Below are 144,179 nucleotides of genomic sequence, written 5' to 3' on the forward strand. Positions count from 1 at the left end.
ATTGATTAAAATGGCTAACGAGGGTGTGTCTATGTTTTTCTTTCAATAAAATCTATTTTTATAATGAAGTGTTTGTGGCATTCTGTATAATTAAACACCTAATACTTCATACACAAAGCCAATAAATCAGAATAAAAATATACAATAAAACATGGTAAACTTTATTACTTTAAATCAATGTTACATAAAATACAGTAAATCTGCAGGCGTGTGTACATGCTCTTGGTCTGTATGTCATATTTGTTTTAACTAAGCCTCCACATTGGATTTATGTTATTTTACTGCGGATTTAGGTGTGGGTGACGTTATTTGTGTCCACCATTTACTTTCCGTAGCCATACTTACCTGGGAACACTTAGTGTCTATTGTTACCTTGATTGAACTGTGTGTACTCTTTTTTGTCTGTCTGTCCCTTTACACTGCCTGCAGATTTACTGTATTTTATGTAACATTGATTATCAGTAATAAAGTTTACCATGTTTTATTGTATATTTTTATTCTGATTTATTGGCTTTGCGTATGAAGTCTTTAGGTGTTTAGTCTCCTTGGTGGTGACTGGTTATGGCCCCTTTCTGACCAGTTTCACCCCGTGAACTAAAGATGGTCAGGTTCTGGGGCGGCTGTTATTGTTGCGCTGGAATAGCCCCCTAACAGTGGGATATCCCTACTCAGTAATGGCGGGTCGCTACTGCTTTTTTGTATCTGGCTGATTTTAAAAATAGGGGGGAACACACGTCAATTTTTAAAATAAATTTTGTTGAAATATTTAAAAAAATATTGATGTGGGTTCCCCCCTATTTTTAAAATCAGCCAGATACAACAAAAAAACAGCAGCAGCCTGCCATTACTGTGTTGGGATAGCCCACTGTTAGGGGACTATTCCAGCGCAACAATAAAAGCCTGCAGCCGCCCCAGAACCTGACCAGCTCTTCCCGGCACCCCTGGGTTAACAGGGTTAATTGTATCCGCGTTACTGTAAATTTGGCCCCCAAAAATATGGCCATTTTACAGTAAGTCCAGGCCTTAGTAATGAGCACTGTCAACTAAACAGCTCCACTACTATGGCTAATTATACAGAATGACACAAACACTTCATAGTAAAAATAGATTTTATTGAAAGAAAAACAGACACACCCTCGTTAGCAATTTTAATCAATATTTTTTAACAGGTCATCGCCGGAGTCCACCGAATCCGAAGTAGTCCACAGCAGGCCCGGACCTGCAAGACAAAAAAAAACACACACACACAAAAACAAGGGGGCAGGGGGCCATGCTTGTTACCCAGGGGGCCATGCTCGTTGCCCGGGGGCAGGGGACCATGCTCGTTGCCTAGGGGGCAGGGGGCCATGCTCCTTGCCCAGGGGGCCATGCTCCTTGCCCAGGGGGCACGGGCCCATGCTCGTTGTCCGGGTGCAGGGGGCCATGCTCGTATCCCAGGGGGCCATGCTCGTTGCCCAGAGGGCAGGGGGCCATGCTCATTGCCCAGGGGGTTGTGGAACATATGCCTAATCTCATAAAAAACATTGGTAGCAGTGGTATCGTTGTTGGTATTAGTTGGTGAGCATAGCAGACTCACCTGTCCCGTGCCACAAACCTTTAGATATGACGATTCCTGCGCTCTGCATAGGTAGACTATGCAGAGTGCAGGCACGGGAACGAAGCCGGAGCCATAAACGAGTCATAATCCCCAATCCCTTCAGTTTGATCGGGGTGTATGGTCCAAAACATTTATCATCGCGTTCAGCACAATTAGTGAATTTTGCGCATATCACATTATAGTCGGGAAACGCACTTTCTAGGCATTCCCTGAAAATCTAAGTAAATGTACCTTACTGTATCCTGTAAAAAAATTTAAAAAGGATATCAGTAAGGTGTCCAAGGAATTTTGGACAAGCTGTTATAGAGGAGTTTTGAGTTCTTCTTTGTCCTGGAATCATAGAATGACTCTGTTTAATTTGTGCATCAATTATATTACACCCCTAAGTCATTATTTAATATGAAACGGAGAGAAAACTCCACTTGCCGCCAATGTGCGGGAGAAGGAGCAGATTTCATACATGTGGCCTGGTCCTACCCAGAACTAGGATCTTATTTAGGAGATATTTGGTTTTGTAAATAAAAACTTGGTCGTAGCCTTAAACTTGGGGGTATATGAATTTAATAGGCAACACATTGGTAAAAAACAAGCAATTAGTAAAATCTTATTTTTTGCCAGATTGGGAGTTGCAAAAAAATGGGGTAGTGAGCAAAGCCCATCCTATATGGAATAGATGGAAAGTATAAAAAAGTGAAAGCCTGGGAAAGGATCATTTATCTGAAAAGGAGGTCTCTTCACATTTGGAATACGATCTGGTTGGTAGGGGGACAAAGGTTTCAGGAGTTATGAGGAGTAAGGAGTATGAGCCGTTTTTTTTTTAAATTAATTTATTTATTTTTTATTTTTATTTATTTTTTTTTTCTATTTTCCCTCTCTTCTCTCCCGGTAGGGGTTGGGGGATGGGGTGTAGGGATGATATGTTGAGGGGAATGTCAATGTTTATTCCATTTTTTGTGGTAATGATATTTCCTATTATATGAATATATTGTATAATAACGAAATAAAAATGTTAAAACTAAAAAAAAAAAAAAAAAAAAAAAAAAAAAATATATATATATATATATATATATATATATACTGGGGCATGTGTAAGGAATAAATATATACTGGGGGCATGTGTAGGGACTTAATATATACTGGGGCTTGTGTGGGGACTGTGAATATACTGGGGGCATGTGTAGGGACTATATATATCCTGGGGGTATGTATGGTGACTATATATAATGGGGGTATGTATGGTGACTATAAATATACTGGGGACATGTGTGAGGACTAAATATATACTGGGGGCATGTGTAGGGACTAAATATATACTGGGGGTATGTATGGTGACAAGATATATACTGGGGACATGTATGGTGACTAGATATATATGGGCGGCATGTATGGTGACTATATATATACTGGGGGTATGTATGGTGAATATATATATACTGGGGACATGTATGGTGACTTTATATATATTGGGGGTATGTGTGGGCACTAGATATATAATGGGGGCATGTATGGTGACTATATATAAACTGGGGGCATGTATGGTGACTATATGTATACTGGGGGTATGTGTGGGGACTAAATATATACTGGGGGCATCTGTAGGGACTAAATATATACTGGGGGCATGTGTGAGGACTAAATATATACCGGGGGCATGTATGGTGGCTATATATATACTGGGGGTATGTGTGGGCACTAAATATACACTGGGGGCCAGTGTGGGGACATAATATATACTGGGGGCCTGTGTAGGGACTAAATATATAGTGGGAACATGTGTAGGGACGAAATATATACTGGGGTCATGTGTGGTGACTATATATATACTGGGTGCATGTGTAGGGTGTAAGTATATACTGGGGGCATGTGTGGTGACTATATATATACTGGGTGCATGTGTAGGGACTAAATATATACTGGGGGCATGTGAAGGGACTAAATATATACTGGGGGCTTGTGTGGGGACTAAATATATACTGGGGGCATGTGTAGGGACTAAATATATACTGGGGGCATGTGTAGGGACTAAATATATACTGGGGGAATGTGTGGTGACTAATTATATGCTGGGGGCATGAATGGTGACTATATATATATACTGGGGGTATGTATGGTGACTAGAGATGAACGAGCACTAAAATGCTCGGGTGCTCGTTATTCGAGATGAACTTTTCCAGATGCTCGAGTGCTCGTCTCGAATAACGAGCCCCATTGAAGTCAATGGGAGCCCCGAGCATTTTTCAAAGGGACCATGGTTCGGGAATAAAATGTGTTATTTAATTGAAAAAGAATGTCTTCTGATAAGTTAGCAGATGTATGCAAACATCTGCAATCTATTCTTCACTGTTCCGCGCGTATATTATCTCCCGACAAGTTAGCAGATGTGAAGAACAGTGCAGAATAGAATAAAAACAGTGAACACAGTGAACACAGGATCATTTAAGTGAAAAACGCAGTGAAAAACACAGTGAAGAATAGATTACAGATGTTCGGCACATCTGCTTACTTGTCGGGAGATACGCTGTCCCGGGATCCGCTCCTCTTCTTCCACTGAAGTCTCCCCGTGCTGCCCGATGTCTGTCTCCCCCGTGCTGCCCGATGTCTGTCTCCCCCGTGCTGCCCGATGTCTGTCTCCCCCGTGCTGCCCGATGTCTGTCTCCCCCGTGCTGCCCGATGTCTGTCTCCCCCGTGCTGCCCGATGTCTGTGTCCCCCGTGCTGCCCGATGTCTGTCTCCCCCGTGCTGCCCGATGTCTGTCTCCCCCGTGCTGCCCGATGTCTGTCTCCCCCGTGCTGCCCGATGTCTGTCTCCCCAGTGCTGCCCGATGTCTGTCTCCCTGCTGCTTGATGTCTCCCTGCTGCTTGATGTCTCCCCGCTGCCCGATGTCTCCCCGCTGCCTGATGTCTCCCTGCTGCTTGATGTCTCCCTGCTGCTTGATGTCTCCCTGCTGCCGTTCCGCGCATATCTTCCGACAAGTAAGCAGATGTGCCGAACATCTGTAATCTATTCTTCACTGTGTTCTTCACTGTCTTTTTCACTTAAATGATCCTGTGTTCACTGTGTTCACTGTTTTTATTCTATTCTTCATTGTTCTTCACTGTGTTTTTTTAATTAAATGCTCGATCTCGAGCAGGGGAAGTACTCGTCCGAGCAACGAGCCGTTTCGAGTACCTTAATACTCGAACGAGCATCAAGCTCGGACGAGTATACTCGCTCATCTCTAATGGTGACTATATATATATATATATATATATACTGGGGGCATGTGTGAGGACTAAATATATAGTGGGGGCATGTGTGAGGACTAAATATATACTGGGGGCATGTGTAGGGACTAAATATATACTGGGGGCATGTGTGGTGACTAATTATATGCTGGGGGCATGAATGGTGACTATATATATACTGGGGGTATGTATGGTGACTATATATATATATACTGGGGGCATGTGTGAGGACTAAATATATAGTGGGGGCATGTGTGAGGACTAAATATATACTGGGGGCATGTGTAGGGACTAAATATATACTGGGGACATGTGTAGGGATTAAATATATACTGGGGGCATGTGTAGGGACTAAATATATACTGGGGACATGTGTAGGGTATAAATATATACTGGGGGCATGTGAGAGGACTAGAGATGAGGGAACACACTCGTCTGAGCTTGATGCTCGTTCGAGCATTAGCGTACTCGAAACTGCTCGTTGCTCAGACGAATATTTAGCCAGCTTGAGAAAATGGCATCTCCCTCCGTTTTGATTTTTGGCGTCCAGAAACAGAGCCAATCACAAGCCAGGAGACTCTGCACTCCACCCAGCATGACGTGGTACCCTTACACGTCGATAGCAGTGGTTGGCTGGCCAGATCAGGTGACCCTGGAATAGACTAGCCCCTGCCCACGCTGCTCGCATCATTCTCTGTCTGGATGCCGTTAGGGAGAGAGCTGCTGCTGGTCAGGGAAAGCGTTAGGGTGTTCTATTAGAATAGTGTTGGGCAGGAGTGATTCTACAAGAACCCAACAGCCCTAGAATATATATTTTTTTTATTTGCTTGTGGCTGGGCTTGCTGGCACTAGTAGTGCAGCTAGTACCATATTGTAAGGAATTTGCTGGGAGACTTGCAAACGTTCTATTTAGCTCTTAGTGACACACATATCCACCTCAAACACCTAAGTGGGACAACTTATTAGGGATTTGATTGAATTAGGCACAATCTGACGATTTTTTTCTTTTTTTTTCGAAACTGAAAGTCATCACAGGCAAAGCACAAAATCCAGTTGTGTGCTGTCAGTGTAGGTTAGAAACTAGCCATAGCAATCATCATCATCTTCTGTGGTTTCTGTGGTATTTCTTCTGATAGTTTTGTTAAAAAAAAAAAAAACACAAAAAAACAAAAAAAAACCCACAAAAAAAACAAAAAAAAACACAAAAAATTTTTACAGTTTACACTTTAATTTTGAAAATGTTGAACCTAAGGGCTAGGGGTAGAGGACGAGGGCATCCAACTACTGCAGGGGTCAGAGGCCGTGGTCCTGGGCGGGGTGAGACACCACCTGCTGATGAGGGAGCAGGGGAACGCCGCAGAGCTGCACTCCCTAGGTTCATGTCTCAAGTTACTGGGACTCGTGGTAGAGCACTGTTGAGGCCAGAACAGTGCGAACAGGTGATTGCGGAGAATGCTTCTAGCCATTTGTCCACCAGTCAGTCTTCCACGCAGTCCACCCATGTCAAATCAGCACTCCTCCAGCTCCTCCACCTCAGCCTCCTTCCCCCGAGTCTGCCCCCTCCCAGGAAAATTTGGCATATGAACCGGCATACTCTAAAGGAACTGTTTTCTGGACCCTTCCCAGAGTCACAAACCACTTTTCAGGTTGCTGCTGAGCTCTTTCCCGATGCCCAGGTTTTCCACCTGTCGCAGTCTGTGGGTGATGATGACATTGTTGACGTAGTGGAAGAAGTGTGTAAAGAAGTGTCGGACGATGAGGAGACATGGTTGTCAGACAGTGGTGAAGTTGTTGTCAGGGCAGGAAGTCCGAGGGGGGAGCAGACTGAGGTATCGGAGGATGATGAGGTGACAGACCCAAGCTGGGTTGATAGGCCGGGTGAACAAAGTGCTTCTGAGATGGAGGCGAGTCCTCGACGAGAACAGGTTGGAAGTGGCAGTGGTGGGGCCAGAAGGAGAGGCAGGGCCAGAGCTGGTGCATCAGCGCCAAATGTTTCACGTAGTGAAGCTCCCGTGGCGAGGGCTAGATTTTCTGAAGTCTGGAGGTTCTTTAAAGAAACACCGGATGACCGACGGACTGTGGTGTGCAACCTGTGCCACACCAGGATCAGCAGGGGTTCCACCACTACCAGCTTAACCACCACCAGTATGCGCAGGCATATGAATGCTAAACACCCCACTCAATGGAACCAAGGCCGTTCACCTCCGGCCGGGCACACCACTGCTCCTTTCCCTGTGTCGCCTGCTGCCTATGCTAGTCAGCCCTCTGCCCAGGACCTCGGCCCAAACACCTCTCGTGCGAAAACCACACCTTCACCTCCACAATCCTCCACAGCAGCCACCAATTTCTCCATGCACAGCGTTCAGCTCTCCATACCTCGGACGCTGGAGCGCAAGAGGAAGTATAGTGCAACCCACCCACACGCCCAAGCCCTCAACGTCCACGTCTCCAAACTGCTTAGCCTGGAGATAGTGCCCTAAAGGCTGGTAGAGACCGAGGCCTTTCGCAACCTCATGGCGGCGGCCTCCCCTCAGTATTCGGTCCCCAGCCGCCACTACTTTTCCCGATGTGCCGTCCCCGCCCTGCACAAGCAGGTGTCAGGCAACATCATCCATGCCCTGACCAACGCCGTTTCTGACAAGGTCCACCAGACCACGGACACGTGGACGAGTGCTGCCGGGCAGGGCCACTGTATATATCGCTGACGGCACATTGGTTTAACTTGTTAGAGGCTGGGACCGAGTCTGACCCTGTAGCTGGTCATATACTGCCGACGCCGAGGATTGCGGGGCTTACCTCGGTCCAGGTCTCTCAGGCCTACTATGCCTCCTCCTTCTCCCACCCCTCCTCCACCTCCTCCTCTGAATTACCATGCGTGGGCATGGCGCCATCAGTCGGTAGCTCTAGGCACAGCAGCAGTGCCGTCGCTAAGCGACAGCAGGCGGTGCTCAAACTGCTGAGCCTAGGCGATAAAAGGCACTCCGCCCAAGAGCTATTACAGGGCATCACGGCGCAGACTGATCTGTGGCTGACACCGCTGAACCTGAAGACAGGCATGGTTGTGTGTGACAACGGATGTAACCTGGTGGCTGCTCTGCAACTCGGCAGACTGACACATGTGCCATGCCTGGCCCATGTGTTAAATCTCATAGTTTAGCGGTTCCTCAAGACATACCCCAATCTGTCTGATTTGCTCACGAAGGTGCGCCGCATCTGTGCGCATTTCAGGAAGTCCAGCACAGATGCTGCCACTCTCAGGGCAGCGCAGCGCCGCCTCCAACTGCCCGCTCACCGACTGTTGTGCGACGTGCCCACGAGGTGGAATTCAACATTAACCATGTTATCCAGAGTTTACCAGCAGCGCAGAGCGATTGCAGACTGCCAGATGTCAACTTCCACCAGAACTGGTAGTCAGGTCAGTCAGCTTAATCAAGTCTACAATGAGGAGTGGACGTGGATGTCTGATATCTGTCAGGTGCTGAGTAACTTTGAGGAGTCAACACAGATGGTCATTGGCGATGCCGCCATCATCAGCCTCACCATCCCGCTGCTTGGCCTGTTGAAAAACTCTCTGGTCAGCATGAAGTCGGAAGCTTTGCGCTCGTCACAAGAGACGGGGGAAGAAGATTCCCTTGTTGATAGCCAAAGCACCCTTAGGTCTGCTTCTCAGCGCATATCGGAGGAGGTGGAGGAGGATGAGGAGGAAGAGGAGGAGAATGTTGGCGAGACAGAAGAGGGGAGCATTGCTCAGTCCTTCACTGTTCAGCGTGTATGGGCAGAAGAAGAGGAGTTGGAGGAGTTGGAGAAGGAGGAAATGGGCAGTCAGGCCAGTGAGGGGAGTGAATCCTTGCGCGTTGGGACTCTGGCGCATATGGCAGATTTCACGCTAGGCTGCATATCCCGTGACCCTCGCGTTCAAAGAATTTATTCCAGCACTGATTACTGGGTATTCACTCTCCTGGACCCACGGTACAAGCAAAATCTTTCCACTCTCATCCCTGGAGAGGAAAGGAGTGTGAGAATGCATGAATACCAGCAGGCCCTCGTGCACAAGCTGAAACAGTATTTCCCTTCTGACAGCGCTAGCAGCTGAGGGCGTACTTCTGCGGGACAAGTAGCGAGGGAGAGTAGGCAAGCAGGCAGCTTGTCCAGCACTGGCAGGGGTACGCTTTACAAGGCCTTTGCCAGTTTTATGTCACTGACAGCGCTGACAGGCTGACGCTTATCAAGATTAATAATTCCTGGATTTCTCAGGATTTCCATTCTCCACCAGGTGAAAGAAGCTATACCTAAATCATGTATGCACTCCTCCTCCTTATTGTCCTCCTTCTCCTCCTCTTTGTACACTAAAGCTGAGGAAACTAACTACTTTTTGCCAGGGCCAACTGGCTCTAGCTATAGTACTCTATGTATTTAATTTTTCTGGAGGGCCACCTACCCGGTCCTCTGTTTTAAAACAATTTTTGGAAGTGCCACATACAGGCACTCAATCTATTTAATTTTTCTGGAGGACCACCTACCTGCTCCTCTGGTTTGAAAACTTTTTTTGACTGCCACATACAGGCACTATCCAAATTTAATTGTCTCCATAGCAGCCTCCACACGTTGTCTCCATTGCTACCTCCACACATCATCTCCATAGCTGCCTCCCAAAGTCGTCCATATAGCTGCCTCCATACATCGTCCGCTTAGCAAACGTGTTAGGCAGAATTTTGGGTTGTTTTCATGGCTTCCACATCAAACTTGTTAACTTTGTCGCCACCCTGCTGTGTTATCCACAAAATATACTGGCAAACTTTTATCATTTACCAATATTATTTCAGCGCTTCTTGCGCATCTGTTTACATTCCCCTCACCCGCCATAACCCAAACTAATAAGAACACTACTACACTTGATCTTATACAAAAGGTTCTTAGAAGTGCTGTTTGGGGAGGAGCCGAGAGACAGGGGCTTGGACAGGCGAAAGCTCGCCTGGCAGCGGAGCGCCAGCTCCATCCCAAGATCCAACTAACATAGTTTTAACTGCAGCACCTTTAATCTACTACTATTTTACTGCCTCCATACATCGTCCCCTTATCAAACGAGCTGTGTCAGGCAGAATTTTCGGGTGTTTCACCAGATATATAATGGAACTCGGCGCATCTGTCGCCGCCATGCTGGAGACCTGAAGTTGCAATCATAACAGCGCAATATGGATGCCCCATACTGTCGCTCTTAAACATGGAACCATTTCCGAAAAAAACAATTAAAAATAGAACCGCTATGCTATTCCATTATTCCTAGATGAAATATTCAAACAACCCCGCCTGCTTTGAAAATTATAATTTTTTCAAAGTAAACGCTTCCGCCATGCTGGAGACCTGAAGTTGCAATCATAGCAGCGCAATATGGATGCCCCATACTGTCGCTCTTAATCATGGAAGTCGTCTCCATGGCTGCCTCCACATGTCGTCCCCTTATCAAAAAGGCTGTGTCAGTCTCATTTTTCGGGTGTTTCACCAGATACGTTATGGAACTTGGTCACTATGTCGCCACCATGCTGTGTTATCGACTAAATATACCGTCAACCTTTTGTTCACATAGGAAATCATTTCAGCGCTTCTTGCTCACCTCCTTTGGTTCCTCTCTGCCCCCCATTGGTTTGAAGCCTGAGTCCATTTGGGGTATGTCGCCATGACACTCTCTAGCCTGCCGCTGCTGCCGATGCCTCTGCATGCCGTCTTCTATAGTGTCAGGGTCAATTATTGGATGTTTTAGATGCTATCTAGCCTCATTCGGTCACTCTGTCATCGCCATGCTGTTGCCCATAATTTTGGCATAATGGTGCGATTAAGCAGCCTCAGAGGCATCCATGCATGCTGCCCCTGCTGTTTCCTGTCCATTTCCGTGGTGTTTCCATCATTTTCTGAAGTCAATGGGAGACTCGAGCATTTTTCAAGGGGACAAGGGTCTGCACAGGGTAGCTTGGCCAAACGAGCACCTGAGCATTTTAGTGATCGCTCATCTCCATTAATGACCTACAAGGATGAAGAGAAGAAGAGGTTAATGACCCACAAGGCTACTCACCAGGCGTTGTCTCGTTAGGATATCACGATAGTCTCTACATGATTAATTAAGTGTGTTTGCTCTCGGCACTATTCAGACAATGATTAATAATTGGAAGATTTGAAACGCGTCACTTTTTCTATTTGTGACATGACTTATTGAAAAAATTATTGTAATCAGATGAAAAACATTCTATGTCTTTAACTTAATAAGAAAATAACCTTTTTTCTGGGTGGATATGAATCGAGTGCTGGGTCCTTTTTCCACTATTCCTTACTGCGGATTCCGACTCTGATCCTCTGTGCACTTATAAAAGACAAAAGAACTGTATAGAAAATGACAGATTGGGGGTCATTTACTAAGGGCCCGATTCGCGTTTTCCTAGCGTGTTACCCGAATATTTCCGATTTGCGCCGATTTCCCCTGAATTGCCCCGGGATTTTGGCGCACGCGAACGGATTGTGGCGCAACGGCGCTGGCATGCACGCAACGGAAATCGGGGGCGTGGCCGAATGAAAACCCGATGGATTCGGAAAAACCGCTGGATCGCGAATGGACCGGGTAAGTAAATCAGCCCCATTGTGTGCAGGAGGCTGACTGTGAGTACCCCACCCTGACCTGGATGTAGCCAAGCAGCTAAACAGCTTCAGATCCTGTGTCTGTCATGGCTGAGAGTAACGGCCTCATCCACAAAATCTACTGTAGAATTAGTTGTAAGTGGTTTGTATAAAGTCACAGAAGCCGAGAGACCGAGACTGGTAAGACTCTGCAGCGTCATTTATGAAAGTCCGGGGGCGGTCACACGTCGTGCTTAAAAACGCATTGCAATAGCTGAGGAGTGATTTGCCTAATTAAAGAGCTGTTAACACTTGCGTTTACAAAACGCTAATTTTAACACATGCAGTTTGTGTTAACAAACCATGTTTTGTAAACACACGGGATAACAGCTGTTTAATTAGGCAAATCACTCTTCAGCTACAGCAATGTGTTTTTGAACGCGTTAAACACGACGTGTGACCGCACCCTCGGGGATTATCACTAACTGACTTGCAATTTCTGCTAACAGGTTCCCTTTAAGATTATTGACAAAATGCTGGATGGGGTTTATTCAGTCATTATATTCTGATTACCACAATAATGGAAGATTTCCTTTAACCCCTTAACGACCTAGCCTTTTTTTTTTTCATTTCTATTTTTCACTCCCCACATTCAAAAATCTATAACTTATTTTTCCACATAAAGAGCTGTGTGAGGGCTTTTATTCTGCGTAACAAATTGCACTTCGTAGTGACGGTATTTTATATTCCAAGCCGGGTACTGGGAAGCGGGAAAAAAATTCCAAATGCAGTGAAAATGGTGAAAAACCACATTTGCGCCGTATTCTTGTGGGCTTGGATTTTACGAATTTTACTGTACGCCAAAAATGACATGTCTACTTTATTCTTTGGGTTGGTACGATTACGGGGATACCAAATATGTATCGTTTTATAATGTTTTCTTACATTTAAAAAAATTAAAACCTCCTGTACAAAGATATTTTTTCTGATTTTGCCATCTTCTGGCGCTAATAACTTTTTCATACTTTGGTGTAGGAGCTGTGGATGGAGTCATTTTATGAGGCTTTTGATCATTTTTCATTGATTTTTTAATATTTTTCAAAATGGCAAAAAAAGTGCCATTTTCGACTTTGGGCGCTATTTTCCGTTATGGAGTCAAACGCAGTGAAAATCCATTATTATATTTTGATCGGGCATTTTTGGACACGGCGACACCTAATGTGTTTATTATTTTTACTGTTTATTAATATTTCTATCAGTTCTAGGGAAAAGAGGGTGATTTGAATTTTTAGTTTTTTTTATTATAATTTTTTTTTCCTTTTTTTATCTTTACTTTTACTGTTTTTCAGAATCCCTAGGGTACTTTAACCCTAGGTTGTCTGTACGACCCTATCATATACTGTCATACTACAGTATGGCAGTATATGGGGATTTTCCTCTTTATTGATTACAATGTGCTGATCGAGGTTGAAAGGGTTGAAATGAGACAGCCTCTTCGGAAGGCTGTCATGGTGATGGATCGTGGCTCCCCGATGATATCACTGGAAACGACAATCCGCGGCAAGATGCCATCTTTTTGAAGCCGCCGACAGCATTGTCTTCCATGAATTTGTCTTCCATGCAGAGGATGCTCCATTTCATGTTTTTTTAGATCATTTTGTAAGCTGAGAGAGAATTATCTTTTACATCAATCAATCTATTGCCTCGGGTGCCCCTGCAATCCATGTATCATAGTTTCATAGTTTATATGGTTGAAAAAAGACACTTATAAACTCAACCAAGGAAGGGAAGGGATTGGATGAGGAAGGGATTTAGGGGAAACAATCCTATATAACATAACCATCAATGTTATTTAGGTGTAAAAAGGCATCTAGACCCTTCTTGAAGCTATCCGCTGTCCCTGCTGTGACCAGCGCCTGAGGAAGGCTATTCCACAGATTGACAGTTCTCATAGTAAAAAAGCCCTGTCGCCTCCGGTGATTAAACCTTGGTTTCTCCAAACGGAGACAGTGCCCCCTTGTCTTTTGATTTGATTTAATCTGAAATAACTTACCACCATATTTTTTGTATGGACCATTCATATATTTATATAAATTAATCATGTCCCCTCGTAGTCGTCTCTTTTCCAGACTAAATAAATCTAGTTGTTTTAATCTTTCCTCATAACTGAGACCCTCCATACCCCTTATCATTTTTGTGGCTCTACGTTGAACCCTCTCCAGCTCCAGGGCTTCCTTTTTATGGACCGGTGCCCAGAACTGGACAGCATATTCCAGGTGAGGCCGAACCAGTGCCTTGTATAGTGGTAATATTACATCCCTATCACGAGAGTCCATACCACTTTTGATACATGAGAAGATCCTACTGGCTTTAGAGGCAGCTGATTGACATTGCATGCTGTTATTCAATTTATGATCTACTAGTACCCCCAGGTCCTTCTCAACAAGGGACTCTCCCAGATTTACTCCCCCAAGGACATATTTTGTCTGTGGATTATTAGCCCTCAGGTGCATAACTTTACATTTATCCACAATGAACCTCATTTGCCAAGTGGATGACCAAATACTCAGTTTGTCCAAGTCCCCCTGCAGCCTATGTCTCAAGTCACAGGTGCACCCGTGTACCTTCTTGTGCCCCTCCACACCAGCGACAGTCTCACTCACCTGTCCGTGCTGCAGCAGTGGCTCCTGTGTTCTGGCACGCGTGTCCCTGCCTCCTAGTGTGCGTCGGCTCTGTGAGATCTAAAGGGCCAGCACTCCACTAATTGGTGCTGCCACCCATCTGACCTGATAAGTAGCCAGCCCCTTCCTTTGACCCCTGCTGGTCCTTTGTGCCTTTATGCCATTAAGAAAGCATTCCCTGACTGTCTGTATATTACCTGTTGTGACCTCTCGACTTCGATCCTGTGCCGCCTGTCCTGACCTTCTGCCAGTCTATGACTACGATTTTGCCTGCCGATTCTGTATCTCGCCTTACCACCACAAGTCTTGCCTGTTAAGTAATCTGGAGGTATCCCGCCACAGAAAGTCCAACCTGCTGTGCAGCGGGTTCTGGTGAAAACTGGGTGTCACTTATACTCTGCTCCCAGATGTCAGCTTATGTCATTGCTCCAGGGCTCTGTGGGTGCTTCTACAAGGAGGTAAGCCACAGAGAACAGGTATGAGAAGACTAGCCTAGTGTAATGGAGCTGGGCAGTTATGAAGAGGAGTTCCTGGATAATGCCTCCATCACTCTCGGAACCCTTGCTGGACAGGGCTAGGTTGCAGTGAGCTGGGTGTGGCCAAATCGATTACAAAGCAGCCATTATCCAAGCCACAGTTCACACACACAAAGGGAAATTAACGGCACCTAAGCTGCATACTGCCGACAGAGGAATAACTTAGCACAGATGATATAAATGGGTCATTAATTAAACACGTTCACAGGGGACCTGGAAAGAAATAATATCACATTTTATGGGAGTATTTTCTGCTGATCAAGAAAGGAATTTTTCCCTGCTAATTGGCATCAGCCTTGCAGGGATTTTGCCTTCTTCTGGATAGACACGGTGCAATCAAATACGTAGGACATGAAGGATTAATGTCTTTTAATAACCTTATTTACTATGAGACTATAAAAACTCTCCATCTCAATCAACTGGAATGGTAGCTTTTTAAAGGCCAGCATTATTGCAACACTCTCAGTCAGGACCAGCGCTCGTGGGTGAGATTGGCCAAAGGGATAGATAGCTGAAGGCTTCCTTGGGATGGTGTGGACAGGCTTCATGATAGATGTGGTGGCCCCTATTTTTTCCTTGGTTTATCCTGCAGTGTAGCCAGGGCCGGCTCCAGGTTTCATTGGGCCCCTGGGCGAAAAGCCTCAGTGGGCCCCTAAGCAGTGAAATGTGGTGGCATTAAAAATGCTGAATCTTAAGATACAAATATTAATATACAACACCCCCCCCCTCATCCCCCACAGCTCCATTAATTAAGTATATACAGCCCCTGGTCCATTAATTATGTATATACAGTCCCCCCAGGGTCCACCAGTATACAGCACCCCAGGCTTCATTAATTAAGTATATAAAGCCCTCCAGGCTCCATTAATTAATATACACCCCCCAAGCTCCATTAATTAATATACACCCCCAAGCTCCATTAATTAATATACACCCCCCAAGCTCCATTAATTAATATACACCCCCAAGCTCCATTATTTAATATACACCCCCCAGGCTCCAATAATTAATATACACCCTCCAGGCTACATTAATTAATTAATATATAACCCCCGGGATCCATTAATTAATATACACCCCCGGGCTCCATTAATCAATGAGTATATACCCCCCAGGATCCATTCATTAATATATACCCCCCAGGCTCCATTTATTAATATATAACACCCCCAGAGTCCATTAATTAATATATAACCCCCCAGGGTCCATTAATTAATATATAACCACCCCAGGGTCCATTAATTAATATATACCCCCTTGATGTTTCATTAATTAATATATACCCCCCAGGGTCCATTAATTAATATATACCCCCCCCCAGGGTCCATTAATTAATATATACCCCCTTGAGGCTTCATTAATTAATGAATACTCCCAGGGTCCATCAATTAATATATACCCCCTTCCCAGCCTCCATTAATTAAGTAAATACACATTATTAGTGGCCAGAAAAAAAAATAAACGCTAACTTACCTCAAGGGCTGCATGCGATTTCTTCTTCATCTCTTCTGGGGCTCTGCCACATCTTCAGCACAGCGTCTACTGTGCAGCAGCAGGGACGCTGGCGGCGTGAAGTCATCACGTCCAGCGTCCTGTACAGCAATAGGCGGTGTGCGGCAGAAATACATCGGCGACGCTGATGCACCTATGTTCTGTGACTGCCCACTTGCGGTGTCAGCCGCGCCGGCAGTGTGAATAAAGCACTTCTCGCGCTTCTCTCAATTACATCGGCAACAAGCATGCCGATGTAATTGAGTATGCTTGAATTGGCAGTGTGTGCTGTGGGCCCCTCTGAGACCTCTGGGGCCCTGGCACGTGCCCGGGTAAGCCGTGTGCTGGCTCATGTTTTTTTTGCACTTTGCTGCTCATACCCTTGGTGCTGAGATTGTTGCTCACTCCAAGAACTGGTGGCTCTCCAAGAAACTATTCTGTGCTGTGCTTGGCCCTGGGCACGGTATGTGGTGGCAGGCCATGTCGAGGATATAGATGAATATTATAAGACACAGCGCACTAGTAGTAAAATATCTTTTGTACAGCAAAATCCCTTAATGGGGGTCACCTGCTAGTGTAGGGTGTTAGGCAGGTTGTCTCTTATGTTGAGAGGAAGTAATTGAGCAGCAGCACCTTATGGTGTATAACAATATAAATACATACTTTCAACAGAGACCACTGATGCGCATGCGCATATAGAAACCCTCTGGCAGCCACACTGCGCAAGCGTCAATCAACATTCCGGCATTTAAACTTTGAGCCCCAGACAGATCAGATGCCTTTCTCTAGCACTGCTGCCAGACATCCATTTCACACAAGCCACACGGGAGTCTCATCTTAATAGTGAAGCTTCTTGCATAGCTTCTCCATTACGTTTCTTCAAAATAGACAGTTTTTTTTTAAATTAAATTTTATTAATTTTTTAATGTCTGCCATTTACCCATTTTCCATAAAAGTGATTTTAAAAATCTACAGCTCCCCACATGGAATTAACGAAAACAGCAGCTCCCCCTGCAAAAACTATCTACCACAGCTCTGAATAAGTTATGTCAGAAAAGGGCGATACAAAAATCTATTTTTTTTTACAGTTTTAAGAGATCATACTTTCAGTTCCACAACATTTGGATTTTTCCCAGCCCCAGTGTACTACATGGAAGAGTAAATGGTGTCTTAGAAAGTGTGTGCATTGTGTCCATCAAAAAATAATCCTTCATACACGGCATCTATGTAGACTGAAACATGAAAATGTCATGGATTCTATGGCTTTTAGGATTATTTTACAGAAACTGTGTTTGTCTTCCTGGGGTTTAAAATCATTAAATTATCCTATTTCAATATTTTCATCAACTATTTACAACTTTGTTTTCTCCAGAATGACGTTTCTTGAGTTTTGTTCAGGTTTTAAAAGCAAAATGTAAAGTTTAGGGAAAAATATACAACCCAGAACTCCAGCACATGAGGTCAGGATGGCGAATACCTCCACAGCCACCATGTATTTCCCTCTGGTGCTCAGATAAGCCGGGATCATGGCGATCCAGACACTGCAGAACAGCAGCATGCTGAAGGTGATGTACTTGGCCTCATTAAAACTGTCCGGTAATGTCCTCACCATGAAAGCCAGAACAAAGCTCACAGAGGCCAGGAGCCCCATATAACCCAACATGGAGTAGAAGCAGATATCTGACCCCTCATTACACTGAATGATGATCTTCCCAGGATACGTGTGATGGTTATACTCTACATAAGGAGGAGACACCAACAGCCAAATAACACAAATAAGAACTTGTACAGAAGAACACACCAAGACCACAGAATTAGAGACTTTAAATGAGACAAACTTCTTCCAGGAACTTCCAGGTTTGGTGGCTTTGAAGGCAATGCAGACTGTGATAGTCTTGGCCAAAACAGAAGAGACACCAATGGTGAAGAAAATCCCAAATGATACTTGTCTCAGTAAGCAGGTGATGTCCACTGGACGACCAAGGAAGAAGAAGACACAGAGGAAGCTCAGCAAGATGGAGGCCAGGAGGATGAAGCTCACAGTCCGGTTATTGGCTTTAACAATTGGAGTGTCCCAGTAATAAATGTAACTTATTAATATTAACAATGTTATAACAGAAAAAGTTAAAGTAAGTGCTAAAAAGATGAAAACCAAATTGTCCGTCTCATAGGATAGAAACTCGTAGGTTTTAGGAATGCACCTCACTTTCATCTCGTCAGGCCACTCATCTTCAGGACATGGATGGCAGGTGTCACTGTCTGCAAGTCATTAAAAAAAATAAACACATGAATATCAATATATAGAATACGGTGACTTCTATGTGACCTTAGCCTACATGAAATATGAACATATTACTCAAATTATTTTATTGGGACATGTTATGCCTTGCCATAGTTCAGCCTTGCTTTTGTACATTAGTGAAGATTGTCTGTCCTGGATTAGTACCTGGTTAAGTGGTATAGAATGGACTGGTGATCTCCCCATCCCCAGTTCAGATGACCCCCCCCCCCTTCCACATGCTATTTTGGGCATGTAGAGGCAGACGGTGGGTGGGCAGAGGTGTGCATGTCTGGTCTTAATAGCTCCAACCTGGTGGATATAGTGCCTGGATCTTCTAAGATATTGGTGGAAAATTTAAGACTTTTGCAGTCTTAGCTCTGCTATATTTTCTTGATTCACACACTGTGACAAAGTCGCACCTTTGGAAAGACCTGGTGGTACCACAATGCTGTAAGTCCAACCGCCTTTGCGGCAGGCTCTGGTGAAAACTGGGTACCACTTAGACTCCGGTCCGTGGTTGTCCATTGGGTCCACTACCCCTTAAGCCTCACCATGCAAGGTCTGGCCATGGACCCCAGCAATATTCCACTGTCTAAACTGGTTGAACTTACCACCATTGTAGTCCAGCAGTCCCAACAGATTGCTGCACAGGGAGAACAGCTTGGTCAAGTCACTGCCATGTTGCAGCAACTGATGGCTACTCAGCAACAGCATCTAGCTCCTGTGGCTCCTCCTGCTACTTCAGTTAGTCTGCCTGCCACCGAGACTCTCCATGCCGTCAAAGTATGATGGTGATCCCAAGTTTTGAAGGGGCTTTATCAACCAGTGCTCCCTGCACATTGAACTTATGCCATCTCAATTTGTCACTGAATGGTCTAAAATGGCATTCATCATCAGCCTCTTCTCCGGGAAGGCCCTGGCTTGGGCTACTCCCCTCTCAGACAGGGTTAGTCCAGTCACGGCAACTCTCAGAGCGTTCCTCACAGAATTCCAGTCCGTTTTTGAGGAACCTGCATGGACTTCTTCAGATGAGACTGCATTGTTGAATCTGCTTCAAGGGGACATATCTGTTGGTGACTATGCGGTTCAGTTCCGTTTCCTGGCCTCTGAACTTAACTGAAACAATGCAGCCTTGAATGCGACCTTTAAAAGGGGACTTTCGGGACAAGTTAAAGACGCGCTGTCTGCATGTGACCTGCCGACTACGCTGACAGAACTCATTTAGCAGGCCACGTGGATTGATATCCAGTTTAAGAAGTTACGCCTCGAACAATTGCAAGCCCTGGTTCAGCTTTCAACGTATCTTCTGAAGGGAGCTCACCATGACATATGCGTATATTCAGATCATGAGAATCTCCAATTTCTCCAGACTGCTCAACACCTCAACCCTAGGCAAGCCCACTGGTCTCTCTTATTTTCACAGGTCCTTGCTGTTCCAGTGGATCTCCAGCAGGTTCCTCCTGGCAAGACTTATGTCTGACCTGCACTTGGAAAGAGGATATTGACTTGGAACATTGCTCTCGTGTGGCCCTCATTTCACGTTTCTATTGGTGGCCTGACTTGTTCAAAGGTGTTTGGGATTTTGTGGGTTTCGGCACTTCCTGTGCTCATAATAAGCCATCTGGCCCTAAACCAGCTGGTCATTACCGATACCCAGCCTCCCGTGGTCGCACGTGGCATTAGACTTCAGAAAGGGACTTTTCACCTTCCTCTAGTAATATTGTCATCTGGGTGGTAACTGGCTGGTTTTCCAAAATGTCCCATTTTGTTCCTCTTTCAGGTCTACCATTTGCTCCTCGCCTTGACACTCTATTTTTCCATCACATCTTCCGGCTTCATGGACTTCCTCAGCACATCATTTCTGATCAGGGGTTTCAGTTTGTTTCTAAATTCTGGCGATCCTTGTGTAACCAGCTTCGAGTAAAATTGGACTTTTCTTCCGCCTATCACCCACAGTTGAATGGTCAAGTAGAAAGAGTGAACCAGACTTTGGGCTGCTTTCTCCGCCATTTTGTTTCTGCCCATCAGGACAACTGGTCCATTATGCTGCCGTGGGTGGAATTTTCCTATAACTCTCTGGATTCTTCATCTGCCTGCTCTGCTCCTTTCTACATAAACTATGGTCTTCACCCACGCCCTCCTCTTCCTCTACCTGTGTCCTCAGATGTTCCTGAAGTTGAAGAGGTGCTACAGGATCTGACTTGCCTTTCCCTGCTACAGGCTTCTGCTAGAACAAGCTCCAGGTGGATATGAAAGGCAGGCCTCCTCCTACTTTCTCTCCGGATGACAAAGTCTGGTTATCCTCCAGTTGTTGTTACTGTCAGGGGTGCTCCCGCGACCATTATCGTGCCACTTTTTGTTATAAGAGTGGATAAACGCTCATTTAGATTTCACAGTTCTTCTGCATTTTACACACGTTATCTCTGGGGAACTACCTGACAGCCCAAGTAACAGTGCACCAGGAAGGCTAGGGGAGGGTAACAAAGGTTTTGTTGTCATAGTTTATTAGTTATGTGTATCTCAATATGAATAAACTTGAATGCACATTAATCTATGTGAAATGCATAGGGCACTTTGAGCTGCTTGAGGTGCACTTTGGGTTCCTCCATCAGGAGCCTTTGGACAACCCCCAATCTGGGTTATACAGAAGTTCTTTTTTATTGTCTTAGGTCATAACATTTTCAAATGCAGTGAGGTTAACAGCGTTTTATTTGTTTTTAATTTATTTACTTTATCCCAGCTGGATGTAACGGTATGTCATAAGGTGCGGGGAAGGTAAAGTAACGCCATGGTGATCACCGGGAGTATGTGACAGCCGAGCTCCTGCCGTAACAGCTGGAATCACAATAGTTGCAATCAGTGATGTTTAACCCTAAGGATGCTGCAGTCCTGTTCCCAGGGCTTCCATAGACATGATTGTCACCCTTCGTGTCTGCCATGGAGGGTGTTGAACATTTCTATGGCAGCCCTGGGGTGCTTCATCAGTCTACCTTCAGTTGATATCTGTTAGATACTTTCAGCACAAACTAACATTATGGGGCAGATTTACTTACCTGGTCCATTCGCGATCCAGCGGCGCGTTCTCTGCACTGGATTAGGGTCTGGCCGGGATTTAATAAGATAGTTCCTCCGCTGTCCACCAGGTGGCACTGCTGCGCTGAAAAGCATCTGAACGCGCTGGAGTTCACCGGCTCGGGCTGAGTGAAGGTAAGCGCGTCCCGAGCGACACATTTTCCGTTCTTAAATGCGGCGGTTTTTCAGAATCCGTCGGGTTTTCGTTCAGCCACAACCCCCCCCCCCCATTTCCGTCGCGCGCATGCCGGCGCCGATGCGCCACAATCCGATCGCGTGCGCCAAAATCCCGGGGCAATTCAGGTACAATCGGCGCAAATCGGAAATATTCGGGTAACACGTCGGGAAAACGTGAATTGGGCCCTTAGTAAATGACCCCCTATGTCTGTCAGCCTATGCAGAATGTGATATATTGCCGTACATTAGTATTGCTGTATATTACACTGAACAAGTGATCAAATGATCACTTATTCATCTCCCATAATGAAACAAAATAAAACAATTAAAAAAACTAGTGTATTAATAAAAGTGCAATAACACAAATTAATAAAAGACCCCTAATGCTCCAATCCTATGTAAGAATCACATACAACCTAAAATGTGAAAATCAATACAAAAACACTAAATATTGGTGATCACTACGTCTGTAAAAACTGTAAAAATATATAGTTAAAAATTCTGAAAAATTATGATATTTTTACACCCAATCTCATAAAAACTGGATAAAAAATGATCTAAAAGTACCATTTACAGCTTGTCCCACACAAAAAAGCCCTAAAACAGCTTTGTAAGCAAGAAAAATGGCATGCCTATTAATACTTAGTCTATCCCTGCTCTTTCCCTGTATTACACATCTGTGGACTGTGCCCTACTCATCTCCCCAAAACAATGCTATCTAGGAGTGAGTGCGCCTGCGCTCGAGCGCTATTTATTATATCATCCTGATTGACATTACATCTGTCCAATCAGATGACTTTTAAGAAATGACAAATAGGTAATTCTGTCACATTTTCCTAATCTAATTAGAAAGAAGATGTTCCGATTTTGTTTCAGAGGTAATTGTTTTTACTTAATTTTAAAGGATGTGTATAAAAAGAAGAGGATGAAAGTAACTCAACACTAAATCAGCATAGAAAAGGTAAGTATCATCATATTGTAACACTGCCATAAGATATATACTAAAATCAAAGGGGCCGGCCACTCTTTAACATAAATTGCCCATGTGCCTTTACTGCATTAGTATTATTCCCTGAATGTTTACCAATTGATTCTTCATTTCTGATGCTTCTTTTAGTGCTGTGTGCAGACTCTTTGTGCACTTTACATATACATGTAAACAAAGATAATAGGACTCATCCTGATACCCCCTCCCCCTCGCCCGTCTTCCAGTGTCTGTCAGACTGGAGGCTGCCATTAGGATGGACTAAAGGACTGGGAAACTGGAAGTTGTGTATGTATGTAGAGGGCAGCATGGGAGAACAGGGAAAGACTATAGCTCTCACAGGAGGCAACGACACAGGTACATAGTCATGCAGAGACATCTCTAATGGAAGAGGATTATTGAAAACTGGCCAACCCATTTAATTATTTATATTTTATCAAATCGATAAGATGGAGAACCATGTGGTGTCCGTTCAATCGTCACTGTTCATTATGTAATAAGAAGGGATGTGGTACAATGTTTAAAGACCTACATGAAATAGGGATGGAAGGAAAAAGGGATAACCTATGTCCATTCTGAAGATCCATTTTCTATTAGTCTGCAAGAGAATTTTGTCCAAGTGCCCTCTGATAGATCTTGTATTCTTCCCATGTGGGCGATGTTCTTGTGTTTAGCTACCAATGTCGGCTGGAGCGTCATTTCTTTCTTCTTGCATCCTCTTCCTCTTTTCTATATTTTTTTTATATTTTTGAGGTGCTCCCAAGTTCTTGCTATAAGTTCTACATATATTCTGATGAGCAGGTGATGTGTTCTCTGATCTTTCTTCACATTCCTCTCCCATCTTCAAATTTATTTTTCTTTTCCAAGAATATGCTGTAATATTCCCCTCGGGTAAAATCCTGGATATTTAGTATTATCTTTTTGGCTGAATTGAAATGACTCTTACTAATGAGGCTACAATTGCGGTCCCTTTCCGGAACCCGCACGATGACTTGTCACTCAGATCTTCTTTTAGATCTTGGTCTGATTTTAAGATCTCCCAAGGTCTGACGAGAATATTCTTCATTTCCGTCCAGTGTGCATGACAGGTGGTGATCATCTCACCTTATCATTTTCTTTCCGTGCTTTAGTACTTATGATGTTTGCAGAGCACATTGTACGCAGATATTATAAGTCTGTTACTGTAGTGTTTCACTTTTTGTAGTGTCTTTTTTAAATTTGATGGAAAGTATTAAAATTAAGTCATAATATTCACCTTTGAAACAAATTGAACATCGAGTCATCTTTTATCTAATAAAGATTGCTCCAATGTGACACAATTTTATTAATGTAGACAAACCTGGAGACCATCTATGGGGATCGTGGGAACTCCAAGTATATAGTGGATGTAGAGGAGACAAAACAAAACAAAAAGCGTTTGACGAAGGCTCGGATTCTGAGGCGAAACGCGTCACAATAAAAATTCTTCTTAATATATTGGTCCAACGAATTCCTTACGTTTGAGCGCCAGGAAACATCCGATACCTCCACCACCATTTCTGGGCCCTTTTACTACAATTTTGTTAGATATTTGTAATTTCTTAAAACTCATCTGATTGGACAGATGTAATGTCAATCCGGATGATATAATAAATAGCACTGGAGCGCAGGCGCACTCACCCCTAGATGAAGCTGAGCCTTGTCTCGGTGAGATGGCCGCAGGGTTTGTCTGTAGGGCACAGTCCATGGATGTGTAATACAGGGAGAGTGCAGGTACAGACTATTATTATCACACCGGTGTTGGTAGTGCTGGCGGCTAAGCTGCCGGCACACAGATAAGCTTGTTGCTTGCCGAGATACAAATGCGCAGGTGTACAAAACGAATAAATGTGTGAAGGAAATGAACATCTTAGGATTTCCACACATACTCAGCTTGTGAACAATACATGTATCTGTACCATGCACAGGGACTACAGTGTCCATAAAATATCACAATCTATCATGATAAACCAGGGACATTACTCATCCGTGACTGTGGTATCTTCTTATATTTGTTATCCATGGCCTCCTTCCTTCCTAAAATAAGGATTTAAAATTATTACAAAGAGCCTGAGGGTGCTGATTCCTCCTCACTAAGGCAGCAGGGGTGGAGGATTAGACAAGTGCTGAAGAGTGGGGGGCGGGGGTGTGAGACAGTGTAACAGTTTGTAAAACCAGATCACAGAGGGGCTAGGGTAGCCCCTCAGGCACATTAGCATGATTTTAAACAGTTGGTTTAAGATGGAAGGTGGCCATGAATAACAAATATAAGAAGATTACCACAGACCCGGTGCCTGGATCTATGAGTATCATGCTGGACTTAGATAGTAGATTTCTTTTAAGGGTAAAATAGTTTTAGCCTAAAATAATGGTTGAATGCTGATTTCACTGACAGAAAGTTTTCTAAATACCTGGTTTAGGAGATATTTCCCCCTCTGAACATGGGTCACAGTTATAGCAGCAGATATGATTTCCTCCGATAGAAGCCTTCCTGGATCCTGGAGAACATGGATCATTACACCGAGACCACGGCATCTTTTGTGATAGAAAAACAAACCATTGACACTGTCAAAAGCTTTAACCCAATCTGCAGGGCTTTTATAATGAGGAGGAAAGGATTAAGGTGCAGAGATGTGTCCGTGGTGCTGCTGCTACTGGTGGTGGCAGTGGTGGAAGTGATGCACCAGGGAGGGGACTTGTTCCGTCACTGTCTTCTCCAAGTTACTCTGGTGCAAGTGAGCATCAGGGGGTGCAGAGAGTACTAGTGGGCCCCACTAGGCAACACAAAATTAAGGCATCAGTCATATTCATGTCCGACAGTGCATAAACTTCCAGGGACCATCTTCCCGACACTCATCCTAATTTGGAAGTGCAGAGCCCTTCACCTCAACCTCTTTCAAAGTATCAAAGTTATTTCAGCAACAAGTCAAGAGGCAGTCATTCAAGCTGTACAATGAATCTCCAAGCAGGGATTCTGTAATCCATCCAGCTGTCCCTGTTCCAGTCGTAGACAGCTGAGCCCTCTCTATAGCTGGTAAGTGTTTACTGCATATCACAGCAAACACTTAACCAGCACATTGTAATGAATGAGGAGGAAAATCCCCATATACTGCCATGCTGTAGTATGGCAATAAATGGCAGGATCAATCAGATAACCTAGGGTTAAATTACCCCAGGGGGTCTAAAAAATAGTAAAAAGAATAAAAAAACAGTTTTCAAATAATTATATTAAAAAAACCTAATAATTCGCCAAGAAGTCATATAAATAAACAGTAAAAATCATAAACAAGTTAGGTATCGCTGCATCCCAAAATGCCTGATTTATCAAAATATAATAACGGTTTTTAACTGTGTTTTACCTCGTAATGGAAAATAGGACCCAAAGCCGAAAATGGCACTTTGAAAAATATTAAAAATTTCATAAAAAGTGATCAAAAGGCTGTGCATTCCTAAAAATGAAAGCCTTGAAAACTTTATCAAAAGTCGCAAAAAATGACACAGAGTAAAGATAACTTGGCCCTCCTTATAGGTCAAACATTGAGGAGAATTTATTTAATCCAGAATAAACAGTATAGCAATCCAACAAAAATTATTATTTTGCAACGTTTCGGTCTTATAAAATCAGACCTTCGTCAGGCACGGATTGCAAGGCATAAGTAGAAAAGGAGATGTGATGCGGTGCTATGATCGTGGAAAGGAGGAAAAGCGGGTGCTCTTGCTGGAGAGATGAGCACTGCAAAAAAATGACACCACCCACAGCTCCGTACACCGAAGTATGAAAAAGTTATTAGTGCCAGAAAATGGCAAAATATATATTTTTGTGTGCACAGGCTTTTAATTTTTGTAAATGTATGAAAATATTATAAAACCTATACAAAGTTGTTATCCCGGTAATTGCACCAACCCAATGGATGAGGTAAAATTTGGGGAGCACAACAAAAGCCGTAAAATGGAAGCCCGCAAGAATACGGGGCAAATGCGTTTTCTCAGCAATTTCCCTTCATTTGGAATTTTTTTCCCACTTCCCAAGATACACAAAAGGGGGACACCCCTAAAAGGAAGACCGATTGTGTCGGAGGTTAATTCTATCTGCCACAATATCGACATTTATATTGATAAAGTGCTAGGTCCTTTTGTCTTCGCATTACCTTCATTTTTGAGAGATACCACCGACCTCCTGAGTCACTTGGAGGGTTTGACAGTTGAAGAAGGTACAATACTGGGGAGTACAGGCAGTCCCCGGGTTACGTACAAGATAGGGTCTGGAGGTTTGTTCTTAAGTTGAATTTGTATGTAAGTCGAAACTGTATATTTTATAATTGTAGATCCAGACAACAAAAATTTTTGCCCCAGTAGCATTTGGAGTTTAAACATTTTTTGCTGTAATGGGACCAAGGATTATCAATAAAGCTTCATTACAGACACTTTACAGCTGATCATTGCAGCCTGGGACTATAGTAAAGCATTCAGAAAGCTTCACCAGAGGTCAGAGGGGTCTGTCTGTAACTATGGGTTGTCTGTAAGTTGGGTGTCCTTAAGTAGGGGACCGCCTGTATTGATGTGGCGGCCCTTTACTCCTCCATTCCCCATGATAAGGGTCTGGAGGCAGTCAAATTTTTTCTATCCACTAGAGGCACGCAATATCGGGCACACAATAAGTTTGTCCAGGATCTTTTGCGTTTCACTTTGACCAGAAACATTTTTTGTTTGGATCTACCTCCAGCTCAGGGGTACGGCAATGGGGAGCCCTTGTGCTCCCTCATACGCCAATTTGCTCCTGGGCTGGTGGGAGACCACATGTGTCTTTGGAGAAAATCCGTCGCAGGGTATCGAGAATGTAGAGTTATTTTTACGTTACATTGATTATATATTTGTGTTGTGGAGGGGTGGACCTGATGAATTTTTAAAATTTGTTGAATCATTGAATCATAATCACGTAGGACTTCGGTTTACATCAGAGATGCATAATAGGGATCTCCCTTTTCTTGATGTATGAATCAAAGTCAGAGAACGGTTCCCTCCAGTCATCAATTTAGTGAAAACCTACGGCAACTATTTCATTGCTTAAATGGGATAGTCATCACCCTTTTACGCTGCAGAAATGTATCCCCAAGGGTCAGTACCTGAGTGTACGCTGCAATTGCAGTTCTGAGAAGGATTTCCGACTGCAAGCTGCAGATCTGAGACGCAGATTTTTAGGCATATCACTATAGTGTCAGGAAGAAACGGGCTGACTTGTTGAGATCCACTCAAAGAGAAAATACAAGACAATATATTAAGGGTTAAAGCCACTTTTCAAGCCTGGAAAATCAGATCTTGTTGCAGTGAGCTCTGCAGAGTTTTGTGGCACATTACCTTTAAAAAAGCATCAGAAAAGCGGGTGTGTGAGCTTGGTGGCGAGTGTGCATTGATCCGAAGTGTGTGCAGAGTCCTAAGTGTGACTTAGGTTTAAGGGACTAAAGTTTGAGGGGCTTAAGGAGGTAACTGCGGTATTTTGTGTTACTTTGACTGTAAATTCTTCTTTCTGTGCATATTTCTATTGTAATCCCCATTAGAACAATGGACTCCATAAGTGGCATTGCTACACGGTGTACATCCTGTGCCATGTATGCTTTCCTTCAACACAGCCGTGTGTGAAAATTGCTCATCTGGAAGCCCAGATTCTGGATCTAAATGAGCAAGTTTCAAGGCTGCGGGCAATTGACAATATGGAGCGAAGTTTGCTGCTCCTGGAGCACAAACTCTCTGGGGAAGATGGGTGTGGGGAGGGAATTATGGAGGTGCAGAGTGAGGGGGCAGATGGGTGTGGGGAGAGAAGTATGGAGGTGCAGAGTGAGGGGGCAGCTAGTTGGGTAACATGTAGAAGGCGGGTAGAGGGAAGAGTTGTAGAGAGTCTAGTCCTGATCTGGTGCACCCCAATAAGTTTGCCAGGCTGACGGATGAGGGGGATATCAGCTCTGGGGTGGCAATGCTGCAGCAAGACGTGGCCGCTAGCAACCAGGGGAATGTTTGCTCCAGTAAGAAGGTTAATGGGAGCACAGGCAAGGTTAGACAGCTGCTGGTAGTGGGAGATTCGATTATTAGGGGAACACACAGGGCAATCTGTCACAAAGACCGTGCATACCGAACAGTGTGTTGTTTGCCGGGTGCTCGAGTTCAGCATGTTGCGGATCGGGTTGACAGATTACTGGGAGGGGCTGCTGAGGAACCAGTGTTCATGGTCCACATTGGCACTAATGACAAAGTAAGAGGTTGGTTCTCCGAAATACTGCCTGTACCACGTGCCACACCAGAAAGGCAGCGGGAGATCAAGGAGGTAAATAAGGGCTCAAAAGTTGGTGTAGGAAGGAGGGTTTTGGGTTCATGGAGAACTGGGCTGACTTTTCTGTCGGCTACAGGCTCTACAGTAGGGATGGGCTGCACCTCAATGGGGAGGGTGCAGCTGTTTTGGGGTTAAAAATGGCTAGAAGGTTGGAGGAGTGTTTAAACTAGAGACCTGGGGGGAGGGCAACTACACTTGTGCAGGGCAAATAGACAGTGTAGATAGAGAGCTGGGAAGAGTCATAGTCCATGGGGGAGGAAGGGGGGATGGAATGAGATTTGGGAATAAGAACAAAAGGAATACGGACAGGGAAAACCATATAAAGTGTATGTACACAAATGCCAGAAGCCTCACAAACAAAATGGAGGAACTGGAACTCTTCATGTTGGAGCGAAAATATGATATAGTGGGTATCAGCGAGACATGGCTGGACAGTAGCTATGACTGGGCTGTTACTATAGATGGTTATAGTCTTTTTAGAAAGGATTGTATAAATAAAAAAGGGGGAGGGGTTTGTTTATATGTGAATTCTTGCCTCAAGCCTGTCTTGTGAGATGACATCAGTAACGCAAATGCAAATGTGGACTCCCTATGGGTGGAGATAAGGGGAGGGGAAAAGAATAATAAAATATTACTAGGGGTTTGTTATAAGGCTCCAAATATAATGGAGGCAACAGAGGAAATGCTGATAAGTGAAATGGATGCGGCTTCAAAGCAAGGTGAAGTACTTATCATGGGAGACTTCAATTACCCAGATATCGACTGGGGGGCAGAAACCTGCAGGTCCTTCAAAGGTAGCAGGTTCTTGTCAACAACAAAAGACAATTACCTGTCGCAAATAGTCCTGGAGCCAACAAGAGGGGGGGCACTGCTGGACCTTATCCTTACAAACAGACCTGATAGGGTATCAAAACTACAGGTTGGGGGGAACCTGAGGAATAGTGATCATAATATCATTGATTTTGTACTACGGTTTACTAAGAACGTTAGGGAAGGGGCAGCCAACACTCTAAACTTCAGGAGGGCAAATTTTAAGCAACTAAGAGAAGACCTTAAAGGCATAGACTGGGATAATGTTCTCAAAGACAACCCCGCCCCCCCCCCCCCCCAAAAAAAAAGGGAATTTTTCTCATATATTCTGAAAAAGTCCTGTGAGAAACACATACCTTATGGGAAAAAGCATAAGAGGAACAAGAAACAGCCAATGTGGCTAACTAGTCTTGTAAGGAAAGCAATAAGCGAGAAAGATAAGGCGTTTAAGGAGCTAAAACGTGAAGGTAGCGATGAGGCATTATAGGATTATAGAGAGAAAAATAAATCCTGTAAAAAGCAGATAAAGGCTGCAAAAATAGAGACTGAGAGAAAAATTGCCAGAGAGAGCAAAAATAATCCCAAATTATTTTTCAAGTATATAAATGATAAGAAACTAAAAACAGAGAGTGTGGGTCCCCTTAGAAATAACATGGGGGTCATGGTGGAAGGAGATGAGGAAAGGGCCAATCTACTGAATGTCGCCTTCTCAACTGTCTTTACCCAGGAAAATCCCCTGGTGGAAGACACAATGAGGAATAATGTAAATTCTTTTTGGAATGTCAACAGTTTAACCCAGGAAGAGGTACGGCGCCGGCTCGCAACCACTAAGATAGATAAATCACCGGGGCCAGATGGCATACACCCCCGGGTTCTGCATGAACTATGTACCGTGATAGACAGACCGTTATTTTTAATATTTGAAGATTCACTGAGGACTGGTTATGTTCCTCAGGACTGGCGCATAGCAAATGTGGTACCAATATACAGAAAAGGATCAAATAGCGATCCTGGAAACTACAGACCCGTGAGTCTAACTGCTGTGGTGGGGAAAATATTTGAGGGGTTTGTTAGAGATGCTATCCTGGAGTATCTCACTGTGCACAACCTTATAACCCAGCGTCAGCATGGGTTTATGAGAGATCGTTCCTGTCAGACTAATCTAATTGGTTTCTACGAGGAGGTAAGTTCAAGACTGGATCTGGGGGACGCTGTGGATGTTGTATATCTGGACTTTTCAAAGGCATTTGACACCGTGCCACATAAAAGGTTGGTATATAAAATGAGACTGCTGGGAATAGGAGAAAATCTGTGTATTTGGGTAAGTAATTGGCTTAGTGATAGAAAACAGAGGGTCGTCATTAATGGCACATTCTCAGATTGGGTTGACGTTACTAGTGGAGTGCCACAGGGGTCAGTATTGGGGCCACTTCTTTTTAATATTTTTATTAATGACCTTGTAGTGGGTTTACACAGTCAAGTTTCAATATTTGCAGATGATACTAAGCTGTGTAAAGTAATAAATACTGAGGTCGATAGTTTAGCATTACAGAGGGATTTGTGGAAGCTTGAGGAGTGGGCAGAGAAATGGTTGATGAGATTTAATGTAGATAAATGTAAAGTTATGCACTTGGGCCATGGAAACAAAAAGTATAATTATGTTCTAAACGGTCAATTACTGGAGCTGAAAAGGACTTGGGGGTATTGGTGGATGGTAAACTTAATTTTAGTGACCAGAGCCAGGCAGATGCTGCCAAAGCAAATAAAATTATGGGATGTATCAAGAGAGGAATAGATTCTCATGATAAAGACATAGTTTTGCCCTTATACAAATCGCTGGTCAGACCACACATGGAATATTGTGTACAGTTTTGGGCACCAGTGTATAAAAAGGATATAGTAGATCTGGAACGGGTGCAGAGGAGAGCAACCAGGATTATTAGAGGAATGGGGGGATTAGAATACAATGACAGATTACAAAATTTGGGATTATTCAGTTTAGAAAAAAGACGACTGAGGGGAGACCTCATTACAATGTACAAATACCTGAACGGACAGTACAAGGATCTCTCCAAAGATCTTTTTATACCTAGGCCTGTGACCAGGACCAGGGGGCATCCTCTACGCCTAGAGGAGAGGCGATTTTACCATCAACATAGACAAAGGTTCTTTACTGTAAGAGCAGTGAGACTATGGAACTCTCTGCCGCAGGAGGTTGTTATGGTGGACTCTATGTACATGTTCAAGAGAGGCCTGGATGCATTTCTGGAGAGCAAAAATATCACGGGTTATGGGGATAAAACATTTATTTAATTCTTACAGGTTGGACTTTTTCCAGCCTTATATACTATGATACTATGAAAAACATTGGCCCATCCTACTTATGGATGATGATGTTAAGAGTCTGGTGGGCTTAACCCCGTCAATAACCTATTGTAAAACGCGATCTATTTGAGAATGGCTGGTTAATAGCCTCTTTGCAGCCCCAAAAATAAAAGGCACATCTTTGGAGAGACAGATAACAGGCAGTTATCGATGTGGAGGCTGTAATGTATGCCCCTATATTCAGACAGGGAAAACATTCAGGAGCAATACGACAGGGACCCAATTTAATATCAGAGAGTATATAAACTGCAAGAGTACTGGTGTTATCTATAAGATTACTTGCAGATGTGGCCTCGAGTATGTGCAGAAGAGTCGGAGAACATCTGGTTTAATATAGCCCACAAAAGGGATAAACCCATATCGAATCACGTATGGATGCATCATAAAGGAGATGCGTCAGTTTTGCGTTTTATAGGGATTGAACGTGGCGGCAATTGGGATAAGATGATAATCCAGAGGGAGGCAAGGTGGATCTATAGACTGGACACCATTCTACCCAAGGGCCTGAATGATCAATTTTCTTTTTTATGCCTTTTTATAATATCCTAAAAGGGGAGGTCCCTACTACCTATTGGTATTCTTTGGGCATTCTCTTTAGCACCTGTGATAACCACTGTTAACAATAGTTTAGTGTGGTTGGGAAATCCTCATTTCCATCAGAGAGCCTAGGCTGCAGTGATACTTGGACTGATTTTATACACTGTTACGCTGATTTCATTGTCTATGTTATTAGTCACCCCCTCAGTTTTGTAGAAATGTTAAATAGTGCATGTGCGCTTTGTTTGGCCATCCTATTATCCTCCAATGTATTTATACGCTTATCTACGTGCCCTTGTCATGAATACGGCTACAGTGGCCATGGCTTCTGTGTCCACATTGCTATCATTATAACATTTTTTTTTCCCAGCGTTATGTATACATTTACAAATACCCTACTAAGTTAATGTATTTTATTGTCTATCTCTTTACCTACCTCTTGCACTGCCATATTACGTCATGGTACATAGTGTCCATTAGGGGTTGGACGCACGAGAATCTCCTAGGAGATGTGTCCACTAGATCATGTCCCACTGAACCCGCTGTATCCGCTCCACTCGGTTCCTGGCCGAACATTCTCACTCTGGTCCGCTATAAGAAAGAGGTGGTTACATCGCGTTCTGCCGCAATCTTGCGGCGAACTGCGGCTTGGCCTATGGGAGCGATGGGAAATTGGAGGTGCGCCCAATCACGGATTAGCAGAGGCGGTGTTAGTGATCTTATAAGGCGGAAGTGTCTGTTATCTGGTGCTTACAGACTGCCAGCCTGCACACTAAATCTCTGGGTCCACCACCAGGACAGGAGATGTGCAGTCTCTGAAGCATTGTACACAAAATGCTTCACAACCACTGCATGCCATTATATGCCCTATGAACGGTAATCCAGGCTAAAGGATGGCGGTTATCAGTATCTATCCCTCTGAAGAGTCAGGTGACAAAACGTGGGAAGGCGGCTCTGACAGGGGGCATGCGTCTTTTATGATAAGGACAGATGTGGACTGCCCTTGTGAGGGTAGGAGCTAAAGGGGTCTTTTCAGGGACAGGACAGTTCCAGGTTGCCCCCTATACCCACCCGCTGAGCTGGAGACGCCTGAATTATGGTAGGAGATGACCATTTATGCTTATGCATTTATGCTTATGCATTTATGACGTTCATGCTCTTATAGTTACGGCAGACATACACTTCCGCTTGGTAACCATCTAAAAGAACGTTTGGTTTCTTTTGTTTTTATACTTGTTTCATTATCTGTACTACAATGCGAGACTTTTTTGTGATTCATAAATAAAAGTTACATTTTAGCACTTTAATCCTCCATTCTGTCCCCTATTCATGCTTTATCACTTCCCAGTACACAACATGGAATATTCAATATGTCACTATAAAGTGCAAATTGTTACGTTGAAATGCAAAAATTAAAAAGGGATGTGGTGGGAATGGGTTAAGACACTTTTTTCCATCGGCTTGTGAAGATTTAAAGGCCCAGTGCACCACTTATTGGTGTTGGCCATTCCATGATATAGTTAATAGCCTGCCTCTCCCAGCATTCCTTGCAGGATCTTTGTGCTCTATGCGGTTGAGAAAGCTTGTGTCCCTTCCTTGTGCTTCTTTATCGATTTTCCAATGTGACCCTGGTTCCGTGTTTGACTTTGATCCTGTTCCGCATGCCTGACCTGTTGCTACGCCCCAACTCTGATCCCGTGCTGCCAGTCCTGACCTCCTGCCTGTCCCTGACTACCACGCCACAGCAAGTCCAACCCACTTTGTGGCGGGCTCTGGTGAAGACCGGGCGCCACTTAGATTCCAGTCCCAGGTGTCGGCTTACGTCATCGTCCGCGGTTGTGGGGGTCATTTTATCTACAAAACACTTTTAAATAAATACAATAAAAGTAATATTTTACTGCCAATTTTCCTTTTTCCCCCACTTTTTTCCTACATGTCTGAACCTTCCCATTTTGCTCAGCTCACGAATAGGCTCTCAGCTCCAGATTTTTGCCTTCTTGGAATCCGGATCTGCAGGAAACTTCGTGGATGCCTATCTGGTCTCCCTGCATCACCTCCCTGTGGTCCGCCTCCAGAAATCTTTGATCAGCTCCTCTGTCAGTGGCCAGTACCTGACCACTTTGATCCAGTCCAGTACCACACTGAGCCTTTGTTCCTGCAGATCGGGGCACTAGATAAGAAGAGACTCCCTTTCTATGTGCTACCTCGGTCCAGGTCTTCCCTCCTATTGGGTCTTCCGTGGTTATAGCTCCACACGCCTGTGCTAAACTGGAATACAGGGGAGATTCTTCGTTGGGGATCTGATTGCCAGTCTCGGGTCATGGTGGTTCCTCATCCAGTACCTGTCATGCTTTCTTTTGTGGTCCCCAAAGCCTATGGAGGATATCCCAGCTTGCTATCAAGACTTTGCTGACGTCTTTGCGAAGAAGCAGGCTGAGACTTTACCACCGCGCTGCCCCTACGACTGCTCTGTTGAGCAGCTGTTGGGTACGTCTCCTTCTCACATTTGGGTGTTCCAACTCTCTTTTCCCAAAACCGCAGCAATATCGGACTACATCTAAGAGAACCTGCAGAGGGGGTTCATACGTAAATCCTCTTCTCCGGCTGACACAGGTTTTTTCTTTGTGACTAAAAAGGATGGGTCTATCCTTTGCCATTGATCAGTGAGCTGTGTGACCTGCTACTTGGAGCCAAGGTCTTCTCCAAACTGCACCTTTGTGGGGCCTATAACCTCATCCGTATGTGCAGAGGTGACGAGTGGAAGATCACCTTTAACACTAGTGATGGGCACCTGTTTATGCCGTTCAAACTTTGTAATGCACCGGCCGTCTTTCACGAACTCGTGAACAACATATTCGGAGAATTTGTATATACTTGTTTCATGGCTTATCTTCATGATATCCTGGTGTTCTCTGCAGACTTTGAATCCCATCTGTCCCACGTACATCAAGTCCTCAGTCGTCTAAGAGCCTCTATGCCAAACTTGAAAAGTGCCAGGTCCATCGGAGGAGTCTTCAATTCCTTGGCCACATAATTTCTGTTATGGGTCTACAGATAGATCCTGCTAAGTTGTCTGTGGTACTTAAAAGGCCACGGCCAGTAGGACTATGTGCTATTCAGAGATTCCTGGCCTTTACCAATTACTACCAGCAATTTATCCTTCACTTCTCCTCATTTGTGTCTCTCCAAGATTGGGGTGCACATCAAGAAGGGCACAAATCCCCCACTCTGGTCACCGGCGGCTGAAGAAGCCTTCTCAAAAATAAAGTTTGACTTTGCCTCAGCCCCACATCTCACTCTGCCTCATACAGAGAAGCCTTTCCATCTGGAAGTTGATGCCTCCTCAGTAGGAGCTGGGGGGGTGCTCACCCAGAAAGGGCCCAAAGGCCGAACTATCACTTGCGGCTTTTTCTCTAAGACTTTCTCCTCCACACAGAGGAATTACTCCATAGGAGATACTGGCCATTGAACTTGCTCTGGAAGAAAGAGGTTATTGACACTCAGTCTTCATCATTTCCTGTTTCTATTGGTGGTCTGTTCTGGTTAAAGATGTATGGGATTTTGTGGGTTCCTGCACTCCCTGTGCTCGTAATAATCCAATCCACCTTAAATCATCTGGTCTACTACTGTTGTTGCCGGTACCCAGCCGCCCATGGTCTCACGTGGCAATGGATTTCATCATGGATTTTCCATCCTCCTCTGGGAATACCATCATCAGGGTGGTAACTGACCGGTTCTCCAAAATGTCCCATTTTGTGCCTCTGCCTGGTCTGCCATCGGACACTCGACTTGCCAGCCTGTTCTTCACCAACATCTTCCAACAACATGGACTTCTTGAGCACATCATCTCTGATCGGGGGGTCCAGTTCGTTTCCTGTTTCTCAGCAGTCACCTTCAAGAAAAGCTGGATTTTTCCTCTGCATACCATCCTCAGTCGAATGGACAAGTAGAGAGAGTTAACCAGACTCTGGGCTGCTATCTCCATCATTTTGTTTCTGCCCATCAGTACAACTGGTCTGCTCCATTTTTTATCAATGTCTCAGTCAATACTGGTCATGTTAACTTTTAGGTTGTTCAACATTCATTAGTTTCCAAGATTCTTGAGGCTTTAGCCACACTTTATGGACTGTTGGCACACTATGCAAATGTCATCCTGTCCTGTCTTCTGCATTTTTTTAGAAAAATGGGCATTCTGCAGACACCCTTTGGTATAACCTCTGCTTCCTGCTTCCCTAGACATGGGCAGTAGCAGAAAACAACATGGCTACAGGCTGCTGGCTGTGTTATGATTTCTATTGCTTGCTCTGTCAGCTGCCTAGTGGTATCACCACCTTCCACCAATGTTGGGTCCAGGGCCACCTCAGGAAACCTCACTACTTCTAAAACTGTGCCCTCACTGCTGCCCTCTTTCACCGTCTGCACATCACAGAAAACCACAGCCATTGGAAGTTGTGTTTCATGATCATTGTATGTCCCTTCTAAAATTCCACCATGCCCACCCTCATCATCAAATAAAAGTCTTTGGGAATCTTTGATCTCTATCTCTTCTAACAGAACAAGGAAAAGTGGATGGCCACAAAATCCCAGCTAGGAAAGCCATTGTACAGCATGAGTTACTGCTCCATGACTTGTGCCTGAAACTGCTTTGCTAATTTGAAGGTGGTTGAGGTGGAGAGCTCTGCATTTTCAACCATGGATGACCATGGTGCATATAAACTTTTAAGTTGAGAAACTGACTGCCATGTAATTGACCAATGCCTCAACTTCATGTAGCCTACAAGTTCATGCTGCACATCTTAGTGCTAACTTGAACCAGAGGAACTTGGAACATGCAGAGACGGAGCATGTCTTCTCCCTGCAGCACCAGCTCCATCATCACCACCAGAAGCACCACAGCCAAGTCACTATCCCTTAATTCCTGCTTTTATTTTTTTCATTTTAAAAGACCTGCAGTTTCAAACCATACAGTGACAGCACCTTTACCATCTTGGTATTAGTGCACGATATGCACTGACAGGAGGCCATTTAAAATCTAGGTATGGGTGCATGCTATTTACTGACAGGATAACTTTTATGATTTTTCTGGAGTTGGAAACTATACAGAGAACAGACCTTCATGATCTTGCTGGTTGGTCCATTATGTGCAAATATTCCTAGCATTTACTGGACTTTCCAAATATTGCTGTATAATTGTCTATAAGAATTAAGAATATTCCTGAACTATTGCATCCTATCAGTAGCTCAATGCAGTTTTTCACAGTCCCCTAAAAAGGGCAATTGTTTCTGATTTCCACCTGTCCTTAAAAGGGTTTTCCCACAAAAAAAAGTTAGGACTTATCCATGGGATAGGGCCTAACTTGCTGATCAGTAGGGGCCTCAGTGCTTGCTAATTACTGTCAGCTTTATAGAGATTAATGGAGCAGAACGGTCATGCGCGGTCATGTGCTCCATTAGTCTGAAGGAGCAACAAGAGGTTTAACGGAGGTACGTGGGACCCCATCGTAACCCTCATTTTTGTAATCAGTGGGGGTCTCAGCACTGAGACCGCCACTGATCAGCAAATTAGTCCCTATCCCGCTGATAGGGCCTAACATTTGTACGTTTACTGACAGCAGCCTCCTTTCTCATTGGTATTTCAGAAGTCCCTGTCTGTCTTTCTGATCATATAAATAGTGGCAAGCTCTCCTAATCTCTGTCTCCAGTTTGGAATGGTGTCTGAACATGTGACCTAGCTCATATACTGCTGAGTCACATTTTCAGTCCATGTATCATAGGCACACAGGACATGCCTGTGGTTGCAGCCATTGGCAGTTGTGTTTCATGATCATTGTATGTCTATTCCAATAATCCACCATCCACACCCTCATCCTCAAATAAAAGTTCTTGGGAATCTATGATCTCTATCTCTTCTGCTAGAACAGGGAATAGTGGATTGTACTGCTGATACTGAACAGGTCCTTGGGTACCAAACCCACCAGATTGGTACACGACCTGAACTTTGCAGTTCAGGCCTGCTCCACAGTGCTCCTTATATATGCCTACTAGGGGTCATAGATTAGGAATTAGGGCAGCGTCACATGCTTATATTCACTAGGGAAGTGAATGAAGGCTACAACTCTACAGAGCTCTACACTCGATGACTCCACGCCCACCTACCCACTCAATCTGGAGGAAACACATTGGTTATTTATATAGAAATAGAGTTTTTCCAGATAAAATTAACAAAGTTTGTAAAGATCTAATTATTGATTGAAAATATAAATACAACAGTGTTTTAAACTCTAATCTTAAATTCTCCCTCCTGGGGTCTAGATGTACTAAGAGGTTTTTCCAGTCTAGAACTAAGACCATTTACTATATTTATCAAATAAAGTAAATCACACTCATGCCCAACCCTTACCCTGCCTGATCCCTAACACACCCAAAATGGCATGGGGTCAGAAGAGCCAGGACACAGGCCACTGACACATCACAGCCGTGGATATACAATACAAACACAGAAATAATAAGAACATTAACTATTCCTTACCCTGTCATTTTTCCATATGTTTGCTGGAGTTGATTGACTAATTGAAAACCTCTCTTTTGGTGACTCTATGAAGACCGTAATGATTTTTTCTACAAATTCAAACTTTTTTATGCCCATTGGATACATTATCCAGGTTGCTAACTGCCAGTGAAAGAGAACTTCACCGCTGGGATCAAACCTAATGTGATACCCACTGGGATCCTTGTACATAACGTACTTCATGTACTGCCACAGCTGTAACACAAAGAGAAAGAAAATTATCATCACTCAGTATTATTACTACAATCATCATACACTGAGGTTTGGTGTTGCTATTGTTTGCATACCCTGAATATTCTTGCTACTTTTATCATCACTACTAATTATCATAGTTTTAAATATTATAGACAGAGTTCATTGTTATTATCAATATTCCTATAACTATTCAAACATGACTGATACACTCATCACTATTATCATTTACACTGATACACTCATCACTATTATCATTTACACTGATACACTCATCACTATTATCATTTACACTGATACACTCATCACTATTATCATTTACACTGATACACTCATCACTATTATCATTTACACTGATACACTCATCACTATTATCATTTACACTGATACACTCATCACTATTATCATTTACACTGATACACTCATCACTATTATCATTTACACTGAATACACTCATCAATATTATCATTTACACTGAATACACTCATCACTATTATCATTTATACTGATACACTCATCACTATTATCATTTATACTGATACACTCATCACTATTATCATTTACACTGATACACTCATCACTATTATCATTTACACTGATACACTCATCACTATTATCATTTACACTGAATACACTCATCAATATTATCATTTACACTGAATACACTCATCACTATTATCATTTATACTGATACACTCATCACTATTATCATTTATACTGATACACTCATCACTATTATCATTTACACTGATACATTCATCACTATTATCATTTACACTGATACACTCATCACTATTATCATTTACACTGATACACTCATCACTATTATCATTTACACTGATACACTCATCACTATTATCATTTACACTGAATACACTCATCAATATTATCATTTACACTGAATACACTCATCACTATTATCATTTATACTGATACACTCATCACTATTATCATTTACACTGATACACTCATCACTATTATCATTTACACTGATACACTCATCACTATTATCATTTACACTGATACACTAATCACTATTATCATTTACACTGATACACTCATCACTATTATCATTTACACTGATACACTCATCACTATTATCATTTACACTGAATACACTCATCACTATTATCATTTACACTGATACACTCATCACTATTATCATTTACACTGATACACTCATCAATATTATCATTTACACTGATACACTCATCACTATTATCATTTACACTGAATACACATATCACTATTATCATTTACACTGATACACTCATCACTATTATCATTTACACTGATACACTCATCACTATTATCATTTACACTGATACACTCATCACTATTATCATTTACACTGATACACTCATCAATATTATCATTTACACTGATACACTCATCACTATTATCATTTACACTGATACACTCCTCACTATTATCATTTACACTGATACACTCCTCACTATTATCATTTACACTGAATACACATATCACTATTATCATTTACACTGATACACTCATCACTATTATCATTTACACTGATACACTCATCACTATTATCATTTACACTGAATACACATATCACTATTATCATTTACACTGATACACTCATCATTATTATCATTTACACTGATACATTCATCACTATTATCATTTACACTGATACACTCATTACTATTATCATTTACACTGATACACTCATCACTATTATCATTTACACTGATACACTCATCACTATTATCATTTACACTGATACACTCATCACTATTATCATTTACACGGGATACACTTATCATTATTATCATTTACACTGATACACTCATCACTATTATCATTTACACTGATACATTCATCACTATTATCATTTACACTGAATACACTCATCACTATTATCATTTACACTGATACACTCATCACTATTATCATTTACACTGATACACTCATCACTATTATCATTTACACTGATACACTCATCACTATTATCATTTACACTGATACACTCCTCACTATTATCATTTACACTGAATACACTCATCACTATTATCATTTACACTGATACACTCCTCACTATTATCATTTACACTGATACACTCCTCACTATTATCATTTACACTGATACACTCCTCACTATTATCATTTACACTGATACACTCATCACTATTATCATTTACACTGATACACTCATCACTATTATCATTTACACTGATACACTCCTCACTATTATCATTTACACTGATGCACTCCTCACTATTATCATTTACACTGATACACTCATCACTATTATCATTTACACTAATACACTCATCACTATTATCATTTACACTGAATACACTCATCACTATTATCATTTACACTGATACACTCATCACTATTATCATTTACACTGATACACTCCTCACTATTATCATTTACACTAATACATTCATCACTATTATCATTTACACTGATACATTCATCACTATTATCATTTACACTGATACATTCATCACTATTATCATTTACACTGAATACACTCATCACTATTATCATTTACACTGATACACTCATCACTATTATCATTTACACTGATACACTCATCACTATTATCATTTACACTGATACACTCATCACTATTATCATTTACACTGAATACACTCATCAATATTATCATTTACACTGATACACTCATCACTATTATCATTTACACTGATACACTCCTCACTATTATCATTTACACTGATACACTCCTCACTATTATCATTTACACTGAATACACATATCACTATTATCATTTACACTGATACACTCCTCACTATTATCATTTACACTGATACACTCATCACTATTATCATTTACACTGATACACTCCTCACTATTATCATTTACACTGATACACTCCTCACTATTATCATTTACACTGAATACACATATCACTATTATCATTTACACTGATACACTCATCACTATTATCATTTACACTGATACACTCATCACTATTATCATTTACACTGATACACTCATCACTATTATCATTTACACGGGATACACTTATCATTATTATCATTTACACTGATACACTCATCACTATTATCATTTACACTGATACATTCATCACTATTATCATTTACACTGAATACACTCATCAATATTATCATTTACACTGAATACACTCATCACTATTATCATTTACACTGATACACTCATCACTATTATCATTTACACTGATACACTCATCACTATTATCATTTACACTGATACACTCATCACTATTATCATTTACACTGATGCACTCCTCACTATTATCATTTACACTGATACACTCCTCACTATTATCATTTACACTGATACACTCCTCACTATTATCATTTACACTGATACACTCATCACTATTATCATTTACACTGATACACTCCTCACTATTATCATTTACACTAATACACTCCTCACTATTATCATTTACACTGATACACTCATCAATATTATCATTTACACTGATACACTCATCACTATTATCATTTACACTGAATACACTCATCACTATTATCATTTACACTGATACACTCATCACTATTATCATTTACACTGAATACACTCATCACTATTATCATTTACACTGATACACTCAGCACTATTATCATTTACACTGAATACACTCATCACTATTATCATTTACACTGATACACTCATCACTATTATCATTTACACTGATACACTCATCAATATTATCATTTACACTGATACACTCATCACTATTATCATTTACACTGATACACTCATCACTATTATCATTTACACTGATACACTCATCAATATTATCATTTACACTGATACACTCCTCACTATTATCATTTATACTGATACACTCCTCACTATTATCATTTACACTGATACACTCATCACTATTATCATTTACACTGATACACTCATCACTATTATCATTTACACTGATACACTCATCACTATTATCATTTACACTGATACACACATCACTATTATCATTTACACTGATACACTCATCACTATTATCATTTACACTGATACACACATCACTATTATCATTTACACTGAATACACTCATCACTATTATCATTTACACTGATACACTCATCACTATTATCATTTACACTGATACACTCCTCACTATTATCATTTACACTGATACACTCATCACTATTATCATTTACACTGATACACTCATCACTATTATCATTTACACTGAATACACTCATCACTATTATCATTTACACTGATACACTCATCAATATTATCATTTACACTGATACACTCCTCACTATTATCATTTATACTGATACACTCCTCACTATTATCATTTACACTGATACACTCCTCACTATTATCATTTATACTGATACACTCATCACTATTATCATTTACACTGATACACTCCTCACTATTATCATTTACACTGATACACTCATCAATATTATCATTTACACTGAATACACTCATCACTATTATCATTTACACTGATACACTCATCACTATTATCATTTACACTGATACACTCATCAATATTATCATTTACACTGATACACTCCTCACTATTATCATTTATACTGATACACTCCTCACTATTATCATTTACACTGATACACTCATCACTATTATCATTTACACTGATACACTCATCACTATTATCATTTACACTGATACACTCATCACTATTATCATTTACACTGATACACTCATCACTATTATCATTTACACTGATACACACATCACTATTATCATTTACACTGAATACACTCATCACTATTATCATTTACACTGATACACTCATCACTATTATCATTTACACTGATACACACATCACTATTATCATTTACACTGAATACACTCATCACTATTATCATTTACACTGATACACTCATCACTATTATCATTTACACTGATACACTCCTCACTATTATCATTTACACTGATACACTCATCACTATTATCATTTACACTGATACACTCATCACTATTATCATTTACACTGAATACACTCATCACTATTATCATTTACACTGATACACTCATCAATATTATCATTTACACTGATACACTCCTCACTATTATCATTTATACTGATACACTCCTCACTATTATCATTTACACTGATACACTCATCACTATTATCATTTACACTGATACACTCATCACTATTATCATTTACACTGATACACTCATCACTATTATCATTTACACTGAATACACTCATCACTATTATCATTTACACTGATACACTCATCAATATTATCATTTACACTGATACACTCCTCACTATTATCATTTATACTGATACACTCCTCACTATTATCATTTACACTGATACACTCATCACTATTATCATTTACACTGATACACTCATCACTATTATCATTTACACTGATACACACATCACTATTATCATTTACACTGATACACTCATCACTATTATCATTTACACTGATACACTCATCACTATTATCATTTATACTGATACACTCATCACTATTATCATTTACACTGATACACTCATCACTATTATCATTTATACTGATACACTCCTCACTATTATCATTTACACGGGATACACTTATCATTATTATCATTTACACTGATACACTCATCACTATTATCATTTACACTGATACACTCATCACTATTATTATTTACACTGATACACTCATCACTATTATCATTTACACTGATACACACATCACTATTATCATTTACACTGATACACTCATCACTATTATCATTTATACTGATGCACTCCTCACTATTATCATTTACACGGGATACACTTATCATTATTATCATTTACACTGATACACTCATCACTATTATCATTTACACTGATACACTCATCACTATTATCATTTACACTGATACAATCATCACTATTATCATTTACACTGAATACACTCATCAATATTATCATTTACACTGAATACACTCATCACTATTATCATTTACACTGATACACTCATCACTATTATCATTTACACTGATACACTCATCATTATTATCATTTACACTGATACACTCATCACTATTATCATTTACACTGATACACTCCTCACTATTATCATTTACACTGATACACTCATCAATATTATCATTTACACTGAATACTTTCATCACTATTATCATTTACACTGATACACTCATCACTATTATCATTTACACTGATACACTCATCACTGTTGTCATTTACAATGGTACACTCCTCACTATTATCATTTATACTGATACACTCATCAATTTTATCATTTACACTGATACATTCATTACTATTATCATTTATACTGATACACTCATCACTATTATCATTTACACTGATACACTCATCACTATTATCATTTACACTGATACACTCATCAATATTATCATTTACACTGATACACTCATCACTATTATCATTTACACTGAATACACATATCACTATTATCATTTACACTGATACACTCATCACTATTATCATTTACACTGATACACTCATCACTATTATCATTTACACTGATACATTCATCACTATTATCATTTACACTGAATACACTCATCAATATTATCATTTACACTGAATACACTCATCACTATTATCATTTACACTGATACACTCATCACTATTATCATTTACACTGATACACTCATCACTATTATCATTTACACTGATACACTCATCACTATTATCATTTACACTGATGCACTCCTCACTATTATCATTTACACTGATACACTCCTCACTATTATCATTTACACTGATACACTCCTCACTATTATCATTTACACTGATACACTCATCACTATTATCATTTACACTGATACACTCATCACTATTATCATTTACACTAATACACTCCTCACTATTATCATTTACACTGATACACTCATCAATATTATCATTTACACTGATACACTCATCACTATTATCATTTACACTGAATACACTCATCACTATTATCATTTACACTGATACACTCATCACTATTATCATTTACACTGAATACACTCATCACTATTATCATTTACACTGATACACTCAGCACTATTATCATTTACACTGAATACACTCATCACTATTATCATTTACACTGATACACTCATCACTATTATCATTTACACTGATACACTCATCAATATTATCATTTACACTGATACACTCATCACTATTATCATTTACACTGATACACTCATCACTATTATCATTTACACTGATACACTCATCAATATTATCATTTACACTGATACACTCCTCACTATTATCATTTATACTGATACACTCCTCACTATTATCATTTACACTGATACACTCATCACTATTATCATTTACACTGATACACTCATCACTATTATCATTTACACTGATACACTCATCACTATTATCATTTACACTGATACACACATCACTATTATCATTTACACTGATACACTCATCACTATTATCATTTACACTGATACACACATCACTATTATCATTTACACTGAATACACTCATCACTATTATCATTTACACTGATACACTCATCACTATTATCATTTACACTGATACACTCCTCACTATTATCATTTACACTGATACACTCATCACTATTATCATTTACACTGATACACTCATCACTATTATCATTTACACTGAATACACTCATCACTATTATCATTTACACTGATACACTCATCAATATTATCATTTACACTGATACACTCCTCACTATTATCATTTATACTGATACACTCCTCACTATTATCATTTACACTGATACACTCCTCACTATTATCATTTATACTGATACACTCATCACTATTATCATTTACACTGATACACTCCTCACTATTATCATTTACACTGATACACTCCTCACTATTATCATTTATACTGATACACTCCTCACTATTATCATTTACACTGATACACTCCTCACTATTATCATTTATACTGATACACTCATCACTATTATCATTTACACTGATACACTCCTCACTATTATCATTTACACTGATACACTCATCAATATTATCATTTACACTGAATACACTCATCACTATTATCATTTACACTGATACACTCATCACTATTATCATTTACACTGATACACTCATCAATATTATCATTTACACTGATACACTCCTCACTATTATCATTTATACTGATACACTCCTCACTATTATCATTTACACTGATACACTCATCACTATTATCATTTACACTGATACACTCATCACTATTATCATTTACACTGATACACTCATCACTATTATCATTTACACTGATACACTCATCACTATTATCATTTACACTGATACACACATCACTATTATCATTTACACTGAATACACTCATCACTATTATCATTTACACTGATACACTCATCACTATTATCATTTACACTGATACACACATCACTATTATCATTTACACTGAATACACTCATCACTATTATCATTTACACTGATACACTCATCACTATTATCATTTACACTGATACACTCCTCACTATTATCATTTACACTGATACACTCATCACTATTATCATTTACACTGATACACTCATCACTATTATCATTTACACTGAATACACTCATCACTATTATCATTTACACTGATACACTCATCAATATTATCATTTACACTGATACACTCCTCACTATTATCATTTATACTGATACACTCCTCACTATTATCATTTACACTGATACACTCATCACTATTATCATTTACACTGATACACTCATCACTATTATCATTTACACTGATACACTCATCACTATTATCATTTACACTGAATACACTCATCACTATTATCATTTACACTGATACACTCATCAATATTATCATTTACACTGATACACTCCTCACTATTATCATTTATACTGATACACTCCTCACTATTATCATTTACACTGATACACTCATCACTATTATCATTTACACTGATACACTCATCACTATTATCATTTACACTGATACACACATCACTATTATCATTTACACTGATACACTCATCACTATTATCATTTACACTGATACACTCATCACTATTATCATTTATACTGATACACTCATCACTATTATCATTTACACTGATACACTCATCACTATTATCATTTATACTGATACACTCCTCACTATTATCATTTACACGGGATACACTTATCATTATTATCATTTACACTGATACACTCATCACTATTATCATTTACACTGATACACTCATCACTATTATTATTTACACTGATACACTCATCACTATTATCATTTACACTGATACACTCATCACTATTATCATTTATACTGATACATTCATCACTATTATCATTTACACTGATACACTCATCACTATTATCATTTACACTGATACACTCATCACTATTATCATTTACACTGATACATTCATCACTATTATCATTTACACTGAATACACTCATCAATATTATCATTTACACTGAATACACTCATCACTATTATCATTTACACTGATACACTCATCACTATTATCATTTACACTGATACACTCATCACTATTATCATTTACACTGATACACTCATCAATATTATCATTTACACTGAATACTTTAATCACTATTATCATTTACACTGATACACTCATCACTATTATCATTTACACTGATACATTCATCACTATTATCATTTATACTGATACACTCATCATTATTATCATTTACACTGATACACTCATCACTATTATCATTTACACTGATACATTCATCACTATTATCATTTACACTGATACATTCATCACTATTATCATTTACACTGATACACTCATCATTATTATCATTTACACTGATACACTCATCACTATTATCATTTACACTGATACACTCATCACTATTATCATTTACACTAATACACTCATCATTATTATTTACACTGATACATTCATCACTATTATCATTTACACTGATACATTCATCACTATTATCATTTACACTGATACACTCATCACTATTATCATTTACACTGATACACTCATCACTGTTGTCATTTACACTGATACACTCCTCACTATTATCATTTACACTGATACACTCCTCACTATTATCATTTACACTAATACACTCCTCACTATTATCATTTACACTGATACACTCATCACTATTATCATTTACACTAATACACTCATCACTATTATCATTTACACTAATACACTCATCACTATTATCATTTACACTAATACACTCATCACTATTATCATTTACACTGATACACTCATCACTGTTGTCATTTACACTGATACACTCATCACTGTTGTCATTTACACTGATACACTCCTCACTATTATCATTTACACTGATGCACTCATCACTTTTATCATTTACACTGATGCACTCCTCACTATTATCATTTACACTGATGCACTCCTCACTATTATCATTTACACTGATACACTCATCACTATTATCATTTACACTGATACACTCATCACTATTATTATTAACACTGATACACTCATCATTATTATCATTTACACTGATACACTCATCACTATTATTATTAACACTGATACACTCATCACTATTATCATTTACACTGATACACTCATCACTATTATCATTTACACTGATACACTCATCACTATTATCATTTACACTAATACACTCATCACTATTATCATTTACACTGAATACACTCATCACTATTATCATTTACACTGATACACTCATCACTATTATCATTTACACTGATACACTCCTCACTATTATCATTTACACTGATACACTCATCACTATTATCATTTACACTGATACACTCATCACTATTATCATTTACACTGATACACTCATCACTATTATCATTTACACTGATACACTCATCACTATTATCATTTACACTAATACACTCATCACTATTATCATTTACACTGAATACACTCATCACTATTATCATTTACACTGATACACTCATCACTGTTGTCATTTACACTGATACACTCCTCACTATTATCATTTACACTGATACACTCCTCACTATTATCATTTACACTGATACACTCATCACTATTATCATTTACACTAATACACTCATCACTATTATCATTTACACTGATACACTCATCACTATCATCATTTACACTGATACACTCATCACTATTATCATTTACACTGATACACTCATCAATATTATCATTTACACTGATACACTCATCACTATTATCATTTACACTGAATACACATATCACTATTATCATTTACACTGATACACTCATCACTATTATCATTTACACTGATACACTCATCACTATTATCATTTACACTAATACACTCATCAATATTATCATTTACACTGAATACACTCATCATTATTATCATTTACACTGATACACTCATCACTATTATCATTTACACTGATACACTCCTCATTATTATCATTTACACTGATACACTCATCACTATTATCATTTACACTGATACACTCATCACTATTATCATTTACACTGATACACTCATCACTATTATCATTTACACTGATACACTCATCACTATTATCATTTACACTGATACACTCATCACTATTATCATTTACACTGATACATTCATCACTATTATCATTTACACTGAATACACTCATCAATATTATCATTTACACTGAATACACTCATCACTATTATCATTTACACTGATACACTCATCACTTTTATCATTTACACTGATACACTCATCACTATTATCATTTACACTGATACACTCATCAATATTATCATTTACACTGAATACTTTAATCACTATTATCATTTACACTGATACACTCATCACTATTATCATTTACACTGATACACTCATCACTATTATCATTTACACTGATACATTCATCACTATTATCATTTATACTGATACACTCATCATTATTATCATTTACACTGATACATTCATCACTATTATCATTTACACTGATACATTCATCACTATTATCATTTATACTGATACACTCATCATTATTATCATTTACACTGATACACTCATCACTATTATCATTTACACTGATACACTCATCACTGTTGTCATTTACACTGATACACTCCTCACTATTATCATTTACACTGATACACTCATCACTATTATCATTTACACTGGTACACTCCTCACTATTATCATTTACACTAATACACTCCTCACTATTATCATTTACACTGATAGACTCATCACTATTATCATTTACACTGATACACTCATCACTGTTGTCATTTACACTGATACACTCATCACTGTTGTCATTTACACTGATACACTCATCACTGTTGTCATTTACACTGATACACTCCTCACTATTATCATTTACACTGATGCACTCCTCACTATTATCATTTACACTGATGCACTCCTCACTATTATCATTTACACTGATGCACTCCTCACTATTATCATTTACACTGATACACTCCTCACTATTATCATTTACACTGATACACTCATCACTATTATTATTAACACTGATACACTCATCACTATTATCATTTACACTGATACACTCATCACTATTATTATTAACACTGATACACTCATCACTATTATCATTTACACTGATACACTCATCACTATTATCATTTACACTGATACACTCATCACTATTATCATTTACACTAATACACTCATCACTATTATCATTTACACTGAATACACTCATCACTATTATCATTTACACTGATACACTCATCACTATTATCATTTACACTGATACACTCCTCACTATTATCATTTACACTGATACACTCATCACTATTATCATTTACACTGATACACTCATCACTATTATCATTTACACTGATACACTCATCACTATTATCATTTACACTGATACACTCATCACTATTATCATTTACACTAATACACTCATCACTATTATCATTTACACTGAATACACTCATCACTATTATCATTTACACTGATACACTCATCACTGTTGTCATTTACACTGATACACTCCTCACTATTATCATTTACACTGATACACTCCTCACTATTATCATTTACACTGATACACTCATCACTATTATCATTTACACTAATACACTCATCACTATTATCATTTACACTGATACACTCATCACTATCATCATTTACACTGATACACTCATCACTATTATCATTTACACTGATACACTCATCAATATTATCATTTACACTGATACACTCATCACTATTATCATTTACACTGAATACACATATCACTATTATCATTTACACTGATACACTCATCACTATTATCATTTAAACTGATACACTCATCACTATTATCATTTACACTAATACACTCATCAATATTATCATTTACACTGAATACACTCATCACTATTATCACTTACACTGATACACTCATCATTATTATCATTTACACTGATACACTCCTCATTATTATCATTTACACTGATACACTCATCACTATTATCATTTACACTGATACACTCATCACTATTATCATTTATACTGATACACTCATCACTATTATCATTTACACTGATACACTCATCACTATTATCATTTACACTGATACACTCATCAATATTATCATTTACACTGAATACACTCATCACTATTATCATTTACACTGATACACTCATCACTATTATCATTTACACTGATACACTCATCACTATTATCATTTACACTGATACACTCATCAATATTATCATTTACACTGAATACTTTAATCACTATTATCATTTACACTGATACACTCATCACTATTATCATTTACACTGATACACTCATCACTATTATCATTTACACTGATACACTCATCACTATTATCATTTATACTGATACACTCATCATTATTATCATTTACACTGATACATTCATCACTATTATCATTTACACTGATACATTCATCACTATTATCATTTATACTGATACACTCATCATTATTATCATTTACACTGATACACTCATCACTATTATCATTTACACTGATACACTCATCACTGTTGTCATTTACACTGATACACTCCTCACTATTATCATTTACACTGATACACTCATCACTATTATCATTTACACTGGTACACTCCTCACTATTATCATTTACACTAATACACTCCTCACTATTATCATTTACACTGATACACTCATCACTATTATCATTTACACTAATACACTCATCACTATTATCATTTACACTAATACACTCATCACTATTATCATTTACACTAATACACTCATCACTATTATCATTTACACTGATACACTCATCACTATTATCATTTACACTGATACACTCATCACTATTATCATTTATACTGATACACTCATCACTATTATCATTTACACTGAATACACTCATCACTATTATCATTTACACTGATACACTCATCACTATTATCATTTACACTGATACACTCATCACTATTATCATTTACACTGATACACTCATCACTATTATCATTTACACTGATACACTCATCACTATTATCATTTATACTGATACACTCATCACTATTATCATTTACACTGATACACTTATCACTATTATCATTTACACTGATACACTCATCACTATTATCATTTATACTGATACACTCATCACTATTATCATTTACACTGAATACACTCATCACTATTATCATTTACACTGATACACTCATCACTATTATCATTTACACTGATACACTCATCACTATTATCATTTACACTGATACACTCATCACTATTATCATTTACACTGATACACTCATCACTATTATCATTTACACTGATACACTCATCACTATTATCATTTACACTGATACACTCATCAATATTATCATTTACACTGATACACCCATCACTATTATCATTTACACTGATACACTCATCACTATTATCATTTACACTGATACACTCATCAATATTATCATTTACACTGAATACACTCATCACTATTATCATTTACACTGATACATTCATCACTATTATCATTTATACTGATACACTCCTCACTATTATCATTTACACTGATACACATATCACTATTATCATTTACACTGAATACACTCATCACTATTATCATTTACACTGATACACTCTTTACTATTATCATTTACACTGATACACTCATCACTATTATCATTTACACTGATACACTCATCACTATTATCTTTTTTTTTTTTTTAAATTTTGTTTTTATTTAATTTTCCGATACAAAAAAGTTAGAAACAAGACATACATAGACCATTATTAGACAATCTACAAACCTCACCATGTGTGTAGCTTTGTAGTACATTCTGAGGTCCGGAACTGCCAGTCCACCCCTACTTCTTGGTTTATATAATATTTCTAACTTTATGCAAGGTTTTTTGCCTCCCCATATAAATTTTTGTTCTATCGATGTTAATAACTTAAAAAATTTCTCCGGTATACGGATGGGTAGCACTTGGTATAGATATAGAATCCTTGGCAATACGTTCATTTTAAAAATCGCAATACGACCCAGCCATGTGAACCTTCCCTTAATCCACCTTTCGTAGTCTGTTTTGATTGAATTTGCAAGTGTAATATAGTTTGTTCTATACAGATCTTTTAGGTCCCTAGTCAGTTTTACTCCCAGGTATGACATTCCATCCCCTGGCCACCTAAAGGGGAAGATCTCTTCCAACATTTTAATCTCTTCCAAGGACATGGACACCGCAGTTGCCTCGGACTTAGAATAATTAATTTTAAAGTTTGACAGAGAGTAGTATTCCTTAAATTGTCTCAGAAGATTAGGGATGGAAACTCTAGGCTTATAGCAATTCATAATTTATAACAAGTCATCTGCAAATGCAGCCACCTTCACTTCTTCATTTTGTATTGCAATACCTGAGATGTTCTGATCTACCCTAATATGTCTCAAAAAGGGTTCCAAAGTTAAAACAAAAATTAAGGGTGAAAGTCGGCATCCCTGCCTTACCCCGTTCTTTATAGGCAGGTCTTTGGAAAGGATCCCATTTACCCTGACTTTTGCTGTGGGGTGGGTATAAAAGGCCAGAATCCACTGCATCATGTTGTGTTTTAGGCCGATTCCTCGCAGTGTCTCAGCCATGTATGTCCAATTCACCCTGTCAAAGGCTTTTTCTGCATCAGTTGAAAGCAGGGCAACTGTCTTTTTTTGTACCCGGGCTAAGTGCATCAGATTAACTGCTTTTGTTGTGTTATCTCTGGTTTCCCTGCCGGGAAGGAAGCCTGTTTGATCTAAATGTATGAGTTTACTTACTATTGGTGTCAATGTTTCTTCCAATATCTTGGCTAGAGTTTTTGAATCCACATTGAGCAGGGAGATTGGCCTATAGCTGAGACACTGCATGGGGTCCTTACCCGCCTTCGGTAAAACCGTGATATATGCCCTAAGTGAATCATGTGGTGGAACACCATTTTCCGTCAGGGAGTTGAAGGCCTCCACCAAGTGGGGCCCCAATTCCCCCTGTAACCATTTATAGTATTTTGTAGAAAACCCGTCGGGTCCTGGCTAGAGATGAGCGAGCACTAAAATGCTCGGGTACTCGTTATTCGAGACAAACTTTTCCCGATGCTCGAGTGCTCGTCTCGAATAACAAGCCCCATTGAAGTCAATGGGAGACTCGAGCATTTTTCAAGGGGACCAAGGCTCTGCACAGGGAAGCTTGGCCAAACACCTGGGAACCTCAGAAAAGGATGGAAACACCACGGAAATGGACAGGAAACAGCAGGGGCAGCATGCATGGATGCCTCTGAGGCAGCTTAATCACACCATTATGCCAAAATTATGGGCAACAGCATGGCCATGACAGAGTGACCGAATGAGGCTAGATAGCATCTAAAACATCCAATAATTGACCCTGACACTATAGGGGACGGCATGCAGAGGCAGCGGCAGCAGTGGCAGGCTAGAGAGTCTCATGGCGACATACCCTAAATGGACTCAGGTTTCACCAAAGGAGGTGAAATGATTTCCTATGTGAACAAAAGGTTGACGGTATATTTAGTCGATAACACAGCATGGTGGCGACATAGTGACCAAGTTCCATAACGTATCTGGTGAAACACCCGAAAAATGAGCCTGACACAGCTCTTTTGATAAGGGGACAACATGTGGAGGCAGCCATGGAGACGACTTCCATGATTAAGAGCGACAGTATGGGGCATTCATATTGCGCTGCTATGATTGCAACTTCAGGTCTCCAGCATGGCGGCGACAGATGGGCCGAGTTCCACTATGTATCTGGTGAAACACCTGAAAATTCTGCCTGACACAGCTCGTTTGATAAGGGGACGATGTATGGAGGCAGTGAACTAGTAGTAGATTAAAGGTGCTGCAGTTAAAACTATGTTTGTTGGATCTTGAGATGGAGCTGGCGCTCCGCTGCCAGGCGAGCTTTCGCCAATCCAAGCCCCTGTCTCTAGGCTACTCCCCAAACTGCACTTCTAAGAACCTTTTGTATAAGATCGAGTGTAGTAGCGTTCTTATAAGTTTGGGATATGGCGGGTGAGGGGAATGTAAACAGATGCGCAAGAAGCCCTGAAATAATATTGGTAAATGATAAAAGTTTGCCAGTATATTTTGTGGATTACACAGCAGGGTGGCGACAAAGTTAACAAGTTTGATGTGGAATCCATGAAAACAACCCAAAATTCTGCCTGACACAGTTCGTTTGATAAGGAGACAATGTATGGAGGCAGCTATATGGACGACTTTTGGAGGCAGCTATGGCGATGACGTGTGGAGGTAGCAATGGAGACAACGTGTGGAGCCAGCTAGAAAGACGACATGTGGAGGCTGCTATGGAGACAATTTAATTTGGATAGTGCCTGTATGTGGCAGTCCAAAAAAGTTTTCAAACCAGAGGAGCAGGTAGGTGGTCCTCCAGAAAAATTTTATAAATTGAGTGCCTGTATGTGGCAGTCCAAAAAAGTTTTCAAACCAGAGGAGCAGGTAGGTGGTCCTCCAGAAAAATTAAATAGATTGAGTGCCTGTATGTGGCACTCCCAAAAATTGCTTAAAACAGAGGACCGGGTAGGTGGCCCTCCAGAAAAATTAAATACATAGAGTACTATAGCTAGAGCCAGTTGGCCCTGGCAAAAAATAGCCAGTTTCCTATGCTTTAGTGTACAAAGAGGAGGAGAAGGAGGACAATGAGGAGGAGGAGTGCATACATTATTCAGGTTGAGCTTCTTTCACCTGGTGGAGAATGAAAATGCGGAGAAATCCAGGCTTTATTCATCTTGATAAGCGTCAGCCTGTCAGCGCTGTCAGTCGACAGGCGTGTACGCTTATCGGTGATGATGCCACCAGCTGCACTGAAAACCCGCTCGGACAACACGCTAGCGGCAGGGCAGGCAAGAACCTCCAAGGCATGCAGCGCCAGTTCGTGCCACATGTCCAGCTTTGAAACCCAGTAGTTGTTGGGAGCTGTGTGATCATTTAGGACGATGGTATGGTCAGCTACGTACTCCCTTACCATCTTTCTTTAAAGATCAGCCCTACTCTGCCGAGACTGGGGACAGGTAACAGTGTCTTGCTGGGGTGACATAAAACTGGCAAAGGCCTTGTAAAGCGTACCCCTGCCAGTGCTGGAAAAGCTGCCTGCTCGCCTACTCTCCCTCGCTACTTGTCCCGCAGAAGTACGCCCTCTGCCGCTAGCGCTGTCAGAAGGGAAATACTGTTTCAGCTTGTGCACCAGGGCCTGTTGGTATTCATGCATTCTCACACTCCTTTCCTCTCCAGGGATGAGAGTGGAAAGATTTTGCTTGTACCTTGGGTCCAGGAGAGTGAATACCCAGTAATCGGTGCTGGAATAAATTCTTTGAACGCGAGGGTCACGGGATAGGCAGCCTAGCATGAAATCTGCCATATGTGCCAGAGTCCCAACGCGCAAGAATTCACTCCCCTCACTGGCCTGACTGCCCATTTCCTCCTCCTCCAACTCCTCTTCTTCTGCCCATACACGCTGAACAGTGAAGGACTGAACAATGGTCCCCTCTTCTGTCTCGCCAACATTCTCCTCCTCTTCCTCCTCATCCTCCTCCACCTCCTCCGATATGCGCTGAGAAACAGACCTAAGGGTGCTTTGGCTATCAACAAGGGAATCTTCTTCCCCCGTCTCTTGTGACGAGCGCAAAGCTTCCGACTTCATGCTGACCAGAGAGTTTTTCAACAGGCCAAGCAGCGGGATGGTGAGTCTGATGATGGCAGCATCGCCACTGACCATCTGTGTTGACTCCTCAAAGTTACTCAGCACCTGACAGATATCAGACATCCACGTCCACTCCTCATTGTAGACTTGAGGAAGCTGACTGACCTGACTACCAGTTCTGGTGGAAGTTGACATCTGGCAGTCTACAATCGCTCTGCGCTGCTGGTAAACTCTGGATAACATGGTTAATGTTGAATTCCACCTCGTGGGCACGTTGCACAACAGTCGGTGAGCGGGCAGTTGGAGGCGGCGCTGCGCTGCCCTGAGAGTGGCAGCATCTGTGCTGGACTTCCTGAAATGCGCACAGATGCGGCGCACCTTCGTGAGCAAATCAGACAGATTGGGGTATGTCTTGAGGAAACGCTGAACTATGAGATTTAACACATGGGCCAGGCATGGCACATGTGTCAGTCTGCCGAGTTGCAGAGCCGCCACCAGGTTATGGTCATTGTCACACACAACCATGCCTGGCTTCAGGTTCAGCGGCGCCGGCCACAGATCAGTCTGCGCCGTGATGCCCTGTAATAGCTCTTGGGCGGTGTGCCTTTTATCGCCTAGGCTCAGCAGTTTGAGCACCGCCTGCTGTTGCTTAGCGAGGGCACTGCTGCTGTGCCTAGAGCTACCGACTGATGGCGCCATGCCCACGGATGGTAATTCGGAGGAGGAGGAGGTGGAGGAGGGGTGGGAGGAGGAGGAGGCATAGTAGGCCTTTGAGACCTGGACCGAGGTAGGCCCCGCAATCCTCGGCGTCGGCAGTATATGAGCAGCCCCAGGGTCAGACTCGGTCCCAGCCTCCACCAAGTTAACCCAATGTGCCGTCAGCGATATATAGTGGCCCTGCCCGTCAGCACTCGTCCACATGTCTGTGGTCAGGTGGACCTTGTCAGAAATCGGGAAAAGTAGTGGCGGCTGGGGACCGAATACCGAGGGGCGGCCGCCGCCATGAGGTTTCAAAAGGCCTCGGTCTCTACCAGCCTATAGGGCAGCATCTCCAGGCTAAGCAACTTGGAGATGTGGACGTTGAGGGCTTGGGCATGTGGGTGGGTTGCGCTATACTTCCTTTTGCGCTCCAGCGTCTGGGGTATGGAGAGCTGAACGCTGGTGGATGCTGTGGAGGCGAAGATGGGGTTTTCGCACGGGAGGTGTTTGGGCCGTGGTCCTGGGCAGGGGGCTGACTAGCAGATGACACAGGGGAAGAAGCAGTGGTGTGCCCGGCCGGAGGTGAACGGGCTTGGTGCCATTGAGTGGGGTGTTTAGCATTCATATGCCTGCGCATGTTGGTGGTAGTTAAGCTAGTAGTGGTGGAACCCCTGCTGATCCTGATTTGGCAAAGGTTGCACACCACAGTCCGTCGGTCATCCGGTGTTTCTTTAAAGAACCTCCAGACTTCTGAAAATCTAGCCCTCGCCACGGGAGCTTGACTACGGGCAACATTTGGCGCTGATGCACCAGCTCTGGCCCTGCCTCTCCGTCTAGCCCCACCACTGCCTCTTCCAACCTGTTCTGCTATAGGACTTGCCTCCGTCTCAGAAGCACTGTGTTCACCCGGCCTATCAACCCAGCTTGGGTCTGTCACCTCATCATCCTCCGATCCCTCAGTCTGCTCCCCCTCAGACTTCCTGCCCTGACAACAACTTCACCACTGTCTGACAACCGTGCCTCCTCATCGTCCGACACCTCTTTACACACTTCTTCCACTACGTCAATAATGTCATCATCACCCACAGACTGCGACTGGTGGAAAACCTGGGCATCGGAAAATTGCTCAGCAGCAACCGGACAAGTGGTTTGTGATTGTGGGAAGGGTCCAGAAAACAGTTCCTCAGAGTATGCTGGTTCAAATGCCAAATTTTGCTGGGAGGGGGCAGACTGGGGGGAAGGAGGCTGAGGTGGAGGAGCTGGAGGAGTGCTGATTTCGGTGACATGGGTGGACTGCGTGGAAGACTGACTGGTGGACAAATGGCTAGAAGCATTGTCCGCAATCCATGACATCACCTCTTCGCACTGTTCTGGCCTCAACAGTGCTCTACCACGAGTCCCAATAACTTGAGACATGATGAACCTAGGGAGTGTAGCTCTGCGGCGTTCCCCTGCTCCCTCATCAGCAGGTGGTGTCTCACCCCGCCCAGGACCACGGCCTCTGACCCCTTCAGTAGTTGGACGCCCACGTCCACGCCCTCGTCCTCTACCCCTAGCCCTCGGGTTAAACATTTTCCAAATTAAAGTGTAAACTTTTAGTTTTCGTCCGAGCAACGAGCAGTTTCGAGTATGCTAATGCTCGAATGAGCATCAAGCTCGGACGAGTATGTTCGCTCATCTCTAGTCACAGCCCCCCCATTATATAATCTGCCGGACCCTGCCCCGTAGTATATAGCCAGCACCTGCCCCCCAGCATATAGCCAGACCCCTGCCCCAGTATATAGCCAGCAGCGGGGGAAGCTGGAAAGGTGAGCTTTGATATATTTTTTTTACTTGAGTATAAGACAAGTTTGGATTTTCAGCACATTTTTTTTTGTACTGATAAACTAGGCTTATACTCAAGTATATATGTATTTGGGGATAAATACTGTTTTATCATTCTTAAATACTTTTTAACTAATAATAATGTTATATTTATTCTATGGGTCAATAAAATTACGGGGATACAATATTTATACCGTAAATTTAGGATAGGAGTAGTAGTAAGAATGTCCAATTTGCCAGGGTACGAGTCTCAGTAGCTGTATCACGTTTAATGTAGATGTATGAAGAATATGAAGATCCATAGTTTAAAAATCATTTTTTTTAATACTTCTCAAAAATTAAATTGATTAATTTCCTTTTCAGAAATTAATTTTCATTTAGAAAGTGATTATGGAGAACGCAATGTTACACAACATTGCTCTATCTCTTACTAGAATTTTTTTCATTATTTGTTCACAATGACTTATTTCAAAGAAAAATAGCTTTATTTTGTAATAGGCAAGTGATGTTGCAGATAATCTACAGGAGGATGTTCTTTAACAGTTACCATCATGCCTCATTCAACACTGATTGTTGAGTCAAATTATGACATTGTTGCTTGTGTGGTCCATACCGTACTGTAATAATTGAACCAACGTTTATCATTGGGCCACATCCCCTTGCCCTTTTCGTGTTCACAAGAGGTGCTGTTGTCATAGACAACAGAACTTGGTTTTTAAAAATTTTAATGTAGACACTACTTCATGAGGAGCTCATGATTAGGCAAGTCTCTGACAAGGATACAACTGAATCTTCATCGTAAAACCTTGCAGTGGAACACATCAACACTGAATCGCAAAACCAAAATCAGACAAATTCAGTAAGCATGGGCGTATTGATTGTTCTCAGTAGCCTAGTATAAAGCCAGCACCATGTAGTATACAGCCAGCCCCCATGTAGTATATAGCCCGCCAGCCCCATATAGTATACATCCAGCCAGCCCCCTGTAGTATACAGCCAGTCAGACCCCATGTAGTATACAGCCAGACCCCATGTAGTATACAGCCAGTCCCATGTAGTATACAGCCAGCCCCATGTAGTATACAGCCAGCCAGCTCCCTATACTATACAGCCAGCCCCTTGTAGTATACATCCAGCCAGCCACATGTAGTATACAGCGTGCCCCCTGTAGTATACAGCCAGGCCCATTTAGTATACAGCCAGCCCCTTGTAGTATACAGCCAGACCCCTGTATGCCAAGCCCAGAAATAAAATAAACTTAATACTCAACCTCCAGTGATACTCCCATTTTTTGTGCTGAAAAACTCGGCTTACACAAGAGTATATAAGGTACTTCCTCTATGCCAGTGGTGGAAAACCTATGGCACTGGTGCCAGAGGTGGCACTTGGAGCCCTTTCTGTGGGCAATCAGGCGATCGCCCCAAGACTTAGTTTACCAAACAGGACCAAATCCCCCAAATTCTTCATGCAGTCCCAGGTACCTTAAGAGATGCTGCTTTCAGCATTTTTTTAAAGCTTCGTGGGAAAACCCCTTTAACAAGATACTGTTAGTGGTATATTGGGCCGATTTCTGTTAACATATTTCCATTTAATTCCTCTATCTGCGTATAATTTATTATTTATTTCTTGAACTTAGTACTTTCAACTTCCTTTTTGCATTATGGGAACAAGCAATAATAAGTAAGGTACATTTATTGTGTCACACTTTTTTAGACAGGGGATTTGTTGTCACGGAGTAGAGCGAAATATGCAGGGGAGGAGGATAGTTTGGGATGCTTCCCAAATAATCCACAGCGCACATCAAATACTGATTAAGTTGAATTTACTTTTGAAGAAGTTAGCGACAGAATTGGATGAGTGTATTGGTGTAGCTGCGGTAATTGTGTTGCCATGGGCACAAATATTGAGTCTATCTGTTGTGTAGAGATCCAAAATATAGCACAATACATGGAAAACCATGGCTGCATTACACATCATGATTTTTTAAATATTCTCTGCCAGCAGAGGGATTATTATGCAAGTGATTCACCAACTACCACGACCACCATCTACAAAATTACATAAAAAGGTAAAGACATGCATAGGTTTTATCGTAAAAATATTAAAAACCATGGTAATAATGAGTTACATGTTGTTTCTAATTTCTCAGTTTAGCATCGGAAGACCAAAGACTGCTTTACTTCCTTGGTTCATGGCTACCTTGGCACAGGGAAGTGACAACCTATCCTATCTTGTGTGGTATCAAAAGTAAGAACCACGTTTTCAGACCCTGATCAAGAATACATGTGTTATAAACCGGCCGTGATAATCCAGATGAATTTATGGCATTTGAATAAATATATCTTTTCTAATGTTTCTAAATAAATGACATAAATTTATATGAGAAAAATCATTGATTTGTTAATATGTAAATGCTTTACATTGTTTATGTGTATCACAACCCAAAAAATATTAAATTCAATTTTTTTTTAAATGGCCTCCACCGTCCCCCTCGAGCTATTCCTATCACTCTCCATAAAAAGAAAAAAAAAATAATTTTATTAGAATGTAAGCAGTCTTCTAATGCCAGCAGTTATTCTAAAAGCAGTAACTAACAACTTTAAAAATAGCTTCATAAGTTTGGGTAATTTTGTGTAGAATCTGTAGAAGTAATAAAATAGAAATTAAAAAAAAAAAAAATAACAACATTATCAGAGAATAATCAATTCATTTTGTAGAGTCCATAAACTTTCAGGATAAGAAAATGTTGTGGTTCTGTCACAATCGCACCGGCGACAGAAATTGGGGGGCGTGGCCATTGGACAACCCCACGGATTTGGAAAAACCACAGAATTTGAAAAACAATTTGTGTTGCAAGATCAAGCACTCACATGCACCAGGAAGAAGAATGAGCCATTGTGGACTCACTGAGAACTGTTTCTATGGTGGAGATATTATATCATAGCGTTTCATTGTTTATATTTGACTCCGTATCAAAAATTGTTGGGAAAATCATGAAAGTATATGAATAAGAATAACAGGAAAGGAACAAATTGAGATTGTGTTTATTTTAGTTTTTTTTTTTTTTACTGTATCCTATTAATTGTGTATTATGAGCTCAAAGTTTTATACTTTACAAGGAATTTATGAATATTGTCCCCTTTATTAGGTGAAACGTTGTATCTTCCTACAATGAAGAAAAATCTACTAATTATAAATATGCGGTTCACGTTCTGAGATTTGAGTAAATTTTCTGCCTAACTAGAACGTTTAAAAGACAAAACTTTATTATGTAACAAAAAATATATTAAAACCTGGGCTAATTAAATAGCCGTATCAAATCAAACTGGACTTAGGCTAACCAGTGTGATACCCCTTAACCCTCTATACGTGGTGAGGTGCTCAATAGTCACCAGGGTTGGGGGAGTTCACACTGGACTAAAATACGCCGCCTCAGCTCTAAATCTAGCTGATTAGCGTCCAGGAGCTTTAGCTGGCTGCAGGGTTGAAGCAAGCCAGTGAATTGCCTATTCTTGTATTTCCTGCCTTACGCGTTTCAGCATTGGCCCTTATGACCAATGCATCATCAGAGGCACCACAACATTCAGGCACATTCACACATTTAGATGCCGCAGAACAGACGCTGCGACCACCATAGGATAATATTCAGGCAGTCACAGTCGTCCGTCTGCTTCTCCGGCACTGTAGCGGCCGTACGCGCCGCGCGATGCGGCAGGCTATTTATATATAAAGCCCCACCTCTTGTGGGCGGTACTCCATCGGGTCCACCAACCGCAACGCCCACCTTCCATATGACGTAGACGGAGGCCCGATCACCTGGACCAATAGTATCGCACCACCGGTGATCACGTGGAATGCGAAAAAACGCATCTCTTCAACTGCAGGGATCGATCATGCGGTTTATTAGAGTAAAGAGATTATACCTAATAGCTTCAAAAAGCGAGGAGGAATTCCAGAAGGAGCCGGTAAAACAAGGTGAAATAAATGAATTCATAGAGGACAATAAAAAAGAAAAAAGAAAGAAGAAATATATCACATACTCGTTCCCCATTCATGGGTACGTGGGCACCTATAAATGATATTAGGTACTCCAAATCCATATCAAAACAGGTTTTATAGAAAGCAGGCATAATTAATAGAGTCATTGAGACCCTGCGGTTTTTCGGTGGCCATCACACAAATCCAACGGGACTCTCGTTGAGTGACAAGACGGTCAAAGTCACCCCCTCTTATTGGTGGTGAGACCGCTTCAATTCCTTGAAATTTAATGCAGAGGGCATCTCCTTTATGTTTGTCCCAAACATGTCGGGATACAACCGTATCATCTTTTCTTTCGATGTTCCTTATGTGTTCCCTAATACGTACACGGAATTCCCGTATGGTTTTCCCCACGTATTGGGACCCACACTTGCAAGTAAGCAAATAGACGACCCCTCTGCTCCTGCAATTAATAAACTGTTGGTTCGGATATACACGTCCCGTAATTTTACTCATGAAGGTCCTACTCGGTAGGATCGATTGGCATGCCTTGCAGGAACCACATTTGAAAGTTCCGCATGGTGGTCTGGGAAGCCAGGTTTCCACAACCTCAGGTTCCAAGTGGCTATGCACCAATTTATCTTTAAGATTCCTGCCCCTTCGATATGTTATCTTTGGAAACTCACCTACCAAGTGGCCCACATCTGGATCCATTTGTAGCAGCTTCCAGAAGGTGGACAAAATTTCCCTGACCTGTCTATGTTGTGCATCATAGGTTGCAATGATGCGTACGTCCTCTGAGGATTCATCCCTGCTTTGAGGGATCAGGAGGGTTTCCCTTCTTTGGGATAGGGCATTTTGGTGGGCATCTCTAAGAATAGCAGTCGGATACCCCCTATCCTGAAATCTATCCCTTAAGTCAGTAGCTGCTCTAAGATATTCTGACATATCGGAACAATTCCTCCTAGCCCGAAGGTATTGTCCTTTTGGGATACCATGTTTAAGTGGTGTGGGATGCCAACTATTCCATGCTAGTAGGCTATTTGTAGCCGTTGGTTTCCTAAAGATCTTAGTTCTTAAACCTCCTGACAGAGTCTTTTCTATAGAGAGGTCAAGGAACGAGATCCTGTCTTCATGAATCTCTGAGGTCAGAAACAGTCCTATGGTATTTGTATTAAGGACCCTGACAAATTCCTTGAAGTCCTCTACCGTGCCATTCCACAGAATGAGCACGTCGTCTATGAAACGTAACCAGATCATTATGTGGGATGTGAAAAGTTCCAACTGGTCATTAAAGACCAGTTCTTTCTCCCACCAGCCCAGGAAGAGATTAGCGTATGTGGGAGCACAAGGGCTCCCCATAGCCACTCCCCTGAGCTGGTGGAAGAACTTCCCATTAAACGTAAAAACGTTATGTTCCAACACAAAGCGTAGGAGAGAAATTATCAGTTCATTGTGTTTCATAAATTGTGTGCCTCTGGATTGCAAAAAATAGGCAACGGCATTGCAACCAGCATCATGAGGTATCGAATTGTACAGTGCTTCGACATCCAAACTAGCCAGGAGGGTGCCCTGATCTATTTGGACTCCTTCCAGTCTCTTTAACACGTCCATCGTATCTCTCACATACGATGGAAGTGTCTGGACGAAAGGGCGAAGAACCTGGTCCACATATAGACTTGTATTCTGAGTGACACTGTCGATCCCCGATACAATAGGGCGGCCCTTAAGGGGTGTTGTCCCCTTATGGATTTTGGGGAGGCCATAAAAAGTGGCCACCCTAGGGAATTTAGGTATCAAGAACTCAGATTCGGCTGGACTAACCAATTTATCAGAGAGTGCTTGGCGTATGATCTCCTTCAGAATATCCCTGAATCGTGTAGTGGGATTCTGATCCAAGGCTCTATAGCAGTCCCTGTCTCTTAAAATGTTCCGGCACATCAGGATGTATTGGTCCCTGTCCATAATGACCAAGTTTCCCCCTTTGTCAGAGGGCTTGATCACTATGGATTTATCATCCTCCAAGTTTTTGATGCATTGCCTCTCTGCTTTGGTGATGTTATGTTGCACCTTACCAGAGTTGGTCTCTAGACTTCTCAGTTCATCAGTAACCAGGGTTAAGAAGATATCCAATGAGGTGTCATTACTTGTCGGTGGGAATTTCATAGAGGGGGGCTTAAGTTTAGTAAACGGGCCCTCCCCCTCCTGTTGTTGTGTTTCACCCACCAGACCCATCATTGCTTCAAAGCACTCCAGGTCTGTATCTTCTAGGCCCAGCTCCTCACACTGTCTCCTACTGTGTTGTTTGAAAAATTTTCTCCATTTCAATTTCCTAATAAATAACTGTAAATCTTTGACCCAGGTAAACATATCAAAAGAGGGCGTTGGTACAAATGATAACCCCTTACTTAAGGTCTGTCTTTCTGTATCTGTTATTATTCGTTTGGAGAGGTTTATAATCTGCATTTGGTTTTGAATAGGGCTCAATTTCATTTTTGTTTCCTCCTCACCATGTAATCGGTGATTGGTGCCTCTCTGGCTAAAAAACCCCCCCGTTGTTGTTTTCTCTGCGGGGCCCCTCTTCCTCTATTTCCTCCTCTGGAACTAGTACTCTCCACTCCCCCTTGATATTGATAGGGTCTATTCGGCTGTTTTCTGGGTGTGTTATTTATTCTCCGCACAGATTCACTATCTGATAGTTCGCACTCAGAAGATGACGGTTCAGCTTCTGATACACCCTTAGTTTTGTCAGAGTGTGGTATATTAAATATGTTTCCCTCTTTAAAGTCTTGTGTGTCGCGACAAAATTGGTAATGTTTACGTTCTTTTATTTGAATTGTAAATCGCTCCACAGTGCGCTGCAGCGTTGCTTCTTTTTTCTCAAAGTCGCTATTGGATGTAAACTTTTTAGCATATTCAATATGTTCTTTTAACTTAAGTGATGTTACTTCCAATCTTGCTTTTTCCTCTTCTAAGAGGAGTCTCATGAATCTGAGTGAGGAGTCAATTGACTCTTTCTCCCATCTTTTCAAAAACTCAGCTGATCTTATCCTAGCTGCAGGCTGGAGATGTATCCTAAGTCCCCTGGGGACAATGCTGTTTTTAAGATATGTCTCCAAAGACTGGGTCTCCCACCACCCCCGAATATGGTCCTTGTAAACCTGGGTCAGATTTTTAAATGCTGCTGAAATACTTATACTCTGTGAATCGATTGCCAGCTCCTTTCCGGAGAAAACCTCTCTCGCTTCATCCAGCCATTTATCAGTATTTAAATCACTAGCCAGAAAACCTGCCATCCCCTATTCTAAAGGTATTTGCAATCAAGAAAAATCTACTAATTATAAATATGCGGTTCACGAGACTCCTCTTAGAAGAGGAAAAAGCAAGATTGGAAGTAACATCACTTAAGTTAAAAGAACATATTGAATGTGCTAAAAAGTTTACATCCAATAGCGACTTTGAGAAAAAAGAAGCAACGCTGCAGCGCACTGTGGAGCGATTTACAATTCAAATAAAAGAACGTAAACATTACCAATTTTGTCGCGACACACAAGACTTTAAAGAGGGAAACATATTTAATATACCACACTCTGACAAAACTGAGGGTGTATCAGAAGCTGAACCGTCATCTTCTGAGTGCGAACTATCAGATAGTGAATCTGTGCGGAGAATAAATAACACACCCAGAAAACAGCCGAATAGACCCTATCAATATCAAGGGGGAGTGGAGAGTACTAGTTCCAGAGGAGGAAATAGAGGAAGAGGGGCCCCGCAGAGAAAACAACAACGGGGGGGTTTTTTAGCCAGAGAGGCACCAATCACCGATTACATGGTGAGGAGGAAACAAAAATGAAATTGAGCCCTATTCAAAACCAAATGCAGATTATAAATCTCTCCAAACGAATAATAACAGATACAGAAAGACAGACCTTAAGTAAGGGGTTATCATTTGTACCAACGCCCTCTTTTGATATGTTTACCTGGGTCAAAGATTTACAGTTATTTATTAGGAAATTGAAATGGAGAAAATTTTTCAAACAACACAGTAGGAGACAGTGTGAGGAGCTGGGCCTAGAAGATACAGACCTGGAGTGCTTTGAAGCAATGATGGGTCTGGTGGGTGAAACACAACAACAGGAGGGGGAGGGCCCGTTTACTAAACTTAAGCCCCCCTCTATGAAATTCCCACCGACAAGTAATGACACCTCATTGGATATCTTCTTAACCCTGGTTACTGATGAACTGAGAAGTCTAGAGACCAACTCTGGTAAGGTGCAACATAACATCACCAAAGCAGAGAGGCAATGCATCAAAAACTTGGAGGATGATAAATCCATAGTGATCAAGCCCTCTGACAAAGGGGGAAACTTGGTCATTATGGACAGGGACCAATACATCCTGATGTGCCGGAACATTTTAAGAGACAGGGACTGCTATAGAGCCTTGGATCAGAATCCCACTACACGATTCAGGGATATTCTGAAGGAGATCATACGCCAAGCACTCTCTGATAAATTGGTTAGTCCAGCCGAATCTGAGTTCTTGATACCTAAATTCCCTAGGGTGGCCACTTTTTATGGCCTCCCCAAAATCCATAAGGGGACAACACCCCTTAAGGGCCGCCCTATTGTATCGGGGATCGACAGTGTCACTCAGAATACAAGTCTATATGTGGACCAGGTTCTTCGCCCTTTCGTCCAGACACTTCCATCGTATGTGAGAGATACGATGGACGTGTTAAAGAGACTGGAAGGAGTCCAAATAGATCAGGGCACCCTCCTGGCTAGTTTGGATGTCGAAGCACTGTACAATTCGATACCTCATGATGCTGGTTGCAATGCCGTTGCCTATTTTTTGCAATCCAGAGGCACACAATTTATGAAACACAATGAACTGATAATTTCTCTCCTACGCTTTGTGTTGGAACATAACGTTTTTACGTTTAATGGGAAGTTCTTCCACCAGCTCAGGGGAGTGGCTATGGGGAGCCCTTGTGCTCCCACATACGCTAATCTCTTCCTGGGCTGGTGGGAGAAAGAACTGGTCTTTAATGACCAGTTGGAACTTTTCACATCCCACATAATGATCTGGTTACGTTTCATAGACGACGTGCTCATTCTGTGGAATGGCACGGTAGAGGACTTCAAGGAATTTGTCAGGGTCCTTAATACAAATACCATAGGACTGTTTCTGACCTCAGAGATTCATGAAGACAGGATCTCGTTCCTTGACCTCTCTATAGAAAAGACTCTGTCAGGAGGTTTAAGAACTAAGATCTTTAGGAAACCAACGGCTACAAATAGCCTACTAGCATGGAATAGTTGGCATCCCACACCACTTAAACGTGGTATCCCAAAAGGACAATACCTTCGGGCTAGGAGGAATTGTTCCGATATGTCAGAATATCTTAGAGCAGCTTCTGACTTAAGGGATAGATTTCAGGATAGGGGGTATCCGACTGCTATTCTTAGAGATGCCCACCAAAATGCCCTATCCCAAAGAAGGGAAACCCTCCTGACCCCTCAAAGCAGGGATGAATCCTCAGAGGACGTACGCATCATTGCAACCTATGATGCACAACATAGACAGGTCAGGGAAATTTTGTCCACCTTCTGGAAGCTGCTACAAATGGATCCAGATGTGGGCCACTTGGTAGGTGAGTTTCCAAAGATAACATATCGAAGGGGCAGGAATCTTAAAGATAAATTGGTGCATAGCCACTTGGAACCTGAGGTTGTGGAAACCTGGCTCCCCAGACCACCATGCGGAACTTTCAAATGTGGTTCCTGCAAGGCATGCCAATCGATCCTACCGAGTAGGACCTTCATGAGTAAAATTACGGGACGTGTATATCCGAACCAACAGATTATTAATTGCAGGAGCAGAGGGGTCGTCTATTTGCTTACTTGCAAGTGTGGGTCCCAATACGTGGGGAAAACCATACGGGAATTCCGTGTACGTATTAGGGAACACATAAGGAACATCGAAAGAAAAGATGATACGGTTGTATCCCGACATGTTTGGGACAAACATAAAGGAGATGCCCTCTGCATTAAATTTCAAGGAATTGAAGCGGTCTCACCACCAATAAGAGGGGGTGACTTTGACCGTCTTGTCACTCAACGAGAGTCCCGTTGGATTTGTGTGATGGCCACCGAAAAACCGCAGGGTCTTAATGACTCTATTAATTATGCCTGCTTTCTATAAAACCTGTTTTGATATGGATTTGGAGTACCTAATATCATTTATAGGTGCCCACGTACCCATGAATGGGGAACGAGTATGTGATATATTTCTTCTTTCTTTTTTCTTTTTTATTGTCCTCTATGAATTCATTTATTTCACCTTGTTTTACCGGCTCCTTCTGGAATTCCTCCTCGCTTTTTGAAGCTATTAGGTATAATCTCTTTACTCTAATAAACCGCATGATCGATCCCTGCAGTTGAAGAGATGCGTTTTTTCGCATTCCACGTGATCACCGGTGGTGCGATACTATTGGTCCAGGTGATCGGGCCTCCGTCTACGTCATATGGAAGGTGGGCGTTGCGGTTGGTGGACCCGATGGAGTACCGCCCACAAGAGGTGGGGCTTTATAAATAAATAGCCTGCCGCATCGCGCGGCGCGTACGGCCGCTACAGTGCCGGAGAAGCAGACGGACGACTGTGACTGCCTGAATATTATCCTATGGTGGTCGCAGCGTCTGTTCTGCGGCATCTAAATGTGTGAATGTGCCTGAATGTTGTGGTGCCTCTGATGATGCATTGGTCATAAGGGCCAATGCTGAAACGCGTAAGGCAGGAAATACAAGAATAGGCAATTCACTGGCTTGCTTCAACCCTGCAGCCAGCTAAAGCTCCTGGACGCTAATCAGCTAGATTTAGAGCTGAGGCGGCGTATTTTAGTCCAGTGTGAACTCCCCCAACCCTGGTGACTATTGAGCACCTCACCACGTATAGAGGGTTAAGGGGTATCACACTGGTTAGCCTAAGTCCAGTTTGATTTGATACGGCTATTTAATTAGCCCAGGTTTTAATATATTTTTTGTTACATAATAAAGTTTTGTCTTTTAAACGTTCTAGTTAGGCAGAAAATTTAAAAAAAAAAAAAACTTCCTACAATGAGCAGGGATTCATGCCATCTCAGATGTTAGTTTTCCTTTAAGAAGCTCTCACTACTCTGCACTTATTACACATGTTTGACCTGGTTACCCATATAAAAGACACGTGTCCACAAAGTCATTCACTCACACATCAACCTCTCCACCATGGACAAGACCAGAAAGCGGCCTTACCGACACCAGGCCCACATTGTAAACCTGCGGAAGGCTGGTCACAAGATAATCTTCCTCAGTCTGGGGCTCCATGCAAATTATTGCCATGTAGGCTAAGAAGAATTCTAAAAATATGTCAGTAATCACCCCGAAACTACACAGGAGGACCCAAACAATGACTTGTAGGTAGCTGTGACCACAATAACAATTACTATCAGTTATACAATACGATCTCACGGAGTAAAATCCTGCAGGTGCCACAAGGTTCCCCTTCTCATGCCAGCACATGTCCCGGCCCATTTATAGCTCACAAATGACCATCTGGATGATCAGAGGGGGCATGGGAGAAGGTTAAATGGTAGGATGAGACCAATGGTATCAACTCCACTCACTGTGCTTGGAGGAAGTTGAAGGATGAGTTCAAACTCAAGAGCACATCGCCCTAAGTGTGAAGCACGAGGAATTATTATACTCTGATATTTTTATATTCTGTCTCTCACAGTTAAATAAGAACAATATGAATTACAGACGTCTACAATGCGCAGTGTATCAAATACTTATTTCCCCACTGTAATTCTTACCTTCCATTGAAATTTATATCCACTTAGTTTATTCCCAGTCGCCTTCATAATGTGTAAGGCATGGGCCAGAATATACACCGATACATATGTATAGTATAAGCTTTTATCAATCAAGTCATAATATGCTGGTGGAATAGAATAAATCTCAGTGCAGTTCACTCCGCGATGTCCATAATGCAACCGGTAAAAGATATTCCTATGTTTATCCTTGGTCAGACAATGGAAGAGCTTGTACCAGATCTCCATCAGCAGTGGATCGTTTGGACGGGTTGATGGGTTCACATTCTGAATAGATTTCACCACCCGTGAGATTGTTCTTCTCTTCACCATGAGAACTAAACTGCAGTTGATAAATTGTATCATATCATATTTTGTTCTCAATAAACCGATCCATGACTCGTGAAGGATGAGGGTGATATTTTCTATAAGAGCTTTAGATTTTCTTATAATTGGAATATAGTTTGGTGAATAAGGTCCACAGATCACCACAACTTGTGCAGTATATTTATCGATCTCCTCCATTTGCCTTATGGCTTTCTCTTTCCGGCTCAGATTAATAATATACTCAATGCAGATCCCGTGCTTGGCCATCAGGTTACTCAGTTCTCTTACTCCCATCTCATTGCTCCCCTCACCTGTTGTGATAATCCCAACCCAGTTCCATCCAAAACCTTTCAGAAATGTAACAATTGCCGCATATCGAGTGGAGTCATCGGGAGCAAACTGAAATTTTGTGGAGGATACATCTCTATCGTGTAGGATGGGGTCACTGACTCCATATCTGAGCTGCGGAGACAGAACACAATGGGATAAGAAATACAAATGGCTTCTTTTTCACCAAAAAGACTATTTTCAAGATATTGTAAACATTTTTTTTCCTGCCAATAACAAATAGACCAGTGGTCCAACAGAATATTTTAGTTGAAAAAAATGTGATGGCCTCTTTCTACTTGAATCCCATAAAGTACATTTTTGTCAAAAGGCGGAGCTTATTAGAAAACTATTTAAGTTGTTTTGCTTTACCTATGGAGGGGTGGGGTTAAGAGGGATATCCATTAAATCTCACAATACAATGTAGGCTTGTGAAGGTGCCATTGTGCCATCATCAGAACCATACAAGAAGCTTAAAGGGGTGTTCCCATTTCAGCAAATTAATGTTGTTGTTTGTAGTGTAAAAAGTTGACCAGTTTCACAATGTTCTTTCTGTACTCATGTCTCTCGGTTTTCTAGATCTCTGCTTACTGTCATTCTATAAAAATCTTTTATGTTTCCTTCCAGTGGACAGACAATTGATCATGGTCACACAGGTGAAGGCTCATCATAACCCACAGCTCTGATTACCCTCGGTGCTATAACGAGCCGTGCACCTGTGTGACATCACATGACCGGGGATATGACGAGCTGTGCACCTGTGTGACCAGGGTCAGATTTCTGTCCACTGGAAGTAACATAGAAGCTTTCTATAGAAGGGCAGCAAGCAGAGATCTAGAAAATCATGAGGAATTGATACAGAAAGCATCATGCATCTACCATAAGGTAAGTTGAGTAACTGAGTGCATTTATTCCATTTTACAACCGAATTATAAAAGTGTTACATTGAAGCGCGACTGGTAGTGGGCACAAAATACTTTGATCATTTTTATCTATATTTTACATATTTTATTTTGTTTTTTGTTTTTTAACCAATTAGCATATTGCCCTTTAACTTCTACTGAGCTCGCACCAGTATCGACAGCTGCATTTTGCACCAGTCCAGTTCTCCACTGAATTCGTTTTCTAGAGTAATGGTGGATACAAATCGCACTAAAGTTTCATATTTTTTATAAATATACTATTATCAACATTGTACAGCAAAAAAGTCTTTCTAATTCATATCCTGTTTCATGTTTTAAAATATTTCAATTTTTTTTATTTTCTCTTAACCACCTCCTATTCACGCCCCCGCCCCAAAAGAACACCAACATTTTTCACCTTTTATCTCCTACTCACATTCCCCATCCCTCCCCCACTCTCTCCCCTCACATATCAAATACATTACCATAACATAACCTATTACTTCTCATCCAAGGAGACCACATTGAATTCAAATCCAAAAGGCGCCTAATGCGCAGTATACAGCCAGCCTGCCCCCATGTAGTATACATCCAGCCTGCCCCCATGTAGTATACAGCCAGCCTGCCCCCATGTAGTATACAGCCAGCCTGCCCCCATGTAGTATACAGTCTGCCAGCCCCCAGCAGTATACAGCCTGCAAGCTCCCAGTAGTATACAGCCTGCCAGCCCGCAGAAGTATACAGCCTGCAAGCCCCCAGTAGTATACAGCCAGCCTGCTCCCATCAGTATATAGCCAGCAAGCCCCCAGTAGTATATAGCCACCCTGCCCCCATGTAGTAAACAGCCAGCCTGCCCCCAGTAGTATATAGCCACCCTGCCCCCATGTAGTATACAGCCAGCCTGCCCCTATGTAGTATACAGCCAGCCTGCCCCCATGTAGTATACAGCCAGCCTGCCCCCATGTAGTATACAGCCAGCCTGCCCCCATGTAGTATACAGCCAGCCTGCCCCCATGTAGTATACAACCTGCCAGCCCCCAGCAGTAGACAGCCTGCCAGCCCCCAGTAGTATACAGCCTGCCAGCCCCCAGTAGTATACAGTCTGCCATCCCCCAGTAGTATACAGCCTGCCAGCCCCCTGTAGCATACAGCCTGCCAGCCCCCAGTTGTATATAGCCTGCCAGCCCCAGCAGGATACAGCCTGCCAGCCCCCTGTAGCATACATCCTGCCAGCCCCCAGCAGTATACAGCCTGCCAGCCACCAGTAGTATACAGCCTGCCATCCTCCAGTAGTATACAGCCTGCCAGCCCCCAGTAGTATACAGCCTGCCAGCCCCCTGTAGCATACAGCCTGCCAGTCCCCAGTAGTATATAGCCTGCCAGCCCCAGCAGGATGCAGCCTGCCATCCCCAGTAGTATACAGCCTGCCAGCCCCCATCAGTATACAGCCAGCCCCTAGTAGAATACAGCCTGCCAGCCCCCATGTAGTATACAGCCTGCCAGCCCCCTGGTCTGGTGATTCGAACACCATTGGTAGGCACTTGTGGGCATTGGTACTGTTTGTATAACTTATATTTTGATTATCCTTTTGTGCCTGACTGGGATACCGCATTGAGGGAAGTATAGCTATTACTATTTTGACCACCACCCTTTGTCCTGTTATTTCTGTGTTTTTAATCCATTTGAGTGTCATTTTGTGGCCAGCCCCATGCAGTATATAGCCAGCCTGCCCCCAGTAGTATACAGCCTGCAAGCCCCCATGTAGTATACAGCCAGCCCCCAGTAGTATACAGCCGCCCCCCCCCCAACTCTTAAAAAAAAAACTTATATACTCACCCTCGTTGTCGGCGAGGCTCCCCGATGTCCCCAATGTCGGCGCGTCCCGTCTTCTTTCCTTCCCGCGGCTCTTCTTTTTCATTCTTTCTTCTGTCATGGACGCGGCCATGTTTTCTTCCACAGGCACATACTATGACGCGGCCGCTGCTGACGTTATAATATGTGCCGGCCAGGAAGAAAACATGGCCGCGTCCATGACAGAAGAAAGAAGAAGAGCCACAGGGAAGAAAGAAGACGGGACGCGCCGACATCGGGGACATCGGGGAGCCTCGCCGACATTGGAGGGTGAGTATATAAGTTTATTTTTTTTAAGTGGATTATTTTTTTAAGTGGGTTGTGTAGTAGACTCGTGTATATTCCAAGGGGACGTTTTTCAGCACATTTTTTGAACTCTTTTGGCCTCTAGGACGCTGTCCCATTTTTCAAATCTGCCCTGTGTCACTATAAGTGATAATATCTGTGGAACTCTTCAACATATCCGGGGGATTTTGAGATTGTTCTCTTAAGACATATTGTACTTCTAATTAGTTTTAAAATTTGGATCTTATGTGTTTAGTTATTAAAAAAAAACTTTTGATGCAGATAGTCATAGCACCCAAATAAATTCCTTACTTACATTTCTCAAATGTCTGCTTTATATTGGATGTTTTTTTTTAGATTCCACATATTTTGCTAGAATGTTATGAGGCTTAGAATTTGGGGCCATTTTTACATTTTTTGGAAAATCTCAAAACCCGTATTTTTATGGACCTGCTCACATGTAATTGTCTGCAAGAGGTCTAAATAATAGAAAGACTTGTAAATTACCTCAATATGGAATCTACACACCTCAATGTATAAAAAAGAACTTTTAAGAAGTTTGTTAACCCTTTATATTTTTTTAGGGGTTAAAAAAAATGGAGGTGAGCTCTATAAATTGTAATATTTTTTAAAAATACATTTGTTTTGGACGGAAAATTAAAAATTTGCAATGTATTAGATGAAAAAAGGCTTGATACCGGAGGTGGTTACCTGCTATGGGCGCACAGCCGGGCATAGAATGGGAGGAGCCATCCAGAGCAGATTTGCAGTGTCACCTTGTACAGGCTATAATTTATTTCTTTTTTGAATGTGGACCTATAGGGGCTTATTTTTTTACCACATGAGATTCACTTTTCTGGTACGTAATACTGGGGCATCTATAGCTAATTCATAAGATTTGATTAACTCTTTGTTGGTGGAGGGAATCATCAATTTTTGTTTTTTCTGTTTAGTTTTTTTTATTATTATTCTTTGGGTTGCCATGATTACGGAGATACCTCATTTATATAGATCTGTTTTCCAATGTTACTCAATAAAACTAATTTAGAGAAAATCTTTTCATTTTAGCACCAAATGCATAATGTCTTTTCAACTGCATAACATTTTTATTTTTCAGCTGACAAATCAAATTTTGCGAGAAGCATTGTCCTTTTTAGTGGTCTAATTTGGGAGCAAGTAACATTTTTTTAAATCACTTTTAGAGCATTTTTTAAAGGGTTTTAATTAAAAATTCTTTTTTTGGAACATTTTTTGATGTTTTTTTTTTACAGGGCTCACTGTGCGGGTCCAGCAATGACTCTGTTTTATTAAACAGATTGTTACGGATGCAGTAACACCAAATATGTGGGGTTTATGTGTATTTTGCTCAATTATACTGAAAAAAAACTAATTAAGAGAAAATCTTGTTGATTTTAGCCTCACCATATTTTCAGATGCATACTTTTTTTTATTTTTTGGCTGACAAATCTGGTTAAGGGCTCATTTTTTTGTGAGAAGAGTGCTCTTATTTTAGAATGTGTAACTTTTTAAAATCACTTTTAAGAGCATTTTTAAGGATATTAATTAAAAATTATTTATTTTCGGGGTGGTTTTTGTCCTGCTGCATTGTAATACACAGATTGTTATGGACGCGGTGATAGCAAATGTGGGGGCTTTTGTGTATTTGTATTTTTTATACTTTAAGTGTTTTTATGATAAAGCCACATTTTGGGGGCTTATAATTTTATTTATTTTTTTTTAATTTATTTTAATGTTTTAAACAGTTTTTTAACTATTTTAACTTATACAAACTTTAACTTGAACCAGCAATGCTCTTATTCAAGTTCAATACACTGCTCTGCAATACTAATACTCACTCATGTGCAGACCGGAAGGGGTCTGACTGCCTGGAACATCGGGAAGCCCGGGGCACTCAGCAGAACTCACGGCCGCCCACAAGTGGATCTGAACCCCCGGCAAGTGTCACGGGGGGTCCGATCTTTAAAGAGATCACCCTTACATGCCATGGTTATAGATTTAAAGGGTTAACACTTGGAACAAGTGCCAGAAGCGGGATGTAATAAAACATACCGATGCTGGAAGTATCTTCCCGCAGGGATGTACTATTATGTCCAGGTGCGTGAAGGATTTAAAATACCCCAAAAGTGGAGAAAACCCTCAATATACCATAAATACTTTTTTGTTTTTTAAGTTTCATCTAAGATTTCTAGGCTTGGTATAGTATATGCAGTCTGTTATTTTCCTTGCAACCTGACTTCTTAAGAACACCTGACTTATAGACTACCCCTAGTTACAGACAGACCCATTTTCCCACTGTGAACTTTGGTAAAGGTCTCTGGATACTTTACTTTACTTCCAGGGTGCAATGATCAGCTGTAATGTGTCTGTAATGAATTTAAAACATTTTTGTCTAGAGCTACATTTCTAAAATATACAGTTCCGACTTTTCCAACTTGCATACAAATTCAACTTAAGTACAAGCCCAAGGAACCTATCTTGTACGTAACATGGGGACTGTCTATATATATACAGGCAGTGAGACACTGAAGGGGTTAACTGTGGATGGGCGATATGTTTCCCCTGGGTTTTCCTACAATGCAAGGCCTTAATGCTGAAGTTGTGTTGTCCAGCACCTTGGACACAGGTGGAGGGAGCAGCCTAATCAGGCTGCATAAAGCTGCTGAGCAGAGCTGAGAGAATTGGCCCTAAAAGTCTGAGGGTGCAGTCACATGTTGCAGTTAAAACTGCATGGGAATTTGGAGGTGGTTTTAGGTGCAGTTTTGTCAATTTCACAGGTGAAAGACATGAACTGAAAGGGTGAATTTGATTTTGAAGGAGAAAGCTGTTCCAAAAATTTCATTCACCTGTTGATTTGATGTCTTTTACTTGTTAAAATAAATAATATCACCTAAATCTACCCCAAAACTAATTGCGATGCAGTTTTAACTGCAACGTGTGACCGCACCCTCAAAGGAGGATTGAGAGCGCACATAGCCCTGACTTCTATGCCTGGAACAAGCAACTTTCTTTATGTTTTAGTGGTGAGTTAGGGGAACTCACCTGTTTATCTAGCACCCAGAAGGGTAGGATTATGTTTTGATACCAGAATGTGATGGCTGTTTTATGTTGTACCTGCTGCTGGACACTTTGGTGTCACTGTTTTGAACTGCATCACAAATCTCCGCTACCACGATCTCTACTGGGACAAATCTCCCACAAATATATATATATATATATATCATTTTAACAATTTTAGGCAATAAGCACATTTTACTTTGTATTCCCATAAAGACAAGTTTCTTATATGTACTCAGGATAACAAAATAACAGTCTCTAATTCACTGTTATTAACAATAATTCAGAATTTCACAGATATAATCGCAACCAGTCTTTATCAGTCCTGGTCTACACAGTTTCAGTAACCCCTTGTTTTTGACCAGGATCTTCTGACTGTGGAGCTGAGCTCATCCCTGTTCCCTGCAGCAGCCCCTATCCTTGCACTCCAGGTTAAGCTCACATTGAAACACCCTCCGTGATGGCAAACATCAGCAGCCAGTAGAGAGCTACAGGAAGATTAGTTCTTTATCTGGGGAGAGGGAGAGAGGCACAATCAGATCTGATAGTATGATACAGAAGGTATGTAGCAGATCTGACTCTGTTATTGTGTGTAATGTGCATCTCATGGATCTAAATGAATGTGTATATAAACCCTGAACCCTGATAATCTAAACACATTGTCAGTGCACAGCCTCTCCTAGCACTAGAGAGATCATGAATAGAGATGAGTGAGCACTAAAATGCTCGGGTACTCGTTATTCGAGACGAACTTTTCCCGATGCTCGAGTGCTCGTTTCGAGTAACGAGCCCCATTGAAGTCAATGGGAGACTCGAGCATTTTTCAAGGGGACCAAGGCTCTGCACAGGGAAGCTTGGCCAAACACCTGGGAACCTCAGAAAAGGATGGAAACACCACGGAAATGGACAGGAAACAGCAGGGGCAGCATGCATGGATGCCTCTGAGGCTGCTTAATCGCACCATTATGCCAAAATTATGGGCAACAGCATGGCCATGACAGAGTGACCGAATGAGGCTAGATAGCATCTAAAACATCCAATAATTGACCCTGACACTATAGGGGACGGCATGCAGAGGCAGCGGCAGCAGCGGCAGGCTAGAGAGTGGCATGGCAACATACCCTAAATGGACTCAGGCTTCAAACCAATGGGTGGCAGAGAGGAACCAAAGGAGGTGAGCAAGAAGCGCTCAAATAATATCGGTACATGATAAAAGTTTGCCAGTATATTTTGTGGATTACACAGCAGGGTGGCGACAAAGTTAACATGGAAGCCATGAAAACAATCCAAAATTCTGCCTGACACAGCTCGTTTGATAAGGGGACCATGTATGGAGGCAGTGAACTAGTAGTAGATTAAAGGTGCTGCAGTTAAAACTATGTTAGTTGGATCTTGGCATGGAGCTGGCGCTCCGCTGCCAGGCGAGCTTTTGCCAATCCAAGCCCCTGTCTCAGGGCTACTCCCCAAACAGCACTTCTAAGAACCTTTTGTATAAGATCAAGTGTAGTAGCGTTCTTATAAGTTTGGGATATGGCGGGTGAGGGGAATGTAAACATCTGCGCAAAAAGCGCTGAAATAATATCCGTAAATGAAAAAAGTTTTCCAGTATATTTTGTGGCTTACACAGCACGGTGGCGACAAAGTTAACAAGTTTGATGCGGAATGCCCTGTAATAGCTCTTGGGCGGTGTGCCTTTTATCACCTAGGCTCAGCAGTTTGAGCACCGCCTGCTGTCGCTTAGCGACGGCACTGCTGCTGTGCCTAGAGCTACCGACTGATGGCGCCATGCCCACGGATGGTAATTCGGAGGAGGAGGAGGAGGTGGAGGAGGGGTGGGAGGAGGAGGAGGCATAGTAGGCCTGAAACACCTGGACCGAGGTAGGCCCCGCAATCCTCTGCGTCGGCAGTATATGACCAGCCCCAGGGTCAGACTCGGTCCCAGCCTGCACCAAGTTAAGAGTAGTAGCGTTCTTATAAGTTTGGAATATGGCGGGTGAGGGGAATGTAAACAGATGCGCAAGAAGCGCTGAAATAATATCCATAAATGGTAAAAGTTTGCCAGTATATTTTGAGGATTACACAGCAGGGTGGCGACAAAGTTAACAAGTTTGTTGTGGAAGCCATGAAAACAACCCAAAATTCTGCCTGACACAGCACGTTTGATAAGGCGGCCATGTATGGAGGCAGTGAACTAGTAGTAGATTAAAGGTGCTGCAGTTAAAACTATGTTAGTTGGTTCTTGGCATGGAGCTGGCGCTCCGCTGCCAGGCGAGCTTTCGCCAATCCAAGCCCCTGTCTCTAGGCTACTCCCCAAACAGCACTTCTAAGAACCTTTTGTATAAGATCAAGTGTAGTAGCGTTCTTATAAGTTTAGGATATGGCGGGTGAGGGGAATGTAAACAGATGCGCAAGAAGCGCTGAAATAATATCCGTAAATGGTAAAAGTTTGCCAGTGTATTTTGTGGATAACACAGCAGGGTGGCGACAAAGTTAACAACTTTGATGTGGAATCCATGAAAACAACCCAAATTTCGGCCTGACACACCTCGTTTGATAAAGGGACGATGTATGGAGGCAGCTATATGGACGACTTTTGGAGGTAGCAATGGAGACAACGTGTGGAGGCTGCTATGGAGACAATTCAATTTGGATAGTGCCTGTATGTGGCAGTCCAAAAAAGTTTTCAAACCAGAGGAGCAGGTAGGTGGCCCTCCATAAAAATGGAATAGATTGAGTGCCTGTATGTGGCAGTCCAAAAAAGTTTTCAAACCAGAGGAGCAGGTAGGTGGCCCTCCAGAAAAATTGAATAGATTGAGTGCCTGTATGTGGCACTCCCAAAAATTGTTTAAAACAGAGGACCGGGTCGGTGGCCCTCCATAAAAATTAAATGCATAAAGTACTATAGCTAGAGCCAGTGGGCCCTGTAAAAAAATAGCCAGTTTCCTCTGCTTTACTGTACAAAGAGGAGGAGAAGGAGGAAAATGAGGAGGAGGAGGAGTGGATAAATTATTCAGGTTGAGCTTCCTTCACCTGGTGGAGATTGGAAATTAGGAGAAATCCAGGCTTTATTCATCTTGATAAGCGTCAGCCTGTCAGCGCTGTCAGTCGACAGGCGTGTACGCTTATCGGTGATGATGCCACCAGCTGCACTGAAAACCCGCTCGGACAAGACGCTAGCGGCAGGGCAGGCAAGAACCTCCAAGGCGTACAGCGCCAGTTAGTGCCACATGTCCAGCTTTGAAACCCAGTAGTTGTAGGGAGCTGTGTGATCATTTAGGACGATGGTATGGTCAGCTACGTACTCCCTCACCATCTTTCTGTAAAGATCAGCCCTACTCTGCCGAGACTGGGGACAGGTGACAGTGTCTTGCTGGGGTGACATAAAGCTAGCAAAAGCCTTGTAAAGCGTACCCTTGCCAGTGCTGGAGAAGCTGCCTGCTCGCCTACTCTCCCTCGCTACTTGTCCCGCAGAACTACGCACTCTGCCGCTAGCGCTGTCAGAAGGGAAATACTGTTTCAGCTTGTGCACCAGGGCCTGCTGGTATTCATGCATTCTCACACTCCTTTCCTCTCCAGGGATGAGAGTGGAAAGATTTTGCTTGTACCGTGGGTCCAGGAGAGTGAACACCCAGTAATCGGTGCTGGAATAAATTCTTTGAACGCGAGGGTCACAGTATAGGCAGCCTAGCATGAAATCTGCCATATGCGCCAGAGTACCAACGCGCAAGAATTCACTCCCCTCACTGGCCTGACTGTCCATTTCCTCCTCCTCCAACTCCTCTTCTTCTGCCCATACACGCTCAACAGTGAAGGACTCAACAATGGTCCCCTCTTGTGTCTTGCCAACATTCTCCTCCTCTTCCTCCTCATCCTCTTCCACCTCCTCCGATATGCGCTGAGAAACAGACCTAAGGGTGCTTTGGCTATCAACAAGGGAATCTTCTTCCCCCGTCTCTTGTGACGAGCGCAAAGCTTCCGACTTTTTGCTGACCAGAGAGTTTTTCAACAGGCCAAGCAGCGGGATGGTGAGGCTGATGATGGCGGCATCGCCACTGACCATCTGTGTTGACTCCTCAAAGTTACTCAGCACCTGACAGATATCAGACATCCACGTCCACTCCTCATTGTAGACTTGAGGAAGCTGACTGTCCTGACTACCAGTTCTGGTGGAAGTTGACATGTGGCAGTCTACAATCGCTCGGTGCTGCTGGTAAACTCTGGATAACATGGTTAATGTTGAATTCAACCTCGTGGGCACGTCGCACAACAGTCGGTGAGCGGGCAGTTGGAGGCGGCGCTATGCTGCCCTGAGAGTGGCAGCATCTGTGCTGGACTTCCTGAAATGCGCACAGATGCGGCACACCTTCGTGAGCAAATCAGACAGATTGGGGTATGTCTTGAGGAAACGCTGAACTATGAGATTTAACACATGGGCCAGGCATGGCACATGTGTCAGTCTGCCGAGTTGCAGAGCCGCCACCAGGTTACGGCCGTTGTTACAAACACAACCATGCCTGGCTTCAGGTTCAGTGGTGCCAGCCACAGATCAGTCTGCGCTGTGATGCCCTGTAATAGCTCTTGGGCGGTGTGCCTTTTATCGCCTAGGCTCAGAAGTTTGAGCACCGCCTGCTGTCGCTTAGCGACGGCACTGCTGCTGTGCCTAGAGCTACCGACTGATGGCGCCATGCCCACGGATGGTAATTCGGAGGAGGAGGTGGAGGGGGGGTGGGAGGAGGAGGAGGCATAGTAGGCCTTTGAGACCTGGACCGAGGTAGGCCCCGCAATCCTCGGCGTCGGCAGTATATGACCAGCCCCAGGGTCAGACTCGGTCCCAGCCTCCACCAAGTTAACTCAATGTGCCGTCAGCGATATATAGTGGCCCTGCCCGGCAGCACTCGTCCACGTGTCCGTGGTCAGGTGGACCTTGTCAGAAACGGCGTTGGTCAGAGCACGGATGATGTTCTCTGACACGTGCTTGTGCAGGGCTGGGACGGCACATCGGGAAAAGTAGTGGCGGCTGGGGACCGAATACCGAGGGGCGGCCGCCGCCATGAGGTTTCGAAAGGCCTCGGTCTCTACCAGCCTATAGGGCAGCATCTCCAGGCTAAGCAACTTGGAGATGTGGACGTTGAGGGCTTGGGCGTGTGGGTGGGTTGCGCTATACTTCCTTTTGCGCTCCAGCGTCTGGGGTATGGAGAGCTGAACGCTGGTGGATGCTGTGGAGGATCGTGGAGGCGAAGATGGGGTTTTCGCACGGGAGGTGTTTGGGCCATGGTCCTGGGCAGGGGGCTGACTAGCAGATGACACAAGGGAAGGAGCAGTGGTGTGCCCGGCCGGAGGTGAACGGGCTTGGTGCCATTGAGTGGGGTGTTTAGCATTCATATGCCTGCGCATACTGGTGGTAGTTAAGCTAGTAGTGGTGGAACCCCTGCTGATCCTGGTTTGGCAAAGGTTGCACACCACAGTCCGTCGGTTATCCGGTGTTTCTTTAAAGAACCTCCAGACTTCTGAAAATCTAGCCCTCGCCACGGGAGCTTGACTACAGGCAACATTTGGCGCTGATGCACCAGCTTTGGCCCTGCCTCTCCGTCTGGCCCCACCACTGCCTCTTCTAACCTGTTCTGCTATAGGACTCGCCTCCGTCTCAGAAGCACTGTGTTCACCCGGCCTATCAACGCAGCTTGGGTCTGTCACCTCATCATCCTCCGATCCCTCAGTCTGCTCCCCCCTCGGACTTCCTGCCCTGACAACAACTTCACCACTGTCTGACAACCGTGTCTCCTCATCGTCCGACACCTCTTTACACACTTCTTCCTCACAGGCTGCGACCGGTGGAAAACCTGGGCATCGGAAAATTGCTCAGCAGCAACCGGACAAGTGGTTTGTGACTGTGGGAAGGGTCCAGCAAACAGTTCCTCAGAGTATGCCGGTTCAAATGCCAAATTTTGCTGGGAGGGGGCAGACTGGGGGGAAGGAGGCTGAGGTGGAGGAGCTGGAGGAGTGCTGATTTCGGTGACATGGGTGGACTGCGTGGAAGCCTGACTGGTGGACAAATGGCTAGAAGCATTGTCCGCAATCCACGACATCACCTCTTTGCACTGTTCTGGCCTCAACTGTGCTCTACCACGAGTCCCAGTAACTGGAGACATGATGAACCTAGGGAGTGTAGCTCTGTGGCGTTCCCCTGCTCCCTCATCAGCAGGTGGTGTCTCACCCCGCCCAGGACCACGGCCTCTGACCCCTGCAGTAGTTGGACGCCCACGTCCCCGCCCTCGTCCTCTACCCCTAGCCCTCGGGTTAAACATTTTCAAAATTAAAGTGTAAACTGAATTTTTTTTTTTGTGTGTTTTTTATTTATTTTTTTAAAACAAAACGATGCTATCCTATTGATATGGCTAGTTTCTAACCTACACTGACAGCACACAACTAGATTTTGTGCTGTGCCTGATGACTTTGAGCTATAAAAAGAAATAAAGTTAAAAAAAAAAAAAAATCAGCAGACTCTGCCTAACAGTAATCAAACCCCTAATAAATTGTCCCACTTCGGTGTTTGAGGTGGATATGCGTGTCACTAAGAGCTAAACACAATGGTCGCAAGTCTCCCAGCAAATTCCTCACAATATGGTACTAGCTGCACTACTAATGCCAGCAAGCCCAGCCACAAGCAAACAAAAAAAGGAAAATATAACGCTATTGTAGGCCTACGTAAGCCGTTGGGGTTCTCCTATGGCTATTTTCTAGCCTACAGTGAAAGCACACTGCTTTGCAAGATGACTTTGAGCTATAAAAAGAAATAAAGGTAAAAAAAAATAAATCAGCAGACTCAACTGTAGCAACTGTAGCAAGTCTCCCTGCAAATTACTCACAATATGGTACTAGCTGCACTACTAATGGCAGCAAGCCCAGCCACAGGCAAACCAAAAAAAGTAAAATAAAACGTTATTGTAGCCCTAAGAAGGGCTGTTGGGTTCTTGGTGAATCACTCCTGCCTAACTCTATTCTAAAAGAACACCCTAACGCTTTCCCTGACCAGCAGCAGCTCTCTCCCTAGCGGCATCCAGATAGAGAATGATCCGAGCAGCGCGGGCAGGGGCTAGTCTATTCCAGGGTCACCTGATCTGGCCAGCCAACCACTGCTATCGACGTGTAAGGGTACCACGTCATGCTGGGTGGAGTGCAGAGTCTCCTGGCTTGTGATTGGCTCTGTTTCTGGCCGCCAAAAAGCAAAAACGGCGGGAGATGCCATTTTCTCGAGCGGGCGGAGTATTCGTCCGAGCAACGCGCAGTTTCGAGTACGCTAATGCTCGAACGAGCATCAAGCTCGGACGAGTATGTTCGCTCATCTCTATTGCTAGAGTATCTCTGAAGGCCATCATCACTCCTCTCTTTTCTTTCCCAAAGGTGGAGGTGATCACATTTCTGTGATATAGCTTCCGTCCACATGAAAGCTCTCTTTTGTGGGCTATTCAAGCCTTTTATGTTCATGGATACTATTTTATATCCCATATTGAAGCCTGTAATGTCAGAACGGGTCTACCGTGTGTAATGTTCTCCCCAATTACTTCGGCTGTGGTGTTGTGCTTGTAACACAGGGTTGGTTATAATATACACGACAACAATTTAGGCAATATTTCCACCAGACAACCAGTAAACACAGATAAGACAGTTAAGTTAGTCAGTTTTTTGAGTACAGATGATGTACTCAAGTAAGTTGGGCAATGTGGTAACAACATAAACTAGCCCTTTTGCTGCTGAGCAGCTGCTAATATATAAATCTGCACAGCCAATCTCTAAAGATAATTCAGGAGTTATCTAGTTAATAACCACAATAAATTCAGTGCATCCATACAATTAACATTACAACTATAATGTAGTAATTATAAATACCGGATCCCACGTGTTCAGCAGACCAACACCATCCTTAGGACATGTATTTTGTCTTGATATTTGATCAATAACTTGATCAGGAATCTCCATCTATATGGAATTGCGTACTGGCGCAGCAGCGTAGTTGGAGGTTAGTATTCTATTCTGCCCTGTAATGTGGCTGCAGACAGATCTGCGTAGAGCTTGACTGTAAAGTAAGGATTCGGAAGAGTTGGATGTTTTCTTGAATAGGCTAGATATTGGTCTTTAGTATGATAGAAGCAGTAATGTGCTAGCACATCTCTGGGGGCAGTATCCGGCAGATTTTTTGGCTTAGGGATTCTATGAGCCCTGTCCACGCTTACTTCATAGTCCAATACTTTTGGTAGGCAGGGTTTGGTTAATTGAGTCACATATTCTCTTGGTTGGGGGCCTGCAACCGATTCGGGGAACCCCCTGAACTTAATGTTGTTTCTCCTGTTGCGGTCCTCATAGTCCACTAGTTTAGCTTGTAAATGGGATACTTTTTCCCCCAATGCCTGATGCCCATCAGCCAGGTTATTGAACTCTGAGGCGTATTCCGCCATGTTAGATTCTACATGGGAGACTTGCTCCTGCATCTCAGCTATATTAGATTGAAGGGTGCTTATTAACTTATCACCGCTTTATCAGAAGTTTGGAAAGCTTCAAAAGCATCTGCTTCATCTGAGGCTCCAGCTCTTCCTATAACTCCGCATTCATTTCCCCAGTGCTTGGAGCTCGTGGACTTGGAGCTCTGTGCCTCCGTTTCTCTAGCTGAGCGGGAGTTCTTGCCCTGTTTCGGGTTGCCGGAGGCCATTTTGTCTGCCGACGGGGATGGCATTCCTGACCACCTGGTGGGCATCTCAAAGTCGGGGGCTGTGTGTTCTGTGTCTCCTGCTTTAGTCACCTTATTTGTATGTGCAGCGGAGAGTGTCTCTGCTCTGGTCGATCGTCCTTCCGGATTGCCTGCTCCCTTCAGCCTTGTGGCACCGGCGCCATATTTGGCATGGTTTGCAGTGGCCTGAAAATACTGCGGAATCCTTCTGGCCGACAGGCTTGAAGCTTTACCCCTCTTTCCCATATGCTTAAGAGGGTATCCCGAAAGCTGCTCAGTGGGAGTACATTTAACCTTAAAAAATCTAATGTATTTGCTGAAATATCTATCCCTATATATCTAATAGCCCTCTCCACTTTATTACCATTTTCTACTTTCAGCTTGGTGTCAGGGATCGATGGATAAACAAAGAGATTTTTTCCAATTTGTACAGGGGCCTTAACATTTGTCCAAACTGATTAAATACCCGAATGGCCTGATCTATCGACATGTATGATCCCAAATAACGTAAAACGTCCTTGGTATATCATAATATTTTCTGTTCATTATCTCCTCTGTAAAAATCCTATAATATCTTCATCCTTCAGAAATCTGTCCTCAAAGGTAATGATGACTTTTGAAGCAGCAATTGATCTCCAAACTTCTCTAACACATATAAAAAAGGAACAATAATTCCTTAAGCCTAAAGAGCAGTCGATTATATTAGAAGTCTCTCTCATAACAGCAGAAAGCGTAAGGGATCAATAATCTCCAGTAGTGTTTTCATGCGCTTTTTAGTTAAAAACACCAGGCACCACGTCTGACCCAGGTTTTGCCTCTTCATCCTTCTTCCGCGGGGACTCCAAGTGCATGAAAAGACTACTGGAGATTATTTATCCCTCATGCTTTCTGATGTGGTGAGATAGACTTCTAACATAATCCACTGCTTTTTTAGGCTTGTAGTTGAGTTGAGCGTTGTTGTAGAAGAAGTGAAGGGTAATGATGAGTTCCCGGGCCCTACCTACGTGTTTGTAAGGCAGTAATTGTTTGGACAAAAAGGTGGTAAGGAATTCCCCGGCAGCCAAACCGAGTGAAAGGGTTCCAAGGGGCAACTGACAGCCTATAGTCACACGGTTGCCTGATACTGCCCTGCACACTTAGGAATCCAGTAAACAAAGTCCATCCACAGGGGGTCTTGGCATGGCAATTGTTCTTCTGGAATGCAAAATACTAATCCAAAAAGCATGTCCAAAACCTTAACAATCAAAGCACCACATGTATGACCAGGTACCTGAAAAGTAAACATGAGCTGCAGTGGATGAGGCAACGCGAAACCCTGCAGACACCCAAAGCTCCCTGCTCTACATAGGTTGGCTCAGCCTTTATGACCGCCACCAGAGTGACAGGGCTACTTGTCTCCCCCAAAAATGGAATACACAAACACCACTTCTATCACAAGACGTGCCACCGTCACCATCAACGAGCCTGTTCACACCATTTATTCGGATTTAAAAACTTAACCTACCACCACGATTCTAACTATAAAAGTACAACATGTGGTAGTTGCATGTATTGGACTTGGGGATAGACCTTTTTAGAGCTAATCCTCACGTCCCTGCTATCTTTTTGAAATCTTTATTGCCTTTATATGTAAATTTTGTAAAGCGGCTACTGGGGTGTGGAGTAGCCGGATATGAGGCTACACGTCGCAACTACTCCATGCCCCATTAGCCTCTTTGCTCCTCCTACTCTGAGATTCTTGCATGCACAGTAGCTCCGGCCTCAGAGCTGTGGCCACGCAGTGCAAAATCCTGGCTTCTCGGATGAGGGCGTGCAGCTACCCAAAGATCTCAGGGTCGTAGGAGCAAAGAGGCTACTGGGTGTGGAGTAGCTGCGACTTGTAGCCTCATATCCGGCTACTCCACGCCCCAGTAGCCGCTTTACAAAATTTACATATTAGGGCAATAAAGATTTAGAAAAGATAGCGGGGATGTGATGATTAGCTTTAAAAAGGGCTATCCTCACGTCCCATACATGCACCTACCACCCGTTCTATCTTTATAGGTAGAATTATGGTAGCAGGTTCCCTTTAATTCCCCAAATTATGAAGAGAAAGTGTACCTTTGGGCCATTTACTCACAAGCTCTTGTCCTGAATATTAGCATTTCCAAATTGTTGGCATTTGAAATGCTCCATTCAGACTGTTAGAGACAGACAGAGATAAAGATATGATGGTGGCTTCTGTCCCACAGTGTGAAGTTCCCAGCTGCCACTACTTTTCATGGCCGGCCATTCCAACCCTGCACTAAGAAATACACCTCACAGCTGATTTGTTGACCATTAAGAACGGGCAGGGACCTTACGTCTCCTTAACTGCCAACTGATTAATGTAGTGGTTGCTAGTCCCAAAGCAGGACCTGCTCCGATTCACATTCTGCCCCAACTCAGGTTTGCTGGATATTAGTCCTTGACTCCATTTGCTTCCTATTCTGCTTCCTCCTCTCCTGCTTCTTCATCTAGTCAGTGCAGCGCTTGCACCACTGGTGTTAGCAAAGCCATGGGGATGGCGGATCGGGAAAGTACCAGGAGGGTGCAAGTACCAGGAGGGTGCAAGTACCAGGAGGCAGAATTTGACTCACATTGTGGAGGATTATCTGTCCACACTTTTCCCGGAAATGAAGATTGGGTCTATCAAGTACAATTTCTGGGGGAGCAAAATTGGACATGTGGCCGGAGCTTTCCCTCTAAGCCATGCAGGTGCTGTGCTGCCCAGTGGCTATTGTGCGGTCAGAGCGTGGTTCAGTACTGAGGCTGGTGTCACCACCAACAAGAGGATTTGCCTTTCTGGAGCCAACATGGACATCCGAACATTTATTAATTCCTGTGTCACTCCTGTGACAATTTTTTTTAAAATTTTCTCTTTATTTTATATGCCTTATGTCATGTTAATATTTTAAGTACTTTATAGACTGAATAGACAGCATGCACGTTACACAGCAGCTCTGGCATGTCTGCATCTCCAGGTTAAGCAAATGCACAAAGCGTGGGATGTGCATCAATCTGTCTTGGGATGTCCTCATGAAGTGACATCAACAACATTATTTTCTTCTTCTTTTTCTTACTAGCCGCACTTTAAAGCGATTTTGTAGTGATAAAATCCAGGTCTCTATTGGGTTTTTGTTATGGTCAAAGTTCTGCTTGAAGTCCAGAAAGATGCATAGCTTAGTTGAGCTGCAGACTGGGGCACAGGATCTCTGGGTCCTGACAGTGGTCCTCTGCTTTCAGGGTGACCTCTACACATATTAGGGGCATGAATATTATAAAAACGATAATCTTTATTAATATAGCACCATTATACTTCATAGCAGTTTACAACATGTAGGGGCCAAATACAAATTACAAATTAAATAAGACATTACAGAATACAAACAGCCATATAAAACAATAGGAGTGAGTGCTTACAGTCTATGAGGATGAGGGGGGGGGGGGGGGACACAAGAGCTTACAGTCTATGAGGATGAGGGGTGACACAAGAACTTACAGTCTATGAGGATGAGGGTGACACAAGAGCTTACAGTCTATGAGGATGAGGGGGGTGACACAAGAGCTTACAGTCTATGAGGATGAGGGAGTGACACAAGAGCTTACAGTCTATGAGGATGAGGGGTGACACAAGAGCTTACAGTCTATGAGGATGAGGGGGTGACACAAGAGCTTACAGTCTATGAGGATGAGGGAGGACACAAGAGCTTACAGTCTATGAGGATGAGGGAGGACACAAGAGCTTACAGTCTATGAGGATGAGGGGGTGACACAAGAGCTTACAGTCTATGAGGATGAGGGGGTGATACAACAGCTTACAGTCTATGAGGATGAGGGGGTGACACAAAAGCTTACAGTCTATGAAGATGAGGAGGTGACACAAGAGCTTACAGTCTATGAGGATGAGGGGGTGACACAAGAGCTTACAGTCTATGAGGATGAGGGGGTGACACAAGAGCTTACAGTCTATGAGGATGAGGGGTGACACAAGAGCTTACAGTCTATGAGGATGAGGGGGGTGACACAAGAGCTTACAGTCTATAAGGATGAGGGGGTGACACAAGAGCTTACAGTCTATGAGGATGAGGGGTAATACAACAGCTTACAGTCTATGAGGATGAGGGGGGTGACACAAGAGCTTACAGTCTATGAGGATTGGGGGGCACAAGAGCTTACAGTCTATGAGGATGAGGGATGACACAAGAGCTTACAGTCTATGAGGATGAGGGGTGACACAAGAGCTTACAGTCTATGAGGATGAGGAGAGGGACACAAGAGCTTACAGTCTATGAGGATGAGGGGAGGGACACAAGAGCTTACAGTCTATGAGGATGAGGGGGTGACACAAGAGCTCACAGTCTATGTGGATGAGGGGGGACACAAGAGCTGACAGTCTATGAGGATGAGGGGGTGACACAAGAGCTTACAGTCTATGTGGATGAGGGGGTGACACAAGAGCTTACAGTCTATGAGGATGAGGGGGTGACACAAGAGCTTACAGTCTATGAGGATGAGGGGGTGACACAAGAGCTTACAGTCTATGAGGATGAGGGGGGTGACACAAGAGCTTACAGTCTATGAGGATGAGGGGGTGACACAAGAGCTTACAGTCTATGAGGATGAGGGGGTGATACAACAGCTTACAGTCTATGAGGATGAGGGGGTGACACAAAAGCTTACAGTCTATGAAGATGAGGAGGTGACACAAGAGCTTACAGTCTATGAGGATGAGGGGGTGACACAAGAGATTACAGTCTATGAGGATGAGGGGGTGACACAAGAGCTTACAGTCTATGAGGATGAGGGGGTGACAAAAGAGCTTACAGTCTATGAGGATGAGGGGGTGATACAACAGCTTACAGTCTATGAGGATGAGGGGGGTGACACAAGAGCTTACAGTCTATGAGGATGGGGGGGCACAAGAGCTTGCAGTCTATGAGGATGAGGGAGGACACAAGAGCTTACAGTCTATGAGAATGAGGGGTGACACAAGAGCTTACAGTCTATGAGGACGAGGAGAGGGACACAAGAGCTTACAGTCTATGAGGATGAGGGGAGGGACACAAGAGCTTACAGTCTATAAGGATGAGGGGGTGACACAAGAGCTTCCAGTCTATGAGGATGAGGGGGTGACACAAGAGCTTACAGTCTATGAGGATGAGGGGGGTGACACAAGAGCTTACAGTCTTTGAGGATGAGGGGGTGACACAAGAGCTTACAGTATATGAGGATGAGGGGGTGACACAAGAGCTTACAGTCTATGAGGATGAGGGGTTGATACAAGAGCTTACAGTCTATGTGAATGAGGGGGTGACACAAGAGCTTACAGTCTATGAGGATGAGGGGTGATACAACAGCTTACAGTCTATGAGGATGAGGGGGGTGACACAAGAGCTTACAGTCTATGAGGATTGGGGGGCACAAGAGCTTACAGTCTATGAGGATGAGGGATGACACAAGAGCTTACAGTCTATGAGGATGAGGGGAGGACACAAGAGCTTACAGTCTATGAGGATGAGGGGAGGGACACAAGAGCTTACAGTCTATGAGGATGAGGGGGTGACACAAGAGCTCACAGTCTATGTGGATGAGGGGGGACACAAGAGCTGACAGTCTATGAGGATGAGGGGGTGACACAAGAGCTTACAGTCTATGTGGATGAGGGGGTGACACAAGAGCTTACAGTCTATGAGGATGAGGGGGTGACACAAGAGCTTACAGTCTATGAGGATGAGGGGGTGACACAAGAGCTTACAGTCTATGAGGATGAGGGGAGGGACACAAGAGCTTACAGTCTATGAGGATGAGGGGGTGACACAAGAGCTCACAGTCTATGTGGATGAGGGGGGACACAAGAGCTGACAGTCTATGAGGATGAGGGGGTGACACAAGAGCTTACAGTCTATGTGGATGAGGGGGTGACACAAGAGCTTACAGTCTATGAGGATGAGGGGGTGACACAAGAGCTTACAGTCTATGAGGATGAGGGGGTGACACAAGAGCTTACAGTCTATGAGGATGAGGGGGGTGACACAAGAGCTTACAGTCTATGAGGATGAGGGGGTGACACAAGAGCTTACAGTCTATGAGGATGAGGGGGTGATACAACAGCTTACAGTCTATGAGGATGAGGGGGTGACACAAAAGCTTACAGTCTATGAAGATGAGGAGGTGACACAAGAGCTTACAGTCTATGAGGATGAGGGGGTGACACAAGAGATTACAGTCTATGAGGATGAGGGGGTGACACAAGAGCTTACAGTCTATGAGGATGAGGGGGTGACAAAAGAGCTTACAGTCTATGAGGATGAGGGGGTGATACAACAGCTTACAGTCTATGAGGATGAGGGGGGTGACACAAGAGCTTACAGTCTATGAGGATGGGGGGGCACAAGAGCTTGCAGTCTATGAGGATGAGGGAGGACACAAGAGCTTACAGTCTATGAGGATGAGGGGTGACACAAGAGCTTACAGTCTATGAGGACGAGGAGAGGGACACAAGAGCTTACAGTCTATGAGGATGAGGGGAGGGACACAAGAGCTTACAGTCTATAAGGATGAGGGGGTGACACAAGAGCTTCCAGTCTATGAGGATGAGGGGGTGACACAAGAGCTTACAGTCTATGAGGATGAGGGGGGTGACACAAGAGCTTACAGTCTTTGAGGATGAGGGGGTGACACAAGAGCTTACAGTATATGAGGATGAGGGGGTGACACAAGAGCTTACAGTCTATGAGGATGAGGGGTTGATACAAGAGCTTACAGTCTATGTGAATGAGGGGGTGACACAAGAGCTTACAGTCTATGAGGATGAGGGGTGATACAACAGCTTACAGTCTATGAGGATGAGGGGGTGACACAAGAGCTTACAGTCTATGAGGATGAGGGGTGATACAACAGCTTACAGTCTATGAGGATGAGGGGGGTGACACAAGAGCTTACAGTCTATGAGGATTGGGGGGCACAAGAGCTTACAGTCTATGAGGATGAGGGATGACACAAGAGCTTACAGTCTATGAGGATGAGGGGAGGACACAAGAGCTTACAGTCTATGAGGATGAGGGGAGGGACACAAGAGCTTACAGTCTATGAGGATGAGGGGGTGACACAAGAGCTCACAGTCTATGTGGATGAGGGGGGACACAAGAGCTGACAGTCTATGAGGATGAGGGGGTGACACAAGAGCTTACAGTCTATGTGGATGAGGGGGTGACACAAGAGCTTACAGTCTATGAGGATGAGGGGGTGACACAAGAGCTTACAGTCTATGAGGATGAGGGGGTGACACAAGAGCTTACAGTCTATGAGGATGAGGGGGGTGACACAAGAGCTTACAGTCTATGAGGATGAGGGGGTGACACAAGAGCTTACAGTCTATGAAGATGAGGAGGTGACACAAGAGCTTACAGTCTATGAGGATGAGGGGGTGACACAAGAGATTACAGTCTATGAGGATGAGGGGGTGACACAAGAGCTTACAGTCTATGAGGATGAGGGGGTGACAAAAGAGCTTACAGTCTATGAGGATGAGGGGGTGATACAACAGCTTACAGTCTATGAGGATGAGGGGGGTGACACAAGAGCTTACAGTCTATGAGGATGGGGGGGCACAAGAGCTTGCAGTCTATGAGGATGAGGGAGGACACAAGAGCTTACAGTCTATGAGGATGAGGGGTGACACAAGAGCTTACAGTCTATGAGGACGAGGAGAGGGACACAAGAGCTTACAGTCTATGAGGATGAGGGGAGGGACACAAGAGCTTACAGTCTATAAGGATGAGGGGGTGACACAAGAGCTTCCAGTCTATGAGGATGAGGGGGTGACACAAGAGCTTACAGTCTATGAGGATGAGGGGGGTGACACAAGAGCTTACAGTCTTTGAGGATGAGGGGGTGACACAAGAGCTTACAGTATATGAGGATGAGGGGGTGACACAAGAGCTTACAGTCTATGAGGATGAGGGGTTGATACAAGAGCTTACAGTCTATGTGGATGAGGGGGTGACACAAGAGCTTACAGTTTATGAGGATGAGGGGGGGACACAAGAGCTTACAGTCTATGTGGATGAGGGGGTGACACAAGAGCTTTTAGTCTATGAGGAAGAATAATTGATACAAGAGGTATTTGTGCTAGTGTAATCGCCCAGGGAACAGAATAAAATAATTTGATAAATAAAAATGCTGTTGCTTGAACCATCCATCAGCCTCATCTTTTATACAACATCCAGGGTCAGTGCGACTGCAGAGAAGCCTGGAGCTTGGTATTTTGTATTTGCCAGATAACATAAAAAGGATGACACAGATTGGGTAAGTAAAGAGTGAGTTAAAATTTCAAATAGATGGGTTTTAAGAGCGATTTTGAAACTTTAGAGTTTGGATATTCGATTTATAGTTTAGGTAAGGGCATTCCAGAGAACAGGTGCAGCTCATGAGAAGTCCTGTAAATATGACTGAGAGGTTTGAATTAAGGTTGTGAATAATCTAGAATAACTGGCAGATCGAAGAGTATGTGTTGTACGGTAAACCGAGAAGAGAGAGGAAAGGTAGGGCGATGCAGCATTGTACAGGTCTTTGAGGATGAGGATGATTATTTTCAACTGTATTATGAAACAGACTGACAACTAATGCAGTTTCTTGCACAGACTGGAGGCATCCGTGTAGCGTTTGGTCTATAAGATGAGCCTGGCTGCTGCATAAAGAATAGATTGTAGTGGAGAGATTTTAGTTAGTGGAAGAAAGATTAGCAGAGAGTCCAGCACAAGACGGCAGGTCGCGACAGACGCTTCGCTATCGCTTTCTCAAGGGGTACCCTTGAAACATGCCTCAGGGTTCTGTGGTGGTGTGGTGGCACCTCTGGTCCAATTCAACATGCAGTCTGGTTGGTGCTTTTTGAATATGTACCTGCATTTATACTTTTGATACTGTGTTATTTTGCAGTGACGAGCCAATGATATTTATACAGAAGTTAATGTTCTACGTGGTGACAGTAGATACTTTAGGGCTAATTTACTAAGGGTCCCGCGGACGCATTTTCGTCGGTTTCCCGACTTTTCGGGGATCTCGCCGAGGATTGTGTCGCACACGATCGTATTGTGTCGCAATCGCTTCGGCTTTCACGCAAATAGGGGGCGGCCGTCGGACGATCCAACAACTTCGGACATTCCAAATTTGGGATTGCGGAGGGACCGAGAAAGTAAATGTGCCCCTTTATGTTTGATCATGATGTGCACAAACTTGTCTTTACCACCTTTTGTGATACTGTTTTTAATAGGTGTTTTTAAGTCATAGTGATGATGAAATTGTTTGTATACATAATAATATATACATATATTGTAGTGAACTGAGGACTGATTCCGTTGTATTCTTTGGTATGAAAAAGTGCAAAGTCTACTTGTAGGTATTTATCTCATGATATTTGTAGGCCTTGCTTATGTAATTTAGTATCCAGTTTGTAGGTATTTATATAAAAACTTGTTCCAGCCCATGTAATCTAGTTTGTAGGTATTTATATAAAAACTTGTTCCAGCCCAAGTGTGGGAAAAATTAAAAATCATTTTATAATAAGAAAAATAAATAAAATTAAATAAAATAAAGGTCCCCTAATAACCTCAGTTTTGTATAAAAACAAATAAAGTACCGTATATACTCGAGTATAAGCCAACCCGAGTATAAACCCAGACTCCTAATATTACTGCCAAAACCTGGGAAAAACTATTGACTCAAGTATAAGCTGAGGGTGGGAAATGCATTGGTCACAGCCCCCCCTGTAGTATATAGCCAGCAAGCCCCCAGTAGTATATAGCCAACCAGCTCCCAGTAGTATAGAGCCAGTCTGCCTCCATGTGGTATACAGCCAGCCCCCATGGACCATACAGCCAGCCAGCCCCCCATAGTATACAGCCACCCCCTAGTAGTATACAGCCTGCCAGTCCCCTGTAGTAAAAAACCTGCCAGCCCCATGTAGTATAAAGCCAGCACCATGTAGTATACAGCCAGCCCCCATGTAGTATACAGCCAGCCAGCCCCATATAGTGTACATCCAGCCAGCCCCCTGTAGTATACAGCCAGCCATGTAGTATACAGCCAGCCAGCCCCCATGTAGTATACAGCCAGCCCCTAGTAGTATACAGCCAGCCAGCCCCTAGTAGTATACAGCCAGCCTCCTAGTAGTATACAGCCTCCCCGATGTCGGCGCGGCTCGTCCTCTTTCTTCTGTCTTCTTTAACAGCCGGCATGGACGCGGCCATGTTTTCTTCCAGCGGGCGCATACTATGATGCGGCCGCTGCTGACGTCATAGTATGCGCCAGCTGGCCGGAAGATAACATGGCCGCCTCCATGCCGGCTGTTAAAGAAGACAGAATAAAGAAGAGGAGCAGCGGGGAAAAAAGAAGAGAAGCCGGGACGACATCGGGAACATCGGGGAGCCGCGTGGAGCATCAGGCTGCCAGAGGTTGAGTATATAAGTTTTTATTTTTTTGGTGGACTCGTGTATAAGCCGAGGTGAGGTTTTTCAGCACATTTTTTGTGCTGAAAAACTCGGCTTATACACGAGTATATATGGTATATAAAAGACAAGACAACACAAAAAAGTACATATTTGGTATCGCCGGGTCCCTATAAATCTGTACAATAATTGTAAAGCAACATTGAACTCGCACTGTGAACAGCATGAAACAAAACACAAAAAACTTCTTGTAACATGTAATTGTTTCATTACTCTCACAAAAAATGTCCTAAATAGCGATCACAAAAAATTTCCTAAATAGCCATCATAAAACGTTACGTGCCCTTAAAAAATACAACTGAAAATGGCAACTCTTTTTGCAAAAACAAGGGTGTCAACAGAAAAGACAGTTGGCATCTAAGATCCGATGACAGAAAGCATAGCCCAAAGTAGCAAATGCTGACACAAATGAGATGTGCGCTAAAATCTCACATGGGCTTCGCCTGTTTTCTTTTTCTTTTGTTTTCAGACCATTTTTTTTCCTGGTCTGTTCTGCGCCAAAAATTGTGCCTAAAAAACCCGACAATCTCAACATAAATGTGGAAGATGATGTGGAAAATATAGGCCACGCCCACTTGTCCCGCAAAAAGACGGACGAGTCTGAAACATCTGTTCTTTCTGGCGCAAACGCATTATAAATAATCCGCGGCACTTTTGTGCCTGACTTTTTTGGCGCATATATGATAATACATCTCCCCCAAAGGGTTATGTAGTTTGTAGTTTTCTTGGACACCTTTTAGCATATCAATTATTTTTTTCTGGTTTTCCTGCATTTTGGCTATTCTGTCAGTAACAGTGGGAGAAGCTTCTAGACGGAAGGTTAAAAATAAATATTGAATGCAAGCAAATTAGTATCCAATGGACTTTGAGAATTGTGATTGGAATTGTAAACAAATTCTGCTGTTAGTAAAGAGTCCGGCCAATCATCCTGAAGGGAGGGAACAAAACTGCGGAGATTTGTGTCCTTTCAGTTTGGCGATTTAACCAAGGATGAAAAGCAGAAGACACATTGAGGCTTATTTACTAAGGGGAAGCGACACAAGCAGGATATTGGGCGCATGATCTTTGTGAATCGCAGCACAGTGCATTCTCATCGGACAATGCATTTTCGGGGATCTCCAGTGGCCTGGTGATTAAATGTCCCCCAATAACTGTAATTCCTAAAGGTGTACAGTCATTTTCCAAACACCGAACACCTCTATCTGAAATGACATTGTTAGGAGTACGGTGCAGCCTAAATATCTCATTTGGTTTAATGTAGGTCATTTTTGTGAGTCGGTCCACAACAACAAGGATGTTGGTCATTTCCTTAGGAGGAAGATCCACAATAAAATCCATATAAATTGATCCATAAGGCCTGGATGGAACTTGAAGTGGTTGAAGAAGACCTAGAGGGGTAAAACATGTTGTCTGGTTTGGTGCAAATTTAAACAGGAGAAAACATATTTCAAAACATAATACTTACTAATATTGTGGCCCCCTCATATTGTGGCCACTCACTCTTCCTGATATGTTTCCCTTTCTCACCCCCACTCATATTGTGACCCCTCCGACCTCTCCTCCTTATGTTATGGACCCTCACAATTCTTATCATTTTTTTCCCACTTTAATATGCCCCTCATATTCTGGCCCCTCCGATTTACTAACCATATTGTGGCCACTCCTATGCCCCCCTTCTCATTGTGGCACTTCTTCTCTCCACTTGTGGCCCTCTCACTTTTCCATGTTCCTCAGCAGATAGTACATAGGTGTCTTTGACCATATATGAGTTCCCCTACTTTGCTTACTGTTCTGGAGGTCCAGAAAAATAGCAGCTGCAGGAAGAATGGGCGCTGTAGGTGAGTGCACTGCACATAAAGCCCTTCCAGCCACTGCAACATCCATCTTTGCGGATCTACTTGGTCCTGAACGAACAGAATGGATTAAGATTCAATGGATGAGCCACAAGTGAAGTAATTTTTGGGTGATTGCGCTACACTGATACAGCAGCTAGAATGAAAGGAAATCAACTAGGTGGATTTAAGCCATGGACACTTACATGGTGGCATACCCCCCAATCACTGCATAAGTAAATTACCCAAAACAATTACAAACATTGGGGTTGGTTTACAAATTTTTTTTGTGCCGACAATTCAGTTCTGGACATTTCCTGCCAATCCAGGTTGGAAGACTTAGCACCACTCATATCTCATCTCAGGATCATCTCAGGTTTGAGTTTGGCCGTCTGACCCCCCCCACATATTACTGGATTGGCCGCTGAAGAGAACGGGTGTCCCTCTGCCCAATCATAGTCGTATCTAGATGCTATAGGCATCAATTTGCTTGATTGGCAGGTTTTTTTTGTCTAAGTTTGCATGAAAAAAACGTGTCTTTGGTCATGTATTTATTATGTGTTTGTGCCACAATTTTGTTGCGGGTGCATTTTACTTTTGAGAGCTGTGCAATTATAGGGACGGTTTCGGTGTGTTCCTAATCTCATCCCATTTATCATTGGGCTTTGCCACATTTCTTTCGCAACAACATGACGCATTGATGATTTTCTCAACACATTGGCCCAGATATATAAAAACCAGTGCAATCTGCCTTAGTGTAGTTTCCTTTTTAGTTGGTTCTTGGTAGCAAGTAAAAACAGGTGCAACATTGTCATATCCTGAAAACAGATTGGACGACCTAAGAGCGTGCAACACTATTAAATAAAGTGGCACAACTAGCACATTAGTAAGAAAACTGCACTAAGGCAGATTGCACCAGTTTTCATATTTCTTGGCAATGGGGTACATTTACTTACCTGTCCTGCACGATTCCCAAAAATGCACTGTCGACAAGAATGCACATCTACTGAGATTCACTAAGATCCTGCTCCCGATATCCTGCATGTGTCGCTTCCCCGCTCAGGTCCCCGGAGTTCACCTTCTTCTTCCTGGTGCATGTAAGTGCATTGTCTGTGTATAATGCGCTGTGCGGGGAGTCACTAAGATCGTACATCCGATATCCTGCAAGTGTCGCTTCCCCGCTCAGGTACCCGGAGTTAACCTTCTTCTTCCTGGTGCATGTAAGTGCATTGTCCATGTATAATGCGCTGTGCGGGGAGTCACTAAGATCGTGCCCCAAAATCCTGCATGTGTCGCTTCCCCGCTCAGGTCCTGGAGTTCACCTTCTTCTTCCTAGTGCATGTAAGTGCACTGTCTTGCGATACAAATTTAATCTTCAATCCCGCCCTAAGTCTGAATCAGTCGGATCATCCGACGGGCCGCCCCCCAATTTCTGTCGCATGAAAGCAGCGCAGCTGCAACACAATCCCCAGTTAAATATCTGTCACAGCGGAGCAAATCCTGAAAACGTTTAAAATCCAGCGAAAATCCGATCCACGGACCCTTAGTAAATAATCACAGCTCAGAGCTTGTAATAATGACCTGAGGCAGAATAGCAACCAATCACTGCTCAGCTTCCAACTGCCACAGCAGCAGCAGAAAATGGCCCCTGCATATGGTGGGTAATAAGTGGATTTTGGAATGCATGGGGTAAAAATTTCGTCTCAAAACCAAGTCTATGACGGACTGTGCAAAATATGGTGTTGGTAAACATGACAATACAGATTCCTTTAGCAGACATACATACATACACACATACTCACACACATACACACACACACACACACACATACATACACACCCACACACATACATACATACACACACACACACACATACATACACACACACACACATACATACATACATGTCGCCTTCTCAACTGTCTTTACCAAGGAAAATCCCCTGGTGGAAGACACAATGAGGAATAATGTTAATTCTTTTTATAATGTCAACAGTTTAACCCAGGAAGAAGTACGGCGCCGCCTCGCAACCACTAAGATAGATAAATCACCTGGGCCAGATGGCATACACCCCCGGGTTCTGCATGAACTATGTACCGTGATAGACAGACCGTTATTTTTAATATTTGAAGATTCACTGAGGACTGGTTATGTTCCACAGGAATGGCGCATAGCAAATGTGGTACCAATATACAAAAAAGGATCAAATAGCGATCCTGGAAACTACAGACCCGTGAGTCTAACTGCTGTGGTGGGGAAAATATTTGAGGGGTTTATTAGAGATGCTATCCTGGAGTATCTCACTGTGCACAACCTTATAACCCAGCGTCAGCATGGGTTTATGAGAGATCGGTCCTGTCAGACTAATCTGATTGGTTTCTACGAGGAGGTAAGTTCCAGACTGGATCTGGGGGACGCTGTGGATGTTGTATATCTGGACTTTTCAAAGGCATTTGACACCGTGCACCATAAAAGGTTGGAGACTGCTGGGAATAGGAGAAAATCTGTGTATTTGTGTAAGTAATTGGCTTAGTGATAGAAAACAGAGGGTGGTCATTAATGGCACATTCTCAGATTGGGTTGATGTTACCAGTGGAGTGCCACAGGGGTCAGTATTGGGGCCACTTCTTTTTAATATTTTTATTAATGGCCTTGTAGTGGGTTTACACAGTCAAGTTTCAATATTTGCAGATGATACTAAGCTGTGTAAAGTAATAAATACTGAGGTCTATAGTTTTACAGAGGGATTTGTGGAAGCTTGAGGGATGGGCAGAGAAATGGTTGATGAGGTTTAATGTAGATAAATGTAAAGTTATGCACTTGGACCATGGAAACAAAAAGTATAATTATGTTCTAAACGGTCAATTACTTAGTAAAACTGAAGCTGAAAAGGACTTGGGGGTATTGGTGGATGGTAAACTTAATTTTAGTGACCAGAGCCAGGCGGCTGCTGCTAAAGCAAATAAAATAATGGGATGTATCAAGAGAGGAATAGATTCTCATGATAAAGACATAGTTTTGCCCTTATACAAATCCCTGGTCAGACCACACATGGAATATTGTGTACAGTTTTGGGCACCAGTGTATAAAAAGGATATAATAGAGCTGGAACGGGTGCAGAGGAGAGCAACCAGGATTATTAGGGGAATGGGGGAACTAGAATACACTGACAGATTAAAAAATTTGGGATTATTCAGTTTAGAAAAAAGACGACTGAGGGAAGACATCATTACAATGTACAAATACCTGAACGGACAGTACAAGGATCTCTCCAAAGATCTTTTTATACCTAGGCCTGTGACCAGGACAAGGGGGCATCCTCTACGCCTAGAGGAGAGGCGATTTTACCATCACCATAGACAAAGGTTCTTTACTGTAAGAGCAGTGAGACTATGGAACTCTCTGCCGCAGGAGGTTGTTATGGCCGACTCTATGTACTTGTTCAAGAGAGGCCTGGATGCATTTCTGGAGAGAAAAAATATCACGGGTTATGGGGATAAAACATTTATTTAATTCTTAAAGGTTGGACTTGATGGACTTGCGTCTCCTTCCAGCCTTATATACTATGATACATACACACACACATACATACATACATACACACACACATACATACATACACATACATACATACACACAAATACACACACACATACATATACACACACACACATACATACATACACACATACATACACACACACACACACATACATACATACACACAAATACACACACACATATACACACATACACTCTGCTTTATAGTTTAGATTTTTCTGTAGCCGTCTCAGTGATGTTCTTTTCTGCAGGTCTGAAGATTAGACTTTGCTACATGTAGATGCCACTTACCTGAGTGAACCTATAGAGGTTGAGTAGTGGGAGCATGGTTTGACTGGTGTGATATTTAGTATCAATTGCAAAAGCAGCCACTTCCCCGTGATTCCAGCAAAAATAATTAGGAATCCTAAAATATCTTCCTGATAGGATCCTGAAGATGGCACTAGAAGTCAGCAATGGATTTCCACATGTATCAATCATGTGATATCCCAGAGTAACATTGGGGAGAAGATTAGGATCCTTATTAATCTCATCAACAGCAAAGATGAATGATAACACGCTCCTATAGTTTACAATGTCAACACTGGAAATGTTATCAATATAAAATAGTTAATAAACACAAAAACAAGATCTAACATAAAGACTATAAAGTAGGACAAATGCTGAGGGATAGAGAAGTAGAGATGAGTCATCTGTTCTTACACATTCGTAATATTCAGTATTTCTATGTTGGTTTGAGAGGGGTTTTCACATTTTCCCAATATGTGGTGTATTATTACGTCATAGGGTTGTGTTTGGAGACAACTTGGAGCCCTCTCCATGCACATTGGGGCACATTTACTAAGGGATCCACGGCCACACTTTCATCAGGTTCTCCGACTTTTTCTGTTTTGCGTCGAATTCCACTGGGATTTTGGCGCATGCAATCGGATTTTGGCACAATCGTGTGACAGAAATCGGGGAGGGGGGGGGTCGGATTCGGAAAAACCGCGGAATTTAAAAAAACAATTATGTTGCAAAATCAAGCACTTAGGCCCCTTTCACACTTGCGTTTTTCACGCACGTTTTCTGCGCGTGCTTTTGACGCACAGAACTTGCATTGCAGTCTGACCCATTGTAACCAATGGGTCTTTTCAGACTTGCATTTTTTTTCACGCACAGACGCGCATTTTTTTTTTAACGAGCGTTTAAATCTCGACATGCTCTACTTTTGCAAGTCATGCGCGTGAAAAACGCACCATACAAGTCTATGGAGATGCAAAAACGTATTGCACTCTGAGACACTCGCAAGCGCAATGCAAGTGCAATGCGTTTTTCATGCATCCATTGCCATAGAAAAGATAGAGCTCAGTCCTGAGTCCAGAAAACGCGCGTGAAAAACTGAGACACTGAACAAACTGATGAATGAAAACTGATTGCACTCTGATGCAAAATGTGCGATTTTCACTGACCAAAAACTGATCGCACCCTGATCAAACTCTGACGTGATCTGCAACGCAAGTGTGGAAGGGGCCTTACATGCACCGGGAATAGGTTGGTGAACGCCGCCGGACCTCGGCGCAGCAGCGACACCTGGTGGACATTGGGCACACGACCTTAGTGAATCGCCGGAAGACCCGAATGCTTGTCGGAGAACGCTCCACTGGATAGCGACAGGACCGGGTAAGTAAATGACCCCCATTGTGTTTTGGGTTTAATATACAGTAATATAATAGCATCCATCATGGCTGTTAAAGACCTGTCACCCTAAAAAAAAGCTCTAGGAGCTGTATACTAAAGGAAGCGGCTCCTAGCGCTACCCCTTTATTAGCAGTGTTAAACTGCTAGCTTTATTGGAACCTTCAGATAAAGCTATTGAACACCGCATTGCCATACCCTCAGAATACCGGACAGAGCTTACAGAGGTCCACTCCTCCCATGCCATACGCCATCGGACACTGCCAGGCTTCATGCGGCCTCCTTGTACCGTATCCTCATGAATGTGCTGGACTGCTGTTAGCTCAGTCCAGCGTTCTGCGGGTATGGCACTGCAGTGTTCGTTAGCATTATCAGAAGATTCCAATAAAGCTAGCAGCTTAACACTGCTAATAATGGGGTAGGGCTAGGAGCTTCTTACTTTAGTATACAGCTCCTAGAGCGTGGTTTTAGGGTGACAGGTCTTTAACAGCCATGATTGTTTGATTCTGAGGGTATGACAATAAGTAGTGCAGTGTTCTTTTGCATTATCGGAAAGTTTCAATTAAGCTAGCAGTTTAACACTGCTAATACTGGCGTCGCGCTAGGAGCTGCCTACTTAAGGGTGACAGGTCCTCTTTAACTTTCTCAATTTAGTTTTTAATTGTAGGAATGTGATTTTTGCTGGTGAGAGGTTCCAGTAGCTTCTGCTGTTCTCATTTTAAAAATGCCATTGTCAACATTCTGAATCCTTTCAGCAGTTTATATGAATTTATTTCACATTACCTGGCTCCCTACCAGCAACTAGTGGTGAGTCCTAGTGGTGAGTTTCTTCCAGCTACAATATAATTAAAGGAGGATAATGAGAGTGCGATGGTGCTAGTCTGAATGGTGACATACTTTCAGCAGGAGAAACTGAGGATTTGTGCTTTTCATCGGTGGTTAAAGAAGGAATAACGAGGTAGAAGAATAATATTGGGAGCTCCGGTCATAGTGAAATTATATTCTCTATTTCTGTGGACTTTTTCTAAGACTGTGTGGACCGGTCTTATACCGTGAGTAGCTCCTTAAGGGGCAAACTGTGCACCATGAAAAACTGTGTTTCCCTGCTATAAGAGTCCAGAATGGAATGATATCAGATCCGGACTAATAACCCATTAGATCACACAGTCTTACAAGGGACAACCGGAGTCCCCAGGTCCATTTATAAGCTGTTCATAGACTTTTATTACAAATGCACTGCAATACATTAGTAAAAACTAGTGCTCACATGATCACTACTTCATGTACTGTTAATGTAAAGAAAAAAAAAAAAAAAAAATATTTTAATAATTAAAATTCAATGAAATCACCTTTACATATAAAACATATAAAACAAGTCACAACACATTAGGTATCATAAGGTATACACAGTCCATCACAATAAAAATACGGTTATTCTGGTGAAAAAAGAAATAAATAATGTCCCCCAAAATATGAAAAAGTTATTAGCGTCAGAATAAAGTAAAAAGCCTGTTTTTTTGTTCAATAGCTTTTATTTCTTTAACTTTATCAAAACATAATGAATTCTATGTAAATTTTTCATCCCTGTGCCTGTCCCAAAACAAAGAATCATTTTACAAAATGAAGTTGTTCTCTAGGGTGAATGGGTTTCGGGTACCTCAGGGGTTCGACTTTTATTCAGCTTACGGGAGCAAATTTTAGGGCCAAATAAACATATTAATAACAAAATTCGAAAATTACTGATAAAAACCCTGATTTTGTTTCAAATTCTGAAAAATACTTAAAGGGTTAACAATCTTGCTAAATGCTGTTTTGAATTGAGGGGTCAAATCATTAGAATGGGGTAATCTGTGGCAGGTTTCCATAAATTTTTCAACTTTAAAAACCCCTATAGAAATAAAATGTATAAATCTGCTGTTCCATTTGTGATCTTTTAAGCATTGTAACAAAACTAAAGGACACTTATGAAACAACGTCTACACAAAGCTACGGTGCCCTACAAAGTCCTTTACAAAAATGTCCCAAAAAGTAATTTAAAAAAAGTTATGTGTGCCAAAATGGTACCACTGAAAATGGAAACCCAACACATAAAAAATAAGCCCTAAACCAACTCCGTCATCCAAGAAAATTTTTAAAGTTATATCTTCAAAAAGATGGCGATATGTAAATAAATTAGATTTTCTCTTTATTAGTTTTTCTTCAGTAAAATTTAATAAATATGTAAAAAAATAAATAAAATGAGCTATAAACATAATCGTAGTGATCTATAGAATACAGTTAATATGTTATTTTTATCTTTTACAAAAAAAATACAAAAAGAAAGGAAACCAAAATTGTCGATTTTCTTTTCCTCCATACATTCAAGAGTTAATAAAATCTCATCAATAAGCTAATGACTAGAGATGAGCGAGCACTAAAATGCTCGGGTGCTCGTTACTCGAGCCGAACATTTCCCGATGCTCGAGTGCTCGTTTCGAGTAACGAGCCCCATTGAAATCAATGGGAGACCCGAGCATTTTTCAGTAAAATTACATACTGAACGAGCACAGTGAAAGAACACAGTGCAGAATAGATTGCAGATGTTCGGGAACATCTGCGATCTGTTCCGGAGACACGCGTGCAGAACGGTGTTCTCCACAATAGTATTTGAAGAACAATATGTGTGAAGAACAACTTGCAGATGTTTGGAAAAATCTGCAAGTTGTTCTTCACACATATTGTTCTTCAAATACTATTGTGGAGAACACCGTTCTGCACGCGTGTATCCGGAACAGATCGCAGATGTTCCCGAACATCTGCAATCTATTCTGCACAGTGTTCTTTCACTGTTTTCTTCAATTAAATTAACCCCTTAACGCTGAAGCCACTTTTCACCTTCCTGACACGGCCCATTTTTTAAAATCTGACATGTGTCTTTTTAAGTGGTTATAACTTTGGAACGCTTTAACATATCCAGTTGATTTTGAGAGTGTTTTTTCGTGACACATTGTACTTCATGCTGGTTGAGAAATTTAATCAATATATTTAGTATTTATTTATGAAATAAATGGAAATTTGGCAAAAATTTTGAAAAAAACAATGTTTTCCAAATTCAAAATTTTCTACTTTTTGGAAAGTTGGTCATATCACTAAAATAACTTGATAACTAATATTTTCCACATGTCTGCTTTAACTTGGCATCATTTTTCAAACCTCTTTTCCTTTATTTAGGATGTTAGGAGGCTTATAACTTTAGGTGCAATTTTTCAGATTTTCACGAAAATCATCAAAACCTACTTTTGGAGGGTCAATTTAGTTAGAAGTGACTTTATAAGGCCCACATAACAGAAAACCCCCACAAATGACACCATTTTAGAAACTACACCCCTCAAAATATTCAAAACAACCTTTGGGAATTCTGTTAACCCTATGAGCGTTTCATGAGGGTGAAAGATAAATGAAAGTGAAATTAGAGAAATGTAATTTTATCTTACTATAGATTCATTGAACACTAAAATTTGCACCTTCACAATGGGTTAAAAAGGAAAATGCATTTTACAATGTTGAGGGCAATTCCTCCTGAGTATGCCAATACCCATTTTGTCACTGTACCATGCTGTACGGGCACAGGGGGGCACCTGGAAGGGAAAGAGCGTTGTTTCGTTTTTGCAGGGCAAATATGGCTGAAAAAGTTTTCATGTGTCAGGATGCATTTGGAGAGCCATAATGGTACCAAAACAGAGGAAAGCCCCAACATGAGACACCATTTTGGAAAGCACACCCCTTGGAGAGTTTAGCAAGGTGTAATATGTGTATTTGCCCCAACAGGTGTTTGATTCAATTAGGCCCCAAAAGGGAAAAAAGGTGAAAATTTTCTAAAAAAAGTCACTTTTACCCCAAATTTTTGTTAGCCACAAGGGATAAAAGATTAAACAACCCCATAAATGTGTAAAACTATTTCTCCTAAGCACAAAACTGCACCACTTTTGCATATAAAGTGTTGTATGGGTGCACAGTAGGGCTCAGAAGGGAAAGAGGGGCTTTGGCCTTTTAGAAGCCAGATTTGACAATCATCCTTTACATGTGTCAGGATGCATTTGGAGAGCCCTAGTGGTACCAAAACAGAGGGGAACCCCAACAAGTGTCACCATTTTGGAAAGTGCACCCTTTGGAGAATTCAGCAAGGTGTAATATGTGTATTTTCCCCTACAGGTGTTTGCTTCAATTAGGTCCCTAAAAGGAAAAAGGTGAACATTTTCCCCAAAAAGTAACTTTTACGGCTAATTTTTGTATCCCATAAGGCATTAAAGATGAAACAACCCCAAAAAATGTGTACTAGCATTCCTCCCGAGTATAAAATTGCCCCACACATGCAAATAAAATGTTGTATGGGTACGCAGTGAAGCTCAGAAGGGAAAGAGGGGCGTTGTCCTTTTAGAAGCCAAATTTGACAGACATCCTTTACATGTGTCAGGATGCATTTAGAGAGCTGTAGTGGTACGAAGACAGAGGGGAACCCCAACAAGTATCACCATTTTGGAAAGCACACTCCTTAAAGAATTTAGCAAGGTGTAATATGTGTATTTGTCCGTAAAGGTGTTTGATTTAATTAGGACTTAAATAGATAAAAGGTGAACATTTTCTTATAAAGGTCATTTTACTCCTAATTTTATATAGCCACAAGGGATAAAAAAATGTAATAACCCCCCAAAATGTGTAAACCTATTTCTCTCGAGTGTAGAAGTACCCCACATGTGTATATAAAATGTTGTATGGGCGCACAGTAAAAGGAAAGGGGAATGTTTGCCTTTTAGAAGCCAAATTTGACAGAAATGTTTGACATGCATTTGGAGAACCCTAGTGGTATAAAACAGAGAAGAATCCAAAAAGTGTCCCTAATTTTTGAACACACACCCCTTAGAGAATTTTGCAATGTGTAATATATGCATTTGCCCCTACAGGTGAATGATCCAATTAGGCCCTAATCATTAAAAAGGTGAAAATTTTCCTATAAATGTCACTTTACCCCTAATTTATGTAAGCCACAAGGGATAATATATTAAATAACCCCGAAAAAGGTGTAAAACTATTTCTCCCGAGTGTAGAAGTACCCCACATGTGCATATAAAATGCTTTATGGGCGCACAGTAGAGGAAAAGAGGGATGTTTGTCTTTTAGAGGCCAAATTTGTAAGAAATCCTTCACATGTGTCAGGATACATTTGGAGAGCCGCAGTGGTACCAAAACAGAGGAAAACCCGAAAAGTGACCCTAATTGTTGAATGTACACCCCTTGGGGAATATAGCAAGGTGTAATATGTGGTGTAGTGTAATACACGTGGTGAAATGAGCATTTTGAACATACAGGTGGTTTCCAAATATGATGTGCAATGGAGTCCAAGATGGAAATTTCAATTATTTCTGGAAAGTTCAGTGCCCGTTATGTGGCGCCCCTTATGAAATAATGGAGGGGTATAGGGAGCAACGGGACATAACAGTTGTTACAATTATTCATTTTACCAAAATTAATTCACAATAGGTTGGGCGTGAATTGTGAATGTTTAGTGTATAAGGAGGTAGAATAGACCAGGGGACCAACTAAACTTTTGTCACTCTAGAGTTGTCGCAGGTCTCTTAGTAGTATGTAGTGTCCATCCTTAGTATGTAGTGTCCATCCTAACTCCTCTTTTGGAACAGACTCTTTATTGAGTCTTATCTTTAGAAGCAGCAGAATTCACTGGGAAAATGCTGTCCTGGCAAAACACAGGAACATCTAAACCAGAGCGACTGGGGCCCCGTCCTTCTTGTCCCAATATTAGTTTCCTAATATCTTCCTCTTGAAAACGGAGAAATGATACGGCAGGACGTGCACATTGGAACAGCTCGTAAGAGTTGTACAGCATAATCTGTACAATGTGCACGGCCAGCACTTTTGTACCATATCTTCGTTTTTCGTAGGGAAATTATCGCCAAGTGTTGCTCTTATTCACCCTAGCGATGCCCATTGTGACGAATATTGCTGCTTTTGGCTGGACCAAATCGACCAGCCAATAGCGGCAAACATGGACAGAGGGGGGCAACAAAACCCCTCTGGACCGCAAGGCAAAATTGGTGGCTGTCAGGAACAGCCGCCACCCTGCCCCGATCACCGTGTCTACAGACATGGTGACCGGTATTACTGACGTCATAAGTAAATTCGCTGCTATTGGCTCATCTGAATTGATGAGCCAATAGCAGCAATAATAAACTGGGGGTGTGTGGGGGGGACGTAACCCTTCTGGTCCATGGGGCAGGATGGATGGCTGTCAGGAACAGCCGCCGTCTTACCCCGATCAGTGAACAGCTGCCGTCTTACCCTGACCGGTGTTGGAAAGTCACTACCCGCCGCACCGTTCTATAACAACGCTCGTTGGCTATAGGCTATACAATCTTTATTTATTTTTTAAGCAATTTAGACAAATAAGGGCTTATTTTTTGCGAGACGAGATGCACTGTAAAAAAAACTTTATTTTAGTGGGTTTTTAGCTTATTGAAGCAATTTTATTAACTTTTTACGTGTGGAGGAAAATAAAATCATCAATTCTTCTTTTGGATTTTTAGCATTTTTTGGGGGGGGTGTTCACTGTAGCATAACAATAATATATTATCTTTATTCTACGGATCACTACGATTACGGTGATACCTCATTTATATAGTTTTATTTTTATTTGTCCAATTTTATTGAAGGAAAACTAGAATAGAAAAAATTGCATTTGTTTTAGTATTGCCATTTTTATAGCAGCATAATTATAGTATTTTTTGGTTTACGGAGCTGGTTGTAAGCTTATTTTTTGCGTGACAAGTTGCTCTTTTTATTGGTATCATTTTGGTGCTTGTAACTTTTTCGGATCACTTTTTAGAACATTTTTTGTAAAGCAATTTGATAAAAAGTTTTAATTTTTGACAAGTTTTTGGGTTTTTTTTTTTACCACGTTCACCGAGCGGGTCCAATTATGATTAGGATTTATTGTACAGATTGTTACGGACGCATCGATACCAAATAAGTGGGGTTTTTTTGTGATTTAGTGTTTTTTATACTTTATTACTTGTGTAAAGGGAAATGTGGTGTTTGGGGGGACTTTCACTTTCTTTTATTATTTATTTTTATTGTAAAAAACGTTTATTTATTTATTTTTACTTTTTTTACAGGTAATGACATCTAAGCTTGAACAAGTGATCTTCTGATCACTTGTTCAAGCTTTTTTACAGGTTACACAGTGCAATACAGATGTATTGCACTGTGTAATGTAAGACACTGAGCATGCTGCGCATGCCCAGTGTCTTACAGCCGGGTCCTGCCAGGAGGCACGGACCCGGCTTCCGGAGGGAGATCTCGCAGCCCCGGGCACCGGCAGTCCCGGGGCTGCGATCGGAGCAGCGGACCCCCCCGGTAAGCGCCGCGGGGGGGTCCGATTCAACTTCAGGTAACTTTAAATGCCTCTAACACGCCGCGGTCAGCGCGACCGCGGCGTGTTAGGGGTTAACACCCGCGATCGGAGAAATCTCCGATCGCGGGTGTTAGAGGCGGGTGTCGGCTATAATATATAGCCGACACCCGCAGCTTCTGGCGCCGGCTCCGTTCAGGAGCCGGCGCCAGAAGCTTGACGTAATAGTACTGCATTTTGCGGGAACGCACCTCCCGCGATGCAGTACTATTACGTCAAATGTCGGGAAGGGGTTAAATGTTTTAATTGTATTTTTTTACTGTTCTTCACTTCTTTTTTTTTAATTAAATGCTCGTCATCGAGCAGGGCAAATACTCGTCCGAGCAATGAGCCGGTCCGAGTATGCTAATACTCGACCGAGCATCAAGCTCGGACGAGTATACTCGCTCATCACTACTAATGACCCACTAAAATGAAATATTTGTAAAGTGCATCTCATGTCGCAGAAAATAAGCCCTTATATGCTGTGAATGGTGCAGCTCCCCTCCGTGCCCGGCCCTGCGCCCATACAGCAGTCACCACCACATATGGGGGATTGTTATACTCAGGAGAGATTGAGGATCAAACTGTGTGGAGTGTTTTGGGTATTTCATCCACTGAGAATTTGTACATTTTTTGAAAAACACATTCAGTTAGCCAAAAAAATAGAAATTTCAATATTACACACAATTTAGTTTTATGAACTGTAAAACAATTAAAGGGTTAACAAACTTCATGAAAGTTGTTTTACATATGTTTAGGGTTGTAGTTTGTATAATGCTGTAATTTATGGGGTTTTACTTTTATTTCGGCCTCTCAAATTGACTTGATATCTGAGCAGGTCCATCAGTAGCAGGATTTTGTGTTTTTTCTGAAAATGTGAAAAATCGCACCTAAAGTTCAAAGCCCCGTAACATCCTACAACAATGAGAGGACGCATAAGAAACCATGTAAAAATAGAGTAGACATGTCACCAAAAATTTTCAAGTAACATAAAGTAGAAAGTGTCCCAAGACACTTCATTCAACTAAAGATAAATGACCTCCTTACGTCTTAACTTTCATACAAGTAATGGCTTCTTAATTACAAATGTTAAAAACGGACAGTAACATTGGGGCACATTTTCTACAGGGTCACCGAAGTTCACCGATAACATATATACTGCATGTGTTGTTTCCCCGCTCAGGTCCCCGGAGTTCACCTTTTTCTTCCAGGTGCATGTAAGTGCATTGGCTTCCGACACAATTTGAAAGTTAAATCCCGCGCTCAGTCCGAATCAGTCGTTTTAATTTTTTATCATGTTTTATTATTATTTTAACCATGAACTGGTAAGGTATCAACTACAGGAGGTCCCCTACTTAAGGACACCCAACTTACAGATGACCACTAGTTAAAGACGGACCCCTCTGCACTCTGGGACTATAGTAACATCCAGGGAGCTTGACCAGTGGGCAATGATAAGCTGTAAGGTGTCTGTAATGAAGCTGTACTGATCATCCTTGGTCCCATTACAGAAAAAAATTTGAAACTCCAATTGTCTGTGGGGCAAAAAAAAAAAAAAAATTGTCTGGAGCAGCAATTATAAAATATACAGTTCCGACTTACATAGAAAATTCACCTTAAGAACAAACCTATGCAAACTATCTTGTAAGTAACCCGGTAACTGCCTGTATCTCTATGACATGCTGCCAGTACCTGGTGCAGGAGGTAGTGCAATTCCAAATTGTCCGACAACATGACGCTGGATACACAATGAGACTGGAGGCTTTTAGTAAATCTGCCACAGTTGGGGGCATCAGAGAACACAAGCCCTGGCCTATGACTAAAGATTCTTTCCTTTGGAAGCGGCGCGTTAGGAACACCAGGAATACGGGGGATCAACCATATAACAGTGGGAATCCCTCCAACAAGCAGCAAGTATCCGGCACATATTTTATTCTAACAGATGATATACATGCAGGATACATGCTCGGTGTCAGAAGGTGTGTAGCATCATATCTCTCCAGATGTCCTGTCTGTAGAATTACGATGTTACTATAAATCTTCAGTGATGTTGTGAATCAGATGAAAAGAGCTTCAACATTTTCTTCAACCCCGCAGCGTATAGAAAGTAGAGGCAGATGGTGCCCCGTCTGACCTGGAGGTACCGGCGGAGCCTGTGCTCTGCTGCTCCAATCATTCTCTATGGCAGGGCTGCACATAGCCGGGGACGCGGCCTTGCTATTACTGCTGGTATATAATAATATAATAGACATTGGTGGATTGTTGTGGCCCTGATAAGCTGCGGTGATGTGTCTTGAAATCCTGACTTATATACTGGGACATTCATATTGGTTGGTGCCAGAGTATAAAACACTAAATTCTAGCAGACAACTTCTGGTGGTAACCACATTATTCTATTCACAGCCCAATAAGAGGCAATACTATATCACACCCCACTAACACGATCATTCACATGGAGGTTTATTCCAACACAAAATATCATTGGAAAAATCCCTCTCCCAATGTAGTCAATGGGAGGTCGACAGGTCAATTCACCAAGTCAAAGTCAAGTCAAAGAAGTGAGCGAAACCCAGACAATGCTGGTATCAAACACAGACTTCTGGCAGTAGCCCTTCTGTGTGACCGCCCCCTTACACAGTCCCTGAATCTTCTCAGATGAATAAATGGACCCTGGTTCTGGACTTTAAAGCTATTTCTATCACTGAGATCATGTGGGACATAAACCTGATCTCCCCATGTCTCCGGATGAAGCAGGAAAGTTGTTGTTTTGTGTCCATTGTTGGATTTTCTGCCCCTTCTATTGTTCTCCGCTGATCTTACCATCTCTTACCATCTGATATTAGGGTCTTCTGTATCGTGTGGTGTACTGTGTATTAAAGTACATATAAGCTAGAAACACACTCACTTTTGACAGTATAAATCTAAAAAATCTTTTCTTTCAAAAAATTCAGCTTTGCCAACAAATCTATGTGCAGAAATCAGACCGGCAATGGTGACATCTCCTTCACTGTAATATTCATATTCCACTAATGGCAGTAACGCTGATGAATACAAATGAGAAATATTTCTTTCATGACATGGTAATGATATTGAAAATGTGAAGACATAACAGGCAGTAAGAAGAAGAGAGCAGCTCATGACAGGGACAAGGTCTTCTCCTCCAGCACAGCGTCCCCCGGCTCTGCAGATCCTCAGCACAGGAGAGGCACCGGCCGTCACTCTCAGGGCCGGACTGGGAATTTAAAATGGCCCTGTAAAAAACTATAAAGTGGCCCCCAAGTGGGTGTGGTCAGATAATGTGGGTGGGGTTATAACTGACAAATTGTTTGTAGATGGCCTTAAGATAAGATAAGATAATCCTTTATTAGTCCCACAGTGGGGAAATTCACTTAATGCAAAACAAGAATATCTTTGCTAGTAAGTGAATCTAATGTGCAAAGAATGTGACCTGTCGATCAGTAAATGATGCAAACACACAACCCGAAAAGCCTTAAATACCTTCCCCCTGTGCCATACATGTACAATTCAGAGAAAGAATATATTGATACTGCCTCTATGTACAGGAATAATGCTGCAATAACACATTTAGAATAATACATTCAATCCTGCCTTCTATATACAAAATAAAACTACTACAATACCTTCTCCCATATACATGCCAACTACTATAATACTGCCCCCTATGTACAAGAATATAACTACTATAATACTGCCCCTATGTACAAGAATATAACTACTATAATACTGCCCCTATGTACAAGAATATAACTACTATTATACTGTCCCCTATGTACAGGGATATAACTACTATAATACTGCCCCCTATGTACAAGAATATAACTACTATAATACTGCCCCCTATGTACAGGAATATAACTACTATAATACTGCCCCCTATGTACAAGAATATAACTACTATAATACTGCCCCTATGTACAAGAATATAACTACTATAATACTGCCCCCTATGTACAGGGATATAACTACTAAAATACTGCCCCCTATGTACAAGAATATAACTACTATAATACTGCCCCTATGTACAAGAATATAACTACTATAATACTGCCCCCTATGTACAGGGATATAACTACTATAATACTGCCCCCTATGTACAAGAATATAACTACTATAATACTGCCCCTATGTACAGGAATATAACTACTATAATACTGCCCCTATGTACAAGAATATAACTACTATAACACTGCCCCCTATGTACAGGAATATAACTACTATAATACTGCCCCTATGTACAACAATATAACTACTATAATACTGCTCCCTATGTACAGGAATATAACTGCTATAATACTGCCCATATGTACGAGAATATAACTACTATAATACTGCCCCCTATGTGCAGCAATATAACTACTATAATACTGCCCCCTATGTACAAGAATATAACTACTATAATACTGTCCCTATGTACAAGAATATAACTACTATAATACTGCCCCCTATGTACAAGAATATAACTACTATAATACTGTCCCTATGTACAAGAATATAACTACTATAATACTGCCCCCTATGTACAAGAATATTACTACTATAATACTGCCCCCTATGTACAAGAATATAACTACTATAATACTGCCCCCTATGTACAAGAATATTACTATAATACTGCCCCCTATGTACAAGAATATTACTACTATAATACTGCCCCCTATGTACAAGAATATAACTACTATAATACTGTCCCTATGTACAAGAATATAACTACTATAATACTGCCCCCTATATACAAGAATATAACTACTATAATACTGCCCCCTATGTACAAGAATATAACTACTATAATACTGCCCCCTATGTACAAGAATATAACTACTATAATACTGCCCCCTATGTACAAGAATATAACTACTATAATACTGCCCCCTATGTACAGCAATATAACTACTATAATACTGCCCCCTATGTACAAGAATATAACTACTATAATACTGTCCCTATGTACAAGAATATAACTACTATAATACTGCCCCCTATGTACAAGAATATAACTACTATAATACTGTCCCTATGTACAAGAATATAACTACTATAATACTGCCCCCTATGTACAAGAATATTACTACTATAATACTGCCCCCTATGTACAAGAATATAACTACTATAATACTGCCCCCTATGTACAAGAATATAACTACTATAATACTGCCCCCTATGTACAAGAATATTACTACTATAATACTGCCCCCTATGTACAAGAATATAACTACTATAATACTGCCCCCTATGTACAAGAATATAACTACTATAATACTGCCCCCTATGTACAAGAATATAACTACTATAATACTGCCCCCTATGTACAGGAATATAACTACTATAATACCACCCACTATGTACAAGAATATAACTACTATAATACTGCCCCCTATGTACAAGAATATAACTACTATAATACTGCCCCCTATGTACAAGAATATAACTACTATAATACTGCCCCCTATGTACAAGAATATAACTACTATAATACTGCCCCCTATGTACAAGAATATAACTACTATAATACTGCCCCCTATGTACAGGAATATAACTACTATAATAGTGGCCCTATGTACAGGAATATAACTACTATAATACCACCCACTATGTACAAGAATATAACTACTATAATACTGCCCCCTATGTACAAGAATATAACTACTATAATACTGCCCCCTATGTACAAGAATATAACTACTATAATACTGCCCCCTATGTACAGGAATATAACTACTATAATACTGCCCCTATGTACAGGAATATAACTACTATAATACTGCCCCTATGTACAGGAATATAACTACTATAATACTGCCCCCTATGTACAGGAATATAACTACTATAATACTGCCTCCTATGTACAAGAATATAACTACAATAATACTGCCCACTATGTACAGGAATATAACTACTATAATACTGCCCACTATGTACAGGAATATAACTACTATAATACTGCCCACTATGTACAGGAATATAACTACTATAATACTGCCCACTATGTACAGGAATATAACTACTATAATACTGCCCCCTATGTAAAGGAATATAACTACTATAATACTGCCCCCTATGTACAAGAATATAACTACTATAATACTGCCCCCTATGTAAAGGAATATAACTACTATAATACTGCCCCCTATGTAAAGGAATATAACTACTATAATACTGCCCTCTCTGTACAGGAATATAACTACTATTATACTGCCCCCTATGTACAGGATTATAACCACTATAATACTGCCCCCAATGTGCAATAATATATCTACTATAATACTGCCCCCTATGTACAAGAAAATAGCTACTATAGTACTGCCCCTATGTACAAGAATATAACTACTATAATACTGCCTCCTAGAGGTGAGGTTGTGTGATCGTTGAGCTCCTGACCCCTTCTGATGTCTGGAGACAGCCCAGGGCGGGGCCACCCTGGGTGGGGAAGCTCCCCAAGCAAGGCCCAGGCTCCAAGGCCTAATCTGGCAGATAACACCCAGCCAGCTCAAACAAGGGATGTTAATCCCCAAGTTTCTGTTAAAGGAACAAATGTCAGCAGTGCAAGTTCCAGTGCGAGTAGGAAAGTTTGTGTCGACAATGAAGAAGTTACAAGCAAGAAGCTGGTAAAACAACCTACCAGTGAAAATGTTGGATCATCTGTGAGCAGAGCAAAAGTGCCTGAAAGTCCAAAGGCAAGAAACATGCAGAGTGTGCAGCAGCCTCCATCCCAGGCCTCAGGTGGACAATCCACCTCCACCCCGGGCAGGCAGAGGAGGACATCGCTGGAGAGGCAGACCATCCAGGAAAACCTGCAGCAACGAGTGATGTTACCAGCGGAGCGCACCAGGTCTGGGGGAATGCATACCTCCCAACCGTCCCGCTTTCGGCGGGACTGTCACGCTTTTTAACCCCAGTCCCGCCGCCCCGGGAGGATAAGGGAATGTCACGCTATTCCCCGCATTGTCCCGGGCCAGGAGACTGAGTCCCGTCTCCTGATCCCGGGACCAGGGTCCGACTTGCCTGGCTGAGAGTAACCGCGGTGACCGCGGTACCGCGAGGGGGAGGGGGGGCGGGGGGTTCGGGTGGGCAGGGCACACCTGCTGGCTGCAGCACACACTACCTCTGGGGATCATCACAGCAGTGAATGTGGTCAAGGACCTTCGATGAGGTCATGACCATGTGACGCCTATGTGGGAGGAGCTACTGAAGACCCCGGTAGAGGTTGCTGCCATGCATGCAGAGGTATGTATGAGAAGGTATGTTATACAGAAGCAGTGCAAGGAGGTGAGACAGGTATATAATGTGTGGGGGGGGGGGCAGTGTGACAGGTATATAATGTGTGTGGGGGGGGGGCAGTGTGACAGGTATATAATGTGTGGGGGGGGGGCAGTGTGACAGGTATATAATGTGTGGGGGGGGGCAGTGTGACAGGTATATAATGTGTGGGGGGGGGGCAGTGTGACAGGTATATAATGTGTGGGGGGCAGTGTGACAGGTATATAATGTGTGGGGGGCAGTGTGACAGGTATATAATGTGTGGGGGGCAGTGTGACAGGTATATAATGTGTGGGGGGCAGTGTTACAGGTATATAATGTGTGGGGGGGGCAGTGTGACAGGTATATAATGTGTGGGGGGGGGCAGTGTGACAGGTATATAATGTGTGGGGGGGGCAGTGTGACAGGTATATAATGTGTGGGGGGGGCAGTGTGACAGGTATATAATGTGTGGGGGGGGGGGCAGTGTGACAGGTATATAATGTGTGGGGGGGCAGTGTGACAGGTATATAATGTGTGGGGGGGCAGTGTGACAGGTATATAATGTGTGGGGGGCAGTGTGACAGGTATATAATGTGTGGGGGGCAGTGTGACAGGTATATAATGTGTGGGGGGCAGTGTGACAGGTATATAATGTGTGGGGGGGGCAGTGTGACAGGTATATAATGTGTGGGGGGGGCAGTGTGACAGGTATATAATGTGTGGGGGGGGCAGTGTGACAGGTATATAATGTGTGGGGGGGGCAATGTGTGGGGGGGGCAGTGTGACAGGTATATAATGTGTGGGGGGGGGGCAGTGTGACAGGTATATAATGTGTGGGGGGCAGTGTGACAGGTATATAATGTGTGGGGGGCAGTGTTACAGGTATATAATGTGTGGGGGGGGCAGTGTGACAGGTATATAATGTGTGGGGGGGGCAGTGTGACAGGTATATAATGTGTGGGGGGGGCAGTGTGACAGGTATATAATGTGTGGGGGGGGGGCAGTGTGACAGGTATATAATGTGTGGGGGGGCAGTGTGACAGGTATATAATGTGTGGGGGGGGCAGTGTGACAGGTATATAATGTGTGGGGGGCAGTGTGACAGGTATATAATGTGTGGGGGGCAGTGTGACAGGTATATAATGTGTGGGGGGGCAGTGTGACAGGTATATAATGTGTGGGGGGGCAGTGTGACAGGTATATAATGTGTGGGGGGGGCAGTGTGACAGGTATATAATGTGTGGGGGGGGCAATGTGTGGGGGGGGCAGTGTGACAGGTATATAATGTGTGGGGGGGGCAGTGTGACAGGTATATAATGTGTGGGGGGAGTGTGACAGGTATATAATGTGTGGGGGGCAGTGTGACAGGTATATAATGTGTGGGGGGGGCAGTGTGACAGGTATATAATGTGTGGGGGGGGCAATGTGTGGGGGGGGCAGTGTGACAGGTATATAATGTGTGGGGGGGGGCAGTGTGACAGGTATATAATGTGTGGGGGGCAGTGTGACAGGTATATAATGTGTGGGGGGCAGTGTTACAGGTATATAATGTGTGGGGGGGCAGTGTGACAGGTATATAATGTGTGGGGGGGGCAGTGTGACAGGTATATAATGTGTGGGGGGGGGGCAGTGTGACAGGTATATAATGTGTGGGGGGGGCAGTGTGACAGGTATATAATGTGTGGGGGGGCAGTGTGACAGGTATATAATGTGTGGGGGGGGCAGTGTGACAGGTATATAATGTGTGGGGGGCAGTGTGACAGGTATATAATGTGTGGGGGGCAGTGTGACAGGTATATAATGTGTGGGGGGCAGTGTGACAGGTATATAATGTGTGGGGGGCAGTGTGACAGGTATATAATGTGTGGGGGGCAGTGTTACAGGTATATAATGTGTGGGGGGGGCAGTGTGACAGGTATATAATGTGTGGGGGGGGCAGTGTGACAGGTATATAATGTGTGGGGGGGGGGGCAGTGTGACAGGTATATAATGTGTGGGGGGGGCAGTGTGACAGGTATATAATGTGTGGGGGGCAGTGTGACAGGTATATAATGTGTGGGGGGCAGTGTGACAAGTATATAATGTGTGGGGGGGCAGTGTGACAGGTATATAATGTGTGGGGGGCAGTGTGACAGGTATATAATGTGTGGGGGGCAGTGTGACAGGTATATATTGTGTGAGGAGACTGGGGGACACGTGGAGGAGGCTGGAGGACAGAGGGGCTACAGGAGGAGGCTGGAGGACAGAGGGGCTACAGGAGGAGGCTGGAGGACAGGGGGGCTACAGGAGGAGGCAGGGGGGCTACAGGAGGCGGCTGGAGGACAGGAGGAGGCTACAAGAGGAGGCTGGAGGACAGGAGGAGGCTGGAGGACAGGGGGATACAGGAGGAGGCTGGAGGACAGGGGGATACAGGAGGAGGCTGGAGGACAGGGGGATACAGGAGGAGGCTGGAGGACAGGGGGATACAGGAGGAGGCTGGAGGACAGGGGGATACAGGAGGAGGCTGGAGGACAGGGGGATACAGGAGGAGGCTGGAGGACAGGGGGATACAGGAGGAGGCTGGAGGACAGGGGGATACAGGAGGAGGCTGGAGGACAGGGGGATACAGGAGGAGGCTGGAGGACAGGGGGATACAGGAGGAGGCTGGAGGGCAGGGGGATACAGGAGGAGGCTGGAGGACAGGGGGATACAGGAGGAGGCTGGAGGACAGGGGGATACAGGAGGAGGACAGGGGGCTGGAGGCTACAGGAGGAGGACAGGGGGCTGGAGGCTACAGGAGGAGGCTGGAGGACAGGAGAAGGCTGGAGGACAAGGGGATACAGGAGAAGGCTGGAGGACAAGGGGATACAGGAGAAGGCTGGAGGACAAGGGGATACAGGAGAAGGCTGGATGACAAGGGGATACAGGAGAAGGCTGGAGGACAAGGGGATACAGGAGAAGGCTGGAGGACAAGGGGATACAGGAGAAGGCTGGAGGACAAGGGGATACAGGAGAAGGCTGGAGGACAAGGGGATACAGGAGAAGGCTGGAGGACAAGGGGATACAGGAGAAGGCTGGAGGACAAGGGGATACAGGAGAAGGCTGGAGGACAAGGGGATACAGGAGAAGGCTGGAGGACAAGGGGATACAGGAGAAGGCTGGAGGACAAGGGGATACAGGAGAAGGCTGGAGGACAAGGGGATACAGGAGAAGGCTGGAGGACAAGGGGATACAGGAGGAGGCTGGAGGACAAGGGGATACAGGAGGAGGCTGGAGGACAAGGGGATACAGGAGGAGGCTGGAGGACAGGGGGATACAGGAGGAGGCTGGAGGACAAGGGGATACAGGAGGAGGCTGGAGGACAAGGGGATACAGGAGGAGGCTGGAGGACAGGGGGATACAGGAGGAGGCTGGAGGACAGGGGGATACAGGAGGAGGCTGGAGGACAGGGGGATACAGGAGGAGGCTGGAGGACAGGGGGATACAGGAGGAGGCTGGAGGACAGGGGGATACAGGAGGAGGCTGGAGGACAGGGGGATACAGGAGGAGGCTGGAGGACAGGGGGATACAGGAGGAGGCTGGAGGACAGGGGGATACAGGAGGAGGACAGGGGGCTGGAGGCTACAGGAGGAGACTGGAGGACAGTCTATATGTTTTACATGTTACAGAGTTGCATTAGGGGATATTATATTGGTCCACGGGAAGGGGGGCAAATTAAGGGGCGTTGTAGAATTTGGGGACCATCAAGTTCGATATCATACTATGCTTGAGGGTGGGACAATGGGCGTGGCTTAGAAAAAGGGGGAGGAGCTTTGTGTCCCTCTTTCTCTTCTCCAAAAGTTGGGAGGTATGGGAATGCAGGCTGGGAAGGAGATGCAAGGCGGCCATGAGGAAAGACCCAAAGGTGCTAACAGTGTTGTGTCTGCAAGACCTCTGGGACCCAGTCACCCAGCAAGAGATTGTGACCCACGAGCAGTAACAGCAGCCACCAAACACCAGAAGTCACAGAGTCTGTTACCAGGAAAGAGCGGTGGTAGTGCGGCTACAGGATCCAGGCCTGCAACCAAGTCAGAACAAAACCCCAGCAGCAAACTGCAGCCCCCAGAGCCATCACCGAAGCTCCAGCTGGCCGCTCAGATCCCAGCACTGGTGAGGAAGATGGACGCTTTACAAAAACAAAAGCTGTACCTGCAAAAGCAAATAGATTGCACTTACAAACTGAAGGCAGCGAACCCGGGGAAGCAGGCCCTGCTGAATAACAAGCTGGACTCACTGGCCAAACAACTCTCTGACATTGTGAGGGAGATGGAGTCTGTTATTGATCAAATGGGACCAGTTGGAGAGACCTACAGGAACCAGCAGAGGTTTGACAAAGAGGAAATATCTGCATCAACATCCAGGTCTGAGACCCAGCAGTCCTATGTAAGACCAGTACTGCAGCCGGCAACTCTTCTTTTTGAGGAGGGAGATGTATACAAAAGAAGATATCAACACGGTGAGGTACTACAGGTCCCAGTAACCCTTGGTGAGGCACCACAAGTCCCAGCAACCCTTGATGAGGCACCACAAGTCCCAGCAGTAAGCGGACCTGATGACAGCAGTGAAGTTGTGCAAACACCACAAGTCTCAGGAGGCAGCAAACTGCAGGAGGACTCAGGACTCGCACCTGAAGGTAACACCTTAGCACCTCAGGGTGTTTCTCCACAGGACTTTGCTGTGCCGGATGTTTCTGGGGAGGACATTCAGGACTGTGATCTGCAAGGGGTTAATGCTGATATTGATGAAGCTGCTGATGTGCCTAATATTGTGGTTGGTGTTTCTGATATGTCTGATGTTTCTGTGCATAATAATGTCCCAGCTGAGGAGTCATCCCAGGTACAATGTATGGCAGCTGGTGACACAGATAGCGCTGATGTTGTTGTGGAGGGTGAGGGACAATCTACAGCTGAGGAGTTCCCCCCACTAGTCACACCACAGGCAGCAGTGCCCCATGGTCAGGGTGGTCAGCAGCCCCATGGTCCGGGTGGTCAGCAGCCCCCTTGTACTGATGATCCACAGCCCACACATCCCCCACAGCAGGACAGGGGTCAGTCATCAGGGAATGCTTGGAGTCGCGGTTCCCCATTTTTCTCCTCTAATACCAGCTATACCGGCCAGGCCTTCAAGAGGAGGAATGTTGTCAGGTTTAGGCATAGAGGGGCTAAGGAAGATCTACCTGACAGGAGGCATGTGGTCAGGGACATGTTGTGCACCCAGATGGGTTTCCAGCCAGCCGACATCCTGGCAGTGATAAATCTGCCTGACAGACAAGGGTATGACATTAGCTTCAAGCTGATGTCTAATCTGGACCGGTTCTGGGCTCAACAACCCCGTTATAGAGATACTGAGGGGTGGAACAAGTTTAGTTTCATTCCCATCTCCAAGCCAGATACAGCGATTGTCACCATCATGTTCTGGAATGAGTCTGTTCCCCCTCAGGACATCATCATATGGCTCAAGAGACATTGCACCCTCATGTCAGACATGACCAAGACCAGGGATGAGGATGGAATCTGGACCGGGGGGTGGAGGGTCCTGGTTAAATTACATCAGAACCAGAACATCACCCATCACCTCCCCAACTCATTCTTTATCTGCAGAGAGAAGGGTGTGTGCTTTTATGTCGGTCAGCCCAGGTTATGTTTTAAGTGTGGAAGATCCGGTCATGTGGCGAGTAACTGCACCGCAGTGAAGTGCACCCTGTGCGGGGACCTCGGCCATGTGAGCGCCAACTGCCAGACCATCAGGTGCAACCTCTGTGGTCAGATCGGTCATCCCCATAGGGACTGTCCTGAAGCCTGGCACAACATCTGTAGGGACCTCCCCGATGAAGACCTGATGGAAGGGGCAGATGTGCCAGATGAGGAGCAGGAGGCCCTATTATCAGGGTCAGTGTGTACAGTGCCAGAAACTCCTGATATTAGTGGTGCTGCCCCGGACCATCCAGGGACAGGTAACACTGAGGGAGACATGGAGGTAGTGGAGCAGCCTATAGAGCAGCCAGCGCCCGTCTCTTCCCCTGACTTGACACCCACCGCTGGGGGAAATCACAGTGTTAAAAAGAGGAAGAAGGACAGGAGGACCAGAAAACCTGAGAGTGCGTGGACTACCGTCCAAAAACCCTCAAAAATGAAAATGCAGAGTCAGGCTGATGTTACTGTGACCACTAATAGGTACAGCGTACTGTCCGAGTCAGATGGGGAGGAGGAGATTGAGAGAGAACTGAAGCGCATGATGGAGGAGTATGATGACGACCCAGGGGGGGATCCTCCCACAAAAAGGAAACCCCTTCATGCCGAGTCACAGTCAGTTTGGGATATGGAAACCGGTAGTCAGGAAGACAACTCTGACTCTGATTTATGATGATGGGGTTGATCTTTCTATTTCTTCTCATGATGGCGCACTTCCATCTTACTGTGGTCACCAGCAATGTGAATAGTATTAGGGCTAGAAGGACCAGACATGCTGTGTACGAACATCTGAAATATCTCAATGTCGATGTGTTTTTCTTGCAAGAGACCCGTTTAAACACCTTGGGTCTCATACGAGAGGCAGAGAGAGATTGGCAGTCTGGTCCTTCCTTTTGGTCGCTGGCTGTGGAGCCTTATGCCGGAGTCTCTATCATATTTAACACCCATGATGTCACCATCCACAGACTCACCGAGGTATCGATGGGACGGTGCCTGCTGCTAGAGGTCACCATCAGAGGCAGAAGACTCCGGCTCATTAACATCTATGGCCTACAGACAGTGACCGAAAGGACTCAGCTTTTTAATGATGTGAAGCCTTATCTATTCACGTCTATTCCAGTCATCATGGCCGGGGACTTTAATGCCACCATTACCACCAGGGACAGGAACGGTAGGCCCCTTACCAGGGACTGTAAGGTCCTAAACAGTATAATTTAACAGGCTGGCCTGTCCGATGTTTTTGTACAGGGTGGTAGGAGTCCTAAGTTTACTTAAACATGTGCAGGACGCAGTAGTAGGATTGATCTCGCTCTGGTGAGTCCTACTGAAGCCATTGGAGAAAAAAGGGAAAGAACGGTCCCATACTCCGATCATTTGGCCTTATATTTTTGTTTGGGTGCCTCTAAGTATCCTGATGTTGGTAGAGGGCTGTGGAGACTAAATTCTAGTCTGTTAGATGATGATTCTGTGCAGGAATACATTTACTCTTTCTTTCATCATCAACTGGACAGAGTAGATTTTTATAATAACATGGCCGACTGGTGGGAGGACGTCAAGGAGGAGATCCGATCCCTCTTGCAAAGACTGTCAATTAAGAAAGGGAGAAGTAAGTACAGCCAGTATCTGAGACTGCGTAAAGAATTGGAGTCACTCTATTCGGCGGGTGGGGATGACCAACAAAGGATTGACCGGCTGAAATCTGAGATAAGACAGTATCAGTATAGTAGGTACACCTCCCTGGTAGTGGAAAGGGACTATGGAACCCGAGGAGCACCGGATCCATTTGAGAATTGCCGGGAGTGTGTGGAGAAAAAACTGATCACAGGTCTCACTGACTCCCAGGGTGTTTTACAAGAGTCTCGGGAGGGAATCCTGGGGGTGGTGAGATCTTACTATACTGACTTGTTTCAGAAGAAAGCTTTGGATAAGGAAAAAGTGACCCAATTCTTGGAGGCAACTCCAGGCCCTGACACTAGAGAATTGGACTTTTCTTCTTTGACAGCAGAAATAACGGTGGAGGAGATAAAAGAGGCCATTGATAAGTTAAATCTGAAGAAGGCACCAGGTCCTGACGGTATTACAGCAGAATTTTATAAGAAGTTTAGAGACCTCTTGGCTCCAATCCTTGTGGATGTTTACAGAAATTGTCTAGAAAATCACCTGATGACTCCATCCATGAGGGTCTCATCGTTAATCCTGCTATCCAAAGGGAAAGAGCCTAGTGACATCAAGAACTGGAGGCCGATCGCCCTTTTGAATGTTGATAGGAAAATTCTGGCAAAAATTCTATTCTCTAGATTAGTCTGTTTGTCCCCGGCACTGTTAGCAGGCTCTCAGTACGGCACTGTAACAGGGCGGAACATCTCTGGAGCAGTCATCTCGATAAGGGAGATGTTTGAGAGATGTAAAGCTCTGAGGTGTGGGAGATATGTTGTAGGTCTGGACCAGGCTAAAGCCTTTGACAGGGTTGACCACGATTATCTATGGGCCACTTTATCAAAGTACGGTATTCCGGGACAATTTATAGATTGGCTGAGAACTTTGTATAGAGAGGCGAAGAGCTTTCCTCTGATCAATGGTTGGCAGGGGGACACTTTCAGGGTAGAGGCAGGGGTGCGACAAGGTTGTCCCCTCAGTCCACTGCTGTATGTGTTTGCTATTGACCCACTCCTGAGATCACTGCAGCGGTGTGATTTTCAGGGGGTGCCGGTCCCCCATTGTTTGCCCCTGGATGTTGTTGCCTACGCGGATGATGTGACTGTGGTGATATCTGAGCCTCGAGAGGTGGAGATGTCTGCAGCCATCAGAAGTTACTCAGAGGCCTCCGGGTCTCTGGTCAACCTAGAGAAGAGTCAAGCTTTCTGGACATTGGATACTGCTCCTGGCTTTGATTTGCCACAATTCGCCAAGGCCTCCACCCATATTAAGATCCTTGGGGTGAAATTCGGGAGGGAAGACAATTCCACACTAAACTGGGAGGATAAGTTGGAAACCGGAAATGTAAAGGTTCAGCAATGGAAGAACTGGAGGCTGACCTATAGAGAAAGGGTTACTCTGCTGAAGACTTACCTGGTCCCTGTCTTCCTCTACGTCTCTGTCGTCTTTCCTTTGCCAGAATCTTTCTCTGCTAGGCTCTTTAGCCTGTTCTTCCAACTTTTATGGGGGAACAGGTTGAACCCGGTTAAAAGAGGGATCACCTACCTGCAGAGGAGAGAGGGTGGGCTGGATATGTTAAATCCAAGGGTTTTCTTTGACTCCATGTTTCTGAAAGTAAATTTTGGTTGCCTGGACTCAAATGATGGTCTCCTGTGGGTAAGTAGTGTCAGGGACTGGATATTGCCTTTTGCAGAATCTTGGGTGCGAGGCGGCAGTCTCAAGAGGGGCCGATGGACTCCTGGCTTCCTCCCCCAGTATCTGGAGTATGGGATACGGTGTTTAAGGAAATGGGGCATTGAAAAGTCTTTCCTAGAAACTAAGACCAGAAAAGATCTGTACTCCAGAGTCTGTAGGACCTTCTATTGCTTACAACTGGCACTTCCAGATTGTCCAACCACCACCCTAAAGGACAGTTTGAGGTTTCTGAATGGTCGGAGGCTGCCCTATAAGTTTCGTGACATTGCCTGGCTCTCATTACAGGGTAAACTGTTTGTGAGGGGGAATCTAAAATTCCTAAGTGTGTCAGATCGTATGTGTCCCCTCGGGTGTCAGCAGGAGGAGACAATGGTCCACTTTATATCAGAGTGCTGGGGTGGACGGAACATCTGGCGGGACATATCCACCAAGCTAAAGATACCATCACTGCAGTCCCTTAGGTACCCTGAGATCCTGTATGGCGTGACACCTACTGTACATAACTTCAACCAGGAGACCATGTACATAGTTATACAGGTCATCAAGTACTATCACTGGCACATGAGAACCAGAGTGTCCATCCATAGCGAGCCATTCCACCATCATAAGGCCATAAGCCTCATCATGTCAGAACTCAGGTGGATCCGGTCACTAGAGGTCAGGAAAAAGGGGCAGAATATAAGACTCTGGAGGAACATCCATCTAGGCTGAAATCTGTCTGATTATATAATGTGGATGCATTTGTTTTCTTATGTTTTTCTTTATTTCCCTTTCAGCCAAAATGGACTCTTAAGTTACATTTAATATAAATTTAAATTTTTTTGAACATGTATGATTTATACTGAATGATCTATGATTTATTTTGATGGAAAAAGTATTTCTGTATTTATGCTTGTTTTATACTAATAAAAATTGCCCCCTATGTACAGGGATATAACTACTATAATACTGTCCTCTATGTACAAGAATATAACTACTATAATATGGCCCCTATGTACAAGAATATAACTACTATAATACTGCCCCTATGTGCAAGAATATAACTACTATAATACTGTCCCCTATGTACAGGAATATAACTAATATAACACTGCCCCCTATGTACAGGAATATAACTACTATAATACTGCCCCCTATGTACAAGAATATAACTACTATAATACTGCCCCCTATGTACAGGAATATAACTACTATAATACTGCCCCTATGTACAAGAATATAACTACTATAATACTGCCTCCTATGTACAAGAATATAACTACTATAATACTGCCCCCTATGTACAGGAATATAACTACTATAATACTGCCCCGTATGTACAATAATATAACTACTATAATACTGCCCCCTGTGTACAAGAATATAACTACTATAATACAGCCCCCTATGTAAAGGAATATATCTACTATAATACTGCCCCCTATGTACAAGAATATAACTACTATAATACTGTCCTCTATGTACAGGAATATAACTACTATAATACTGCCCCCTATGTACAGGAATATAACTACAATAATACTGCCCACTATGTGCAGGAAAATAACTACTATAATACTGCCCCCTATGTAAAAGAATATAACTACTATAATACTGCCCTCTCTGTACAGGAATATAACTACTATTATACTGCCCCCTATGTACAGGATTATAACCACTATAATACTGCCCCCAATGTGCAATAATATAACTACTATAATTCTGCCCCTATGTACAAGAATATAACTACTATAATACCACCCCCTATGTACAAGAGTATAACTACTATAATACTGCCCCCTATGTACAAGAAAATAGCTACTATAGTACTGCCCCTATGTACAAGAATATAACTACTATAATACTGCCCCCTATGTACAGGGATATAACTACTATAATACTGTCCCCTATGTACAAGAATATAACTACTATAATACTGCCCCTATGTGCAAGAATATAACTACTATAATACTGCCCCTATGTGCAAGAATATAACTACTATAATACTGCCCCCTATGTATAAGAATATAACTACTATAATACTGTCCCCTATGTACAACAATATAACTACTATAATACTGCCCCCTATGTACAAGAATAATACTACTATATTACTGCCCCATATGTACAAGAATATAACTACCATAATACTGCCCCCTATGTACAAGATTATAACTACTATAATACTGCCCCTATGTACAAGAATATAACTACTATAATACTTACCCCTATGTACAAGAATAAAACTACTTTAATACTGCCGCCTATGTACAAGAATATAACTACTATAATACTACCCCCTATGTACAAGAATATAACTACTATAATACTGCCCCCTATGTACAAGAATATAACTACTATAATACTGCCCCTATGTACAAGAATATAACTACTATAATACTGCCCCCTATGTAAAAGAATATAACTTCTATAATACTGCTCTATTCCTCTCTTGATACATCCCATAATTACATTTGCTTTAGCAGCAGCCGCCTGGCTCTGGTCACTAAAATTAAGTTTACCATCCACCAATGCTCCCAAGCCACAGTGAAGATCAGACATAGGGGCCATTAGAAGTAGGAGAAAAAAAGAATGTATGTCTGCAAATCAGACATAGGCCGCCAGAATAGGAGAACAGGTAAAGAACGGGTGTCTGGGGATTTTGACAGGAATTAGGAGAAAAGGGAGATCTTTAAGGGGGGCCTTCTGATAAAACTCTAACTGACAGGCTAAGTCTCTGTAACTGGTGATCGGTGAGCTTGAAGGTCAGCCCTTAGGCCGGTGAGCAGCTGCACCGTTAAGGGTCTCGGACAAATTATGCTGCGGTTTTGCAATAGAAAGGTCGTCCTCCCAGAGGGAACCTAGCTAGCGCGCTAGCGATAGATCAGTGCAGGGAAGGGAAAGATGCACAAACAGAAGATTGGCTTGATGTAGGTAGACAGAAGGTTGTTGAGTTAAGTAGGACTGATGGAAAAGTGCAAACGTTGAACTAATGCCTGGTAGCATTGTGGTGAAAAGAAAAGTAGTAGTGAAGGTTTGAAGGTTTTGGGATGTGTTGGAGGATCTGATTATTGTACAAGTGAGAAAACTTGATCAGATTTGCAAACAGACATTTAGAGCCTCTGGCTTTGACGAACGGACCAGGACAGAGTAACAGTGATCCTTCAGAGTGCCCATTGAGGAAAGAGATGGGTGACTAGGGACATTTCAAAGTTTTTGATGTGGAGAGAATTTGAGAAAAAGAGATTTTATTATATTTTCCTTGGGAGGGTACAATGGCGTCTGGAATGCAGACTCCATCCATGTATCCGGTGGTTAGAGAAGATGACATGCTCTACCATCCTTCAGTGGTGGCCATCTTAGGACAGTTTTATTCACTTCAAGTCCCTGAAAGTTAATTGCCTATGACTCTACTCTGTTGGCACCTGTTTTTTTGTTGTGGTTTAGCAGCTGAGCACCCTTAAGGATTCTTGACAGGTGTCTGGAATAAACACCAGCATAGGTGATTTCACCTAATTTCAAACTTCTGCTAAAGATCTTGGGAGTGGGACACTGTTTATTTTGATTATGGTCTAGTAAAAACTTATTTGATCCTGACCATTAGAGAAAAATTTCTGTAATGTTTTGTTGCAATGTCTCTGGATCCTGCTTTCTGGAGTTTAAAGAGTTAATGAGGGTCAGATCACGGGGGCAGCTATGGGCTTTGCCCATGTGTCTATGTCCTGAGCTGTGTTATCTGTGTCTCTGTTTTGTTCAGAACTGATCTTGACGTTCACAGAAAGCCTGAATTTCTCCATATTGAGCTGCCTGAGAATGCTGCTGTGTCTAGGCTAGTGCCAATGTTTACAGTAGGGAGGAAGCACACCGCTGCGTTTAGAGTTCTTTTTGACATTCTGAGAAGACAAGCCCCTTGACTGTATGACAGAGCTTATGACTGACTTTTATTCCTTTATGACTAAAAACCAACACAAGTGCACCTGACTCCTGTTTGAGATACTGCAGTCTGGCCAGAAGTTTATAGATAGTTAAGAAAGTCCCATATGTCTAGATAAGATAAAGCGGAGATGTAAATGGTCATGGAGGAGGTCCACGAGAACTGTTTACAGCTTTCGGATACATGGGGTATGACCTGACAGTGTAGTGTACTCAAAGTGCACTTGCCAGCTGTAACGAGTTGTTACCAAAAGTGTTAACGGACTGGAGACATCTCTGCCAGACTTGACTTACAGAGCGACTGATAAGACTGTGACTGAAAGCCAGGAGGAAACAGATCAGTTTCACAGACCACTGCTAAAATAAGACTGACTTTGGTGCCGCCCTCTCTTCCAGCAGGAGGCCCCCTCATGAGGCGAGTTGAGAAACATGGCAGATGAGCCCCTGGGTGACTGGACTGAAACTGTTCTGCATACAGATTTGTCTTTGTAACCATTAGGACTACAAATTTCATCTGTTTTAATATTTATTCCTAGGTTGGAACTGAATGCTTGAATTTGCGGAGAAAACATATTTGGGGGCTCCCAACTGGGGTCACACAGCAAGGTGGCGACAAAGTTAACAAGTTTGATGTGGAAGCCATGAAAACAACCCAAAATTCTTTGTGACACAGCTCGTTTGCTAAGGGAGTAATGTTCTGTATATCCTCTCACGCTCCAGCGTATGGGGTATAGAAAGTTGAAAGTTGCGCATGGAAACATTGGTGGACGCTGTGGAGGATCGTGGAGGTGAAATGGACAGGAAACAGCAGGGGCAGTATGCATGGATGCCTCTGAGGCTGCCTTATCTTGGGATGGAGCTGGCGGTCCGCTGCCAGGCGAGCTTTTGCCTGTCCAAGCTCCTGTCTCTCGGCTCCTCCCCAAAATGGGCCTGGGGGCCAGAAGCGTTTTTACTTTGAAAAAATTATAATTTTCAAAGCAGGCGGGGGCTACAAAGAGCACTTCAAGAACCTTTTGTATAAGATCAAGTGTAGTACTGTTCTTATAAGTAATTGGCTTGGTTATGGCGGGTGGGGGGAATGTAAACAGATGCGCAAGAAGCGCTGAAATAATATCTGTAAATGATAAAAGTTTGGCAGTTTATTTTGTGGATAACACAGCAGGGTGGCGACAAAGTTAACAAGTTTGATGTGGAAGCCATGAAAACAACCCAAAATTCTGCCTGACACAGCTCGTTTGCTAAGGGGACGATGTATGGTGGCAGCTATATGGATGACTTTGGGAGGCAGCTATGGAGATGATGTGTGGAGGAAGCAATGGAGACAATGGGGAAGATTTACTTACCCGGTCCGTTCGCGATCCAGCGGCGCATTCTCTCTGGATTCTGGTCCGGCCGAGATTCATCAAGGTAGTTCCTCCGCCGTCCACCAAGTGGCGCTGCTGCGCTGAAAAGCATCTGAACGCACTCAAGTTCACCGAGCCGGACCAAGTGAGGGTAAGCGCGTCCCAAGCGACACTTTTATTGTTTTAAATGCGGCGGTTTTTCCGAATCCGTCGGGTTTTCGCTAGGCCAAGCCCCCCGATTTCCGTCGCGTGCATGCCGGCGCTGATGCGCCACAATCCGATTGCGTGCGCCGAAATCCCAGGGCAAAGCAGGGAAAATTGGCGCAAAATGGAAATATTCGGGTAACACGTCAGGAAAACGCGAATCGGGCCCTTAGTAAATGACCTCCAATGTGTGGAGGCAGCTATAAAGACGACGTGTGGAGTCTGCTATGGAGACAATTAAATTTGGATAGTGCCTGTATGTGGCAGTCCAAAAAAGTTTTCAAACTAGAAGATCAGGTAGGTGGTCCTCCAGAAAAATTAAATAGATTAAATGGCTGTATGTGGCAGTCCAAAAAAGTTTTCAAACCAGAGGACCGGGTGGGTGGCCCTCCAGAAAAATTAAATACATAGAGTACCTGTATGTTACACTCCCAAAAATTGTTTAAAACAGAGGACCGGGTAGGTGGCCCTCCAGAAAAATTAAATACTATAGCTAGAGCCAGTTGGCCCTGGCAAAAAATAGCCAGTTTCCTCTGCTTTAGTGTACAAAGAGGAGGAGAAGGAGGAAAATGAGGAGGAGGAGTGCATATATTATTCAGGTTGAGCTTTTTTCACCTGGTGGGGAATGGAAATCCTGAGAAATCCAGACTTTATTCATCTTGATAAGCGTCAGCCTGTCAGCACTGTCAGTCGACAGGCGTGTACGCTTATCGTGATGATGCCACCAGCTGCAGTGAAAACCCGCTCAGACAACACGCTAGCGGCAGGGCAGGCAAGAACCTTCGTGCCACATGTCCAGGTTTGAAACCCAGTAGTTGTAGGGAGCTGTGTAATCATTTAGGACAATGGTATGGTCAGCTACATACTCCCTCACCATCTTTCTGTAAAGATCAGCCCTACTCTGCCGAGACTGGGGCAGGTGACAGTGTCTTTCTGGGGTGACATAAAACTGGCAAAGGCCTTGTAAAGCGTACCCCTGCCAGTGCTGGACAAGCTGCCTGCTCACCTACTCTCCCTCGCTACTTGTCCCGCACAAGTACGCCCTCTGCCGCTAGCGCTGTCAGAAGGGAAATACTGTTTCAGCTTGTGCACCAGGAGAGTGAATACCCAGTAATCGGTGCTGGAATAAATTCTTTGAACGCTAGGGTCACGGGTTAAGCAGCCTAGAATGAAATCTGCCATATGCGCTAGAGTCCCAACTCGCAAGAATTCACTCCCCTCACTGGCCTGACTGTCCATTTCCTCCTCCTCCAACTCCTCTTCTTCTGCCCATACACGCTGAACAGTGAAGGTCTGAGCAATGCTCCCCTCTTCTGTCTCGCCAACATTCTCCTCCTCTTCCTCCTCATCCTCCTCCACCTCTTCCGATATGCGCTGAGAAACAGACCTGAGGGTGCTTTGGCTATCAACAAGGGAATCTTCTTCCCCCATCTCTTGTGATGAGCGCAAAGCTTCCGACTTCATGCTGACCAGAGAGTTTTTCAACAGGCCAAGCAGCGGGATGGTGAGGCTGATGATGGCGGCATCGCCACTGACCATCTGTGTTGACTCCTCAAAGTTACTCAGCACCTGACAGATATCAGACATCCACGTCCACTCCTCATTGTAGACTTGAGGAAGATGACTGACCTGACTACCAGTTCTGGTGGAAGTTGACATCTGGCAGTCTACAATCGCTCTGCACTGCTGGTAAACTCTGGATAACATGGTTAATGTTGAATTCCACCTCGTGGGCACGTCTCACAACAGTCGGTGAGCAGGCAGTTGGAGGCGGCGCTGCGCTGCCCTGAGAGTGGCAGCATCTGTGCTGGACCTCCTGTAATGCGCACAGATGCGGCGCACCTGAGCAAATCAGACAGATTGGGGTATGTCTTGAAGAACCCTGAACTAAGATTTAACAAATTGGCCAGGCATGGCACATGTGTCAGTCTGCCGAGTTGCAGAGCCGACACCAGGTTACGGCCGTTGTCATACACAACCATGCTTGGCTTCAAATTCAGCGGTGCCAGCCATAGATCAGTCTGCGCCGTGATGCCCTGTAATAGCTCTTGGGCGGTGTTCCTTTTATCGCCTAGGCTCAGCAGTTTGAGCACCGCCTGCTGTCACTTAGCACTGCAGTTGTGCCTAGTGCTACCGACTGATGGCGCCATGCCCACGGATGGTAATTCTGAGGAGGAGGTGGAGGAGGGGTGGGAGGAGGAGGCATAGTAGGCCTGAGAAACTTGGAGCGAGGTAGGCCCCGCAATCCTCGGCGTCGGCAGTATATGACCAACCCCAGGGTCAGATTTGGTCCCAGCCTTCACCAAGTTAACCCAATGTGCCGTCAGCGATATATAGTGGTCCTGCCCGGCAGCACTCGTCCACGTGTCCGTGGTCAGGTGGACCTTGTCAGAAAGGGCGTTGGTCAGGGCACGGATGATGTTGTCTGACAAGTGCTGGTGCAGGGCTGGGACGGCACATCGGGAAAAGTAGTGGCGCCATGAGGTTGCAAAAGGCCTCATTCTCTATCAGCTTTTAGGGCAGCATCTCCAGGCTAAGCAGTTTGGAGATGTGGACATTGAGGGCTTGGGTGGGTTGCACTGTGTGGGTGGGTTGCACTGTACATCCTCTTGCGCTCCAGCGTCTGGGATATGGAGAGCTGAACGCTGCGCATGGAGACACTGGTGGATCCTGTGGAGGATCGTGGAGGTGAAGGTGTGGTTTTCACACGGGAGGTGTTTGGGCCGGGGTCCTGGGCAGGGGGCTGACTAGCAGAGGCAGCAGATGACACAGGGGAAGTACCGTAGCAGTGGTGTGCCCGGCCGGAGGTGAACGGGCTTGGTTCCATTGAGTGGGGTGTTTAGCATTCATATGCCTGCGCATAGTGGTGGTGGTTAAGCTGGTAGTGGTGGAACCCCTGCTGATCCTGGTGTGGCATAGGTTGCACACCACAGTCCGTCGGTCATCCTGTGTTTCTTTAACCCCTTAACGCTCTGTGCCGTAGCTCTACGGCGCAGAGGTATAAGGAGTGTATGAAGAGGGCTCACGGGCTGAGTCCTCTTCATACAAAGGTGGAGTTTTTTGCATTTTGCAGAAAACCCCCACCGCTAATACCCGCGGTCAGTGCTTGCACTGATCGCGGCTATTAACTCTCTCAAAAAGACGGTGGTGTGCGGGCGCCGCCATCTTTATTACGATCGCCGCGCCCCCGAACGTCATCGGGTGGCGGCGATCGGTTGCCATGGTAGCCTCGGGTCTTCTATTGACACGAGGCTACATGGCTTCTGCAGATTCGTTACAATGAGCCAGTGGCTCATTGTAATGAATGACCTGCAAAAATGCCATATATTGCAATACAGAAGTATTGCAGTATATGGTAGGAGCGATCTGAGCATCTAGGGTTTATGTACCCTAGATGTTCTAAGAAATAGAAAAAAAAAAGAAAAAAAAAAGTTTAAAAAATAAAAAAAATTTATAAAATATTAAAAATTCAAATCACCCCCCTTTCCCTAGAACTGATATATATAAAACATAATAAACAGTAAAAATCCCAAACATATTAGGTATCGCCGTGTCCCAAAATGCCCGATCTATCAAAATATAAAAACGGTTACGGCCGGCGGTGACCTCCGAGACGGGAAAAGGCGCCCAAATGTCCGAAATGCGACTTTTACACCTTTTTACATCACATAAAAAATTTAATAAAAAATGATCAAAATGTCGCACAGACCTCAAAATGGTAGCAATGAAAACTTTGTCTCATTTTGCAAAAAATGACACCTCAAACAGCTCTGTGCGCCAAAGTATGAAAAAGTTATTAGCTTCAGAAGATGACAAAAATTTTTTTTTCTTTTTTGTACACATTCGTTTAATTTTTGAAAATGTATTAAAACACAATAAAACCTAAATAAATTTGGTATTACCGCGATCGCACCAAACCAAAGAATAATGGAGGTGTGTTATTTGGAGTGAAGAGTGAAAGTCGTAAAAACTGAGCCCACAAGAACGTCACGCACGTGCGTTTTTTTTCAATTTTTCCACATTTGGAATTTTTTTCAGCTTCGCAGTACACGGCAAGTTAAAATAAATAACATTAAGGGAAAGTAAATTTTTTTACGCACAAAATAAGCCCTCACACAGGTCTGTACTCGTAAAAATTAAAAAGTTATGGATTTTTGAAGTTGGAGAGCGAGAAATGAGCAGAAAAACACTGCTTCCTTAAGGGGTTAAAGAACCTCCAGACTTCCGAAAATCTAGCCCTCGCCACGGGAGCTTCTGTACGTGAAACATTGGGCGCTGATGCACCAGCTCTGGCCCTGCCTCTCCGTCTGGCCCCACCACTGCCTCTTCCAGCCTGTTCTCGTCGAGGACTTGCCTCCGTCTCAGAAGCACTGTGTTCACACGGCCTATCAACCAAGCTGGGTCTGTCACCTCATCATCCTCCGATCCCTCAGTCTGCTCCCCCCTCGGACTTCCTGCCCTGACAACAACTTCATCACTGTCTGACAACCGTGTCTCCTCATCGTCCGACACCTCTTTACAAACTTCTTCCACTATTTCAACAATGTCATCATCACCCACAGACTGCGACCGGTGGAAAACCTGGGCATCGTAAAAGAGCTCAGCAGCAACCGGACAAGTGGTTTGTGACTTTGGGAAGGGTCCAGAAAACAGTTCCTCAGAGTATGCCGGTTCAAATGCCAAATTTTCCTGGGAGGGGGCAGACTGGGGGGAAGGAGGCTGAGGTGGAGGAGCTGAAGGAATTCTGATTTTGTTGACATGGGTGGACTGTGTGGAAGACTGACTGGTGGACAAATGGCTAGAAGCATTGTCCGCAATCCACGACATCACCTGTTCGCACTGTTCTGGCCTCAACAGTGCTCTACCATGAGTAACCCGGTAACTTGAGACATGAACCTAGGGAGTGTAGCTCTGCGGCGTTCCCCTGCTCCCTCATCAGCAGGTGGTGTCTCACCCCACCCAGGACCACGGCCTCTGACCCCTGCAGTAGTTGGACACCCACGCCCACGCCCTCGTCCTCTACCCCTAGCCCTCGGGTTCAACATTTTCTAAATTAAAGTGTAAACTGTAAATTGTTATTGTGTTTTTTTGTGTTTTTGTGTTTTTAACAAAACGATGCTATCCTATTGCTATGGCTAGTTTCTAACCTACACTGACAGCACACAACAGGATTTTGTGCTGTGCCTGATGACTTTTAGTTTTGAAAAAAAAAAAGAAAAGATAAAGCAGACTGTGCCTAATTCAATCAAACCCCTAATAAATTGTCCCACTTAGGTGTTTGAGATGGGTATGTGTGTCACTAGGAGCTAAGAAGAACGTTTGCAAGTCTCCCTGCAAATTCCTCACAATATGGTACTAGCTGCACTACTAGTGCCAGCAAGCCCAGCAACAAGCAAATCAACAAAATATATATTTAACACTATTGTAGCCCTAAGAAAGCCGGTTGGGTTATTGTATGCCTAGTTTCTAACCTACACTGACAGCACACAACTGCAAGCCCAGCCACAAGCAAACAAAAAAAAAATAAAATATAACGCTATTGTAGCCCTAAGAAGGGCTGTTGGGTTCTTGTAGACTCACTCATGCCTACAAGAGTAAGCTAATATAACACCCTAACGCTATCCCTGCAGCAGCAGCAGCTCTCTCCCTAACGGCATCCAGACAGAGAATGATGCGAGCAGTGCGGGCAGGGGCTAGTCTATTCCAGGGTCACCTGATCAGGCCAGCCAACCACTGCTATCGACGTGTAAGGGTACCACGTCATGCTGGGTGGAGTGCAGAGTCTCCTGGCTTGTGATTGGCTCTGTTTCTGGCCGCCAAAAATCAAAACGGCGGGAGATGCCATTTTCTCGAGCTGGCAAAGTATTCGTCCGAGCAACGAGCAGTTACGAGTACGCTAATGCTCGAACGAGCATCAAGCTCGGACGAGTGTGTTCGCTCATCTCTAGAAATTATATTGTTGGAATTTTTTTTTTTTTTTAGGATTTTTTAAATAGTTTTCAAAATTTTATGATAAAACAAAAAACAGTAAGGAAGGGATACATACGCTGAAGATCTGTGTAGGTGCAAGTATATGTATGATCTCTGGAGATGGGTGAATCGTGTGAAGAAGACGCATGTTTTTTTATAGTATTAAAAACTGGTTTTCTGTAACTCTGGTTGTGGTACATTAGTTTCCTGGTTGGTAACTTCTGTGTGAATGATTTCTTATTCTACTTCTCTCATTAGGCCGGCCACCTAATGCTCTATTCTCTTCTGTCTAGTATCACCACCTGGGAGCTGTGTACCAAAACCAGGGAATGTGCTGTTACAATGTAAAATTATGTAATAAATGTTCTGTTCTACTTACCTGCAGCATGGTGGGTCTGCTCTGACCTTATAAGAGGCAGGCCAGCAGCAGCTCTGGTGTTTTATAGGGGAAGCTGCAGAGAATTGTGGGTATGTCAATTGTATAAAAGGTGTCACTGACCAGCAATCTGGGGGATTATGATTGTGGAGATTTGTGTTTTGCCTTCTGCTGGTCTGTGAAACTACAAGAGCCTGGTGTTTATTGAACCTGTTATGTTATATATGGACTTTTCAAAATAAACTCCTTTGGATTATTTTCATCAAGCAAAGCCTGATTGTGCATTGAAAAGCCTATGCCTCACAAATCGATTCTAAAGATTCTTACTTCGGTTAGAATTTCAGGAAAAATTCAATTCGTCACGAAGCCGCAGTTTATGTTGTTTCGCGGGAACAAAGTTGTTTTTTATCCCTCTTTTTTCAGCTGAATGGGCGCGAGAGAACTCTGGGAAGGGGAAAGGAACACCCCCGATGACATCTGCAGACCTGTAAGCCAATCAGTGACCTGCAGGCTTATGTGATGTCACACAGCCCTATAAAACCAGCCATTTTACATCTCGCACTTCACACTTCATGTGCTGCCTGTAGCGTCCAGCTGCTGCTACTGTTCTATGTAATAACGATTCTTGCTGCAATCCCTGGTTGTTCTTTAAGGGGGATCTGTATACCCCAAATAGCAGATCACAAGTAGGGAAGGGCGGCACAGTGAGATAACGGATTAAAATCCTAAAACGGGTGCAGGCTCGATGGGTCTGACTCCAAGACCCAAAAGGTCCAAAGGAAGAAGGCAAGCGGGCAGCACTCAGGTGAATAAGGGTTGTTTTATTTCACAAGTGGATACAGCAACGTTTTGGCTGACTCTATGCAGCCATTCTCAAGCATAGTGAGGCGGGCTTAAATCCCCCGCAGGAAGTGACATCATATGCAACAACCAATCATTGTACATAGTGATCGGTAACATAATCACAAAATATATTATACATATTACAACACAAAATGGTACTCTATAAAGTGTAACAACGTGTAGATAATTACAAGTGTGTGTGAACATATATTCCAACTGAGGAACGACCACCGTAGCACAGCCGTTTGTTAACAACAGTGCACATGTCAATTGGTTGCATAGCAACCAGGTAAGCTAAACCACATTGGAAAAAGTAAATAAAGAAACAAAAAAACGAAGAATATGTGGCAAAGAGACACTTCCCAAAGAACGTCAAAGTATGACAGCCATACCTGGCAAGCGCAGTGAGTACACACTGTGTGGAGCCACCGATTGTTGCTACACGCTCCGAATATGGGACCCCGCAATCCTGGTGTAGCTGTAAACACGTCACGTGACACGCTGTGTGTCTCGCGAGAGCGGTGCCCATTCGCCTGTGGCCATCTTTAGTAAGGGAAAGGTGTCCAATATGCCAGTGAAGTTATGGATATACCCCCATGGTGTCCGGGCACAGCAAATTACCAGGCCAGCGCAATAAGGTTCAGGATTCCCATGGCAACAAGTCCAGAGGGGGTCAATTTGCAGCCACAAAATACCCAAGATGCGGGTGTATGGCCCTGTGTACCCCACGGAGTCTGAGAGTCTGAACACCTCTACGAGGCCGTCAGTGCTGTTAACCCCCGCACCAGGTATTTTCTACGCACTGAAAATACTTCACCTGTGTTTTTTTCCTACAATGATGATGATGTAACTCGCATCCTTGGTGGACCTCTGGGAGAGACTACATTCTTAAGTGTTCCCTCTAAAGTTGATATCAAAAGAGTATTCGAATCAGAATCCAGGAGGTTGATCACGTTAAACTTACACCTATTCCTGTTGGGAGAATATTATCACAAAAAAATGATGTCACGCGGCCTGTGCCCTCACCTACGGCCTAATCTGTTTCCGACCAACACAGAATTTTGCAGGAGTTTTGAAGGACTGACTAACAAATATGCCTTTGACATCATCCTTTTGAACATTGATTTCCTCCAGAGGGAAATCAGTGCCACTACCCAGAGGATCTCCTTACATGAAGCACAATTGCAAACGCTGATGGACTCTACTGAATTTACAACATACAAAGAAAAATCTTCACAGATTCTTCTAAAATTTAAGATGGAGCAAGTGGAAAATAAACGCCACAAATGGCACAGAGACTCAGAGGACTATAAATCCGGCAAAGTATGCAACTGGCAATCAAATGATCCGAATGAGATCATGCGGCTGACACTTATCAAGATGAATAAAGACTGGATTTCTCAGGATTTCCATTCTCCACCAGGTGAAAGAAGCTCAACCTGAATAACCGCCTTAACCAAGCCAATTACTTATAAGAACAGTACTACACTTGATCTTATACAAACGGTTCTTAGAAGTGCTGTTTGTAGCCCCCGCCTGCTTTGAAAATTATAATTTTTTCAAAGTAAACGCTTCTGGCCCCCAGGCCCATTTTGGGTGGGGAGGAGCCAAGAGACAGGGACTTGGACAGGACGAAAGCTCGCCTGGCAGCGGACCGCCAGCTCCATCCCAAGATTAGGCAGCCTCAGAGGCATCCATGCATACTGCCCCTGCTGTTTCCTGTCCATTTCACCTCCACGATCCTCCACAGTGTCCACCAATGTCTCCATGCTCAACTTTCAACTGTCTATACCCCAGACGCTGGAGCGCGAGA

At 43.0% G+C, this 144,179-nt stretch overlaps 1 protein-coding gene across 1 annotated transcript; it reads right to left on the reverse strand.

Moving 5' to 3' along the window:
* Window positions 1–17,075: 17,075 nt before the first annotated feature.
* Window positions 17,076–120,262, reverse strand: LOC140113590 (vomeronasal type-2 receptor 26-like). Its single transcript, XM_072132649.1, has 5 exons — window positions 120,040–120,262; window positions 72,875–73,660; window positions 39,248–39,481; window positions 25,076–25,199; window positions 17,076–18,390 (listed from the first exon to the last, which is right to left on the reverse strand). Exons 1-5 carry the CDS (start codon window positions 120,199–120,201, stop codon window positions 17,483–17,485), a joined length of 2,214 nt encoding a protein of 737 aa, XP_071988750.1. The 5' UTR covers window positions 120,202–120,262; the 3' UTR covers window positions 17,076–17,482.
* Between the last annotated feature and the right edge of the window lie 23,917 nt (window positions 120,263–144,179).

The sequence above is a fragment of the Engystomops pustulosus genome, chromosome 1 (assembly GCF_040894005.1).
Source record: "Engystomops pustulosus chromosome 1, aEngPut4.maternal, whole genome shotgun sequence".
In the NCBI taxonomy this organism is placed as follows: domain Eukaryota; kingdom Metazoa; phylum Chordata; class Amphibia; order Anura; family Leptodactylidae; genus Engystomops; species Engystomops pustulosus.

Bases quoted from the DNA above. Each gene is read 5' to 3' on its own strand.
- LOC140113590 (XM_072132649.1), bottom strand. From the start codon at position 120,201: ATGGTCTGCCTCTCCAGCGATGTCCTCCTCTGCCTGCCCGGGGTGGAG. The intron at 25,200-39,247 runs GTAAGGAATAGT...CTATCACAAAAG, and splicing joins ACATATGGAAAAATGACAGG to ATGCCGTGGTCTCGGTGTAA. The intron at 18,391-25,075 runs GTATTTAGAAAA...AATGACTTGCAG, and splicing joins GGAAATATCTCCTAAACCAG to ACAGTGACACCTGCCATCCA.